Source organism: Chlorocebus sabaeus, chromosome 24 (genome assembly GCF_047675955.1).
Source record: "Chlorocebus sabaeus isolate Y175 chromosome 24, mChlSab1.0.hap1, whole genome shotgun sequence".
In the NCBI taxonomy this organism is placed as follows: Eukaryota; Metazoa; Chordata; class Mammalia; order Primates; family Cercopithecidae; genus Chlorocebus; species Chlorocebus sabaeus.
In genome coordinates, this window is record NC_132927.1 from 39,933,999 (window position 1) to 40,047,603 (window position 113,605).

The window sequence follows — 113,605 nt, forward strand, 5'->3', positions numbered from 1 at the left end:
TGTGGGTCACCACACCGGTACAGAAGTGGCAGTTAAGCGGAGACAGAAAAAAAATGAGTAAAAGTTTGCCAAATGAGTGAAGAGAGAATTTCAAGCAGAGTAAGCATGAATGAGCATGGTATATCCTGAAAGAACTACCTACTGTTCAGTGTTGCTTCACATGAAGTGAGGGGCAAATGATGTAAGTTAAAGTTGCTTAGGTAAGAAAGAGTCAAATAATGAAAGAATGTACTATACAGAGATGTTCAGAATTTGCCCTATAAGCGTAAAATTATCTCCATGAAGAATTTTATGTTGGGGAGAAACATGGTCGAATTTGTCTCACACTGTTGGCAGTGTGTGTGATGGAAACTGATCATTCTCTAAAAGGCTAATGTGGTCAAGGCAATACTAATAACTGAATGCAGAACCTCTGAGCCCAGGATTAGTGAGTTTTCTATTAATCCATGTTGACTCCCCTATAAAGCAATAAATAAAAGATTCCACTATTCACTGTATTGATTTGTTAGTGAAATTTAAACTCTTGACTAAGGGGATAAGAAACTATTTCATTTAATCACTAAGCAACCCAACCTTGTCTTTTATCCCTCTGGGGGGATATGCCTATTAAAAGGTACTTTTCTCTTGAATTTCGTCTTTTCATTTGAATGGAAGTGAACTTACGATTCATGAATGCTTCAGATATGTGACAGCATCATTTCCACTGAACAATTTGCTCCAGGGCCTATATACCCTTTATAAATTCATGCAATTTTTGTTCTAAGTTTAATTTCTATTGATACAGTGTAATCCCATTTTCTCCAGTTCATTTCCTAAGATTGCGTATTAAGTGCAAAGATGTGAAGACAGCAGCCTTTAGTAGGAGAGTTTGCTTCTTTCGTGAGATGATAACTCCTCCTGGAGTTTTGAATCCCCTCTTTACTTCACACTCCAGTCCCCATCAGAGGGCTTCAGTCGGCCTCGTGTGCAGCAAGCCGGCCAGCACGGAATCTTCCACTTGGTGTGATAATGCTTTTGCTTCCAATGCTCCTCACCCCACCCGCCCATACCCCAGAGCCCATGCTGTGTGGCAGAAGAGAAGGGGAAGAGGGTCCTGCACTACCAGCACTCCCTTGGGTTTTAATCCCTAGAGCGCAATCCCATTAATCTGAAAGGACCTTATCATTAGCATTCCATGGGTTTCCCAACTCCTCAAATCTTCATGGCTGGTATGATCCTGTGTGATCATCAGAGCTTTACTCTGAATTCATCCTAGGGATGGTGTCATCATTCTGGCAAAATTCATGTCATTAAATGTCTCTTTGCCATCTGTGTTCCACTTCCTGCTTGCTCCTCTCTCTCCTGGGGCTAAGTTCAATTTTTTACACTATTCCCAGCAACATGGTCTTCTTATTCATGTACTCACTGGTTCATGTATCCATTCTTTTTGAGTGCTTATTCTATGCCAACTACTGTGCTAGTTACTTGGGGCACAGTATTGAACAACACAGGTCCTTCCATCAGGAATCTTCTGCTCTAGTGACCCTGATATTGGGGGAGGGCGTTGTTAAAAGTAAAGAACAGCTTGTTGACTGAGACTGGGAGGAAATGAAAGCGTCTATAGTTGCCAACAGTGTAATTGATGCATCTTAAGTAAGAAGTTTAAACATATTTTAATGGTTATATATGAGCATGATTGCTATTTTCAATTTAATTAGAGGGAAGGCAATATGCCACCTCTTCACATATTGCACTACACTCCGTGAGAATGGGGCTATTTGTTTGAAAGTTAACATGATTCTTCAAAAAACTAAAAATAGAATTACCATATGATCCAGCAATTCCACTTCTGAGTATATATCCAAAAGAACTGAAAGCAGGATCTTGACGAGATATTTGTACACCCATGTTCATTGCAGTATTACTCCCAATTGGCAAGAGGTAGAAGCAGCCCAAATGTCTGTGAACACATGAAAGGATAAAGAGAATGTGGCATATACATACAATGGAATATTATGCAGCATTAGAAACAGAAGGACATCCTGCCACATGCTACAACATGGAGGAACCTTGCGAGTATTATGCTGAATGAATAAGCCAGTTATAAAGGGACAGATTCTGTAGGATTCCACTTATGTGAAATATCTAGAGTGGAAATCCTGGACACAGAAAGTAGAATGATGGTTCCCTGGCACTGGCAGGAAGGAGAAATAAGGAGTTGTTTGATGCGTACAGAGTTTCAGTTTTGCAGGATGAAAAAGTTCCAGAGATCTGTTACACAACAATGTGAATACAGTTAACATTACTTAGTTCTACACTTACAAAATGGTTAAGTGAGTGAATTTTATATTACATGTGTTTGCCACAATTTTTTCTTTTTCTTTTCTTTCTTTCTTTTTTTTTTTTGAGACAGTGTCTCACTCTGTTGCCCAGGCCTGAGTGCAGTGGCGTGATCTCGGCTCACTGCAACCTCCGCCTCCTGGGTTCAAGCCATTCTCCTGCCGCAGCCTCCCAAGTAGCTGGGATTACAAGCACGTGCCACCACATCTGGGGCTAATTTTTGTATTTTTAGTAGATAAATGTTTCACCATGTTGGTCAGGCTGGTCTCAAACGCCTGGCCTCAAGTGATCTGCCCTCCTCAGCCTCCCAAAGTGCTGGGATTACAGGTGTGAGCCATCGTGCCCGGTCCGCAATTTAAAATAAATTTTAAAAAATACTTTAACTCCAGTACAGTGGCTGGAGCCTGTTATCCCAGCTATTCAGGAAGATTACTTGAAGCCAGAAGTTCATGATCACCCTGGGCAATATAGCAAGATCTTGTCACATACACACAAATGAAAGTTAATATGCTCAGGAGACTGAGGAAAGTGGATTGCTTGAGCCCAAGAGGTCAAAGCCCGCTTGGGCAGTATAACAAGACCCTGTCTCTTAAGAAAAGTCAGGCCGTGCACAGTGGCTCACGCCTGTAATCCCAGCACTTTGGGAGGCCGAGGCAGGCGGATCACCTGAGATCAGAGTTCGAGACTAGCCTGACCAACAAGGAGAAACCCGTCTCTACTAAAAATAAAAAATTAGCTGGGCGTGGTGGCACGTGCCTGTAATCCCAGCTCCTCGGGAGGCTGAGGCAGGAGAATCACTTGAACCCGGGAGGCAGAGGTTGAGGTGAGCCGAGGTCGCGCCCCTGCATGATGTTGTTGCCTGGGCAACAACAGCGAAACTCCGTCTCAAAAAAGAAAGAAAGAAAGAAAGAAAGAAAGAAAGAAAGAAAAGTCAACATAGTTAATACGGAAGCAGCTGTGGGTATGGTAGAAAGGGTAGTGAAGTGGAATCAATTAGAAGGTCAGGGTTGCAGACCTGGCACTGCTAATTCCTAGCTGTGTGACGTAGGGCTTACATTTAACCTCTAAGCCTCCGTGTCCTCACTGGTAAAGTGAAGATCATGCCTCCTATTGCAAAGAGCTTTGCAAGGGTTAAATACAATGATGTGTGTGCAGGATGGCCAACACTAAAGCATGATTCAAAAGGAAGGCATTGTGATAACGATGGATTTCTCTATAACTCGGCTTTCCCACTGTCATATCTGGCCGTATCTGGGCATGGTGGGGCATTGAGGGACCAGCTCCAGCTTCTTCACTTTTCCATACATCCTACTTTCTCCACATCAGGACATCAGGTTAGTTTATCAAGTTTAACTGCTGGCTGGCGTGGTGGCTCAAGCCTGTAATCCCAGCACTTTGGGAGGCCGAGGCAGGTGAGGTCAGGAGTTCAAGACCAGCCTGGCCAATATGGTGAAAGTCCATCTCTACTAAAAATACAAAAAATTAGCTGGGTGTGGTGGCGGGTGCCTGTAATCCCAGCTACTCGGGTGGCTGAGGCAGAAGAATCACTTGAACTTGGGAGGCAGAGGTTGCAGTGAGCCGAGATCGAGCCAGTGCATTCTAGCCCAGGTGACAGAGTGAGACTCCATCTCAAAAAAAAAAAAAAAAGTTTAACTGCTAAAACTTGACTTTGTTTCTCCTTTGGCCCCTCTCTCCAATATCATACTATTTAATTTAGAGGGACAGTTTCTTCTAGTGTACAGCAAATACAAATATACAAACTATTCTTGCTGTTCAATCTGCTAATTAACTTCAAATCTGAAAGAATAAGTTTTGTAAGATTCAGTCACCCTACAAGTATTCATTAGTGTCAAGCATTGGCTAACGAATACAGTAATGAACAGTGGACAAGATCATTGCCCTCAAGGACCCAATCATTTTAGCAAGTGAGACAGACAGGTATTAAATAAGTAAGCAAAAGTATAGACTGTGATCATTGCTAGCAACGAAATAATCAGGGTGGTGTAATGGAGAATGACTTCAAAGGCAGGGACTCCTTAGATAATAACGCACAGGGTGTGGTGGCTCACACACCTGTAATCCTAGCATTGTGGAAGCTGAAGCAGGAGGATCACTTGAGCCTAGGAGTTTGAGACCAGCCTGGACAATATAGAGAGACCTTGTCTCTACACAAAAACTAAAAATAAAAAAAAGTAGCCAACATGGTGGTAGGCTCCTGTAGTCCTAGCTGCTCAGGAGGCTGAGGCAGGAGGATCACTTGAGCCTAGGAATTTAAGGCTACAGTGAACTGGGATCATGCCACTGTACTCTAGCCTGAGCGACAGATCAAGACTGTTTTAACAACAAAAAATATATATATATAAAAATGTAGCTTATTTGCTAATATTGTTTGGCCTCTCAAAGAAAAATTAGGGTGGGAATGGTTACAATATGCCATCTTCCATAAATATATCCAAGTCTTTTAAATTCTACCTCAGGTTTGTAGACTTGCTGTTTCCTCTGCCAAGAATGTGCTGCCTTCAACTTTTTAACTCCTTATCTGTCAGGTCTCAGTTCAAATATTGTCTCCTGAAAGCAAAGCTTTCCAAAAAGCTAGTAAGGTTTATACATACCATGCTTCTGCAGTCATGTGCCACATAATGACATTTCAGTGACAGATCACATATATGATGGAAGTCCCATAAGATCATAATGGGTATTTTCACCGCACCTTCTCTATGTAGTGGCACGATCTCGGCTCACTACAACCTCCGCCTCCCAGGTTCAAGCGATTCTCCTGCCTCAGCCTCCCAAGTAGCTGGGATTACAGGTGCCTGCCACCATGTCCGGCTAATTTTTGTACTTTTAGTAGAGATGGGGTTTCACTATGTCTCAAACTCCTGACCTCAGGTGATTCGCCTGCCTCGGTCTCCCAAAGTGCTGGGATTACAGGCATGAGCCACAGAGCCCGTCCCCTTCTGTATGTTTACTTACTATTGTGTTACAATTGCCTACAGTATTCAGTGCAGTAACATGCTGTGCAGGTTGGCAGCCTAGGAACAACTGGATATACCATATAGCCTAGGTGTGCAGTAAGCTATACCATCTAGGTAGTGTAAGCATACTCTATCATGTTCTCACAACAAAGTTGTCTAATGATGCATTTCTCAAAATGTATTCCCATCATTAAGTGATGCATGGCTGTATTTCTTTTCTGTTTTTTGAGACGGAGTCTTGCTCTGTCACCCAGGCTGCAGTACAGTGGCACCATTTTGGCTCACTGTAACCTCCGCCTCTTGGGGAGCAATTCTCCTGCCTCAGCCTCCTGAGTAGCGGGGATCACAGGCGCCTGCTGCGGCACCCGGCTAATTTTTGTAGTTTTAGTAGAGACAGGGTTTCACCATCTTGGCCAGGCTGGTCTTGAACTCCTGACCTCGTGATCCACCCGCCTCAGCCTCTGAAAGTGCTGGGATTACAGACGTGAGCCACTGTGCCTGGCCTTTTCTGAATATTTGTAATTGAGCTGTCTTAGTCTTCTGTTGTATCTGATTAGATGTTAAATTCATCCATTGAGTTAACTTAGTGACAGAATGTCCGTTTGAATTTTTATAGATATGTTACCGTTGAAATTATCCACCTTTTCATCTATTTAAATGTTTCATATGTTAATCAGTAATTACTGTTAAATTTTTTTCATTCAGGAAGTTCCTAAATTATTATTATTATTATTATTTTTTTTTTTTTTTTTTTTTTTTTTTTTTTTGAGGCGGAGTGTAGCTCTGTCGCCCAGGCTGGAGTGCAGTGGCCGGATCTCAGCTCACTGCAAGCTCCGCCTCCCGGGTTCACGCCATTCTCCGGCCTCAGCCTCCCGAGTAGCTGGGACTACAGGCGCCCACCACCTCGCCCGGCTAGTTTTTTGTATTTTTTAGTAGAGACGGGGTTTCACCGTGTTAACCAGGATGGTCTCGATCTCTTGACCTCGTGATCCGCCCGTCTCGGCCTCCCAAAGTGCTGGGATTACAGGCTTGAGCCACCGCGCCCGGCCCCTAAATTATTATTTTAAGCCTTTTTCTGCAAATGCTAATCTTTGGATCTCCTTTTATTGTATGTTTTTTCCCCCTAGATTATCAGTCTATGGTTTTGTCTTTTTTTTTTTTTTTTTTTTTTTTTTTTTTTTGAGACGGAGTTTCACTCTTGTTGCCCAGGCTGGAGTACAATGGCGCCATCTCGGCTCACCGCATCCTCCGCCTCCCGGGTTCAAGCTATTCTTCTGCCTCGGCCTCCCAAATAGCTGGGATTACATGCATGCGCCACCACGCCCGGCTAATTTTCTCTTTTTTTTTTTTTTTTTTTTTTTTTTGAGACGGAGTCTCGCTCTGTCGTCCAGGCTGGAGTGCAGTGGCCGGATCTCAGCTCGCTGCAAGTTCCGCCTCCCGGGTTCACGCCATTCTCCTGCCTCTGCCTCCCGAGTAGCTGGGACTACAGGCGCCCGCCACCTCGCCCGGCTAGTTTTTTGTATTTTTTTTTTTGTATTTTTAGTAGAGACGGGGTTTCAGCGTGTTAGCCAGGATGGTCTCGATCTCCTGACCTCGTGATCCACCCGCCTCGGCCTCCCAAAGTGCTGGGATTACAGGCGTGAGCTACTACACCCGGCCTTTAATAGCCTCATTTCTTTTTGACCTTTCAATACTCACATGAATGCCTCTTATTAGTGAAGGTGCCAGACTAAACTGGATAGGAAAGAGGATTCTGAGAAATGCAGTTCCTAGATTCTCTGCAACGCAGAGAAACCCTTAAAATGGGGGTGTTTGTGATGCCAAGTTGACAACAAACAATTCAGCTTAAAAAGGGCATTTGATCCAATGTCAGATTTGGGGCTACAAACTTTTCGTCAGCATTTTCATCACAGAAAACATCTCAAAATTTAGCAGTAAAACACAAGGCAAACAAAACAGCTACAGCCTGACAATCTGTTAGTGTAATTCAACTGGAATACCAAATTCCAAACCAAAAAGCTGTTATTTGAATTATTATTATGAGATGGAGTCTCACTCTGTCACCCAGGCTGGAGTGCAGTGGTGCGATCTCAGCTCACTGCAACCTCCGCCTCCCGGGTTCAAGCAATTCTTCTGCCTGAGCCGCCCGAGTAGCTGGGACTACAACTGGGACTACAGGCGCGCACCACCACGCCCGGCTAATTTTTTTTTGGTACTTTTAGTAGAGACGGGGTTTCACCATATTGGCCAGGCTGGTCTCGAACTCCTGACCTCGTGCTTTGCCCACCTTGGCCTTCCAAAGTGCTGGGATTACAGGCGTGTGCCACCGCGCCTGGCCTCAATTATTTTTAGTGCAATTTTCTCTTGAAATACTAGACCTGGTGCGGTGGCTCACGCCTGTAATCCTAGTACTTTGGAAGGCCTAGGCGGGTGGATAGCTTGAGATCAGGAGTTTGAGACTAGCCTTGGCAACATGGTGAAACCGTCTCTACAAAAAACACAAAAATGATCTGGGCATGGTGCTGCCTGCCTGTAAATTGTGTCACTGCACTCCAGCCTGAATGACAGCGTGAAACTCTGTCTTAAAAAGAGGAAGGAAGGGAGGGAGGGAGGGAAGGAGGGAAATGCTTGGCTTTGGTTGAGTGTTCTTTGTAATCTAGCTGGTAAGAGGTAGTTGAAAGCAAATAGATGTGTAATTTATTTCTTTTTTTTTTTTTTTTTTTTTTTGAGACGGAGTCTCACTCTGTTGCCCAGGCTGGAGTGCAGTGGTGCGATCTCAGCTCACTGCAAGCTCCACCTCCCAGATTCACACCATTCTCCTGCCTCAGCCTCCTGAGTAGCTGGGACTACAGGCGCCTGCCACCACGCCCGGCTAATTTTTTTGTGTTTTTTAGTAGAGACGGGGTTTCACCATGTTAGCCAGGATGGTCTCGATCTCCTGAGCTTGTGGTCTGCCCGCCTCGGCCTCCCAAAGTGCTGGGATTACAGGCGTGAGCCACTGCACCCGGCCTATTTACTTCATTTCTTATTTCTCTCTGTTTTTACGTGGACCCGTCTGCTGGTACAATAATGGTAAAATAACAGTGGACCAACTAACATTTATACTGTTGCTTTCAGTAACTTATTGGGGAATTCACCTAATAAAGTTGCATGAATATATTACTGCTTTAGAGCAATGGCTGAACTTCCAGATGTTGTTGCTGGTTTTTTTTTTTTTTTTTTTTTGGTTTTGAGACAATGTCTCTCTCTGTCACCCAGGCCAGAGCGCAGTGGTGTGATCACGGTGCTCTGCAGCCTCAACCTCCAGGCCCAAGTGATCCAACCACCTCAGCCTCTTGAGTAGCTGGAACCACAGATGTACACCACCACACCTGGCTACTTTTTTTGTTTTTTTTCCAGAGATGGGGTCTCACTATATTGCCCAGGCTAGTTGTCTCAAACTCCTGAGCTCAAGCAATCTGCCTGCATTGGCCTTCCAAAGTGCTGGAATTACAGGTGCGAGCCACTGTGCCCAGCCTTGAACTTCCAGTTTTTTTTTTGTTTTGTTTTGTTTTTTGAGACGGAGTCTTGCTCTGTCGCCCAGGCTGGACTGGAGTGCAGTGGCCGGATCTCAGCTCACTGCAAGCTCTGCCTCCCAGGTTTACGCCATTCTCCTGCCTCAGCCTCCCGAGTAGCTGGGACTACAGGCGCCCACCACCTCGCCCGGCTAGTTTTTTGTATTTTTTAGTAGAGACGGGGTTTCACCATGTTAGCCAGGATGGTCTCGATCTCCTGACCTTGTGATCCTCCCGTCTCGGCCTCCCAAAGTGCTGGGATTACAGGCTTGAGCCACCGCTCCCGGCCGAACTTCAAGTTTTTTAAAGGAAAGTAGGGTTTTCCAGTGATCAGTGATCAGATCTCTCTCTCTCTTTTTTTTTTTTTTCTGAGACAGAGTCTTGCTCTATTGCCTAGGCTGGAGTCCAGTGGTGTGAGCTCGGCTCACTGCAACCTCTGCCTCCCTGGTTCAAGTGATTCTCCTGCATCAGCCTCCCAAGTAGCTGGGACTACAGGTGCGTGCTGCCACTCCTGGCTAATTTTTGTATTTTTAGTAGAGACGGAGTTTCATCATGTTGGTCAGGCTGGTCTCTAACTTCTGACCTCATGATAACGCCCGCCTCCACCTCCCAAAGTGCTGGGATTACAGGTGTGAGCCACTGCACCTGGCCCTGATCATATCTTTAAAGAGAAAACAAATTAATAGTATAGACTCATAAAAGTAGTATTGGAGAAGAGAAAAGAGGCAGACTGTAAGTAAATAGAAATAGCAACAAATACAAAAACAACAAATAATATCTAGGTGCCACTGTCCAATAGAATATGCAATCTAATAATTTCCACAGCTTAAGATCATGTTATCTTTCGTTTTTCTTTTCGGGACAGGGTCTGACTCGGTCACCCAGGCTGGAGTGCAGTGGCATGATCTCAGCTGCCTGTAACCTCTGCCTCCTGGGCTCAAGCCATCCTCCCACCTTAGTCTCCCAACTAGCTGGGGCTACAGGTGTGCACCACCACGCCAGGCTAATTTTTGTGTGTATGTATATCATATATATGTAATGTATATATTCTCATATATATATAGAGAGAGAGAGAGATGGGGTTTTGCCGTTTTGTCCAGGCTGGTCTCAGACTCCTGGGGTCAAGTGATTTGCCTGCCTTCACCTCCCAAAGTGCTGGGATTACAGGCGTGAGCCACTGTGCCCTGCCAAGATAACGTTATCTACATTAGAGTTACCTTTAACTCTTGCTATTTTGTAGACCTTGTTTTCAGCTTCTTTCTGAATTTTCTCTTAGAGAGCAAGGGAGCAGTGATGCGCAGGTGTGTATACAGAAATGCAGGCTCACTAATTAGGCAAGGACATGAGTTGCTGGGGCCACTTGAGACCAGTTGGGGAAAGAGTTTGAGGCTCAGTCATAATTGTGGTGGTAGCTGGACTAACGCAGTGTTGAAAGTGAGTTCACAAGAGGTACAAGATTTTCTCCTGGTCGGGCACATTGGCTCACACCTGTAAACCAACACTTTGAGAGGCTGAAGCAGGAGGATCATTTGAGCCCAGGAGTTTGAGGCTGCAGTGAGCTGATTGTGCCACTGTACTCCAGCCTGGGCAACAGAATGAAACTCTGTCTTAAAAAAAAGAGAGAGAATCATAGGCAAATAAATAGACCCTCTTCCACTGGATGTTGTTGAATGTGGACGTGATCACTGGTACTGTTACAGTCATCTTATGAACTTGAAGGTAACTAGCTGACAAGCTGAAGATTTGCAGAACAAAAAAAATGGAGAGCCGGGGTGGGGGGCCGGCGGGTGGCAGTCATCTGTAGCTCCAGCTACTTGGAAAGCTGAAGTGGGAAGATTCCCTGGGCCCAGGAGTTGAAGGCCAGCCTGGGCAACACAGTGAGACCCCATCTCCAAAAAAAGAAAAAAGGTAAGAATTTGGATTCTTGCTCACAACCAATCCTGGAAATGTCCCACTTCTGAACTTACGTGAAGTAATTTTTTTTGTTTGTTTTTTTGAGACAGAGTCTCACTCTGTTGCCCAGGCTAGAGTGCAGCGGTATCATCTTGGCTCACTGCAACCTCCACCTCCCAGGTTCAAGTGATTCTCCTGCCTCAGCCTCCTGAGTATCTGGAATTACAGGTGCCTGCCACCACACCAAACTGATTTTTGTATTTTTAGCAGAGATGGGCTTTCGCCATGTTGGGCAGGCTAGTCTCAAACTCCTGACCTCAGGTGATCCATCTGCCTCAGCTTCCCATAGTGCTGGGATTACAGGCATCAGTCACCGTGCCTCGCCAGAATTTTAAAATTTTATGTAGGAATGGGGTCTCACTATATTGCCCAGGCTGGTCACGAACTCCTGAACTCAAGTGGTCCTCCTACTTCAGCCTCCCAAAGTGATGGGATTACAGAAGTGAGCCACTTAGTCTGGCCACATTTGTATGTTTTCTGTGTGCCTGTTACTAGCTCCCAAACACAACAATATCTATTCAAAGTGACTTTCTTTTCAAATTTATTTTCTTTCTCCCTCTGTCTTCCTCCCTTTTTCTTTCTTTCCTTTTTTTTTTTTGGAGACAGAGTCTCACTACTGTGTTGCCAAAGCTGGAGTGCAGTGGCACCATCTCGGCTCACTGCAACCTTCGCCTCCCAGATTCAAGAGATTCTCCTGCCTCAACCTCCCGAGTAGCTGGGATTACAGGTGTGCACCACCACGCCCAGCTAATTTTTGTATTTTGAGTAGAGATGGGGTTTCATCATGTTGGCCAGACTGGTCTTTAACTCCGAACCTCAAATGACTGGCCCACCTCCCTCCTTTTTATTTCTATACCCACTCCCATTCCTTTCTCCCCCATGCCAGGTAACCATTCTATGGTGTTAATACATAAAATCGTTATGAGTTCTTGCATAAAGTGAATTGTTAGTTATAATATTTTAATTAATATAAAGGGTCTTCCCCACACATGCATTCTTCCTGCTTTCACTGGGTACTATGTTTTATGATTGAGCCATATGGCCAAGTATACATCTTGTCTGTGGTTTTTAACTATTGCTACTTCATTGTGTACTTTTACCACATTTTTACCTTTCTCCAGGTGTAGATATCCAGGTTGTCTCCGACCCCATGATGTCAAAAATAATTCCTAATAATGGATATTTATGAAAATCTCTTTGGAATATTACACCGAGCACAGCAATTACTAGGTCAGAGGGTACATGAACACTTAGGTATGTTCTTGCTCTCCAGAATAGGTACATCCATTTACACTTATTTTTTTTTTTTTTTTTTTTGAGACGGAGTCTCACTCTGTCGCCCAGGCTGGAGTGCAGTGGCATGATCTCGGCTCACTGTAAGCCTCCCGGGTTCATGGCATTCTCCTGCCTCAGCCTCCTGAGTAGCTGGGACTACAGGTGCCTGCCACCACGCCCAGCTAATTTTTGTATTTTTTAAGTAGAGACAGTGTTTCACCATATTGGCCGGGCTGGTCTCAAACTCCTGACCTTGTGATTGGCCCACCTTGGCCTCCCGAAGTGCTGGGATTACAGGCGTGAGCCACCGCGCCTGGCTGTTTACACTTTCATCAGTGGTGCAAGTTGGGTTTCTTCAGGCCCACATGCCTCCAACATTTGGTGTCATTCAATTTTACAATTTTTGTAACTCTAAATAGTATAAAGTGGCCATTTAAAATTTTCATTTCCTTATTTTATCTTTTGGGACAGGGTCTCACTTTATTGCCCAGGCTGCCTTGCAGTGGCTCGATCATGGCTCACCACAGCCTCAACACCCTGGAATTAAGCAATTCTCTCACCGCAGCCTCCTGAGTAGCTGGGACTACAGACACGCACCACTATGTCCGGCTAATTTTTGTATTTTTTGTAGAGATGGGGTTTTAACATGTTGCCCAGGCTGGTCTTGAACTGAAGTAATCCACCCACCTTGGCCTCCTAAAGTGAAGGAATTATAGGCATGAGCCACCACACACAGCCTTTCCAACAGTTTCTTCTATTACAGTTCTAACCTTTTGCCATTTAATATATCTGGAGTATAGCTTTGTGTTATGAAGGGATCTAACTTTGGCTGGGCACAGTGGCTCATGCCTGTAATCCTAGCATTTTGGAAGGCTGAGGCAGGTGGATCACCTGAGGTCAGGAGTTCAAGACCAGCCTGACCAACATGGTGAAACCCCATCTCTACTAAAAATACAAAAATTAGCTGAGCACGGTGGTAGGCACCTGTAATCCCAGTTACTCGGGAGGCTGAGGCAGGAGAATCGCTTGAACCCAGCAGGCAGAGGTTGCAGTGAGCTGAGACTACAACATTGCACTCCAGCCTGGGCAGCAATTGCAGACTTCTGTCTCAAAAAACAGAAACAAAAACAAGAAAAACAAAAATTAGCTGGGTGTGGTGGCAGACACCTATAATCCCAGCTATTCGGGAGGCTAAGGCAGGATAATTGCTTGAACCCAGTCGGGGTGGAGGTTGCAGTGAGCCGAGGTCACGCCACTTCACTCCAGTCTGGGTGCAAGAGCGAACCTCTGTCTCAAAAAAAAAAAAAAAAAAAAAAAGAAAGAAAAGAAAAGAAAAGAAAAGAAAAAGACAAAGAAAAAGAAGAAGGGATCTAGTTTCATTTTTTCTCTAGCAAGACAGTATCCTCAACTCCATCTAATAAAAACTCTTCCTTTTTCATGGTGTCATCTTTGTAAATATTAAATTGCCATATATCCATGGGTTGTCTCTGGACTCTATTCATTTGCATTATTCTTAGGTCATGTCACAGTTTTTACTACTATGATTTCGTAGAATGTCTTAGTATCTTAGTAGGGAAAATCATCTCTTTTTTTCGGGGGATGGAGTTTCACTCATCGCTCAGGCTGGAGTGCAATGGAGCAATCTTGGCTCACTGCAATCTCCGCCTCCTAGGTTCAAGCAATTCTTCTGCCTCAGCCTCCTGTGTAGCTGGGATTATGGGCGTGTGCCACCATGCCCAGCTAATTTTTGTATTTTTTAGTAGAAATGGGGTTTCACCATGTTGGTCAGGCTGGTCTCCACCTCCTGACCTCAGGTGATCCACCAGCCTCGGCCTACAAACTGCTGGGATTACAGGCGTGAGCCACTGTGCCTGGCCCTTCCACATAAATTTTAAAGTAAGCTTGAGTTCATCAAAAGATCCAACCGGAATTTTTATTGGGATTAATGTAATCTGCTTTTTCACATTAAATTTAGAATGTTCACTTTTATAATATTGCCATCTCATTGGAAGCAAAGAATGTTCCTTAGATTATTTTCTATGTCTTCATTAGTTTTAAAGCTTTCTTCAAATAGACCTTGTGTAACCTTGGTTAATTCCTTGATATTTTACATTTTTATATCTATTGTGAAATGATATGCTTTGGATTTTCGTTGGCTGATCTGATTTATACTGGTGACCTTGCCAAGTCTCTTAGGAGTTAGAATAGTTTGTTGATGGTTGAATTTTTTAGGCAGATATCATTTGCAAAGGAGAGGTTTTGTTTTCGCTTCTCTTCCAATCCTTACATGCTATAATTGTTTTTCTTTCCTTATAGTATTAATCAGGATTCATACTACGATAGGCCTCTCCAGTGAGTCGTGGTCTCAAAAGGAATGCATTGAATCTAACATTTCTCCACTAAATGTAATGTTTACTGTAGGTTTTGGTTTTTGTTTTGAGACACAGTCTCACTCTGTCACCCAGGCTGGAGTGCAGTGGTGAGATCATGGCTCACTGTAGCCTCCCACCTGAGCCTCCCAAGTAACTGGGACTACAGGAACACACCACCACACCTGGCTAACTTTTTGTATATCTATTTTTAATTTTTGTAGAGATGGGATTTTGTCATGTTGCCTAGGCTGGTCTCAAATTCCTGGGCTGAAGCACTCTGCCTGCCTTGGCCTTCTAAAGTGCTGCGATTACAGGTGTGAGCCAGCAGACCCAGTCCCTACTGTAGGTTTTTATTGTATAAACTTTCACCAGGTTTAAGTACTGTATTGCTAACTTAGCCAGGCGTGGTGGCGTGCACCTGTAGTCCCAGCTACTCAGGAGACTGAGGCAGGAGAACTGCTTGAATCCAGGAGGTAGAGGTTGCAGTGAGCCAAGATTGCACTCCAGTCTAGGCAACAGAACAAGACCCTGTCACACACACACATACACACACACACACTCTATTGCTAAGTTGATGTTTATATTTTTCATAAATAGTTGTGAAACTTTCCCATGTTTTTCTGTATCAATTAAGAAAATCTTGGCCAGGCACAGTGGCTCACACCTATAATCCCAGCACTTTCGGAGGCCGAGGTGGGTGGACCACCTGAGGTCAGGAGTTTAAGACCAGCCTGGCCAACATGGCGAAACCCCCTCTCTACTAAAAATACAAAAAAAATTAGCTGGGTGTGGTGGTGGGTGCCTGTAATCCCAGCTACTTGGGAGGCTGAGGCAGAAGAATTGCATGAACCTGTAAGGCAGAGGTTGCAGTGAGCCCAGATTGAGCCATTGCACTCCAGCCTGAGCAAAAAGAGTGAAACTTGGTCTCAAAAACAAAAAGATAATCTTGATTTTTTTTTCCGTTTGTCCATCACTGTCATAGATTTTCCTATTTTGAGTCATGCTGGTATTCCTCAAAGTCTACTTGGTCATGTTTTTTCTTTTTAAAGATACCATTGAATTTGGTCACCAAATATTTTTAAATGTGAATACATATTGATAAGCAAAATGGAACTATTTTCATTTTTATCTGGTTTGGGATCAACATTACATCAGCCTTATAAGTTATTAAGATAGCTGCCCTGGCTTTTCTTTCCTATTTGGCATTTTTGTTTTGTTTTTGGTAAGTTTTTACTGAGATAGAATTCATTTATTAAAAGTGTACAATTCAATGGTTCCTAGTATTTCATAGTTGTATAACTACCACCACAGTCACTTTTAATACCCCCTCAAAGAAATCTCAAACCCTTTAGCTGTCGCCCACCAATCATCCCATCCTTCCCCCTCCTCCCAGACCAAGGTAACCTCTGACACATGTTCCTTCCCTATAGATTTCACTATTTTGGCCATTTCATATAAAGGAAATGGTTCAATATATGGTCTTTTGTGGCTTTTACTTAGCATGTTTTCAGGATTCATCCAAGTTGTGGCATGTATCAATATCAGTATTTTGGGGCTGGGTGTGGTGACTCATGCCTGTAATCCCAGCACTTTGGGAGGCCGAGGCAGCTGGATAATTTGAGGTCAGGAGTTTGAGAGCAGCTTGGCCAACCCGGTGAGACCCCATCTCTACTAAAAATACAACAATTAGCCAGGCGTAGTGGTATGCACCTATAATCCCAGCTACTTGGAGCCTGAGGTAGGAGAATCGCTTGAACCTGGGAGGCAGATGTTTCAGTGAGCTGAGATCGTGCCACTGCACTCCAGCCTGGGTGACAGAGTGAGACTCCGTCTCAAAAAAAAAAAAAAAAAAAAAAAAAAATTCATCCATTTTTATGACTGAGTAATATTCCACTGAATGGATATACCACATTGTTTGTTTTGTTTTTTTCACAGCCAATTTTCATACTGTTGTTTCACATTCTCACAGCCCTCAGCACATGCCACATCCCAGCCCAGCTCTGGGACTTTGGTTCAGGGCTCAGAGCCTCTGGTCTGGGCTGATCGAAAACCTCCTTTGATCCTGTGGCAGTAGGTGGACCTTGGCTCTGCTCGTCCCTACTCAGAGCTCAGGGCAGTGCCCCATGCAGCTGCCCCACTTCCACGAAGACCTCCACGCGGCAGTCAATGTCTTCCTTATTGTGCACTGCTGAGATCTGTACCCAGATCCGGGCCTTGCCCTTGGAGACCATGGGGTAGCTGAACCCAATGACAAAGATGCCTCTCTTCAGCATGTCATCCGCCATGCGAGAGGTCAGCTGGGCATCACCCAGCATCACAGGGCGGATAGGGTGACTGGCTCCCGAGACTGTGAATCCAGCAGCTTCCATCTTACTACAGAAACACTGGGTCTTGGCAGCTATAGAGTGGATGATGGTGTTGCTCTCCAGGAGCAGATTTAGGGCCTTGGAAAGGCAGCCAACAGCAGCAGGTGGCAGACTGTTAGAGAAGAGGTAGGGCCGGGCGGCAGCAGGAACACCAGGGGCCCATGCCCTGTCGTGTAGCCCCCTGTTGCTCCACCCAGGGCCTTCCCCAGGGAGGAGTTGATGATGGTGACCTGGCCCATCACGTCCAACAGCTCATCTGTGCCACCTCTTGTGGGTCCCAGGAAGCCAGTGGCATGGCATTCATCCACAAAGACCAGGGCGTCATGTCTAGAGGTGAGGCGGCAGATCTCCTGTGGAGGTATGCTGTCGCCATCCATGAAAAAGGCCCCATCGGTGGCCACCAGGCGCAGCCGATGCTTCTGGGCCTCCTGCAGCTTCTAGGTCGGCCACGTCCAGGTGGCAATAGCGGTTACTTGTGGGCCTTGCACAGGCGGATGCCGTGGATGATGGCGGCATAGTTCAGCTCGTCCGACAGCACTGCGTCCTCAGGGGTCAGCAGGGCCTCAGAGGCCGGCATTGGCGTCACAACAACTGGAATAGAGGATGCCATCCTCCCGCTGGTGGAAGCGGATTATTTTTGCTTCTAGATTCTTGTGGATGCTTTGGGTTCCACGGACGAAGCAGACAGAGCTAAGGCCAGCTCCAAAGAGCCTTCAGACCTGCCTGAATCACCTCGGGGTGGCTGCTCAGGCCCAGGTAGTTGTTGGCACAGAAGTTGAGGATTCCTCTGGAGACGCCGTCCACGCGGATGTGCGGCCCCTGACGGGCCCTTGATGACCCGCTCACTCTTCCAGGTGCCAGCTCCGCGGATCCCTTCCAGCTCCCCCTCCAGAATGCCGCGCAGCTGGGCCAGCGCTGACTGCGCGCCGCCCCGCAGGGCACTCCGGAGAGCGCCCTGCACCAGACGTTCCCAGCCCACATTGCTCCTACCTCGCCAGAGCGCGCCTGCCTGCCCGAAAGCCGTGCGCACTGCCCACATTGTTTGTCCATTCATCTACTGATGAACACTTGGATTGTTTCCACCTTTTGGCTAGTATGAATGTTACAATGAACACTCATGTCCAAGTTATTGTGTGGACATACGTTTTCAATTCTTCTGGGCATATACCCAGGAATGGAATTGCCAGGTCAAATGGCAATCGTACAATTGCTTGAGGAACTTCTAGACTGTTTTCAGCTCCACCATTGTACATTCCCACCAGCAGTGTATAAAGGTTCTAACTTCTCCACATCTTTAGAAGACACAATTTTTATTACTATTATAGCCACCTAATGGATGTAAAGTGTTTTGGTTTGCATTTCTCTGCTAATGATATTGAGTATCTTTGCATGCGCATACTGGCCATTTGTATACCTTCTTTGGAGAAATGTCTATTCAGATCCTTTGATCAATTTTAAAATTGGGTTGTCTTTTCAATATTGAGTTTTAAGATTTCTCCATAGTTCCTTATCTATGATTTGCCAACATTTTCTCTCATTCTATGGGTATTCTATGGGTTAATATTCTATGGGTTAGTAGTCTATGGGTTGGTGCAATTACTTTTGTACCAACCTATCTTTCTGAGGGTCTCTTTTAATTGGTGAGTTAAATCCACTTATACTATTTACACTGTTCTCCACATGGTCAAATGCACTGGGTAACCTATAAGTTGATTTTTCTCCCTGGAAAGCTCCCTCCTGACATCCTCTGTCCTGCTCCAATCTGGACTGAATACTCTAGTGCTGCAAAGCTGTTATCTTGCCACAATGCTGGGTTGGTTCCCTGATTTTTGCTATCTCTGCTCTTCCTTGATTTACTTCCTTAATTTCTGTAGAGTATATCCTTCAGCAGCCTTTGAAAAAAATGGCATGGAGAGTAAAGTTTGAGATTTTGTGCCTGCAATGTTTTTAACTTCATGCGTGAAGACAGCCTGATTGGTCATAGAATTACTGTTTCCTGGGTTTGGTCAATGAGAGTTTGGTTACAAATGGATACTTTGTTAGCTATATCAATTTGGTTCCTGAGGTTCAGAGAACTAGGAAATATTTATTTGACAAGGGATATCTCAAAAAATTTATCATCTATTTACTGCATGAGTTTGGAGAGCTGGAAATTCAAATAGGTAGGAATCTGTCCTCAGAACTCTGAAGGCATTGATCCACCATCTTTTGTCATCCAGATTTGCTAATGAGAAGTCTAACACAAATGTAAATCCGTTCCTAAGTGATTTTTTTTCTGGACACTTGCAGGATTTTCTGTTTACTCTGGGGGTTCTGAAACTTCACAGTGCTATGCCTTGATGTGGATCTTTTTCATTCATTACACTTGACACTCTGCTATGCCTTTTAATCTAAAGATTGAAGTTCTGGAATAGCCACTGTATTAGTCCATTTTCACACTGTAAAGAACTGCCCAAGACTGGGTAATTTATAAAGGAAAGAGGTTTAATTGACTCAGAGTTCAGCATGGCCGGGGAGGCCTCAGGAAACTTACAATCATGGAGGAAGGCAAAGGGGAAGCAAAGCACCGTCTTCACAAGGCTTCAGGACAAACAGTGAGGAGTTAAGGGGCCAGAGCCCTTTATAAAACCATCAGATCTTGTGAGAACTCACCCACTATCACAAGAACAGCATAGGGGAAACCAACCCCAGGATCCAATCACCTCCCACCAGGTCTCTCCCTAGACACATGGGGATTATGGGGATTACAATTCCAGATGAGATTTGGGTGAGGATGGCCGGGGGCGGTGGCTCACACCTGTAATCTCAGCACTTTGGGAGACTAAGGCGGGTGGATCACAAGGTCAAGAGATCGAGGCTAGCCTGGCCAACATGGTGAAACCCCATCTCTACTCAAAATACAAAAATTAGCTGGGTGTGGTGGCACACGCCTGTAGTCCCAGCTACTCGGGACGCTGAGGCAGGAGAATCACCTGAATGCGGGAGGCAGAGGTTGCAGTGAGCCGAGATTGTGCCACTGCAGTCCAGCCTGGTGACAGAGAGACTCCATCTCAAAACAAAAACAAAAACAAATTTAGGTGAGGACACAGACAAACCATACCAGTCATTTATGTTATTTCTAATAACCCACTGCCTCCATTTCTATTTTAACTTTTTTCACTTTCTAAAACTGTTAGTCTGGTTTTAGACCCCTATATTTATCTTCTGTGGCTTTCATCTTTTCTCTTTGTCTCTTTCAGCTCCATTTTCAGGAGTATTTTCTCACCCGCATCTTCCAACACTATTAATTACTTTTGAATTTTAAATATTTTTAATTTTAAAAAGCCCTACTGTTTTGATACTGCTTCACTTCCAATTGTTTTATGAATGCAATTTCTCCAGATATCTTTCAAACTAATTCTTTCATTCACTACATAGCACTGTCTTGTATTTTAAAGATTCTGAAAAACACAATTTTTTAATGCTTATGTAGTGCTACATCAAAACATCAATGTACTGAAGATTTTAAGCAGCATGCAGCATCATCAGATGTTTTTGTTTCTTCCCCCTCATTTCCCCACCCCTACCAGATCTGTTTTTGATGTTTAGCCTAGAAGTAGCAAGAAGGATGAACTAAAGCAGATTAGGGATCGAGCTGGTAATCCAGGTGAGAAATAATGAGTCTTCTCTAAGGTAATAGTGGTGAGGTAAAGGCAAAAGGATAGCTGACAAACGTTAGGAGGTGAAATGGCACAGGACTTGGTGAAAAACTGGTTAGGCGAAGAGGGAAGAGAAAAGTCCAGGTTATCCTTAAATTTATGGTTTGGACAACAGGAAGAACAGGAATTTCTCCAAGTCGAGTCCTATTATAAACATTTTCAGTTTTGTATTTCACTTTGAGTCTCAATCTACCAAGATAACTTCCTTTCAATCAGCAAAACACCTGTTTACTACTTACTAACAATATTAAAGATGCAAATATTTACTAAACATATTTTTCTCATTTTACATACATGCCTATCATTTTATTTCTAAAAAAGTTTAATTCTATTTACTCATTAAAATACTTACATTTAAATACTCCAACATAATACATTAGGTGTATTAAATATATAGATGCTCCTCAAATGAAGAATATAGTCTGATCTGGTTTTATACACAATAACGACAATTTAAAATGTAAAAAACTGGGCTTAAAAAATGCAGCCAACCACCTGTTTTACTAAGTTTTACCAGGTATCTCCTTCTAAAAATTCCTTATCAGAGCTATTTCTTTAAACCCAACATTTACTACATTAACAGATGGGTTCTTTAAATGAGAAATTTTACTTTCAACTCACTGATTTTATACTTAGAGGCTTTAAAATTTTTTAGAATATGTGAAGACCGGAATTAAACCATTCTCCTTGTATTTTTCCCGGACTGTTTGCTAACTGCTTGTTTTTACATAAAGCTTTAAACATGTCTACCATGGGTAGTAAACAAAAAGGACTACTTGAAACTATAAAACCTACCAAAGTGTCAAATGCATTATCACTGCTTTTTCCTTCTTTTATAAGAATCATTACTATGAACTCGTACTCGTTGGTGCACAGAGGATGCTATTTTCATGCTCTCTTTCTTAGTAAAGGTCTTCTCTATAGCTCCAGGTTTCCAAAGTAACAACTGTGCATCTTCTCCTCCAGTCAACAAAGAATCATCTTGCACATTCCAACAGAAAGAACGGACTGTAGCAGCATGCCCTCCCTGAAGGCTAGTCACATGAGTCAGTCCTGACGTGCTGCAGTTCATCAAGTGAATCCTTCCTGTGTTTGTTCCTCCAATAACATGCAATGTGTCTGTCTTTTCATGGTACAGGCCACCAATCAAATAGTCCAAAGAATCTTCTTTCATGTTAACTGCCTCTCTGACATCCTGGATGTTCAAACGTGTAACTGGTTCATCAGTATCCAGATGATTAAGATCCCACCAATAAAATCCTTCATCATGTGTCATGCAGTAAATCTGTTTATAACCTTTCCCAGACCAACCAATACAGCTTACTGATGAAACTGAGTTACAGGTTGTAACCAGTGCATCCTCCTCATTATCAACATTAATATCAAATACATTTACCAGGCCATCAGATGAACCTGAGACTACCATGTTGGGATTGCTGGGATGGAAACGTACTTGAGTGACATCATCACTATGTGTCTCTGAATATGCACCAAGTGGGTCTTTAGTTGTAGATAAATCCTGAGAATTCATCCTTGCATCCCAAAACACCAACAATGCATCATCATCAACTTTTTCTGTACCAGCACAAATAATATGATCATTACAATTAATATCAAAACTGATAAAAATATTGGAAGGGTAACCCTTGAAGAGCTGAACAGGTTTTTCTCTGGCTACTCGAGCATCCCAACATTTCACAGTGCCATCAGTACATGCTGAATATACACTATCACAGGAATTTGCAAATCTGACTCCATTAAGAAGTCCAGGATATCCACTAAATTCTCGTAGTACATTTAACCTTTCTTTATCATATATTCTGATTGATCCATTAGAACATAAAACAGCAGCCAAGTTTTCCGTTCCTGCTTGGACAGTCTTTGATGTGTCTATACCAAGAAGGTAAGTGGGCTCTTTGGTTCCTGAGGAAGATTTAACAATGTGCAGATTAGCAAACTGTTCCTCAATCTTTTCCATATCAACAGCAGCATCCAAGGGTAGTAAAACTCTGTAAAAATAAATAAATAAATAAATAAATAAAAATTAATGCTTAACAATGGAGATACATAAAAAATTTTAACCTGAAGTTTCTCTAAAATTGCAAATAAATCAAGAACATTTTCCTCTGAGGGCTGGCATGAATCAATCAATCAATAGAAATGTATTCTATAATCATTTCTTTACTATGATGTAACTAAAACTCAGTTGCCTTCTAATTCAATCACTCTTTAATACTGAATTTACTGCCAGGAGTGGTGGCTCACACCTGCAATTTCAGCACTTTGGGAGGCGAAGGCAGGAGGACTGCTTGAGGCCAGGCATTAGACACCAGCCTGAACAACAAGGTAAGACCCCTGTCTCTTCAAAAACTAAATTAGCAGGGCATGGCGGCCTATGCCTGTAGTCCTAGCTACTCAGGAGGCTGAGGTAGGAGGATTGCTTGAGACCAGGAAGTTGAGACTACAGTGATCCATGATCATGTCACTGTCCTCTAGCCTGGGGAATGAAGTGAGACCCTGTCTCAAAAAAGAAAAAAAAAAAAAAATGCTGAATTTACTATATATATTTTATGCTAGTAAGAGAATAAAAAGCATGTGCATATACACCACCCAGCAGTTCTTTTTAGCTCAAACCCAATTACTGGTTCTACTCAAGTCATCCTCAGCATTGGCAAGCATCTCCACTTCGGAATAATCTTCTCCTGGCCCCAGCTGCCTTACACAACTTTAGAATTTAAACATAGATTTGGGCGGGGGGGGGGAAGTTTCCCAAAAATGTTCATGCCTTAATCCCTGGAATCTGTGAATATGGTTACAAAGGAAAACTGAAGTTGCACATGGAATTAAGGTTGCTAATCAGCCTAATTTAAGGCTAACCTTAAAATAGGGAGATTATCCTATATTATCTATTATCACCCCGGCCCAATATGGTAACAAGTGTCTTTAAAAGTGGAAGAGGGAGGCAGAAGAGTCAGAGGAAGAAGTTCCCATAGAAGGCAAAGACACAGAGAGATACAATGTTGCTGGTTTTGAAGATAGAGGCTGAGGGTGGCCTCTAGAAACTAAAAAGCAAGAAAAGATTTTCCTCTAAGCCTTCAAATGGAAATGCAGTCCTGTTGACATCTTAATTTTAATTAAGCCCAGTGACATCCATTTTGGACTTCAGACCTCCAGAACTGTAAGATAATAAACTTATGTTATTTAAACAACTAAGTTTGCAGTAATTTGTTATAGCAGCAATAGGAAATGAATACAACAGAGGTTCCCAGTATAGAATCCCGGAGAAGTGCTTCTAAGGCAGTAGCAGCTTGCCATGGTAGAACTGGGATTTGATCCTAGGCATTCTGGCTTCAGGCTTCACGCACTGTGCTCTAAACCACCATACTAGACTGCCTCTCCAGGGTGGGCTGTATGTAGGACAAGTTCAAGGTCAGAAAAACATGCATGCCTAGTAACACTATCATAAATCCTTCTATTGTGCTTTCTCATCAATGAATATTCTTTCTAGCCTGTGTAACAAATTCATTTTCATTCTTAAGACGAAATGTTTTTTCTGTTGCTTTGGTGATATCTTCTTAAGCATCTGTCTTTTCATCTTTAAAAGGAGAAATGCGTACTAACTCAAGAACTGTTAGGAAGATTAATGCATGCCATGTGTTCTGCACAACGTCTGGCATATCATAGTACATACACAATAGATGTAATAGGCCAGGCGTGGTGGCTCATGCCTGTAATCCCAACACTTCTGGAGGCCGAGGCAGGGATCACTTGAGGTCAGGAGTTCGAGACCAGTCTGTCCAACATGGTAAAATTCCGTCTCTACTAAAAATACAAAAATTAGCTGGGCGTTGTGGCACACACCTGTAATCCAGCTACTTGGGAGACTGAGGCAGGAGAACTGCTTGAGGCAGAGGTTGCAGTGGGCCAAGGTCACACCACTGCACTCCAGCCGGAGCAACAGAGCGAGAATCTGACTAAAAAAAGAAAAAAAGAAAAAAAAAGATAGCTGGACACGGTAGCTCACACCTATAATCCCAGCACTTTGGGAGGCCGACATGGGCAGATCACCTGAGGTCGGGAGTTCAAGACCAGTCTGACTAGCCAGGTGTCGTGGCACATGCTGTAATTCCAGCTACTTGGGAGGCTGAGGCAGGATAATCACTTGAACCCAGGAGGCAGAGGTTGCAGTGATCCAAGATCACACCATTGCAGTCTAGCCTGGGCAACAAGAGTGAAACTCCATCTCAAAAAAAAAAAAAAAAAAAAAAAAAAAAGATGTACTTTAGTAAGTTGGATTTGGGTTTATTATTATTATTATTATTATTATTATTATTATTGTATTTTTAGTGGAGATGGGGTTTCACCGTGTTAGCCAGGATGGTCTCGATCTCCTGACTTCGTGATCCGCCCGCCTTGGCCTCCCAAAGTGAGCCACCACGCCTGGCCTAGATTTGGGTTTAAAATAGAAATAGAAATAAAATAGAAATAAGCATTCCCCCTAACTTTTAATTTTCAACATTTATTTTTACTTATTTTTTTCCTTTGGAGATGGCATCACAGCTCATTAATTTTCAACATTTATAAGTGCACACACACAAAAAGCTCCAATGCACAGACACAGTTCACCTTCTAGGTTCACTGTTAGCTTCTTGCCACATTTGCTTTCTCTCTCTCTACACACACACACACCCCGCCCCCCCACTGCTTTTTAAAAATGAACCCTTTGATGAGAGTTAGCTGCAGACAAAATATCACTCCATTCCTAAATACTTCACCATAACAGCATCTCTCCAACCTTCTGTTTTTCATGTCATGGAATTTTTTGAATATCCTATTCTCTCCAACAACTTTCATCCAAAGAGTTCAGGATCTATTGATTGTTCTTGCCTGAATCAATGATTATGCTAGAATCTGCAAAACAGTCATTTTCTAATTCTATCATTCTTTCTACCTCAGCAGGCATTCTTCTAAAAACAAGAGCTTTTTTCCTTTCTCTATTTCTTTGACTAGGAAATCATGATTCTTAAAAATTGTGTATCACAACCTATTGCTTTGTTGCTTTTTGATGCTCAAAGTGTCTGGACTTGGCCATTAAGACCCTTCAAGCCAGCTTCTGTAGCCTTTTGACAGGACCCCATCAGTCTGTAAACCCTACATGAGAAACTCCATGGAAGCATTAGGTAGCTCTAAAAATGGTGTGCTTCCCTCAACTTAAGTATTCAGACATGAAATGACCATTTTCCAGTAATGCTGGGGTAGTCACCTCCACAGCTGCTGAGGTAACTAGAACAGTTCTGTGGTTTTCCCGCCAGATGAAATGGCCTTACCTTGAACACGTCAGGTTTGCTCCTGCCTCAGGACTGCGGCAACAGCTGTTTGCCTGGAGTATTCTTTTTTTTTTTTTTTTTTTTTTGAGATGGAGTCTCGCTCTGTCACCCAGGCTGGAGTGCAGTGGTACGATCTCCGCTCACTGCAAGCTCCGCCTCTTGGGTTCACACCATTCTCCTGCCTCAGCCTCCGGAGTAGCTATGACTACTGGTGCCCGCCACCACACCCAACTATTTTTTTTTGTATTTTTAGTAGAGACGGGGTTGCCTTGTGTTAGCCAGGATGGTCTCGATCTCCTGACCTTTTGATCCGCCTGCCTCGGCTTCCAAACTGCTGGGATTACAGGCGTGAGCCACCGCGCCCGGCCTGCCTAGAGTATTCTTTCCCTGCATGTCTGCATGAGTGACTCCTTCCTGTTATCCAGGTCTTAGCATATATCACCTGCCCAGAGAGAGTCTCTCCCCCACCAATCAACGTGAAGAAGCCCCTGTCATTTCCTATCACATCCTTATCCTGTTTCATTAAAAATTAAAAATGCTGGCCAGGTGCAGTGGCTCATTCCTGTAATCCCAGCACGTTGGGACGGCAGGGCAGGCAGATTGCTTGAGCCCAGGAGTTCGAGACCAGCCTGGGCAACAAGGCTAAACCTCATCTCTACAAAAAATCCAAAAATGAGTTGGGTGTGGTAGTGCGCACCTGTAGTCCCAGCTACTCAGGAGGATTGCTCGAGCTCAGGAGGTGGCAGTTGCAATGAGCCAAGATCATGCCATTGCACTCCAGCCAAGACAACAGGGTAAGACTCTGTCCCCCAAAAAAAAAAAAAAAAAAAAAAAAGACAAACAAAATTTAAAATGTTTAATTATGAAGTATTTCAAATGTACAAAGGTGTAGAAAAAAGTATAACAGACACCCAAATACGTACCACCAATACTTAACAAATATTAATACAACAAATATTAATACTTTTTACTCTATCTGCCTCAGTTTAACAAAATGGAACATTACAGACACAAGTAAAACACTTCACTCCAATAAAGAATTTAGAATACTGGCACCACATTTATGTGTATCTTTCTTGCAATTTGCTCTTTTCACTCAATATAATTTTTAAAAAGTCCTGTTTTAGTGGTGAACTTATTACCTGACTCTTGCTTATTGGTTAATAAGTGGTTGCTGAATACATTAATGTATAATTGATTCAACTTTCACACATTAAAATCACCACGTAAGGACGCTGTGGTGAACGACAGACCACATTTATGACAGTTAAGATTATAATGGAGGCCAGGTGTGGTAACCCATGTGTGTAATCCCAGCAATTTGTTTTTTTTTTTTTTTTTTGAGATGGAGTCTGGCGCTCTCGCCCAGGCTGGAGTGCAGTGGCCGGATCTCAGCTCACTGTAAGCTCTGCCTCCCGGGTTTACGCCATTCTCCTGCCTCAGCCTCCTGAGTAGCTGGGACTACAGGCGCCCGCCACCTCGCCCGGCTAGTTTTTTTGTATTTTTTAGTAGAGACGGGGTTTCACCGTGTTCGCCAGGATGGTCTCGATCTCCTGACCTCGTGATCCGCCCGTCTCGGCCTCCCAAAGTGCTGGGATTACAGGCTTGAGCCACCGCGCCCGGCCTAATCCCAGCAATTTGGGAGGCCAAGGTGGGCAGATCACTTTAGCCTAGGAGTTTGAAACCAGCCTGAGCAACACAACGAAACCCCGTCTCTACATAAAAAATACAAAAATTAGCCAGGCATGGTGGTGCATGCCTGTAGTCCCATCTACTCAGGAGGCTGAGGCAGGGGAATGCTTGAGCCCAGGAGGTTGAGGCTGCAGGGAGCTGCTGTGATTGCACCACTGCACTCCAGCCTTGGCGACAGAGCAAGACTCTCTCTCACTCTCTCTCTCTCTCTATATATATATATGAGCTGAGAAAGTTCCATCATCTAATTGTGGTCCCTGCAAATTCATGGCACAAAGCATTACTCATGTGTCTGTGGTGATGCGGGTATAAAGAAACCTACTGCATTGCCAGTCATATAAAAGTATTGCACACACAATTATGTACAGTACATAACACTTCATAAAGACAATAAAGGACTATGTTACGGGTTTATGTTACTGGTTTAAAAGTCCAATACTATATTTTCTTTTTTTGAGACGGAGTTTTGCTCTGTCAACCAGGTTGGAGTGCAGTGGCACCATCTTAGCTCACTGCGACCTCTGCCACAATGCCCAGCTAATTTTTGCGTTTTTAGTAGAGACAGGGTTTCACCATGTTGGCCAGGCTGATATCGAACTCCTGATCTCAGGTGATCCACCCACCTCAGTCTCCCAAAGTGCTGGGATTACAGGCGTGAGCCACCATGCCCAGCAAGCCTATACCTTTAATCATTATTTTAGAGTGTACTTTCTCTACTTATTAAAAGGAAGTTAACTGTAAAACAGCCTCAGGCAAGTCTTTCAAAGGGTATTCCAGAAGGCACTGTTCTCATAGAAGATGACAACTCCATGTGCTATTGCTCCTAAAAACCTTCCAGTGGGACAAGACATGGAGCAGAAGACCACAAAATTGATGATCCTGACCCTGTGTAGGCCTAGGCTAATGTACATGTCTTTTTTTTTTTTTTTTTTTTGAGGCAGGGTCTTATTCCATCATCCAGTGCAGTAGCGCCATCATGGCTCCCTGCAGCCTCAATCTCCCAGGCTCAGGCCACTACATCCAGCTAATTTTTGTATTTTTGGTAGAGACAGGGTCTCACTATTTTGACCAAGCTGGTCTCAAACTTCTGGGCTCAAGCAGTCTTCCTGCCTCAGCCTCCCAAAGTGGTGAGACTAGAGGCATGAGCCACTGCCCCCAGCCTGTGTCTTAATTTTTAACAGAAGAGTTTTAAAAGTAAAATTAAAAAATAAAATAAAAATTAAAGTAGAAACAGGCTTATGGAATAAGGATATATGAAGAAAATATTTTTGTACAGCTGTACAATGTGTTTGTGTTTTAAGCTAAGCATTATTATAAAAGAGGATAAAGTTAGTATCATGGTGAGTGCTCTCTACAGGTATACCATCTGTTATCATTTATACCATAATTTTATTATACCTTTTTATGTTTAGATATACAAGTACTTATCATTGTGTTACAACTGTTTACAGTATTCAGTAGAGTAAAATGCTGCACAGTGTAGTACAGGTCATACTGTATAGCCCAAGTATGTAGTAGGCTACACTATCTAGGTTGGGTAAGTACAGTACACTGCATGATGTTCACAGAATGAAACTGCCTAATGACCCATTTCTCACTGTTAGGCAATGCATGACTGTAATCACAATTGGATTTCAACAAATGCTAGGCTATGTGCTCGAAACTTCTATCCAGTTTTTAAATCCTAATCATTTAACCCTATGAGGCAGATACTATTATCACTATTTTACAACGGAAATTGAAGCTCAGAGAGACTAATCTGCCCATGCTTTCATAGCTACTAAGTGAACATATTGGAGGAGTCTGGTTTGAAATTCAAGTTATAACATCAAAACCTGTGAATCTGTGTTCATTCCAATGTTAAGCTATTGATCTTCTATGTAAGTATTAAAGTACTGCTATCAACTTTAATCCAGGGATATGCCCAACAGGCTTTAGAGGAGGAATTACATGTAAATTCTATGTATCAGAAGAGAAAGGAAGCAGTATATGATTGTAAAAACATGTAACAACCCAGAAAAGGGTTACAATAAACAATCATCCTTTACTTTTAATTTTTCATGTGATATACTTTTCTAAAACTTTTTTTTTTTTTTTGAGACGGAGTCTCACTCAGTCACCTAGGCTGGAGTGCAGTGGCACCATCTCGGCTCACTGCAAGCTCCGCCTCCCAGGTTCATGCCATTCTTCTGCCTCAGCCTCCCAAGTAGCTGGGACTACAGGCATCCGCCACCACGCCTGGTTAATTTTTTATATTTTTAGTAGAGACGGAGTTTCACTGTATTAGCCAGAATGGTCTCCATCTCCTGACCTCATGATTTGCCCACCTTGGCCTCCCAAAGTGCTGGGATTACAGACATGATAAAACTTTTTCTTATGGAATTTGCATGAAGTAGAGAACAGTAAAGGAAATCCCCACATGCCCATTATCCAGCACAATTATATTTCCCAAAAGTTATCAGGGATGGAGAAGTCAATTATACATATTTTACTGAAGGGCAATTAAGAAACCCCAGGCTGGGCATAGTGGCTCACATCTGTAATCCCAGCACTTTGGGAGGCCAAGGCAGGCGGATCACCTGAGGTTGGGAGTTTGAGACCAGCCTGACCAACATGGAGAAACCCATCTCTACTAAAAATACAAAATTAGCTGAGCATGGTGGCACACGCCTGTAATCCCAGCTACTTGGGAGGCTGAGGCAGGAGAATCACTTGAACCCAGGAGGCGGAGGTTAGAGTGAGCCAAGATCATGCCATTTGCACTCCAGCCTGGGCAACAAGAGTGAGACTCTGTCTCAAAAAAACAAAACAAAACAAACCCCAATGGACAAAATGATGAAACTCTTCAAATTCTTCCCTCCCGACCCCCACACTCCCGCATGTGGCATCAATATAATTTCCGGACTGATCCCAGCTCCAGGGACAGATCCTGATTAGCTCAAACCAATCACAGTAGCCCTACCCCCTTTACCAGTTCAGAAACCTTACATTTTGGGCAATCTGGGCATGCAGTCCCTTCCCAACTAAAAGTACCCAGACATGAAACACTAACTTTAAAGTGGACGGACCCAAGCCAAGTAATGAACAGTGCTTTTACACCATATCTACGAGCTTCAACATTTTCTGATTATTTAAGTCAGTATGCAGCAGAAATTTTGTAAGTACAGCCAGAATCACCCTAACTAACTAGAGATAATCAAATAAAGTCTTGGGTATATCACCAAGTACTGACCTAAGGTAAGAGGCCCCTAAAAAGAAAGATTTAAGAAACATTTTTTAAAAAGTCAAATTTCTACGGCCAGGAGTGGTGGCTTACGCCTGTAATCCCAGCACTTTGGGAGGCAAAGGGGGGTAGATCACCTGAGGTCAGGAGTTTGAGACTATCCTGGCCAACATGGTGAAACCCTGTCTCTACTAAAAGTATAAAAAATTTAACTGGGCATAGTGGTGGGTGCCTGTAATCCCAGATACTTGGGAAGCTGAGGCAAGAGAACTGCTTGAACCCTGGAGATGGAGGTTGCAGTGAGCTGACATGGTGCCACTGTACTCAAGCCTGGGCAACAGAGTGAGACTCCATCAAAAAAAAAAAAAAAAAAAAAAAAAAAAGTCAAATTTCTCCACCTGGAGCATGTGCTGGCAAGAAAAAAAAAAAAAAAAAAAAAAAAAAAAATATATATATATATATATAAAATCCCAGCACTTTGGGAGGCTGAGGCAGGCAGATCACAAGGTCAGGAGTTCAAGACCAGCCTGGTCAACATGGCGAAACCCCGCCTCTATGAAAAATACAAAAATTAGCCAGGCATGGTGGCACGTGCCTGTAATCCCAGCTACTTGGGAGGCTGAGGCAGAAGAATCGCTTGAACTCCCAAGGCGAAGGTTGCAATGAGCCGAGATTGTGCCACTGCACTCCAGCCTGGGGGATAAGAGCGAGACTTGATCTCAAAAAAAAAAAAAAAAAAAAAAAAAAGTCAAATTTCATTCACATTATCTAATTAATTAATTTGGAGATAGGATCTCATCCTGTTGGCCTCGCTGGAGTGGAATGGTACAATCACAGCTCACTGCAGCCTCAGCCTTCCGGGCTCAAGTGATCGTCCTGCCTTAGCCTCCCAAGCAGCTGGGACTACAGGCACACACCACCATACCTGGCCAATTTTTAAACTTTTTCTCCAGAGACTAGGTCTCATTATGTTGTCCAGGCTGCTCTCGAACTCCTGGGTTCAAGTGATCCACCTTGGCCTCTGAAAGTGCTGGGATTACAGGTGTGAGCCACTGCATACTGGTCTTCATTCATATTAAAAAGGGTGACTTTGGGCTGGGCATGGTGACTCCTGCCTGTAATTCCAGCACTGTGGGAGGCCAAGGTGGGCGGATCACTTGAGGTCAGGAGTTGAGACCTGTCTGGCAAACATGGTGAAACTCCATCACTATTAAAAACAGAAAAATTACGCAGGCATGGTGACACACTCCTGTACTACTCGGGAGGCTGAGGCACAAGGACTGCTTGAACCCGGGATGTGGAGGTTGCAGAGAGCTGAGATCACGCCACTGCACTCCAGCCTGGGCAACAGAGTGAAACTCTGTCTCAAAAAGAAAAAAGGGAGGGGTACTTTGATCTTTTGTTCTCCCTCGCTCCCTTACTGTTTTTGTTCAAAAATAAAAAGGAAAAATGAGATACACAGAGGAACTCTCAGAAGACTCTCTATAAAAATCTATGCTCAGTAATAATGGTAGGATCCCTGATTCCAAACACATCAACAAAATGCAAAATGATCTAATTTATCTTACTTTATTTTTTGAGGTGGAGTTTCACTCTGTCACCCAGGCTTGAGTGCAGTGGTGTGACCTTGGCTCACTGCAGCCTCTGCCTCCTGGGTTCTAGTGATTCTCTTGCCTCAGCCTCCCAAGTAGCTGGGATTACAAGCACCCACCACCACGCCCAGCTAACATTTGTATTTTGACTACAGACAGGGTTTCACCACATTGGCCAAGCTAGTCTCAAACTCCCAACCTTAGGTGATCTGCCCGCCTTGGCCTCCCAAAGTACTGGGATTACCAGGCTGGGCGCAGTGGCTCATGTCTGTAATCCCAACACTTTGGGAGGCTGAGGCGGGTGGATCACAAGGTCAGGAGTTTGAGACTAGCCTGGCCAACATGGTGAAACCCCATCTCTACTAAGATTTTATACAAAAACAAGCCAGGCGTGGTGGTGCACGCCTGTAATCCCAGCTACTCGGGAGGTTGAGGCAGAAGAATCACTTGAACCTGGGAGGCGGAGGTTGCAGTGAGCAGAGATTACGCCACTGCACTCCAGCCTGAGCAAAAGAGTGAGACTCTGCCTCAAAACAACAACAGCAAAAACAATTTAATGTAGAATTCCATCTGGCTGGGCATGGTGACTTACGCCTGTAATCCCAGCACTTTGGGAGACTGAGGCAGGAGGATCACTTGCAGCCAGGAGTTCAAGACAAGTCTGGGCAACAGAGTAAGTCTTTTTCTCAAAAAAATAAATAAATAAAAATAAAAAATAAAAAATCTGTCTAGCAAGTTTCTATATGTTTTAGTAATGTATTTATATTTTTTAAGATATAACATAGTCACATGGTTCAAAATTAAAAAGGTACCCAAACTATCTTAGAACATCTTTGTCCTCAAGTCCCTTTCCTGTCCCAGGAGGCAATGTTACTAGCTTCATATAAATATTAGTATTTTCAGAGGCTGTCAATTTGGAGTACAATGTAAATACTGCAGTGAGGTATCTCAACAAAAACCAGCCAGTGTGGCACATATACATACGTGCACATGCACGCACACACACGTGCCATGCACGCGCACACACACACACACAAATAGGTTTAAGAAGCAAAACCCCTAGTGCTGGCAATTTGGATGAAGACCATGCCTGCCGCCTTTAAGAAGTTGGGAGACAGAAAAGTAAACAATTACAAAATAGGAAGACAGGTGGCCAGGCGTGGTGGCTTGGTGGCTCACACCTATAATCTCCTCACTTTGGGAGGCTGAGGTGGGTGGATCATGAGGTTGGGAGATCCAGGCCATCCTGGCCAACATAGTGAAACCCCATCTCTACTAAAATACAAAAAATTAGCCGGGCGTGGTAGTGCGCCTGTAGTCCCAGTTACTCAGGAGGCTGAGGCAGGGGAATCGCTTGAAGCCAGGAGGCAGAGGTTGCAGTGAGCTGAGATCGCACCACTGCACTCCAGCCTGGCAACAGAGCAAAACTCCCATCTCAAAAAAAAAATTAAAAAAAAAAAAAAAAAAAAAGAGACTGGTGCTAGGACAGGGGTGATAGAAACACAAAGCAGACGTATGCAGAAGGCACAATTTTTGGCATAAAGAAAATAAACAACGAATATTAATTTCCTTTCTATTTTCATTTCATTTCATTTAGTCATTTAAATTCATTTCTTATTTTATTTTATTTTATTTATTTTATTTCTTGAGATGGAGTCTCACTCTGTTACCCAGGCTGGAGTGCAGTGGCACGATCTCGGCTCACTGCAAGCTCTGCCTTCCAGGTTCACACCATTCTCCTGCCTCAGCCTGTGGAGTAACTGGGACTACAGGCGCCCGCCACCATGCCTGGCTAATTTTTTGTATTTTTAGTAGAGACGGGGTTTCACCGAGTTAGCCAGGATGGTCTCGATCTCCTGACCTCCTGATCTGCCCGCCTCGGCCTCCCAAAGTGCTGGGATTACAGGCGTGAGCCACCGCGCCTGGCCTTCATTTCACATTTTAAAAGCTATGATTCTTACAGCTATTTGGAAACTTAACATAGTTTACTTTTATATTAACTATTTAAAAAAACAACATGCAATGTTCATGAACACAAAATTAAATAAACAACTCTCAAATCTGAATAACTATAGCCGCACCAAATTGAGCTGGTGCTTTCTTAGATTTTATTTTTCATTTTGTAATTAAAAATACATTTCTAAAGAGCATATGGCCGGGCGTGGTAGCTCATGCCTGTAATTCCAGCACTTCGGGATGCCAACTAACCAGAGCCTCAGGAGTTGGAGACCAGCCTGGCCAACATGGTGAAATCCTCTCTCTACTAAAAATACAAAAATTAGCCGAGGGTAGTGGCACCCACCTATAATCCCAGCTACATGGGAGGCTGAGGCAGAAGAATTTCTTATACCTGGGAGGTGGAGGTTACAGTGAGCCAAGATCGCGCCACTGCACTGCAGCCTGGAGACAGAGAGAAACTCTGTCTCAAAAAAAACAAAAACAAAAAATAAAACAAAACCCAAAAAGCATATGAACTTCACTATGTTTGAAAAGATGACTGTGTTTCACTGCCCAAGGTTCTCAGTGAACTCTCCCAAGATTCTTATCTTTTAGTTAGATACCAATCAGAATGGTTTGAGATGTAAACTATTAAAAATGCCCTTCAGTTCCTTGGAGAAAGAAGAGTTTAAAAGGAAAAACAAAAAGACATAGGAGCCAAGAACTCCACTGGCCACTCTAAAACAATCTCAACAACAAAATAACAATACTCATCTGAGCGCAGTGGCTCATGCCTGTAATCCCAGCTGCTTGGGAGGCTGAGGCAGGAGAATCGCTTGAACCTGAGAGGTGAAGGCTGCAGTGAGCCAAAGTCATGCCACCGCCCTCTGGCGGGGGCAACAGAGTAAGACTCTGACTTAAAAAAAAAACAAAAAAAACTCTTGGATTACAATCCAAAGAATAAATATCCATGAGTCCATACTGATAAAAACAAATCAGTAAATGAGGGAGAAGGAACAAATCTGCCTTAGAGAACTCAAGTAACATATGTAGATATACTCCCTCTAGAAAGTAGAGTTGAATTATCCTCCCCTTGAATGTAGGCTGGACTTGGTCACTTGCATTCAAATAATACAGTACTGAAAGGGTAAAAGATAGTAACCTCACTGTGGAGAAGCTCAGATGACATCACTGTGACCAACTGATCAAGGGTAACTTCAGCAGCAATATGTCATGTTCCTACCATGAACCCCCTGGTATGATAAGAAAGGCATTCACCTCTGTGATATTCTTCCCCAAATAGAAAACCCCAGTCTAATCATGAGAAAACCTCAAACTAACCCAATTTGAGGGATATTCTTTTTTTTTTTTTTGAGAAGGAGTCTCACTCTGTCACCTAGGCTGGAGTGCAGTGGCACGATCTCGGCTCACTGCAACCTCCACCTCCTGGGTTCAATCAATTCTCTTGCCTCAGCTTCCTGAGTAGCTGGGACTACAGGCATGCACCACCACGCCTGGCTAATTTTTGTATTTTTAGTAGAGATGTGGTTTCACCACATTGGTCAGGCTGGTCTCGAACTCCTGACTTTGTAATTCACCCACCTTGGCCTCCCAAAGTGCTGGGGTTACAGGCATGAGCCACTGTGCCTGGCCAATTTGAGGGATATTCTACAAATACCTGGCTAATACTCTTCAAAAGCTTCAAGATCAGACCAGGCATGGTGGCTCATGCCTGCAACCCTAGCACTTGGGGAGGCTGAGACAGGCGAATCTTGAGGCTAGGAGTTCGAGACGAGCCTGACCAGCACGGTGAAACCCCATTTCTACTAAAAATACAAAAATTAGCCGGGAATGGTGGCACACACTTGTAGTACCAGCTACTCAAGAGGCTGAGGCATGAGAATCACTTGAACCCAGGAGGCGGAAGTTGCAGCGAGACAAGATCACGCCTGCACTCCAGCCTGGGCAACAGAGCAAAGACCCTGTCTTCAAAAAAAAAAAAAAAAAAAAGCTTTAAGATCATGAAAAACGAAAGACCAAGAGATCATCACAGACTGGGGGAGACCATGATGATGTGATGATGAAATTCAATATGGTGTCCTTGATTAGATCCTGGACTAGTAAAAGGACATTCATGGAAGACCTGGTGAAATCCAAATAAAGTCTGTCATTTAGTTAATAGTATTATCCCAATGTTACTTTCTTAGTTTTGACAAATGTTCCATGGTTATGTTAACATTAGGGAGGCTGGGTGAAGGGCATACAGGAACTCTGTACTATTTTTGCAACTTTTCTGTAAACCTAACATTATCCCAAAACAATAACAAAAAAATTTTTTTTTGAGACAGGGTCTGGCTCTGTCCCCCAGGCTAGGCTAGAGTACAGTGGCACAATCTCGGCTCACTGCAACCTCTGCCTCCTGGGTTCAAGCAACTCTCCTGACTCAGCCTCCCAAGTAGTTGGGATTACAGGCGTGTGCCACCACGTCTGGCTAATTTTTTGTATTTTTAGTAGAGATGTGGTTTCACCAAGTTGCCCACGCTGGTCTCGAACTCCTAAACGCAAGTGATCTGCCCACCTCAGCCTCCCAAAGTGCTGGGATTACAGACTTGAGCCACCAGGTCCGGCCGACAAAAAGTTTTTAACATATCATGGACGTTTAAAGTTCTAGACAGAAAAATATTTCGGGTATTAACACACTAGGAATGTCCCAATGCTGAAAAGCCCTTCAGTCAAACTCAACTCTAGACCTGAGATGGCTCTAGCAGGTCAATCAGGACTACCACCACCAATCTCTGCCCTAGTCACGTCCCTAATCTAGCTTCATAATAAACTGCAAAATATAGCAGAGCCAACAGAAACTCCTTCCATACACCAATATCCCCTTCCCCAAAGCAGTACTAAGGAAAGGTAAAAATAAAATTTCAAGTTTTTGTTTGTTTGTTTTTTGAGATAGAATCTCCCTCTGTTGCCCAAGCTGGAGTGCAGTGGTGCGATCTCTGCTCACTGCAACCTCTGCCTCCCGGGTTCAAGCGATTCTCTTGCCTCAGCCTCCCGAGTAGCTGGGAATGGGTGCGCCACCACACCTGGCTAATTTTTGTGTTTTTTTTGTAGAGACAGGGTTTTGCCATGTTGGCCAGGCTGGTCTCGAACTCCTGACCTCAGGTGATCCATCTGCCTTGGCTGCCCAAAGTGCCCCAAAGTATTGTAATCCCAACAAGCGTGAGTCACTGTGCCTGGCCAAATTTCAAGAATTCTCACAAATACTCCCAAATTTGGAAAGAAGCAAACTGAGGGAGTTGGTAGGCAACCTCAAAAAATCTCTCGAAAGTAGTAAGTACTCCTACTTACTACTGCAGGAGCTCAGCAAAGGCATGAAGAGCTGGTAGGGCTATTTTTTAACATCTCCACGCTCAGCTTGGGAAATGAGAAGCAGCCCCTAAGAGTGGAATATACCTGGGACTTGTTGGAATAGGATTTGGTATAGGACATTCAATGGGATCTCAGATGAAAGGACAGATTCCAGGTCACCCACCAAGGACTGTCTCAGCCCCAGTATGTGACTAGTTTTTGCCAGTGGAAGCGATGCCTGCCGCAGTTAGGTTAGGATTAAGAGATAATGGGTCTTCTCCACCTTCTCTTTGCTCAACTGCTGGCTGGATGGAGAGGACTCCTTGGTCCTACAGGATGGTACAGCCATAAAATGAAAGGAGTCGCAGCCTACCAATCACCAGATGAAAGGCTATCTGCTGACCAGGAAAACCTACATTTGGCTGCATCAGTCAATCAGCGGTGAACATATCTGAAACATGTAGTTTTAAAACTCCAAATCTGCTTGCAGAGGTGGCATCCTACAACTTCTTAGGGGACAAGTGAGAAAAAAACCCAAAAAACTCCAAAACACAATGATTCCAACTTCTTAATGTTATTCATTATTTAAAAAAACTTAAAGTGAATTTCAAGAGTCAGAAGCTCTTGTATTAAAATACCTAAATTTCAGTCATTTCTTTCATACTATTTATTTTTTGGGATTCTAGCTCTTTTTAATACTGTTGAAATATATATTTTTTTTTTTTGAGACAGAGTCTCACTCTGTTGCCCAGACTGGAGTGCAGTGGCGCGATCTCGGCTCACTGCAACTTCCACCTTTCGGGTTCAAGCAATTCTCTGCCTCAGCCTCCTGAGTAGATGGGATTACAGGTGCCCGCCACCACACCCAGCTAATTTTTGTATTTTTAGTAGAGATGGGGTTTCAACATCTTGGCCAGGCTGGTCTTAAACTCATGACCTTGTGATCCACCCGCCTTGGCCTCCCAAAGTGCTGGGATTACAGGTGTGAGCCATTGCACCTGGCCGCTGCTGAAATTTTTAAACTTTTTTTTTTTTTTTTTAAATACAAACAGGGTTTCACTATGTTGCCCCAGCTGGTCTCGAACTCCTGCATGTAAGAAATCCTCCTGCTTTGGCCTTCCAAAGTGCTGGGATTACAGGCATGAACCAATACGCCTAGCCTATTACTGAAATTTTTTTTTTTTTTTTGAGACGGAGTCTCGCTCTGTCGCCCAGGCTGGAGTGCAGTGGCCGGATCTCAGCTCACTGCAAGCTCCACCTCCCGGGTTTACGCCATTCTCCTGCCTCAGCCTCCGGAGTAGCTGGGACTACAGGCGCCCGCCACCTCGTCCGGCTAGTTTTTTGTATTTTTTAGTAGAGACGGGGTTTCACCGGGTTAGCCAGGATGGTCTCGATCTCCTGACCTCGTGATCCGCCCGTCTCGGCCTCCCAAAGTGCTGGGATTACAGGCTTGAGCCACCGCGCCTGGCCTATTACTGAAATTTTTAATGATGATGACAACCTCATAACAATCCCAAAAGTACTATTACATCCATTTTGCTGATGAGAAAAGCACAAGTAATATGCAGTAAAGCCGGTTTCTGAATTCAAGTTTTCTTATTCCACAGCCCATGCTCTACATGATTATGTACAGTAGAGAACCTAATTCCTGTACTCTACTGTCTCTACATAAGCATGTAGTATACTAATATTTTTAAAGGGGGGGGTATTAGCAGAGCACCTGGAAGCAGTAGCTGCTAGTGTCTAAAGTGGCAAGGTCAGTGGCAAACCTGAAAAATCTACTGGCAGCCACAAAAGCTTTATATGAGACATTCAAGTAGCTTAATATTTATCAGGCATATCCTTTCTTTTCTTTTCCTTTTTTTTTTTTTGAGAAAGGGTCTCACTCTGTGGCCCAGGCTGGAGTACAGTGGTGCAATCACAGCTCACCGCAGCCTTGACCTCCCTGGCTCAAGCAATTCTCCCACCTACCTCAGCCTCCCAAGCAGATGGGACCACAGACATGTCACCATACCTGATTATATTATACATATCTGATGTCAGCTTATCTGAAGCAAAACTGCACAGAGGAATCTTAACAATCTGGTTATTAACATTTCAGAGAAACGGGGAAGAGTCAAATAGGAACAATCACACATATGCATTACCAGTATGTCCCAGAAGAAACAATACTTTGGGATAAAAAGCATACATTGGTTTAATTTCAGGAAAATCGTTTCCAGAAAACATTTATAATGTAGAGGAATGTATATGTATGTTTTAAACTAACACAGAATTAGCTCTAAGACAATTTGCCAAAGAGCCATTTGTTTTAAATTCAGAAGAACTGCTGAATATTTAGTGGAAGGTATGCTAAACTGACATCTGCTACAACTCTAATATAATTTTAAATTTCACATTCATTAATGACTAAGACAATGTCTCTGTAAATTAATCCTGCTTAGCTAGTCTGATTATCGTATTCTTATTCACACAAACGTTCAAGATAGTGGTTGCAGCAACATATGGCATCCCATGCATTAAATATACTAAAATTCTCAGGAAAAGCACAATTTTTAAAGTACAGGAATCTGTTACCAAGGAAAAGGGGGAGGACTGGAAGGAAATGACACATACTTTCTCATGCAGTGTGAGATTATGCTGCAGGTTCCAGATATAACATTCAAAGCATCTTTTTAAAAATAAAAATATTTTCCTCAATAACATCCTGAGATGTCCAGTTTTGCATGTACATCTTGCATCCAAACGTCACCCTTTACGGTAATTCCACAAATGCCCAGAATCTTTCAACAAGAACAATTAACTGCCTTTTTCCTTTCCAGAACAACCAGCTGGTTAACCAAACAGAGAAACCAAATTTCCCTAGTCACCAGATGTCTTAATTTGGAACAGTTAGAAGCAATTTGGAATAATCCAATTCTTGAATTGGTACTACTTGTTTACTATTTCTTCATTTTCTAATTTTGAAAAGATGCTTTTAAGAATTAAGCAAATGCTATCTTTAATAACTGCAAAAACAATGAGGAAAAACAAAAAGAACCATATCCTGTTACAGAATGATGTTTACATTATCTAAAAGCCAGCTACTTAAATATTGTACACATTACAGTTAGAAACTGATAAGCTCTAACAACATTAAATCTGCTCAAAAGTTCTAAAGAATTACCCTACTCAAGAATTCAAAAACAGCCAGGCCCAGTGGCTCACACCTGTAATCCCAGCACTTTGGCAGGCCGAGGCAGGCAGATCACGAGGACAGGAGTTCAAGACCAGCCTGGCCGACGTGGCGAAACCCCATCTCTACTAAAATATACAAAAATTAGCCAGGCGTGGTGGCGTGTGTCTGTACTCCCGGCTACTCAGGAGGCTGAGGCAGGAGAATCACTTGAACCTGGGAGGCAGAGGTTGCAGTGAGCTGAGATGGTGCCACTGTACTCCAGCCTTGGCGACAGAGCAAGACCCTGTCTTTAAAAAAAAAAAAAAAAAAAAAAAGAATTCAAAAACAATTCTTGGCCAGGTGCGGTAGCACTTTGGGAGCCTGAGGTGGGTGGATTGTTTGAGCCCAGGAGTTTGAGACCAGTTTGGGCAACACCGCTAAACTCCATCTCTACAAAATTTAGCTAATTTTTGTACTTTAGAGCTACATGTACAGGGCGTGGTAAAGTGGTGGTAGTCTCAGCTACTCGGTATGCTGAGGCGGGAGAAACACCTGAGCCCAGGGAGGTTGAGGCTGTAAGTTGAGCTGTGATTGCACCACTGCACAACAGCCTGGGTGACAGAGTGAGACTCTGTCTCAATACCAAAACAAACCAACAAAAAAACAGTTCTGGAAAGGTTATGACATGATAGGCCTAGAACATAACAAATTCAGCAAAGAACAGTCATGAAGTCCCTTTCTTCATGCAGGAAAGGACAGAAGGAGATAGGTGGATACATAGCCCAATAACTAATTATAATAATAAAAATAGTGATAAGTGTCATAAAAAAATAACAACATAGGGTAAGGCAAGAACAATGAGGCAGGAAAAGCCATTTCTATTCCATCATTAAAGGAAGCTTCCCCCATGAGGTGACATTTGAGCCGAGACCAGGACAAAATGAGGGAGGCAAGGGAGTGGATTACATGGAGCAAGAGCTGCCTAGGCAGAGAGAAACAGCAAGTGGGCCAGTGTAGCTAAAGTCAGAGAAAGAAAGAAGGGTGTAGAAAATGAGATTAAAGAGGTAGCCGGAGTCAGATACCATGACTCTGTCGGTCATGGTAAGAACTCTGGATTTTATTCTCAAGTGAGAAAGAAAGCCACTGTAGGTTGAGAGCAGGTAAGAGACACTGAGAATGGGTTCCTTGGGCTGCTACCTGGAGAACAGACCAGAGGGCAAGAGAGTATAAGTAGTTTAGAGGTTTGTGCAAAATTCTGAGAAAGAGTTATGACAGAAATGGCTGGATGTAGGTCACAAATATGAAAGAATTTTCTGGTAAGACTGCAAGTGGTGTGTGAGAAGAACAGTCAAAAATGATTCTTGTCTCAAAAAAAAAAAAAATGATTCTTAGGTTTCTGGCTTAAGCAGCAAGGTAAATATGAAATATGTTGTTGGTATATTATTAATACTTTAATTACAAGCTTTTTTTTTTTTTTTTTGAGACGGAGTTTTGCTCTTGTTGCCCAGGCTGAAGTACAATGGCACGATCTTGGCTCACTGCAATCTTTACCTCCCAGGTACAAGCGATTCTCCTGTCTCAGCCTCCCAAGTAGCTTTAATTACAGGCATGCTCCACCACACCTGGCTTTTTCTTTTTTTGTATTTAGCAGAGACGGGGTTTCACCACGTTAGTCAGGCTGGTCGCGAACTCCTGACCTCAGCTGATCCACCCGCCTCAGCCTCCCAAAGTGCTGGGATTACGGGAATGCACCACTGTGCCTGGCCTAATTACAAGCTCTTCAGATAAGATGATTAACTGGACAATCTGATAAATATCCAGTTGTTTATACAGGCATTACTGATAAATTGTGGTATGTAAATATAATAGAATTCTCTTTTTTTGTTGTCTTTTTGGGACCAAGTCTTGCACTGTAACCCAGGCTGGAGTGCAGTGGAATGATCTCGGCTCACTGCAACCTCCCGGGTTCAAGTGATACTCCTGCCTCAGCCTCCCAAATAGCTGGAGTTACAGGCACCCACCACCACACCCAGCTAATTTTTGTAGTTTTAGTCGAGACGGGGTTTCACCATGTTGGCCAGGCTGGTCTCAAACCCCTGGCATCAAGTGATTCGCCCACCTCGGCCTCCCAAAGTGCTGGTATTGCAGGCATGAGCCACTGCGCCTGGCCTAGAATTCTACATAGCAATAAAAAACATACAACTGGTACATGCAACAATGTGGATGAATCTCAGAACTGGTTAGATGCCTGACACAAAAAGTTCCTACAGGATTTCATTTATATAAAGTTTAAAAAAAGGCAAAACAAATCTATAATGGCAGAAGTAAGAATACTAGTTATTTTGGGGGGAGATATAAACTGAGAAACAGAACAAGAGAATTCTGGGTGGTGATTACGCTCAGATGCATACATTTAAAAATAAAATCATGGTGCTCGCTTCAGCAGCATATGTACTAAAATTGGTACAATACAGATTAGCATGACCCCTGCACAAGAATTACAGTGTGTGAAACATTCCATATTTTTAGAGGCGTGTGTGTGTGTGTGAGAGAGAGAGACAGGGTCTCACTCTCTGTCACATAGGCTGGAGTGCAATGACACAATCTTGGCTCACTGCAATGTCAGCATCCCAGGATCAAATGATCCTCTGGCCTCAGCCTACCAAGTAGCTGAGACTACAGGCATGTGCCACCATGCCTGGCTAATTTTTGTTTTTCTGTAAGAGATGGGGTTTTGCCATGTTGCCCAGGCTGGCCTCAAACTCCTGGACTCAAGCAATCTGCCCACCTCAGCCTCCCAAAGTGCTGGAATTATAAGCAGGAGGCACTGTGCCTGGCTTTTACGTGTATTTTAACAAAGAAGAACATTCAGATAACAAGAAAGAATATTTGGAAATTAAGAATAAGATAGCAGAAATACAAAATCCACAGAAGAGCGAAAAGATATGGTTAAGGAATTCGCCCAACTAAAGTAGAAGAAGAAGAAAGAAAGAATGAAATCAGAGGATTGATCAATCAATCAAAGTCAAACATCCTAAAAACGAAAAGTCCAGAAAGAAAAATAGAAAGAAAAAAACAAACAAACAAACAAACCTGAGTGTTCAGCAAAAAGGACAGCAAAAGAAAGCCATACCAAGTCACATGTATCTTGAAATTTCATAATGCTGGGGATAAAGGAAAGATTCTACAAGTGTCCATGGAGAAAAGGGGTCTCATAAAAAATTTGAAGAATAGTAACAACATCAGACTTCTCAACAGCAACCCTCAGGGAAAAAACGAATAATGGCTTGAAAATTCTGGGTCAAAATTATCTCTAACCTGGAGTCTTTTTAGCCAGTCAAGTTAACAATGAAATGTGGGTCTAGAACAGAGATATTTTATGTGTGTGTATTTTTAAAAATCATGGAGTGAATGACTCCCTACTTTTGCTAAGCCTCAAACTGTGGAAAGAGCACTGACGGTCGGCAGGTGGTGGGGAAGAGCATGGAGAGAAACCTCCTGTTGGGGCCTGCTGAGACTGAGTAGAGCGGCAACAAGGAGAAAACCCTCCAGCATCCCAGGCCTGACACTAAGCACAAGATCGTAACAGCTCATAGCTGAAGGAATTTGAAGTTTTGGGTATGTTAATGTCAACTATAGTAACACCAAAACCCAAACCAGGCTAGATTGTTCAAACCGCAACACTCACAGTCTGATAGAAGCACAGATATCCATTTCTGAGGCTAAATACTTCTTACCTTAGTCTCTACTATTCTTGTACACATGATGTACAGAATTCAATTTTAAAGAGACAGAGAAATATCAACAAGTTATCAAGAAATGAGGCAATAAACAGAAAAAAACCCGGAGAACACTCAGATATATACTATATACCTACTAATAGTGTAACTATACACTCCCACTGCTTCACTTGACAAGCCTTAAAAGCAAACAAAAAAACTGAAATAATTGTGAATTGGTTATTTTTAAGCACCCCCCAAAACAGAAAACAACAAGTATTGGCAAGAATGTAGAAACTATAGTACAGCCAAAATGGAAAAGAGTATGAAGGTTCCTAAAAAAATTAAAAATAGGCTGGGCACCGTGGCTCACAGCTGTAATCCCAGCACTCTGGGAGGCCAAGGCAGGAGGATCACCTGACGTCAGGAGTTTGAAATCAGCCTGGCCAACATGGTGAAACCCCATCTCTAGCAAAAATACAAAAATTAGTTGGGCATAGTGGCATGTGCCTGTAATCCAAGCTACCCAGGAGGCTGAGCCAGGAGAATCGCTTGAATCTGGAAGGTGGAGATTGCAGTGAGCCATTGCAATCATGAGATTGCAATCATGCCATTGCAATCCAGGCTGGCTGACAGAGTGAGACTCTGTCTCAAAAAAAAAAAAAAAAAAAAAAAGAAATGCAATCAGTATGTCAAAGAGATATCTGTACTCCCAGGTTCACTGCAGCATTTTTTTGCAACAGCCAAGATATAGAATCAACCTAAGTGTTCTTCAGTTGATGAATGGATACAGAAAATGTGGTGTAAAAATACAAAAATTAACCGAGCATGGTGGTGTGCACCTGTCGCCCCAGCTACTCAGGTATACATTTGTGTATATACACAATGGAATACTATTCAGCCTTAAAAAAGAATAAAATCCTGTCATTTGTGAAACAGATAAACCTGCAGGACATTATATTATAAACTAAAGTAAACCAGATATAGAAAGCCAAATATCACATGATCTCATCTAGATGTGTGCATGTATACAAACATACATATCTATATGTGAAATCTAAAACGGTCAAACCCATGGAAGCAGAGAGTAGAAAGGTGGTTAACCAGGGCTGGGAAGGAGGGAGAATTGGGGAGATGTAGATCAAAGGGTATAAAATTTCACTTGGAAAGAGGAGTAAGTTCAAGAGCTCTAATGTACAATATGGTGACTATAGTTAGTAACAACGTACTGTATACTTGAAAATTGCTAAGAGGGGGCAGGCACAGTAGCTCACGTCTGTAATCTCACCACTTTGGGAGGCCGAGGCAGGCTGACTGCTTGAAGTCAGGAGTTTGAGACCAACCTCGCCAATATGGTAAAACCCTGTCTCTACTAAAAATACAAAAAAAAAAAAAAAAAAAAATCAGCTGGGCATGGTAGCAAGTGCCTGTAGTCTCAGCTACTCAGGAGGCTAAGGCACGAAAATTACTTGAACCTGTGAGGTGGAGGTTGCAGTGAGCTGAGACTGTGCCACTGCACTCCAGCCTGGGTGACACAGCGAGACTCCATCTCAAAAAAAAAAAAAAAAAAAAAAAAAAACCTGCCAAGAGTTGCTAAGAGACTAGATTTTAAGTGTTCTCACCACATCCAAAAAAATGTATGTAAGGCAGTGGGTATGTTAATTGGCTAGATCTAGTCATTCCGCAATGTATACACATATCAAAACATCTTGCTGTACACCATAAATATATACAACATTTATTTGTCAATTAAAAAATACATTTTTTAAAAAAGAATGTGAAGAAACTGGAACCCTTATATATTGCTGGTGGAAATGTAAAATGTAGCAGCCTCTATGGAAAACACTTTGGCAGTTTCTCATAAAGCTAAACATATGTTCATGTAAAAACTTATAAATAAATTTCATAGTAGCATTATTATTATTTGAGACAGAGTCTCACTCTGCGGCCCAGGCTGGAGTACAGTGGCACAATCTCGCAATCTCAGGTGACTGCAACCTCTGCCTTTTGCAGCACTCTGGGAAGCTGAGGCAGGTGGATCACCTGAGGTCAGGAGTTTGAGACCAGCCTGACCAACATGGTGAAACCCCATCTCTACTAAAAATACAAACATTAGCTGGGAGTGGTGGCGGGCACCTGTAATCCCAGCTACTCAGGAAGCTGAGGCAGGAGAATCGCCTGAACCCAGGAAGTGTAGGTTGCAGGGAGATGAGATCATGCGATTGCACTCCAGCCTGGCTGGCAGAGCAAGACTGTCTCAAAAAAAAGAATTACTTCAGTCTTCGCATCAAAAACTATGCAAGCCAGAGAAGAAAGGAATGACAATTTTAAACACCGAAAGGATAGAAAAACCTACCAACACAAAACTCTATACCCAGCAATATCTTCTGAAACAGGGTATAAAACAAAGACTATCAGTCTGGTCCAAAAGTAGTGAGTTACCCAACTGATTGCTCACAGTCAGCTACAGGTCAAACTCCCTGTTCCACTTCTCCCCTCTTCTCACTACTGCACTTGATAGTCTTCAAAAAGGCAAACAAGAAATATTACCAGACAAACACAAACTGAGAAGATTCACTGCCAGCAGAACTGTTGCTGTTAAATTGTTATTCAGGCAGAAAGAGCATGATAACAAACCGAAATCCGGATTGACACAAAGAAATAAAGAACACTGGGAATGGTAAACATGAGGGTAAATACATTTTTTCCCTTTTAAATTTTTCCTTAAAAGATAATTGCTGTCGAAAGTAAAAACTAGTAATAATAAACCAAGGGATTTATGACGTGTCAAAAGTAAAATGCATCGGCCGGGTGTGGTGGCTCACCTGAGGTCAGGAGTTCGAGAACAGCCTGGCCAACATGGTGAAACCACGTCTCTACTAAAAGTACAAAAAAAGTCGCCAGGCAGGCTGGGCGTGGGGGCTCATGCCTGTAATCCCAGCACTTTGGGAGGCTGAGGCAGGTGGATCACTTGAGGTCAGGAGTTCGAGACCAGCCAGGTCAACATGGTGAAACCTCATCTATAGAAAAATACAAACAAATTAGCTGGGCGTGGTGGCACATGCCTACAACTCCAGCTACTTGGGAGGCTGAGATAGGAGAATCGTTTGAACCCAGGGGGTGGAGGTTGCAGTGAGCCGAGATTATGCCATTGCCTTCTAGCCTGGGCAACAGAGTGAGACTTCATCTCAAAAAAAAAAAAAAAAAAAAAAATAGCCAGGCATGGTGGCGGGTGCCTGCAATCCCAGCTACTCAGGAGGCTGAGGCACAAGAATTGCTTGAACCTGGGAGGCGGAGGCTGCCTGAGATCAGCTCACTGCACTCCAGCCTGGGCAACAGATCAAGACTCCATCTCTAGATAAATAAGTAAACAAATAAAATGCATGACAATAATAGTGAGAGGATGGGAGGAGGGAAGTGGAAGGATAATGTTCTAAGATTCTTATACCATAAAATGTTATCACATTATTTGAAGCTAGATTTTAACAACTCAAAAAGGATATAATGGGCTGGGCACAGTGGCTCACGCCTATAATCCCAGCACTTTGGGTGGCCAAGGTGGGTGGGTCACTTCAACCTAGGAGTTCAAGACCAGCCTGGGCAAAATGGCAAAACTCAATCTCTACAAAAAATATAAAAATTAGCCAGGCATAGTGGCAGGTGCCTGTAGTCCCAGCTACTCAGGAGGCTTAGGTGGGAGGATCACTTGAGCGGGAGACAGAGGTGGCAGTGAATCCAGATCGCACTACTGCACTCCAGTCCGGGTGACAGAGAAAAACCAGGTCTCAAAAAAAAAAAAAGCATATAGTAAACCCTAGACCAACCACTTCAAACAAACACAAAAAACTAAACAGTAAATTCACAAGCCAAAATCAATCATAGAGAAAATCCACCCAATCAAAAAGATAAAAAAAGAAATAAAGAACTGATGAGAAAAACAGAAAATACAAAAACAACTAGTAAGAAGGTAGATTTAAATCCAACTACACCTGGCCGGGCACAGTGGCTCACGCCTGTAATCCCAGCACTTTGGGAGGGTGAGGTGGGTGGATCACTTGAGATCAGGAGTCCGAGATTAGACTGGTCAACATGGTGAAACCCTGTCTCCACTAAAATTACAAAAATTAGCCAAGTGTGGTGCCATGTGCCTGTAATCTCAGCTACTCGGGAGGTTGGGGCAGAAGAATCTCTTGAACCCGGGAGGCAGAGGTTGCAGTGAGCCAAGCTCACACCACTGCACTCCAGCTTGGGAGACAGAGTGAGACTCCGTCTCGGGGGAAAAGAAAAAAAATCCAACCATACCAACAATTATGTTAAATATAAATAATATGACACCTTATTTAAAAGACAGAGATAGTCAGGATGCGGGTGGTGGAGAGAGAGAAGCAAGACCCAACTACATGCTATCTAAAAGAAACCCATTTTAAACAGAAAGCCATAGATAGGTTAAAAGGAAATGGATAGAAAAAAGATATACCATGCAAACATTAATAAAGAGAAAGCTGCAATGGTTTACTAATATGAGACAAATGAGAAGTCAGAACAGAGCATATTAACTCAAAATAGATCATAGACCTAAATGTAAAAGCAAGAACTACAAAACTTGTAAGAGAAAAAAGGGAATCTATGACCTTTGGTTAGGCAAAGATCTCTTAAAATACAAAAAGTACAAACCACAAAAGAAAAGTCTGACTTAATTAAAATGTAAAACCTGCTTTGAACAGTCAAGAAAATGCAAACTACAGGCCCAGCACAGTGGCTCATGCCTATAATCCCAGCACTTTGGGAGGCCCAGAGGGGGTGGACGGCTTGAGTCCAGGAGTTCAAGACCAGCCTGGGTGACATGGCAAAACCCCATCTCCATCAAAAATACAAAAATTAGCCAGGCGTGGCGGCACATGCCAATAGTCCCAGTTACTCAGGAGGCTGAGATGGAGAGATCACTTTAGCCCAGGAGGTGGAGCTTGTAGTGAGCCGAGATTGCGTCACTGCCACTTCAGCCTGGGTCACTGAGTGAGACCCTGTCTCAAAAAAACAAAACAAAACAAAAAGTCCACAACAAAACAAACAAAAATAAATATTTAAAAAAAAAAAAAAAAAAAAAAAAAAACAGAAAATTAAAAAAAAGAAAATGCCAACTACAGACTGGGAGACCATATTTGCAAATCACAATTTGATAAAGCTGCTATATCCACAATACATAAAGAATTCTTGCAACCAGGGCTGGGCGCGGTGGCTCAAGCCTGTAATCCCAGCACTTTGGGAGGCCGAGACAGGCGGATCACGAGGTCAGGAGATCGAGACCATCCTGGCTAACACGGTGAAACCCCGTCTCCACTAAAAAAAAATACAAAAAAAAATTAGCCGGGCGAAGTGGTGGGCGCCTGTAGTCCCAGCTACTCGGGAGGCTGAGGCAGGAGAATGGCGTGAACCCGGGAGGCGGAGCTTGCAGTGAGCTGAGATCCGGCCACTGCACTCCAGCCTGGGCGACAGAGCGAGACTCTGTCTTGGAAAAAAAAAGAAAAAAAAAAAAAAAAAAGAATTCTTGCAACCAAATTATAAGACAAATAATTAAATTAAAACATGGGAAAATATTTGAAGAGATACTTCACCAAAGAAAATAAATGAATGACAAATAAGAACGAGACGCTCAATAATATTAGTCATCAGAGATATGCAAATTATATTAATAATTACCTATTATTACACATTTGCTAAAATGCCTACAATTAAAAAGAACTAACAATACCAAGTTCTGGCAAAAATGCAAAAGTAACAGGAACTTTCATACACTGATGGTAAAATGTTATAGCCACTTTGGAAAGTGGTTTGGCAGTTTGTTTAAAAGTTAAATACATACTTACCCAGCAATCCCACTTTTAGGTATTTACTCAAGAGAAATGACAACTTATGTCCATACAAACACCTGTACACGTGTTCATCACCACTTTATTTGTAACAAATACCTAGAAAAAAACCCAGAAATATGGGTAAGCTTAAGCACAGAAAAAATAAACAACAAAGACCCTCCCTCCCCCAGAAATAACTGTCATCTACTGAATGGAAAAACAAACTGTGGCATATACATATAATGGAATCTGACTCTGCAATAAAAAAGGAACCAGAGATACATGCAACTTAAAAGAGTATATATTGTATGATTCCATTTAAATAACATTCTGGAAAAAGCAAAATGATAGGAACTGGTTGTTAGGGGCTGAGGTTGTTGGGAGGGCACTGATGATTAAGGGGCACAAGGAAACTTTTTGCGTGATGAAAATATTCTATATCTTAATCAGGGTGCTGGTTACACAACTGTGTAGGTACACACACGTGTCAACTCATCAAACTACATACTTACAAAGTTTAAAAAGGTAAATTTTATTGAATGTAAATTATACTTCAACAAACCTGATCTCCCATGCCCAAAGGCAAACAAAACATAAAAATCATAGTCAAAACTAATGTATGATGATAGAAATTAGAATGGTGGTTATCTGTAGTGGGAATGACTGGGAAGGGGCATCCAAGAGGTTTCTTTTTTTTTTTTTTGAGACAGAATCTCAACTCTGTCGCCCAGGCTGAAAGTGCAGTGGCACGATGGCTCACTGCAACCTCCGTGCCCCGCCTTGGTTCAAGCAATTCTCCTGCCTCAGCCTCCTGAGTAGCTGGGATCACAGGCGCCCACTGCCATGCTCAGCTAATTTTTGTATTTTTAGTAGAGAAAGGGTTTCACCACATTGGCCAGGCTGGTCTCGAACTCCTGACCTCAGGTGATCCACCCACCTTGGCCTCCCAAAGTTCTCGGATGACAGGTGTGAGCCACCGCACCCCGCCTCAAGAGGCTTCTTGGGTGCTGGTACCAATTTGAGTGTCGTTGGCACAGATGTCTTCAGTTTGTAAAAGTTCACCGAGCTCTACCCCAGACTTGTAGACCTTACAGTAGTTATATTTTAATAAATAAGTACAAATAAATAATAATTAGTGCTATTTTAATTGATCATTGTAGAAAATGTGGAAAATCACATTTTAAACACAAAGAAGCAAAACATACAATTTTGGAGTAGAAGAGTACTTTTTCTGGTTTTTTTTTTTTTTGAGACAGAGTCTAGCTCTGTCACCAGGCTGGAGAGCAGCAGCGCAATCTCAGCTCACCACAACCTCTGCCTCCCGGGTTCAAGCAATCCTCCTGCCTCAGCCTCCCGAGTAGCTGAGATTACAGGCATGTGCTGCCACACCCAGCTAATTTTTGTATTTTTAGTAAAGATGGGATTTCACCATGTTGGCCAGGATGGTCTTGATCTCCTGACCTCATGATCCATCCACCTCAGCCTCCTACAGTGCTGGGATTACAGGCATGAGCCACTGCACCTAGCCAAAGAGGACTTTTAAAGCAAAACTGGAACCCAGATGCCATGAAGGCAAAAAGTGAGAGATCTGATTAGACAAAAACATAACTAAAATAAGGTAAAATACATTGAAAATATAGTTAAAAGAAAACTGAAATTGGAAGAAAATTTTCATAACACACAATTAAGGGTTAATACCCTTACTATGCAAGGAATTTATCTGAACATAAAATAATAGCTAAAAGAATCAGTAAGTCATAAAAGGGAAAATTTAAATGAACAAGAAATGAAAAAAGATGTTCAATCTCGGCCAGGCGTGGTGGCTAATGCCCGTGATCCCAGCACTTTGGGAGGCCAAGGTGGGCAGAACACGTTCACATGAGCTCAAGAGTTTGAGACCAGCCTGGCCAACACGGCAAAATCCCATCTCTACTAAAAATACAAAAATGAGCTGGGCGTGGTGGTGCACACCTGTAATCCCAGCTGCTTGGAAGGCTGAGGCATGAGAATGGCTTGAGCCCGGGAGGCGGAGATTGCAGAGACAAGATCACACCACTACATTCCAGTTTGGGCTACAGAGTGAGATTGTCTCAAAAAAAAAAAAAAAAAAAAAAAAGTTCAATATTACTAACAGTTGAGGAAATAAGATGCCATTTTCACCTATCAGGTTGACAAAAATTAAAAACATTGATAACATCAATGCTGATGGGGTATGGGGAAATGGGCATTTGTAAACATTCTAGGCTGGGCACGGTGGCTAACACCTGTAATCCCAGAACTTTGGGAGGCCAAGGCAGGAGGATCGCTTTGAGACCAGGAGTCTGAGACCAGCGTGGGGAATCACAAAGAGATCCCGTCATTACAAAAAATACAAAAATTAGCTGGGTGTGATGGTGTACACCTGTAGGCCCAGCCACTCAGGAAGCTGAGGTTAGAAGATCACTAGAGGCTAGGAGTTCCAGGCTGCAGTGAGCTATGACTGTGTCAATGCACTTCAGCTTAGGTGACAGAATGAGACTTTGTCTCTAAACACACACACACACGCACACACACACTCTTTCTCTCCCTCTGTTAAAGTTTTTGACAAGTATTCTGGTACTATATAATAAAACTAGAAATATGTGTCTCCTTGAATCCAACAATCTCCCATAAGCATCTACCCAAAATTAAATATATGTGTATGTAAGGAAGGATATTTATTATAGAATCGTAATAACAAAAAAAAAAACCTAACACCCTGAATCTCCATTAATTGGGAAGTGGTCGAATTAGAGTACTGCCACATAAAACAACATTAAGTAGCTTTTATAAAAAAATTAAAGTCCATTGTTTACCTTAGGGTTCACTTTTCGTTTTGTACAGTTCTATGGGTTTTGACAAATACATGTAAGGAATCCACCATTATAAAATTTTCGCCACCCTAAAAATCCTGTGTTCTGCCCATTCATCCCTCTGCTCACCCTGAACCTTTATCAACCATTGATCTTTTTACTGTCTCTTTAGTTTTGCCTTTTCCAGAACGTCAAACAGTTAGAATCATAAGGCGAGTGGCCTTTTCTGCTTTCCTTCACGAAGATATAAACACAGAGTTCCTCTACGTCTTTCAGTGTCTTAAAAGCTCATTTCTTCTTATAACTGAGTATCACTGAATTAAATTCCACTGTATGAAAAAAAAAAAAATTCAGCTGGGTATGGTGGCACATGCCTGCAGTCCCAGCTACCAGAAAGGTGAGGTAGGAGGATCACTTGAGCCCAGGAGGTCGAGTAGAGAAAGTTATTTCAATACTTGACTGGAAATTTTAATAACTTTTTTGATTAAATTTCTCTAACAGGCTGAGTACAGTGGCTCATGCCTGTAAGCCTAGCACCTTGGGAGACTCAGATGGGAGGATCCCTAGAGCCCAGGAGTTTGAGACCAGTCCAGGCAACATAGTGAGATCCCATTCTCTACAAAAAGTTTAAAAATCAGCCAGACATGGTGGTGTGCACCTGTCATCTCAGCCACTTGGGAGCTGAGGAGGAAGGATTGCTTAAGTCTGGGAAGTTGAGGCTATGCGATCAATCAGGTGAGCCATGATCACTCCAGTCCAGGCAACAGAGCAAAATCTAGTCTCAAAAAAAAAAAATCTAAAATAGTTTAAAAACTTAGTTTCTTTTTTAGAATTTATAACTTTACTCATAAAATATCTAAAGAGAATTTTTGCTGACCAAAGAAATGCTATAATTTTGTTCCAACAGTTTTACTGAGTTGACTGTTATTCTGAGGCTGCAACATTCATCATTCAACTCAGCTATAAAGAAATAAATATATAACGAGAAGAATGGCAAGCTCTTTGACGAAAAATAAACGAGAGTTTAAGGTATGTAACATGATGAGAAGAGAGAAGATGAGGTCAAGATCTTTTAGATAAGATGGCTAGGACAGACCCTAGAGATGTAACATCTAGGGAGACACCCTAATTTAAAAAGTGAGCAGTGCAAATCTCTGGAGAAGTAGCTGTGATCCTAGCAATTTGATGTCAACCTTAAGAAAAAAATAATAATAAAAGAAAGGCCACTGGCCGGGTGCGGTGGCTCATGTCTGTAATCCCAGCACTTTGGGAGGCCGAGGCAGGAGGACTGCCTCAGCCTAGGAGTTTGAGACCAGCCTGGGCAACATGGTGAAACCCTATCTCTACCAAAAACACAAAAAATTAGCCAGGCATGGTGAGGTGCATGCCTGTGGTCCCAGCAACTTGGGAGGCTAAGGTGGGAGGATCGCTTGAGCCTGGGAGGCTGAGGCTGCAGTGAGCCGAGATGGCGCCCACACTCCAGCCTAGGTGACAGTGTGAGACCCTGTCTCAAAAAAAAAAAAAAAAAAAAAAAAAGGATGTTTGCCTGTAGTAAGGACTTTACACAAACTCTTATTAGTCAAAGTTTCAAATACTGCCTCTCCATCCCTGGTGATGTCCTAAAATGTTCTTCCCTTTATCACTTTCTTGGGTTCCCTTCTCCTTGAATCCCACTGCAACCCAAGCTTAGCAGAATGTTTAATAATTAAACACCAGTGTTAGGCACTCTTCTAGGTGCTAGAGAGACAGTGATAACTAGCATTTGATTCTGCCCTCAAAGCGTTAGTGGATTCAGGAACATTTGTGTCTTTCCATTTTGAAATGTTAATTTTGCATATACCAGATCAAAAGCCTTTAGTAATCACTTCCAGATCTTTATCTACAAATTTCATGTCTTTAATCTCTTTCTGAAGCTCTAGTATTGTTAAATGCCTGCCACATGTGCTGCCAGAACTTAAAATTCAGATTATCCAAAATTTACTTCATTAGCTTCTCTCTTCAACCCATGCTCCCAATTTCCGTGAATGATAGCAAAGTCTGACAATCAGTGGTTCTTCCTTTCTCCCTCAGGAACAGTTTACTTTCTTGGCTTGGCATTCAGGATCTTCCACAATCCACAATGTCTGTTACTCATGAGCTCTGTGGCTTTGTCAAAATGATCTGGTCACTGAACATCTGAATATGCTGAATATGAGGAAGGACAGGCCTAAAAGGTAGTGGAAGCAAGGGAAGAAGAGAAAGTTTGGTATTGCTGATCACAAGGCTGGATGGGAAAGGAGATGATGTTGAAGAAAGCAGCAGGGCAGATCTTAAGAGTTTTCTATCTTGTATACCCAACTAAAACGTCAAGCTTTCTTTTTTTATTTCTTCTCACAGAACCAATTCAGTAAGAAAGGAGTTAGAACATTCAGTGGGTTATAGGGAATGACTAAAGCAGTATCTTATTTTAACCTAGAGCAGCTATGTTAAACTATTTGAATAAATAAATGAACTGGAAAGGGTCAGTAGCAAAAATATTACATACTCAGAGTCATATACACATTTTTTTTCTTGAGATGGAGTCTCACTTTGTCACCGGGGCTGGAGTGCAATGGCGTGATCTTGGCTCACTGTAACTGCCCAGGTTCAAGCGATTTTCCTGCCTCAACCTCCCAAGTAGCTGGGACTATAGGCATATGCCACCAAGCCCAGCTAATTTTTGTATTTTTAGTAGAGACAGGGTTTCGCCATGTTGGCCAGGCTGGTTTCAAACTCCTGACATCAGGTGGTCCATCCGCCTCGGCCTCCCAAAGTGCTGGGATTACAGGCGTGAGCCACTGCGCCCAACCCAGAGTCACATACTCAATTGCTCACATTTACAATGTAGAAGATGGATTTAAATAGGGAGAGGTAAGGCTGAAGGTTGGGAGACCATAAAGGTCATTAAAAAGTCCAGACAAGAGGTGCATGCCACCATGCCCCAGCTAATTTTTTAATATTTTTTTTTTTTGTAGACACAGGTCTCACTATGCTGCCAGAGCTGGTCTTAAAAAATCCTCTGGCCTTAGCCTCCCAAAGTGCTGGGATTATAGGTGGGAACCACTGGGCCCAGCCTGTACGGTCTATTTCAAAACAGATAGGAGAGGACTGTTGCATGTTCTCACCACAAAGTGATCAACATGTGAGATGATGGATACACTAATTAACTTGATTTGATCATTACACAAAGTATATGTATATCAAAACATCACACTATACCCCAGAAATATGTACATTATGGGTCAACTAAAAATCAAACTAAAAGAGATAATGGAGTTCCCAACAGTAGGAATGGGAAAAAAAGGTAAATTTGAGAAACATTTTTCTTTTCTTTTTTTTTGCTTCTATTCACTATCAATACTATATTATAGTTTGACAATTTATGTATTTATTTGCACAGTCTTACTCTGTGGCCCAGGCTGGAGTGTAGTGGTGCAACTGCCACTCACTGCAGCCTCAACTTCCCAGGCTCAAGCGATTGTGCCACCTCAGCCTTCCAAATAGCTGAAAATACAGGTGCACACAACCATGCCTGGCCAATTAAAAAAAAAAGCTTTTAAAAAATATTTTTTTTAGTAGAGATGAAGTCTTGCTATGTTGCTCAGGCTGTTCCTGAACTTCTGAGCTCAAGTGATTCTCCTGCCTCAACCTCCCAGCCTCTCATACCTGGGATTACAAATGTGAGCCATCACACCTGGCCAGAGAAATATTCAGGAAGTTAACATTAGTGAAGCCTGGCACTGACTCGATTTGCAGGCACCGGGGAGGAGCAGGTGGAGAAGGAATCCAGTCTGATTCTTGCATTGGATGACCAAGCGGAGCTGAGTCAGAAAGTGAATCCAGGCCAGGTGCGGTGACTCATGCCTGTAATCCCAGCACTTTGGGAGGCCTAGGCAGGCAGATCACCCAAGGCCAGGAGTTTGAGACCAACCTGGCCAACATGGCGAAAACCCATCTCTACTAAAAATAGAAAAATTAGGCGGGTGTGCTGGGACATGCCTGTAATCCCAGCTACTTGGGAGGCTAAGACAGGAGAATTGCTTGAACCTGGGAGGTGAAGGTTGTAGTGAGCCGAGATGGCGCCACTGCACTCCAGCCTGGGCAATAGAGTGAGACTCTGACTCAAAAAAAAAAAAAAAAAAAAACCCAAAATAAGAAAATGGGGGAAAAAACAAAGAAATGCCTTAGTTTTACTCATATAAGCCTGAGGGACTTCTGGGGATGGCCAAGGGCAAATGTGCAGCAAACATTTGTATACATCAGTCTATAACTCAGAGGGAAAGTATGGGATTCTGTTATCAGACTATAGGAAGTATCAGCAATTAAAAACTAGGAAAGTAGGCCAGGCGTGGGGCTCATGCCCGTTATCCCAGCACCTTGGGAGGCCGAGGTGGGTGGATCACCTGAGGCCAGGAGTTCAAGACCAGGCTGGCCAACATGGTGAAACCTGTTTCTACTTTAAAAATATACAAAAATTAGCCGGGTGTGGTGGCACAAACCTGTACTCTCAGCTACCAGGGAGGCTAAGGCACGAGAATCAGTTGAACCCGGGAGGCAGAGATTGCAGTGAGCCATGATCACACCACTGCACTCCAGCCTGGATGACAGAGCAAGACTCCGTCTCAAAACAAACAAAAAACAAAACAAACAAACAAAAATACCAAACTAGGAAACTGGATGTGCCTGCTACAGATGAATTATACCGAATGATAACAAGCAGCAGGCCAAGCATCCTATAATAGAGAAAAATGAAAGAAGAATGGGAAGAAAACCAGAAAGGTAGCCAAATGACAGCTAATACTAACTGATCATTACCATTCTAGGTTACTGTGTCAGCCTCTTCACATGAATTGCTTCACTGAATCCTCCCCAAAACCCTAAAAGATAGTCCTCTTATTACAATGTTTTAGATGAGGAAGCTGAGACAGGTATTACATGATAGCTGAGAATGGGTGTAGAGTCTGACTGCTAGAGTGCAAATCCTGGCTTTACAAGCTATATGTTTCAGTTTCCTATAGTTTAAATAGGAGATAGCAATATCAAGGCCATAGGGTTTCATAAATTAATTACCACGTTAAGTGCTCAGAGTGGTGCCTGGTGCAAAAGCAGCACTCAAATACCACTAGGTGGGAGTATAGAGAATGTCAAAGAAATGCAATATGTAGTGTCAAGTGATAACCTGCAGAATAAACTAGTATTTGACCGGATTTCTACCACTTTTATATATAAATATGTGTGTAAGTATATATATATTTATGTACGTGTATAGACTAGATGCTTCCAAGGTGAATTCACAATACAAATGTTCCCCTAAAAATGCTACCCTAATTCATCAAGCAGAAAGACACTTCAACATATTAATGATTTTTTAAATTTCCACTGTTAATTGGTAGATGAAATAAGATTAAGCCTGAATGAGGCTTTTTCTGACATGGATAGTTTATAATCATGTAAACATATCTCTCAAGACAATAAAGCAATATTTTAAATATTTATTGACAGCTACAGACTGTTTTGCATTTTGAGGCTGATTCACTATTTAATTTTCCAAATGAGACCACCATTCAAAAGGCCTACATTGAAAGAGAAATCAAAACAAATCCCTAAACGTAAATATTTACAGCCTGTATAATACTCATGTAAAGATATAGCAGAACTAGTTCTTTTAACCACTTTGGTGTTATAATCTGAGAAGATCAGAACCTACTAAGTTCTAAACTCATTTCCTCTCTACTGAACACAGTAAAAGACCCTGACCTCCCAGAAATAACAAACAAAAGGCTTAATTATTGAACTATCCAGAAAAAAAACGGACATTAAGAGGATAAAAAGTTCACATGTGCTTTACAGATCAGATTATGAAGGATAAAAAGAACTGAAAATCAGCTGTAACTTACTAAACTTAAGAATTAGACTTAGGCCGGGCGCGGTGGCTCAAGCCTGTAATCCCAGCACTTTGGGAGGCCGAGACGGGCGGATCACGAGGTCAGGAGATCGAGACCATCCTGGCGAACACTGTGAAACCTCGTCTCTACTAAAAAATACAAAAAAAACTAGCCGGGCGTGGTGGCGGGCGCCTGTAGTCCCAGCTACTTGGGAGGCTGAGGCAGGAGAATGGCGTGAACCCGGGAGGCGGAGCTTGCAGTGAGCTGAGATCCGGCCACTGCACTCCAGCCTGGGCGACAGAGCGAGACTCCGTCTCCAAAAAAAAAAAAAAAAAAAAAAAAAAGAATTAGACTTAAGATATCAAATTGTTTTAAAGGTTGCCTTCCCGGCCCTTGGCATTGATTACTACTGCCATCTAGCAGGAAGTCCAAAAATTAAAATTATGAGAACTGTAAAAAATCATAAGGACATAATTCCAATCTCCAAATAGAAAGATATTTAACATATTAATAATTACTTAAATTTCAGGCCAGGCATAGTGACTCACACCTAAAAACCCACCACTTTGTGAAGCCGAGGCAGGTGCATCACTTCAATCCAGGAGTTTGAGACCAGCTTGGCCAACATGGTGAAACCTGGTCTCTGCTAAAAACACAAAAACTGGCCAGGGGCGGTGGCTCACACCTGTAATCCCAGCACTTTGGGAGTCCAAGGCGGGTGGATCACCTGACATCAGGAGCTTGTTACCAGCCTGACCAACACAGTGAAATCCTGTCTCTACTAAAAATACAAAAATTAGCTGGGCCTTGTGGTGGGTGCCTGTAATCCCAGCTACTCAGGGGGATGAGGCAGGGAGAACTGCTTGAACCAGGAAGCAGAGGTTGCAGAGAGCCAAGATCACACCACTGCAATCCAGCCTAGGTGACAGAGCGAGATTCCCTCTCAAAAAAAAAAAAAAAAAAAAAAAAAAAAGAAGTGAAGGGAGAAATATTCAAGAAAATATATAGCTTAAAGAAAAAACAAGGCCAGGTGTTGTGGCTCACGCCTGTAATCCCAATGCTTTTCAGGAGGCAGATTGCCTAAGATCAGGAGTTCCAGACCAGCCTGGCCAGCATGATGAAACCCCGTCTCTACTAAAAATACAAAATTAGCCAGGCATGGTCGCGCATGCCTATAATCCTAGCTACTTGGGAAGGCTGAGGAAGGAGAATTGCTTGAACCCAGGAGGTGGAGGTTGCAGTTAGCCAAGATCACACCATTGCACTGCAGCCTAGGCAACAAAAGTGAAACTCCATCTCAAATAAATAAATAAATAAATAAATAAATAAAATTTAAAAATAAAAAAATAAATCAGCTGGACATGGTAGTGCACACTTGTAGTCCCAGCTACTCGGGAGGCTGAGGCAGGAGAATGCTTGAACCCAGGAGGCAGCGGTTGCAGTGAGCCAAGATTCCAGCCTGGAGACAGAGCAAGACTCCGTCTCAAAAAAAAAAAAAAAAAAAAAAAAAAAAAAAAAAAAAAAGTTCAGGACCAATGGATTCACAGTAGAATTCTACCAGACATTCAAAGAATTGGTACCAATCCTTTTGACACTATTCTACAAGATAACGAAGGAACTCTCCCTAATTTATTCTATGAAGCCAGTATACCAAAACCAGGAAAGGACATAACCAAAAAACAAAACTACAGACTGATATCCCTGATGAACATAGATGCTAAGATCCTTAACAAAATACTAGCTAACTGAATCCAACAACATATCAAGAAGATAATCCTCCATGATCAAGTGGGTTTCATACCAGGGATGCAGGGATGGTTTAACATACACAAGTCAATAAATGTGATACACCACATAAACAGAATTAACAACAAAAATCACATGATCATCTCAATAGATGCAGAAAAAGCATTTGACAAAATCCAGCATCATTTTATGATTAAAACTGTCAGCAAAATCAGCATATAAGGGACATGCCTTAATGTAATAAAAACCATCTATGACAAACCACAGCCAACATAATACTGAATGGGGAAAAGTTGAAAGCATTCCCTCTGAGAAATGGAACAAGACAAGGATGCCCACTCTCACCACTCCTCCTCAACATAGCACTGGAAGTCCTAGCCAGAGCAATCAGACAACAGAAAGAAATAAAGGGCATCCAAATCAGTAAAGGGGAAGTCAAACGGTCACTGTTTGCTGAAGACATGGTCAATTACCTTGAAAACTCTAAGGACTCCTCCAGAAAGCTCCCAGAACTGATAAAAGAATTCAGCAAAACTTCTGGATACAAGATTAATGTACACAAATCAGTAGCTCTTCTATACAGTCAATAACAACCAAGCAGAGAATCAAATCAAGAACTCAACCCCTTTCACAATAGCTGCAAAAAAACCCAAAAACAAAAAACTTAGAAATACACCTAACAGGCTAGGCTGTGGCTCAAGCCTGTAATCCCAGCACTTTGGGAGGCCAGGGCACGTGGATTACTTGAGGTCAGGAGTTCGAGACCAGCCTGGTCAACATAGTGAAACCCCATCTCTATCAAAAATACAAAAAAACCAGCCAAGCGTGGTGGTGCACACCTGTAGGCCCAGCTACTTGGGAGGCTCATGCAGGAGAACTGCTCAAACCCGGGAGGTGGAGGTTGCAGTGAGTCGAGATCGTGCCACTGCACTTTAGCCTGGGCAACAGAGCAAGGTTCCATCTCAAAAAAGAAAGAAGAAGAAAAAAAAGAATATACCTAACAAAGGAGTTGAAAGACCTCTACAAGGAAAACTACAAAACACTGCTGAAAGAAATCATAGACGACACACACAAATGGAAACACATCCCATGTTCACGGACGGGTAGAATTAGTATTGTGAAAAAGACCATGCTGCCAAAAGCAATGTATAAATTCAACGCAATCCCCATCAAAGTACCACCATCATTCTTCACAGAACTAGAAAAAACAATCCTAAAATTCATATGGAACCAAAAAGGAGCCTGCAAAGCCAAAGCATGACTAAGCAAAAAGAACAAATCTGGAGGCATCACACTAACTGATTTCAAACTATACTATAAGGCCACAGTCACCAAAACAGCATGGCACTGGTATAAAAACAGGCACACAGACCAATGGAAGAGAATAGAGAACCCAGAAACAAACCCAAATACTTACAGCCAACTGATCTTCGACAAAGCAAACAAAAACATAAAGTGGGGAAAGGACACCCTTTTCAACAAATGGTGCTGGGATAATTGGCTAGCCACATGTAGGAAAAATTAAACTGGAACCTCATCTCTCACCTTATACAAAAATAAACTCAAGATAGATTAAGGACTTAAACCTAAGACCTGAAACTAAAAATTCTAGAAGATAACATTGGAAAAACCCTTCTAGACATTGGCTTAGGCAAGGATTTCATGACCAAGAACCCAAAAGCAAATGCAATAAAAACAAAGATAAATACCTGGGACCTAATTAAACTAAAGAGACTTTGCACAGCAAAAGGAACAGTGAGCAGAGTCAACAGACAACCCACAGAGTGGGAGAAAATCTTCACAATCTATACATCTGACAAAGGACTAATCCAGAATCTACAACAAACTCAAATCAGTAAGAAAAAACCAAGCCCATCACAATGTGGGTAGGCTAAGGACATGAAGAGACAATTCTCAAAAGAAGATACACAAATGGCCAACAAACCTCTGAAAAAAATGCTCAGCATCACTAATCATCAGGGAAATGCAAATCGACACCACAAAGTGATACCACCACACTCCTGCAAGAATGGCCGTAATTGAAGAATCAAAAAACAGTAGATGCTGGCATGGATACAGTAAACAGGGAACACTTTTGCATTACTGGTGGGAACGCAAACTAGTACAACCACTATGGAAAACAGTATGGAGATTCCTTAAAGAATTAAGAAATAGAACTAACATTTGATCCAGCAATCCCACTACTGGGTATCTACCCAGAGGAAAAAAAGTCATTATTTGAAAAAGATACTTGCACACGCATGTTTATAGCAGCACAATTCACAACTGCAAAATCATGGAACCAACCCAAATGCCCATCAATCAACAAGTGGATAAAGACACTGTGGGGGGTTGTGTGTGTGTGTATACACATTTGTGTATATATATAATGGAATACTACACAGCCATAAAAAGGAATGAATTAATAGCATTTGCCATGACCTGGATGAGATTGGAGACTATTATTCTAAGTGAAATAACTCAGGAATAGAAAACCAAACATCATATGTTCTCACTGATATGTGGGAGCTAAGCTATGAGGACACAAAGGCGTAAGAATGATACAATGGACTTTGAGGACTTGGCCGGGGGTGGGGGGTCAAGGGATTAAAAGACTACAAATATGGTGCAGTGTATACTGCTCAGGTGATAGGTACACCAAAATCTCACAAATTATCACTAAAGAACTTACTCATATAACCAAATACCACCTGTACCCCAATAACTTACGGAAAAATAATTTTTTTTTTAAACAGTCTCCCTCTGTTGCCCAGGCTGGAGTGCAGTGACACGATCTCGGCTCACTGCAACCTCCACCTCCCAAGTTCAAGTGATCCTCCTGCTTCAGCCCCCCTAGTAGCTAGGACTACAGGCACGCACCATCATCCCCGGCTAACTTTTGTATTTTAAGTAGAGACAGGGTTTCGCCATGTTAGCCAGGCTGGTCTCAAACTCCTGACCTCAGGTGATCCACTTGCCTCGGCCTCCCGAAGTGCTGGGATTACAAGCGTGAGCCACCGTGCTTGGCCAAAAAATAATTTTTTTTAAAAAGTCACTGCCCCCTCCAAAAAGGAAAATTACAAGAAGCTACATTAGCTGGGCACTGTGTTGCATGCCCATAGTCCCAACTACTCAGGGGGCTTAGGTGGGAACATCACTGGAGCCCAGGAGTTTGAGTCCAGCGTAGGTAACATAGTGAGACCCCCAAATCTAAAAATAAATTTAAAAGTAAAATAGTAATGAAACTACAGAATAAACAGTCTCTTCTCTAGAACAGCAATGCTTTGATATAATTCAAAAGGTATCAACTATGAACATATAAAACTGAATGCAGAAGTCACAAACAATTTTAAATTATAAGATTAGAATTCAAAGAAATTTTACTCTTCTAAAGCATTAATTTAGGCTTTGTTTCCAAATATCACAGGAATATTCATTTACCTTTGTTATTAAAGATATTCCAGTGGAAGTTGGAGAAGCTCCAACCTATGGTGACTTAGGTTATTTTCACAGGAATAAAAATGTCTAACTCAGCAACCATTTACTGTGAATTTCTTTTTCTCTTATAGTCCCTATGAAACTTTACGGCATAGGATGTTTTACTCTTCTTTATACCTTCCTGTGGTAGGTTGAACATTGGCCCTCAAAGATACATAGGTCTTAATTCCTGGAACCTATGACTGTTTCATGATATGAAAAAAGGGGCTTTACAAAAGTATCTTAAGATGGAAAGAGTATCCTTGATTATCTGGGGGGTCCTTAATATAAGTGTCCTCATAAGAGAGGCAGAGGCAGATGTGACTACAGATGAGAAAGTGATATGATGATAGAGTGATGTGCTGTGTGGAAAAGAGCCACAAGCCAAGGAAGACAGGCAGCCACTACAAGCTGAAAAAGGTAAGGAAATGGATCTTCCTCTCAGAGCCTCCAGAAGGAATTGGGCCTGCAACACTTTGACTTTAGCCCAGTGAAACTGATTTCATACTTCTGACCTCCAGAACTAAAAGAGAATAAATGAGGCTGGGCATGGTGGCTCATGCCAGTAATGCCAGAACTTTGGGAGGCCAAGGTGGGAGGACTGCTTGAGCCCAGGAGTTTGAGACCAGCCTGAGCAGCATAGTGAGACCTCATCTCTACAAAAAAAAAAAAAAAAAAAAAAAAAAAAAAGGAAGAGGTGACTCTCTTGAGTACATCTGCACTCCCCTTTCTTGAATGTGTACTTTTCACCAAAGGGAAAAAAAAAAAGAAACAAAGGCAGAAAGAATAAGTGTGTGTCATTTGAAGTCACTAAATTTGTTGTAATTTGTGACAGTAGCTATATGAACTAAACACAGCCTTCTGACAGTTTAGCAATATCTGTACATAATCTGCCCTAAAATACTGAACAGAATTAACATAAAGACCATTCCAGTTCAGATTTATCAGAATTCTCCTGTATTTTCTACCGAGTAAATGAAAAGATCTTAAACACACAGAAATCACTGAAAATGTAGTTCTTTAAAGCACATAGGGAAAAAGCAAAAAAGCAGTAGTATCTTCAGTCGTATTTGTAGTTCATAGTGTCAGTCGCAGAAAAAGTAGTCATGACTTCAGTACAAAAACACAACTCAAAAACTTCATGGGTTTGGCACAGTGGCTCGTGTGTAATCCCTGCCACTTGGGAGGCTGAGGCAGGAGGATCACTTGAGCCCAGAAGTTCGAGGCTGCAGTGAGCTAAGACTGTGCCACTGCAGTCCCGTCTGGAGAAACACCCTGCATGGATCATAATGCAAAGTGAGAGAAAAGAACCCACAAAGTACTTACATGGGCTTGATTTTACTTTTGCTTTACAATAGCTACAGCAATCTAAGGTAAGAATACAAACCAGATACGTAACATAGCTGCACTCACAGGGAATACTTTCCTGAATACTCAGCAAAAAGATAAGCGGTCGATAAATGTTTGAGGATTTCTCACTTAAACCGTACTTGACTGCAAGTTACTACTGTTTTACTCGGCCATAGCTTTTAGTGACTTTTTAAACAATTTCAAAAAGTAAAGTCACTACTGTTTTACTCGGCCAGGCTTTTATTGACTTTTTAAGTAATTTCAAATTAGTAAAGAAAACGGCCGGGCACGGTGGCTCACGGCTATAATCCCGGCACTTTGGGAGACAAAGGCGGGTGAATCTCCTGAGGTCAGGAGCCTGACCAGAATGGTGAAACCCCGACTCTACTAAAAACACAAAAATTAGCCGGGCCTGGTGCCACGAGCCTATAAACTCGGCTACTCGGGATGCTGAGGCTGGAGAATCGCTTGAACCCGGGAGGCGGAGGTTGCAGTGAGCCGAGACTACACCACGGCACTCCCGCCTGCGCGACAGAGCGAAACTCCATCACAAAAAAGGAAAGAAAGAAAGAAAAACAGGAGCAACATTTTACAAGTTATACCATCTTTTAATTTTACATCCATGGACGCTGAAGGCTGCATTTTGGCAGAGACAAGCTAAAGAAAACACAAGAATGAGTAACGTCTAACACTGCTTCTTCCCGTGAAAATGAGAACACTCAGTACCTACCTCTTCAGATAGCCATGTGGTTTAAACGATATAATAAACCAGTTGCTGGTATCCTACCAAATCCCATACTACGGGACGTCTCTTCCCAAGAGAAAATCTGCTTTCTGGCCTACGAAAGGATTATACTAAACTCAGAAGGTGGTGGAGAGTACCCGCGGAGAGTGAAGAGCAGGAGGAAACACGTCTTTCCCTGAAAATGAACAAGGGCGTTTGGCTTTTACTGAAAAATGCCCCAGAGGAAGTGCTGGGAACGGCAACGGCTACAGCAGCCTCACCCGCAGAAGGTTCTTTGGCGAGGGCCAGCAGGTTTGACCCGGTGACTCCCACTGCGAGGCGAGACCTCCAACACGTGCACACTCCGACCAGACCTCCCACGTCCCTCGTAGCTCCTGCGATAGATGTCCAGCGACTTTAGCTTTCTAGACTCAACCACGGCGTCGCCGCTCGTCGAGAGGGCTGCCCATCCCGGGGACCCAGCCCAGCCTGGCCCAGCAAAATATACCTCAGGAGCCAGCCCTCAACCTGTACCGGAGAAAACGCAGGCTGCGCCGCGGCGTAGAGCGGTCAACTGGAACCCCGCCTCGACCTCTCTGATTGGGTAATGCGCACAAGAAAATCAAGAGGATTGGTCGGCTGCAGAGAGGCGGGCCGTAACGCGACGCGAAAGCTGTGGGGCATAGAGGCCCGGGGAATTCTTGCTAGCTTCCGATTGGATGAGAGCAGAACAGCTGCCCCTTCGTAGACCCAGCGTACGTACAACTCTCACACCACCACGCCATACATTGCGTTAGCGGAAGTGTAATGGCCCCATTGGTGGGATGCGTGGCCAATAAAGGGCAAGAATAAGGCGGTTTCCGCCTTTCTCCTGGTCGACTACATTTATCCGCTGGTACTGATGTACGTCAGTTTCAGCATTTAGACGTTCGAGTTTCCACCGAGCCAGAGTTGGGTAGAGAGTTATTAAGGTCACTAGGAGACTAATGCGGGGAGAAATAATTTAGTAGTTAGACTTAGGCCCTGAAACTGCCACTCATGTTCAGAAAGTCTGCGTAATACCTTAGTGTTCGCACGCCAAGAAACCAGCCCTTCTGGCCGGGCTGAATGTGGGTTAGGAATTTTCTGGCTCTCATTGGGTGAAAAAGCTATCAGTTTGAAGGTAGCTCCGCCTCGACTCTAGGGAACTCTGGGATTTGTAGTCCGGAACTTTCGCGTCCTGTCGCTTTAAATGTGATTGTTACTAGAGTTCTTCCATATTGTTAATAACACCCGTTGACATTTATTGTGGTTTTGTTGTGTTCCGTTGGACTTTTTATCCTTTGGTTTATCAGCAGCATTAAAGACAACATTTAAGAAGTGTGTAAACACTGCATGTATGTTCGTAAACAATAAATGTTATTTCCAACAATTTACTGCTATGCCTGGCTCTATGCTGTATGTTCCTGATTACTAAGTAGATACTAAAATTATTTATTTCTAAAACTTTTGCTGTTACAACAAAACAGTCAGATTTTCTTTTTTTTTTTTTTTTTTTTTTTTTAGACGGAGTCTCGCTGTGTCGCCCAGGCTGGAGTGCAGTGGCGCGATCTCGGCTCACTGCAAGCTCCGCCTCCCGGGTTCACGCCATTCTCCCGCCTCAGCCTCCGAGTAGCTGGGACTACAGGCGCCCGCCACCACGCCCGGCTAGTTTTTTTTGTATTTTTAGTAGAGACGGGGTTTCACCGTGTTAGCCAGGATGGTCTCGATCTCCTGACCTCGTGATCCACCCGCCTCGGCCTCCCAAAGTGCTGGGATTACAGGCTTGAGCCACCGCGCCCGGCCAGATTTTCATATTAGTGTCCATTTACGATTATTTGAACCCTACATTTAGGGATTATGTGTACTGCGATGGCATGGGTAGCAGCTGCTTACACGAGTCAAGTGTTGATATGACATGAAGCAGAACTGGCTGCTGTCTTCACAGGAAAATAGGGCTATGCTTAAAATGACCACCATCAGGAGGAATACACATTGTATGTTATTAAAGATTGTATTATAGGCCGGGCGCGGTGGCTCAAGCCTGTAATCCCAGCACTTTGGGAGGCCGAGACGGGCGGATCACGAGGTCAGGAGATCGAGACCATCCTGGCTAACACAGTGAAACCCCGTCTCTACTAAAAAATACAAAAAATAGCTGGGCGAAGTGGCGGGCGCCTGTAGTCCCTGCGACTCGGGAGGCTGAGCCAGGAGAATGGCGCAAACCCGGGAGGCGGAGCTTGCAGTGAGCTGAGATCCGGCCACTGCACTCCACTCCAGCCTGGGCGACAGCACGAGACTCTGTCTCAAAAAAAAAAAAAAAAAAAAAAAAAAAAGATTGTATTATAATGTCTATTTTCAGCCTTTATTAAAACAGTTTAGGGCAGGCTTTTCCTGACTCTATAGAATCCTGAACTCTTCTGTGAGCTAATTTAGCAGTATTTCATGTTTGTGTCTAGCAAAAGTAAAACCATTAATAAATGCCAAAAACTTCCTGAGTAGACTTTTCGCTTTCAAAAAGTTTTAGTATTTTTTCCCTACTTTACATGTAATACAAACTTAAAGTAGAGACGGGGTTTCACCGTGTTAGCCAGGATGGTCTCGAACTCCTGAGCTTGTGATTCACCTGCCTCGGCCTCCCAAAGTGTTGGGATTACAGGCGTGAGCCACAGCGCCCTGCCGTATTTTTTGTGTAGACAGAGATTTGCTATGTTGCCCAGGCTGGTCTCGAACTCCTGAGTTCAAACGAGGCTCCTGCCTCGGCTTCCCAAAGTGCTGGGATTACACGCTCATGCTCCTTTTTATTCCCAATAAATGAAGAGCAAAATTGGGTGTAAATCATCGATATATTTAATATGCATATTAAATATATATTAAAATATAACATTAAATATATTAAATGTATTATATATTAAATTTATAATATAAATCATATTTATAATTTATATTATAATATAAATATACAATATAATATAAATTATATTATAATTTATAACAAGTTTATAATATAATATTTAATAATTAATGAAAATAATATAATATGCAATGTATATATTAATATATATAATGTGTTATATAATATAATGTATAATATATGATTGTTATATAACATAATGTATAATATATTATATAATGTATATTATATATTATATATGTTATATAATATATAACATATACAATGTATTATATAATACATAATGTATATAATATATGCAGTATATGTTATACATGTATATATGATATATAATATATAATACATTATATATTGTATAATAAATATAATATAAAAATATAAAATAAAACAAATATGTTATATTAAATTTATAATATAAATTTATAACAAATTTATAATATATTTAATACATATTAAATATATTTAATACATATTTTAATATTCTATATGATGTAGTAGGTGAAATGTATGGATGTGGTGAAGATGACTCTGTGGCAAAAATGCAGAATTATCATTTTTAATACTTTTCATTGGCTAGCATTTTAATGGTGTTTTCCTTTTGCCTCTTATTTTAAATCAGTAGTTCATTTAACATGTTAATTAAATGTCATATAACTAAGAATAAACACCATTAAAAACTGAATCAAGGCTACCGTGGTTAGCACTGTTCAGCTGAATGATAGATCAGCTGAGTGACTAAACTGTGGCCACATTTGGCTGATTTATATTCTAACTGTTCTCTCGGCACTTTTGGAAGCTTCTAAAATGTTTCATTTCTTTATTTATTTTTGAGACGGAGTCTCCTTCTGTCACCCAGGCTGGAGTACAGTGGCACAATCTCGGCTCATTGCAACCTCCACCTCCCCAGTTCAAGCAATTCTCATGCTTCAGCCTCCCAAACAGCAGGGATTACAGGTGCGTGCCACCACGCCCAGCTAATTTTTTCTATTTTCGGTAGAGACTGGATTTTGCTATGTTGGCCAGGCTGGTCTTGAGCTCCTGGCCTCAAGAGATCCACCTGCCTTGGCCTTCCAAAGTGCTGGGATTACAGGTGTGAACCACTGAGCCGGCCAAAATGTTCTATTTTAAAGAAAAAAAATTATGTTGCGAATTTTAAAAACATATTTAAACAGGCACCATTACTACCTTTAACAGTGTGAACCTGTGAATCATCTTTGTACTCTGTTGGGAAATAGTTTAAGAAGTGAATTCAGGCTGGGTATGGTAGTGCACACCTGTAATCCCAGCAGTTTGGGAGGCTGAGATGGGAGGACTGCTTCAGCCCAGGAGGCAGAGGTTACAATGAATCATCATCTTGCCCCTGCACTCCAGCCTGGATGACAGAGTGAGACCCTGTCTAAAACAAAACAAAACAAAACAAAACAAAACAACCAAGTAAACTCAAAGTGAGATGAATGAAATGGCTCTTGAGATGCAGGAAGAGAATATTACAACCCTTATTTGTATGTCCTTTTTATTCTCAACATTTTTCTTTAGATTTCTGTGTTTTTAAAATTTTTGCATATAACAATATGTTTTTTTAAAAATCTTTTTTTTTTTTTTTTTGAGACAGAGTTTTGCTCTTGTTGCCCAGGCTGGGGTGCAGTGGTGCGATCTCAGCTCACTGCAACCTCTGCCTCCCGGATTCAAGCGATTCTCCTGCCTCAGCCTCCCCAGTAGCTGGGACAGGCATGCGCCACCACGCCTGGCTAATTGTATTTTGAGTAGAGACAGAGTTTCTCCATGTTGGTCAGGCTGGTCTCGAAGTCCGGATCTCAGGTGAGCCACCATGCCTAGTCCTTTTTTTTTTTTTTTTAAATAGGGATGGGGTCTCACTATGTTGGCCAGGCTGGTCTCAAACTCCTGGCCTCAAGTGGATCCTTCCACCTCGGCCTCCCAAAGTGCTGGGATTACAGGCATGAGCCACCAAGCCTGGCCATTTTTGCAATGTATATGTAAAAATATATATGTATTGAGTAAATGGTAAAATTTTTTTGAGAAGTATGTGATCAAAACTGTATTTGGAGGTCAGTGATTTAGGACATGACAACTGCAGTTTAAAGATCTTGTGGGGGGAGAAGTCAAAGAAAAAAACACAAATGTTCTAATTAGTATCTGATATGAAAGAACAGTATTGGCCAGTTAGCTCAGGTGGTTAAAACTGTGGAAAGAAAATAATCTCAGGACCCCAAAATCACTAAGCCAAAAGGAAAAGTCAAGCTGGGAACTGTGTGGGGCAAACCTGCCTCCCATTCTATTCCTCAATGAGATAGCTGCAAGAATAAAACAACTGCTTACCTCCTTCATCACAATTTGCCACAAGGAAATTCCTAGTGGACTTCCTCCCTACTTCAAGTTATTCCGCCTTTCCAGACTGAACCAATATACATTACTTGTATTAGCTGGTGTCTCGTCTCCCTAAAATGTATAAAACCAAGCTGTGCCCCGAACACCTTGGGCACATGTCCTCAGGACCTCCTGAGGCTATCATGGGCACATTCTTAACCTTCGCAAAATAAACTTCCTAAATTGATGGGGCTTGTCTCAGTTACTGCTTGGTTTGCAGAATGTATTGCTGATATGAAGGAAAACTTGAGTTCTTACATCTAAAGTAGAAAAAAACAGAGGCTGAATGCTATTTTTTAATTTGTCACTTAAGAGCTATTTAGGAAAAAAAACACAAAACTTTTTATCTGAAAAACGCAAGCCCTGGCCGGGCGCGGTGGCTCACGCCTGTAATCCCAGCACTTTGGGAGGCCGAGGTGGGTGGATCACAAGGTCAGCAGTTCAAGACCAGCCTGACCAACATGGTGAAAGCCCGTCTGTACTAAAAATACAAAAATTAGCCAGGTGTGGTGGTGTGTGCCTGTATTCTCAGCTACTTGGGAGGCTGAGGCAGGAGAATTGCTTGAACCCGGGAGGCAGAGGTTGCAGTGAGCCAAGACTGTGCCATTGCATTCCAGCCTGGGCGACACAGCAAGACTCTGTCTCAAAAGAAAAAAAAAGAATGCAAGACCCTTTAAATTTTCAGGCCCCGGGAGGCATTTGAAATGTAACAGCATTCTTGTCTCACTCTCTGTTGAACTAAATAATTATTCTTGAAGCCATTTGTTATATAGTCTCCAGACTGACGCCAAGTAGCCATAGAATGCCATGTATCCTGTAGTTCAACAGCGTATCACTAGCCAATGTTATTTCTGTAAACCAATGAGAATTCCTAATGAACAAGTTTTGTAATTGTCCCTTCTCCTGATTCATCCTATTTTCTTCAAAAACCTGAGCCTCTGTTTTGTTCTCTGGAGCACTCAAGGCAACTTGGAAGTGTCCTGAAATGCAGTCCTCAAACTTAAGCCCCTCAAAAGTTACTTTTGCCTCAACTTCTTCCTTTTAGGTTGATACTATCATGGAAAAAAAAGTAAGGAAATGGTTTTAAATTGCAGTGTTAGGGGTTTAAGTCATTAAGAAACTATTTACCATTAAAAATTATATATACCCACACATACACTCACATATATTGTTAAAATACGCCATGAAGTCCAAATTATACACAATACTTAAATAAATAACTAAATAGTTTTAAAATGAGCTGGGTGCAGTGGTGCACCCCTGTAATCCTAGCTACTTGGGAAGCTGAAGCAAGAGCATCGCTTGAGCCCAGAAGTTCAAGACCAGCCTGAGCAACAAAGCAAGACCCCGTCTCAAAAAAAAACCAAAAGCAAATTGTATGTCATACTACTTGCAAGTTCTCATGCTCAATCACTGTATCAGGGCTCCATCAGGAAAATAAAATCAATAGGAGACATATATTGAGGGTTTTTTGTCAAGGAGTTGACATACAGTTGTGGCAGCTCCCTAGGTAAGTCTAAAATCGGTAGAGCAGGCCATCAGGAAAGGCAGGCTGGAACTCAGGCATGAGCTGAAGCTGCAGTCTAAAGCAGAATTTTGGCTGGACGCAGTTGCTCATGCCTGTAATCCCAGCACTTTGGGAGGCTGAGGCAGGAGGATTACTTCAGCCCAGGAGTTAAAGACTGCAGTGAGTTATGATCACAGCACTCCATCCTGGGCAACAGCGAGACTCCATCTCAAAAAAAAAAAAGAGAGAAGGAAAAGCAACTCAGAGCAGCCTAAGCTATGTGAAGTATGCAAAACTTGTTAGGCTTACAGAGACATGACTGAGACCTCAATCATCCCCCAACCCCACCAACCCACACTAACTGCCCAGTGGATTCACCTTCCCCGCTACCTAGACAGAGCTGATTATCAACACAGGGGAATTGTGTGGAGAAAGTAATTCACGTAGAACCGGCTGTGCAGGAGACGAGTATTATTACTCAAATCACTATCCTTGAGCATTCGGTGATCAGAGTTTTTAAAGACAATTCGACAGGTGGGGCTTGGGAAGTGGGAAGTACTGATTGGTCAGGTTGGAGATGGGGGTCGAAGGGAGTTTTTCTTGCTGTCTTCTGTTCCTGGGTGGGATGGCAGAACTGGTTGAGCCAGATTACTGGTCTGGGTCTGGGTGGTGTCAGCTAATCCATGGAGTGCAGCGTCTGCAAAATATCTCAAGCAGTGATCTTAGGTTTTACAAAAGTGATGTTATCCCCAGGAGCAATTTGAGGAGGTTCAGAGGAGCCCAAGGTTGCTTGACCTGTAAACTGTGATTTCTAATTTTTTTTTGAGACGGAGTTTCGCTCTTGTTGCCCAGGCTCGAGTGCAGTGGCACGATCTCAGCTCTCCGCAACCTCTGCCTCCTGGGTTCAAGCGATTCTCCTGCCTCAGCCTCCTGAGTAGCTGGGATTACAGGTGCCCACCACCAAGCCCAGCTAATTTTGTATTTTTAGTAGAGACGGGGTTTGTCCATGCTAGTCAGGCTGGTCTGAACTCCTGACCTCAGGTGACCCGCCCATCTCGGCCTCCCAAAGTGCTGGGATTACAGCTGTGAGCCACCCCGCCCGGCCCTGTAATTTCTAATCTCATAGCTAATTTGTTACTCCTGCAAAGGCAGACTGGTCCCCAGGCAAGAAGGGGTCTTTATAGGAAAGGGCTATCAGTTTATTTTATTTGATTTTTTGAGACAGAGTCTTGCTCTGTCACTCAGGCTGGAGTGCAGTGGTGCAATCTCAGCTCACTGCAACATCCACCTCCCAGGTTCAGGCGATTCTCCTGCCTCAGCCTCCCGAGCAGCTGGCATTACAGGTGCCTGCCACCACGCCCAGCTAATTTTTGTATTCTTAGTAGAGACAGGGTTTCACCATGTTGGCCAGGCTAGTCTTGAACTCCTGACCTCAAGTAATCTGCCCGCCTCATCCTCCCAAAGTGCTGGGATTACAGGCGTGAGCCACCGCACCTGGCCATGTCATCAATTTTGTTTCATAGTCAAACTATGAACTGAATTCCTTCCCAAAGTTAGCTTGGCCTACGTGCAGGAATGAACAAGGAGAGCTTAAAGGTTAGAAGCAAGATGGAATCGGTTAGGTCTGATTTCTTTCACTATCATAATTTCCTCAGGTATAATTTCATCAGTTGTAATTTTGCAAAGATTGTTTCAACACCCAGGGGTAACTGTTCAAAGACATTTTATTCTGTCCAGGTGTGGCGGCTCACGCCTATGATCCCAGCACTTTGGGAGGCGAGGTACGTGGATCACTTGAGGCCAGGAGTTCTGAGACCAGCCTGACCAACATGGTAAAACCCCGTCTCTACTAAAAATACAAACATTAGCCGGGCATGGTGGCACACGCCTGTAATCCCAGCTACGTGGGCGGCTGAGGCAGGATAATCCACTTGAACCACGGAGGTGGAGGTTGCAGTGAGTCAAGATCGCACCACTGCACTCCAGCCTGGGCAACAGAGCGAGCCTCTGTCATAGTGATCTATATATACACGTGTGTGTATATATATATATATATCATGTATATAGATATATATATATCATGTATATAGATGTATATATATCGTATATATATGATAAACACATTTTATTCTTTTTTTCCCTGTAGTTGCCAGACTAGCTGATAAATTACCTAAAATGTTAAAGTTGTGGAGTAGGACCCTCACCCATTATCTTCATGTTCCTGGAATTTGTGATACAAAGAACAGTGTATCGCCAATCAATAGCTTATGTTATTTTAATGAACCAATATAGGAACTGCCCCACTTTTTAAAACCCACCTGAATATATGATGCTAATCAGAGCATATATTCAAGGCAACTTTAATCTGTGTCTCCCAGGTTGCAGTCCTCAAATTTGACCTAAATAAACTCTACTTATATTAATTTTTACCTCAATTCCTTTAGTTTGACAGTCTTATATTTGTGGGAGTGGGTCAGTATAAGCATACAAGATGTACAAGCTAATCCTATTTTCCCCTCTTTTTATTTTTGTTTGTTTGTTTGTTGTTGTGGCAGGGTCTTGCTCCATAGCTCAGGCTGGAATGCAGTGGTGCAATCTTGGCTCACTAAACCGCCTCTGATAAAATACATTTAACAGGAATAGCCCTAACCTCACACTCCATTCCAGCCTGGCTCTCTCCCTCTCAAACTCCATTCCAGCCTGGCTCTCTAACTTTCTGCCTCATTCCGCTGGCTAGTCCTTAAAACCCTGACCTAATAATACTCTCTTTTTGAAGTCTCTGGCTCCAATCCTAAGCACCATATTCCTTTGCCCAAATCTGGAATCCCAGGGCCTCTTGAAGGTTTCCCAGTACATGTAAGGCCCACTCCTAGGCATGCATGCATGCCTCTACTATGTAAGGAGTACTTCTGGAAGCCACCAGCTCTAGAGTTTCTGAAAACGTCAACAAGACTGCCTTTGAAACCAGAGGGTGGGTGGTGGTGAGAACATCCTGTGAAGGGTGCCAGCTGGTTTATACCAGTCAGTGTGCCAAACTGCTCCTCTAAAGATAAGAGGTGGTGCTGTTTTCATTCCTCCAGTTTTAAGATGCACTTTACTGTTATTACCCTTTTTAGTTTAGAAAGATAAAAGTTGACGAAGAGGCAGGGCTAGCACTGAAACCGATAATTATGTTAATCAAAAATCCCACCCACCTCCAGAAAACCTTTTCACAGAGCTGCTGAAAGTGGTAAATTGATTGGTTTAAGCTGTATGTTCTCTTCATGCCACTTTCCTTTTTTCTTTTTTTTTTCTCTTCCCGCCACTTTCAAGCTAAAAGAGTGAACAGATAGTAAAATAGCTACACTAAATGGAGTTAAGAGGAGAAAAAAAGGACAGACTATCTGACAAACCAGTGTCTGGGTCTTCTAGTTAAGAATTAGAGGCCAGGTGCAGCGGCTCACTCCTGTAATTCCAGCACTTTAGGAGGCTGAGGCAGGTGGATCACCTGAGGTCAGGAGTCCAAGGCCAGCCTGACCAACATGGTGAAACCCCGTCTGTACTAAAAATACAAAAATTAGCCGGGCATGGTGGTGGGCGCCTGTAATCCTAGCTACTTGGGAGGCTGAGGCAGGAGAATCTCTTGAACCCTGAAGCAGAGGTTGCAGTGAGCCAAGATTGTGTCATTGCACTCCAGCCTGGCAACAAGAGACAGACTCTGTCTCAAAAACAAAACAAAACAAAACAAAACAAATAAACAAAACATAAGAATTAGGACCATACTTTTATTTTATTTTATTACTTTTTAGACAGGAATCACTCAGACTGCATTCTTTCTCTCTTACTCTCCTGCAGGAAGAGAATGATCATGAATGGCAAATGGCAGGTGCAGTGAAGCAAGAAAAGCTGGCTTCGGGCTCAGAAGAGAATACTGTGCCTCTTCCTCATGGTTTCCGGTGCTCTGCATGTTCAGAGAAACTTCTCTAGTAATGAATGAACTGTAGAAATGATCCTTGAAAATATGGTCTTGATACTTTATTTTTGTGGCGATTTTTTTTTTTTTTTTTTTTTTTTTGAGATGGAATTTTGCTCTTGTTGCCCAGGCTGGAGTGCAATGGCGCGATCTCCACTCACCGTAACCTCCACCTCCCGGGTTCAAGCAATTCTTCTGCCTCAGCCTCCCAAGTAGCTGGGATTACAGGCATGTGCCACCCCACCCAGATAATTTTGTATTTTTAGTAGAGATAGGGTTTCTCCATTTTGGTCAGGCTGGTCTTGAACTCCCTACCTCAGGTGATCTGCCCGCCTCGGCCTCCCAAAGTTCTGGGATTACAAGGGTGAGCCACCGTACCTGGCCAGGACCAAAAGGAGCAGCTTGGGATCCTTATACTGCGAAAACACGTTCACATCTTTCTTAATTAAGATTTTATGCTGGGCGAGGTGGCTCATGCCTTTAATCCCAACACTTTGAGAGGCCAAGGTGGGCAGATCACTTGAGGTTAGGAGTTCAAGATCAGCCTGGCCAACATGGTGAAACCCCGTCACTACTAAAAATACAACAATTAGCTGGGCATGGTGGTACACGCCTGTAGTCCCAGTCACTCAGGAGGCTGAGGCACGAGAATCCCTTGAACCCCGGAGGCAGAGGTTGCAGTGAGCCGAAATTGTGCCACTGCACCCCCGCCCAGGCGACAGAGCAAGACTCCGTCTCAGACAAAAAAAAAAGATTTTAAAATACCTATTTGCCAGTTCATATGTAGTTGATTTGGAGCATGTGCTACAAGATTGGTTCTAAATATACATAAACTAAGAGCTGAGAAAGTTATTGCTAAGCTAAATTCAACCAGTTATACTTTCTTTTTTTCTGCTCTCTCCTTGCACCTATATTATTCTAATTCTATTTGTCAGGCTGCTTACTTTTACAATCTTTTTTAGTATAGAAAAGGTAGAAAAAAAGTAGAAAAAAATGATATCATGAACACTTTTCTTTAATTAAAAAAAATTTTTTTAAATAGAGACGAGGTCTCACTATGTTGCTTAGGTTGGTCTCAAACTCCTGAGCTCAAGTGATCCTCCCTCTTTGGCCTCCCAAAGTGGTGGGATTACAGATATGAGCCATCATAGCAGGCCCAAAGCAGATGTTTCAATAAGCACTATTACTCAAAGCCAGATATGTGATTTTGAACAAGTTACTTTATTTTCCTCAAAACTCCAAATTACTCAAGTGATAATGCCTCCTGTTCAGGGATTTTATGAAGATTAAGTACAATAAAAATAAGCACAAAATAAACAAAAAAATAGCACAGTGTAGGCATTCAGGAATTATTAGTTGAAGTTCCAACCCTTCCTCTATGTATACCCCTTACTTTGTGCGATTACAGGAAGGATGACAAAAAAGGATATGGTGGGGGTTTTTTTGTTTTTGTTTTTGTTTTTTGGTTTTTTTTTTTAGATGAAGTCTCGCTCTGCCGCCCAGGCTGGAGTGCAGTGGCCGGATCTCGGCTCACTGCAAGCTCCGCCTCCCGGGTTTACACCATTCTCCTGCCTCAGCCTCCCAAGTAGCTGGGACTACAGGCGCCCGCCACCTCGCCCAGCTAGTTTTTTTTTTGTATTTTTTAGTAGAGACGGGGTTTCACCGTGTGAGCCAGGATGGTCTTGATCTCCTGACCTCATGATCCGCCCGTCTCGGCCTCCCAAAGTGCTGGGATTACAGGCTTGAGCCACCGCGCCCGACTTGTTTTTTTTTTTTTTTGAGACGGAGTTTCACTCTTGTTGCCCAGGCTGGAGTGCAATGGTGAGATCTTGGCTCACTGCAACCTCCGCCTCCCAGGTTCAAGTGATTCTCCTACCTCAGCCTCCCGAGTAGCTGGGATTACAGGTGCATGCCACCACGCCCAGCTAATTTTTGTATTTTTAGTAGAGACGGGGTTTCATCATATTGGTCAGACTGGTCTCGAACTCTTGACCTCAGGTGATCCACCTGCCTCAGCCTCCCAAAGTGCTGGGATTACAGGAATGAGCCACCACATCTGACCTTTGTTGTTTTTTTGAGATGGAGTCTCCCTTTGTTGCCCAGGCTGGAGTGCAGTGGCACAATCTTAGCTCACTGCAACCTCCGCCTCCCAGGTTCAAGTGATTCTCCTACCTCAGCCTCCTGAGTAGCTGGCATTACAGGTGCCTGCCACCTCGAGGTGCCCAGCTAATTTTTGTATTTTTAATAGAGACGGGGTTTCACCGTGTTGGCCAGGCTGGTCTTGTACTCCTGACCTCAAGTGATCCACCCACCTCAGCCTCCCAAAGTGCTGGGATTACAGGCATGAGCCACTGCGCCCAACCCAAAAAAGTATATGTTTGCTGAGGCCTTTAATTGTTGAAAATGATCCTTGGAAAAAAGAAAAATTAATGACAGGACTAGGAATGTACACCAGCCAGGAAGCAGAATTAAGAAAGTTTAAATGCAATGGATGAAAACTATAGGCAGGCCGGGCACAGTGGCTCACGCCTGTAATCATAACACTTAGGGTGGCCAAGGCCAATGGATCACTTGAGCTCAGGAGTTTGAGACCAGCTCGGGCAACATAGTGAAACCCCATCTCTGCAGAAAAATACAAAAATTAACAGGGCATGGTGGCTCATGCCTGTACTCCTAGCTACTTGGGGGATGAGGCAGGAGGATTGCTTGAGCCCAGAAGGCAGAGGTTGTAGTGAGCCCAGATCGCTCCACTGCACTCCAGCCTGGGTGACAGAGTCAGATCCTGTCTCAAAACAAAAAAGAAGAAAATTATAAGCAAAGAAATGTAGATTTCTTTTATTTAATACTTAAAAGAGAGTTATTGTGAAGTTGATATGAATTTATGTGAAATAAGACTGCCAGTGCCAGGTGCGGTGGCTCACACCTGTAATCCCAGCACTTTGGGAGGCTGAGGCGGGAGGATCACCTCCGGTCAGGAGTTTGAGACCAGCCTGGCCAACATGGCGAAACCTCATCTCTACTAAAAATATAAAAATTAGCTGGGTGTGGTGGTGCACCTGTAATGCCAACTACTCAGGAGGCTGAGGCAGAAGAATTGCTTGAAACTGGGTGGTAGAGGTTGCAGAAGATTGTGCCACTACACTCCATCCTGGGTGACAGAGCAAAACTCCATCTCAAAAAAAAAAAAAAAAAAAAGACTACCAGACTAATGTGGTGTTTTTAGGATTTTTTCTTTTTTCTTTTTTTTTTTTTTGAGATGGCCTGGCTTCTTCTTTTTTATCATGTGATCTCTAACTGATGTATGTGACACAGTAATACAAAACTATCTGAGTTATAAAAGAAACATGAAAGGCTTCTGTTTTCTTTTGTAGGCCTTCTGGAACTTTGCCTCAGACTCAGATACCAATGAGTCCTAATCATACCAATATCCCTACTCATTGCCTGCTTGTTTTTGGATTTACATATTTGACACTCTCATCTTATATCCTAGAAAAGTATTTAGTAAGAGTTGGATCTGGCCAGGTGGGGTGGCTAATGCCTGTAATCCTAGCACTTTGGGACGCTGAGGCGAGTGGGTCACCTAAGGACAGGAGTTGGAAAGCAGCCTGGCCAACATGGTGAAACCCCGTCTCTACTAAAAATACAAAGATTAGCTGGGTGTGGTGGCGGGCGCCTATAATCCCAGCTACTCGGGAGGCTGAGGCAGGAGAATCGCTTGAACCCTGGGGGCGGAGGTTGCCGTGAGCCAAGATTGTGCCACTTCCCTCCAGCCTGGGTGAAAGAGCAAAACAACAAAAGAAAAAAAGAGTTGGATTTAATTTTCTAAGCATTAGGTTAAATTTGTTATGCTAGATAACATGATATCCTAAGATAAGCCAAGCATTATAAAGATGGATCTGATGATTGCCAGGAATGTATTATCTATGCAGTAATGATAACGCATTGAAACAAAGCCATGTTTTCTCCCATTTTTAAAAACATGTTTTGATGATGAAGGATATAAAATACAGAGTCACAGTGAAAGCCTGCAGCTTGAGTACATTTGTAATCAGATGATTACAGATGATTGCTATGAGGCTAATGAAGTGAAATTTACTCCTAGGTTTGAGTAGATGATAAAAGGAACATTAAGTAGATGATAGTCTCAATCATGAATATATTCATCTAATTAACATTTTCCTACCTTTGAATTTAAATATCAAAATTGTTACATGAGAGTTGATTTGTAATACAAAATTTACTACTTTTGATAGTCATTTCTCACCTAAGCTTGCAGCATGTAATAATTTTTTTCCCACAAATCTTTTCCTACATTAAAAAAATATATAAAAAACTTGGCCAGGCGTGGTGGCTCTCGCCTGTAATCCCAGCACTTTGGGAGGCCGAGATGGACAAATCACCTGAGGTCAGGAGTTTGAGACTGGCCTGGCCAACATGGCTAAACCCCATCTTTATTAAAAATACAAAAATTAGCCAGGCGTGGTGCCGCGCACCTGTAGTACTAGCTACTCAGAAGGCTGAGGCAGGAGAATTGCTTGAACCTGGGAGGTGGAGGCTGCAGTGAGCCAAGATCGTGCCACTGCACTCCAGCCTGGGCAACAGGGCGAGACCCCGTCTTAAGAAAAAAAAAAACTAACTTATTTGGGTTGGGCGCAGTGGCTCGCGCTTGTAATCCCAGCATATTGGGAGGCCCTGGTGGGCAGATCACTTGAGGTCAGGAGTTCAAGACCATCCTCGACAAAATGGTGAAACCTAGACTCAACAAAAAATACAAAAAACTAGCTGGGTGCGGTGGCGCTTGCCTGTAGTCCCAGCTACTGGGGAAGCTGAGGCACGATCGCTTGAGCCTGGGAGGCAGAGGCTGCAGTGAGCAGATTGCAAGATTACACCACTGCACTCCAGCCTGGGCAACAGAGTGAAACTCTGTCTCTAAAAAAACAAACAAAAAAACCTTATTTGACTACTTCTTAAAGCAAAATGTGCAGTGAAAAGAAAACTGTTTCTTTCAAAAAACAAAATCATAAATATATACCTAAGTATAAGTGGGATAAATTATATCCTTTGTCCTCAGCCCCTGCGAGAATGCTCAGGGCAGAAGATAAATCTCCCTCTTTCCCCATACAGATGCCTTAACTACCTATTTGATCGGCTAAGATAAGGAAAAGCAAGGATTGGGTCCTTGAGCATTAGATGATAGCCCTGCAGGTAGAAGACTCTGTAACATGAAACTATCATTATGGTTCTCATTCCTTATGTACAAATAGGCCTCTGGGCGTGATTAGGTAATTGGAGGATAAAAAATGAGGAACAGAAACCACTCTGCACAAATAACATAAAGTAATACATTACATGGAATGTGTTTTATTTAGAAATATATTTCTCTTTAACGTGATTCATTCAAGAGATGTTATTCATCACCTATTATGCACCAGGTATATTCTGAGTCCTGGAGAGACAACATTTGACAAAGTCCCTGTCCTCGTGTAGTTTATTTTCTCGTGGGCAAACAGACAATATCTATTATTTTTATTAAAAACAATATAAGGTAATTTCAGCCAATGATAAGTACGCTGCCGGGTGGGATATTCAAAATATTTAACACAGGTATGGCCAGCTTGGTATCACATCCTCATGTTCTCTCTTGTGTTTGCTTTCTTCCTTCCTGCCTCACTCCCCTTTCCTGCTCACTCCAACTTCCTTGACATTGAACTTCCCAAAAAAGTGTCAGTATATAAGCTTTAGTTTGGGATTGTGTTTCCATATACTCCCCATCTTACCCCCACATCACCAGCAATTAGAATATAGGCCAACCTTAGCCTTCTTGTGACTAGTGTTATACTTCCGGTTGCTGGATCTTGGGAAGGTCTAGGAGATGCTGGGATAGCAAGAGTAGGGGATGTCTTGGGAAACACCACACTATCCTCTAGTTCTCTTCCATCCCATTTCTCTTTCAGTCCCTTTGATTCTCCTAAATGTAAGTGTCCCAAAGTCCACAAAAAAACTTCTGTGTTCCCTCTTTTAGTGGCTTCACCATCCCAGTCAACCACATTAAAAGATTTAACATCACTTTTGACCCTCAACCTAATCCTCTGCGCTTTGTCACACATTCATAGCACTGTGTGGGGAAGAAAAAGCATTTTCATGCACTCTTGCTCCCCCTCTGGATAACATCCTATTTCAGATTTGTTTGGATTTCGCAATAGCTTGAAACCAACTTTGCATGCCTCCATTTTCCACCTCTTCCAGCCCTTTGTATTAAGGCACCAATGTTTAATGCCTTAAAAGATCCAGCGGATCACTTGATGTCAGGAGTTCAAGACCAGCCTGGCCACCATGGTAAAACCCCGCCTCTACTAAAAATACAGAAAAATTAACTGTGCGTGGTGGTGTGTGCCTGTAGTCCAAGCTACTCAGGAAGCTGAGAGAGGAGAATCGCTTGAACCTGGGAGGCGGAGGTTGCAGTGAACCGAGATTGCGCTAGTGCACTCCAGTGTGGGTGACAAGAGCAAGACTCTGTCTCAAAAAAATAAATAAAAATAAAGATGAAATCCTTAACTCCCCTACAATGAACTCTTGGTTTAAATAGTGGAGTACTGTAAGAGCGTCTTGCTTCTTTCTCCCATTTTATTTTTTCTTTTCTTTTCTTTTTAGACAGAGTCTCACTCAGTCACCCAGGCTGGAGTGCAGGGGCATGATCTTGGCTCACTGCAACTTCCCTCCCAGATTCAAGCGATTCTTTTACCTCAGCCTCCCGAGTAGTAGAGTCAGGGTTTCACTATGTTGGCCAGGCTGGTCTGAAACTTCTGACCTCAAGTGATTCGCCCAACTAAGCCTCCCAAAGTACTGGGATTTCAGGTGTAAGCCGCTGCTCCTGGCTTTTCTCCCATATTCTTATTTATTTATTTTATTTATTTTTTTATTTTTGTGAGATGGAGTCTCGCTCTCTCGCCAGGCTGGAGTTCAGTGGCGTGATCTCAGCTCACTGTAGCTTCCGCCTCCCAGGTTCAAGCAATTCTCCTGCCTCAGCTTCCTGAGTGGCTGGGACTACAGGCTTGTACCACCAGGCCCAGCTAATTTTGGTATTTTTAGTAGAGATGTGGTTTTACTCTGTTGGCCAGGATGGTCTCGATCTCTTGACCTCGTGATCTGCCTGCCTTGGCCTCCCAAAGTGCTGGGATTACAGGTGTGAGCTATCATACCCGGACCTTACTTTTTTTTTTTTGAGATGGAGTCACATTCTGTCACCCAGGCCGGAGTGTAATGGTGCGATCTTGGCTCACTGCAACCTCTGCTTCCCGGGTTCAAGCGATTCTTCTGCTTCAATCTTGCGAGTAGCTGGGATTACAGGTGTCCGCTACCATGCCACGCTAATTTTTGTACTTTTAGTAGAGATGGGGTTTCATCATGTTGGCTAGGCTGGTCTCAAACTCCTGACCTTGTGATCTGCCCACCTGGGCTTCCCAAAGTGCTGGGAACACAGGCATGAGCCACTGCACCCGGCCTTTTCTCTCATTTTCTAAGGTGACCATAAAAAATTTTCTTTTTCTTTTTTTTTTTTTTTTTTTTGAGACAGGGTCTTGCTGTGTTGCCCAGGCTGGAGTGCAATGTCGCAACCTGGGCTCACTGTAAACTCCACCTTTGGGGCTCAAGTGATCCTCCCACCTTACCTCTCAAGTAGCTGGGACTACAGGTGTGCACCACCACACCCAGCTGATTTTTGTATTTTTAGTAGAGATGGGGTTTTGCCATGTTACCTAGCCTTGCTTGCCTGCCTGCCTTCCTTCCTTCCTTCCCTCTTTCTCTCTTTTCCATTCCCTTTCCCTTCCCTTTCCCCTCCCCTCTCTTCCCTTTCCTTCCCCTCCCCTCCCTCTCTCTCTCTCCCTCTCTCTTCTTTTCTTTTTCTTTTTTTGAGATGGGATCTTACTGTTTTGTCCAGGTTGGTCTCAAACTCCTGGGCTTAAGTCATCCACCCACCTGGGCCTCCTCTGTACCTGGGACTGCAGGTGCACACCACCATTCACAGCTTGGCTTTGAATTTTTAAAAGGCTAATAACCCAGAAGGACCAGGCACAGTGTTTCACACCTGTTAATCCTGACACTTTGAGAGGCCAATGTGGGAGGATCACTTGAGCCCAAGGAGTTTGAGACCAGCCTGGCAACGTGATGAGACACTATTTTTACAAAAAATTTAAAAATTAGCTAGGCATGGTGGTGCATGCCTGTAGTCCTAGCTACTCAGGAGGCTGAAGCAGGAGGATTGCTTGACCCCAGGAGGTCAAGGCTGCAGTGAGCCATGATGGCGCCACTGCACTCCAGCCTGGGCAACAGAGTGAGACTCTGTCTCAAAGGAAAAAACAAATACAAAAAAACCCCAGAAGCACAAAGCAAATGAGAGAAGAGATTTTAGTAGATCTATAGAAGACAGGCCGGGTGCAGTGGCTCACACCTGTAATCCTAGCACTTTGGGATACTGAGGCTGTTGGATTGATGGCACCCAGGAGGTTGAGGTTACAGTGAACTCTGATCATGCCACTGTACTCCAGCCTGGGCAACAGAGCCAGAACCTGTCTGAAAAAATAAAAATAAAAATAAAAAAAGTATGGAAAGCAGAGACATAAAATAGAAGAAAAAAATTTATTTATTTATTTATTTTTATTTTTTTGAGATGGAGTCTCACTCTGTCCCCAGGCTGGAGTGCAGTGGTGTGATCTCGGCTCACTGCAATCTCTGACTGCCTGGTTCAAGTGATTCTCCTGCCTCAGCTTCCCAAATAACTGGGATTACAGGCACGTGCCACCATGCCCAGCTAATTTTTGTATTTTTAGTAGAGACTGGGTTTCACCATGTTGGCCAGGATGGTCTTGATCTACTGACCTCGTGATCCATCTGCTTCAGCCTCCCAAAGTGCTGGGATTACCGGTGTGAGCCACTGCGCCCGGCCGAAAAAAATTTTTTAAAGGATTACTTCAGGAGGTTTAATTAATGTGACATCTAGAAAGAAGAGAGAAAACAGACACATTTGTCAAAGAAACAATACCAGAACATGTCCTAGAACAGAAGCACATGAGTCTCCACTGTGTGCCCACTAAGATACATAATGCGAAATATCAGTATCTTAGGCCCACAGAGAAGACAGAAAAAGGCATTCAAAATAACAGAGAGGATGGGCCATAGTAGAACAAAGTCCTCATCTGCTATGATGGGAAGTCAATATCCAAAGTTACTAAGTCAGGCCGGGCACGGTGGCTCATGCCTGTAATCCCAGCACTTTGGGAGGCCAAGGCATGCAGATCACATGAGGCCAGGAGTTTGAGACCAGCCTGCCCAACATGGTGAAACACCATCTCTACTAAAAATATGAAAGCCAGATATGGTGGTGCATGTCTGTAATCCCAGCTATTTGGGAGGCTAAAACACAAGAATCACCTGAACCTGGGAGGCAGAGATTGCAGTGAGCTGAGATCACACCACTGCACTCCATCCTGGGTGACACAGTGAGACTCTGTCTCAAAAAATAAACAAATATAAAATTACTCAAGTCAAAAATTCCTCTACGGAACATTGTTTAGAAATATGGCTGTGTAGGTAGGTAAAGCTAGAAAGCATGAGGACAGCTGCCTGGTCAACAGAACTGGAGACAAGTGGAACAGGGAAATGCGTATAAAGCCTGTTAGTATTATGTCTTTTTTGTGTTTGTTTTTTGAGATGAGTCTCACCTTGTTGCCCAGGCCGGAGTGCAGTGGCTCAATCTCGGCTCACCACAAACTTCGCCTCCCGGGTTCAAATGATCCTCCTGCCTCAGCCTCCCGAGTAGCTGGGATTACAGGCACCCACCACCACACCCAGCTATTTTTTTGTATTTTTAGTAGAGACAGGGTTTCACCATGTTGGCCAGGCTGATCTCAATCTCCCGACCTTGTGATCCATCTGCCTCGGCCTCCCAAAGTGCTGGGATTACAGGCGTGAGCCACTGCGCCTGGCCTGTATTATGTCTTTTTAAAAATGTAAACATGTTTTGCCTTGGGAAAAAATTAATATTATTAAGAAATCTTTAGACTACCTTCAGGGATCATTTCTATAATTCGTTACTAGACAGGTTTCTCTGAATGTGTAGAGCGGTTATTTTTTTTTTAATTTCAAATGAAATTAAAAAAGAAAAAACGGCTGGGTGCGGTGGCTCATGCCTGTAATCCCAGCACTTTGGGAGGCCAAGGTGGGCGGATCATGAGGTCAAGAGATCGAGACCATCCTGGCCTACATGGTGAAACTCTGTCTCTACTAAAAATACAAAAATTAGCCAGGCATGGTGTCACACACCTGTAGTCCCAGCTACTCAGGAGGCTAAGGCAGGAGAATCGCCTGAACCCGGGAGGTAGAGAGAGGTTGCAGTGAGCCGAGATCGCGCCACTACACTCCAGCCTGGTGACAGAGTGAGACTCCGTCTCAAAAAAAAAAAAAAAAGAAACCTTTCTAGCTTCCCTGTTTCCTTTTGCCTACATGACAAGCCTTAAATCGCCACATTGCGCTCTTTTAAATCAGGCCTCAGCCTGCCTTCTGAGCTCATCTGACAGCCTTCTCCCCAGCTTCACACATGCCAGTCTCACATTCCTTTAAGGAAATATATTGAGCACCTATGGTGTGCTAGTGGGTATAGAAACATGAATAAGACATCCTCAGTTCCTCAATGAATTGTCTAATGGCAGAAACAGATGCATAAAAAATAAATACACTTCAGTGGATTTGATGCTTAAATAAAAGCAAAGACAATGGCCTCTTCTATGGAAAGGCAAAAAGCAACACGTTGCCCCAGTTTGTCATTTATGGCTCCATGCCCTTGATAATGCTGGTTTGTTTGGTTGAGGTTTTGTGTGTGGGTGGCTGTATAGAAGGACAACATGACATTTTCTCTTACCAGTCCTGCCCTCTCCCTCCCCCAAGAAACAAAGGCTTGTTTTTCTTCCTTGCTCACCAATCAGTTTGTCCATTATGCTCTGATTCTATTTCAGTCAGGAAGCATTGTAAGACAGTAATTAAGAAGGCCAGGACGGGCACAGTGGCTCACGCCTGTAATCCCAGCACTCTGGGAGACTGAGGTGGGTGGATCACCTGAGGTCAGGAGTTTGAGACCAACCTGGCCAACATGGTGAAATCCCGTCTCTACTAAAAATACAAAAATTAGCCAGGCATGGTGGTGGGTGTCTGTAATCCCAGCTAGTTGGGAGGCTGAGGCAGGAAAATTGCTTGAACCTGGGACGCAGAGGTTGCAGTGCGCTGAGATTGTGCCACTGCATTCCAGCCTGGGCAATACAGTGAGACTCTGTCTCAAAAAAAAAAAAAGGTAATTCAAGAATATTTAATGGAGACTTTGGGACCTGAACTGGGGTTAAAGGATGGATAACAGCCAGATGGCGGGAGCGGCCAGTGCAGAAAGTTTGTCTTTGGGAAAGAGCACATGCATGGGGACTAGTGAAGCAGTCAGCCTGGCTGCAGAGAAGGTGTGTTGCTAGTTAATGGGAGATAAGATTGGTACATGGGATAAAGTTATGAGCATGAACACAGGCACCGGTGTTTATATCTGAAGTAAACAGGGACTCTGTAGGCTCTTGAGCAAAAATAACATGATAAAATCAATACTTGAGGAACCTTAGTGTGTAAGGTAGCAGGATGCAAAATGAATTCCTGGCGTGCCTCCTTCCCAAACTCTCCACACTGGATTAGCCGCCACATTTGGCATGCAGCTAAATGAAAACTATCCCTCTAAGTTTTAGCAATGAAAGGGAAAAAAGAGTCCATGGCTGCCTATAAAGAGCAGCAGGGTTAAACAAAGATAAATTCAAAAAGAAGAGCAGATCTGGAAGAAAACAGCAATATTCAGTTTTTAATTCACCAAATATTTATTGAGCCTCTAGTACATGCAAAACACTGCTAAGTACTGTGCTGAATACACAGTTCCTTTTTTCAAGGACAGAGAATAATACAGGTACACAACTGTCTATCATGGAATGTAAGAATGCTGGGAGAATAGGAATGAAGAAGACAGTATTCTAGACAAGTGGCTCTCAAACTTTTTGGTCTCAGGACCCGTCTATACTCTTAAAAATTATTGAAGGCCTCAAAGAGCTTTTGTTTATGTGGGTTATGTCTATATATCGATATGTTCAATATTAGAAATGTAAACAAAAATCTGGCCGGGCGCGGTGGCTGATGCCTGTAATCCCAGCACTTTGGGAGGCCAAGGTGGGCAGATCATGAGGTCAAGAGATCGAGACCATCTTGGCCAACATGGTGAAACCCTGTCTCTACTAAAACTACAAAAATTAGCCAGGCCTGGTGGCACGCGCCTGTAGTCCCAGCTACTTGGGAGGCTGAGGCAGGAGAATTGCTTGAACCCACGAGGTGGAGGTTGCAGTGAGCCGAGATTCTATTTCAGTCAGGAAGCGTTATAAGACTGAGACTGAGCCACTGCACTCCAGCCTGGGCGACAGACTCTGTCTCAAAAAAAAAAAAAAAAAAAAAAAAATCCAAAAGTCTAAAAAGATGTATTTACCCATTTTTGAGTGTCAATATTAAACCCATTACGTGTTATCAGAAACATTTTAAGAAAACTATATTTTCCAAAACAAAGAAAAATAGGTACAACAAAGAGTTATTCTGTTTAATATATTTGCAGATCCCCTGTCTGACATGTAGAAAAACCTGGATTCTCATATCTGACTCTGCCTTCAAACTATTGCGATTTTTTTTTTAAGTATTTGAAGCAAACCTGTCCTCATACCGACATGGAGTAGGAAAAGGGAGAAGTTTTCAGACCCCTTGAAAGAGTATTGGGGACCCCCTGGAGTCTTCGGTTCACATTTTGAGAACCCCTTTTTAAAACTGTAATTAGTTATATAATCCTCCAGTAGGATTTATTTGTCAAAAAAACTCCCTGCATTCCCAACACCAATTAGAGCTAATAGAATGGGAATGACACTTGTCAGTTTTTTTGTTTGTTTTTTTGCCGAGGCTGGAGTGCAATGGCGTGACCTCGGCTCAAGCGAATCTCCTGCCTCAGCCTTACAAGTAGTTGAGATTACAGGCGCATGCCATCACGCCTGGCTAATTTTTGTATTTTTTGTAGAGATGGGGATTTCACCATGTTGCCCTGGCTAGTCTCGAAGTCCTGAGCTCAAGTGATCCACCTGCCTCGACCTCCCAAAGTGCTGGGATTACAGGTGTGAACCACCACACCTGGCCTAAATTGTTTTTTGTAATCTAAAAAGAGGAAATTAAATTTTATTAATTGTTGTGCCAAACCCCTATTAACCTCTGTAAGGAACCAGGTTCAAGAGGTCAAAGGAGAGACCCAGAGCCAGCAAATAAGACCTGGGGTTTTATTAGGGGATTACATACATGGAAGAGAATCCAGTAGCAGCAGGCTGGACAGGGGAATTGCCTTAATGATAGAAATGGCCCAGTGGCAGTGGGATGGACAAGATATCTGTCTTACCTACAATCCAATGGTGGCAGGTTGGACAACGTGTCCGCCTTCCTATAGTCCAGGGCTGGTGCACTGGACATCACAACCACATGGCCCAGTGGTGGCCGGCTGCACGGAAAAACCGCAACCATTTGCAGATAGCATGCAGTTAATATAGCATTTTCATCTAACACCTTCTCTCTAACAACCTCCACTTGGCAAGCTGCACCCAACCAAAAACTTAGGTCCTTAATCCCCTGTATGGTCCCTGTTCCACAGTGTTACGGGATCCTTGTGGGTGTTGCTTTTCCAGCCGGAAACCTCTGTGGCCAATGCTGCCTTTGCCTGAGTTTTGCTCAGGCCCATTGGGCCTAATTGGCCTGGCAGGCTATGCTCAGCTCATACTACCTGCCAAGATCCCATACCTTCTGAGGTGAGTGGAGTGGTGATAGGTGTGTGAGTGAGCGAGCATGGGGTCCAGCCACTGCAAACAGTCAGGCACATTGGCTGCAGTAGGGCAGGCAGCTCCAGGCACCACCAAGGGCACTGGCTCCCTGCAAGGCTTCAGCTGAACCAGGTGTGCCACAAGTAGCTTCCAAGCTGGCACCGGGGAATGCAGTGCTGCCCAGAAGCTTGGAGATGCCAGGAAATGCAGAGTGTCAAAGAGTGTGTCACAGCCCTGGCTTAGGGAGCTTCTAGGTCTGAGCTCCTCAAAGGGCCACAGCTCTTCTCTCCTTGTCTCCTGCAATGTGGTGAGCAAGGGGTGTGTTTCAGCCCTGTTTGTGTTACAGCTCTTTTAGACCTGCCATGCAGCAGGTCCTGAGTTCTTGTCCTGTGTCCAGGAAGAATGAGGTATGTGGACAAGTGGAGGGTGAACAAGGCGAAGAGGAGCTTTACTGAGCAACAGAACAGCTCAGAGGAGACCCACAGTGGGTAGCTCCTCTTTGCAGGCAGGGTGTCCCATCGAGTGTTCAGCTGTCAGCAGAGAGGAGACCCTGGGGTGGGTAGCTCCTCTCCACAGCTGGTCATCCTGTCATCTCCCTGAGTCTGGCTGAGTCTGGGGTTTTTATCAGCAAGGAAGTGCTTGCTGATTGGTCCATGGGCAACCATGGGCAGGCCCAGAAAAAAGCACAAGTTCCCACTCTGCTCTGCAGGGGGCTGGCAGCCTGGCCCCCAGCCTTCAGGCCTTCCCCAGCTTGAAGGTGGGGCTTCACCAGGGACCTTCCCCTTTCCGCCCGGAGCCTGCCTGCCTCCTGCCACTGTTCATGGTGACCAGGCTGCTCTTGCAGAAGGATGCCTGCAGCCCAGCACTGAGCTGCCCTCAGACCCCACTCAGCCTCCCTACCATGCTTGTTCGTGCCTAAAGTCCGGAGAGGGTCAAGGCGGTAGGGGGCTGGTGTGTCAGCATTGCCCCAAGCATGAGCACACCTGGCTGGATTGCAACAGCACCTTGGCTCGGCCTCAACTTTGCCCCAAGATCTGACTGGGCACCAGGAGTAAGGAGAGGCCAGGCAGCGGGAGCAGGCATTCCCGAGCCTGTAGGGTCAGGGCCGGACTTCCTAGGCCCCTGAGAGTGCAGAGATGCTTGGGTCTGCAGCTGCAGCTTGGGCAGTGGAAGCTGCATCCAGGAGGGTGGGGATCCTGCCTGCTCCATGGAACACACAGCCCCAGCCGCGCCTCCCGGCTGCAGCCAGCATTGTTGGAGAGGCTGCTCCAGATGGGCTGCCACTGCCATGAACAGAACAGGACAGGGGCTCAGATGTTCATCATTGATAAGGAAAAAATCTCCAGATTGGCCACTCCCAGATTCTCTAGCTCAGAACACACATTCAGATGCATCTGCCATACAGGGTCATTCTCAGGGTAGGCTTCAGTTATTGCTCTCAGGTGTGTTTACACTATTTAGTGTGCAGGTTGACATTTGCATTTTCACCAGTCTGAAGGTCTGATGGTCACATCAGGTAGGGAGTATCAGGGACAAGAACAAGAATTCCGTAAGTGTCACTCTCACTTATTTGTTTTCAGCATGACACATTATACAATGGCTAAGTAAAAGATTTACCAATTATAATATTTAGCCTTAAGTAACTTCACAAAATGGGTGTTGCTTCCCTGCCCAGATTCTACTTACTACAGATTTACTACATTGTCCCCATTCCCTACATGCTGTGACTCTTGGCTGCTAACAGCTCATACCCGTATCTTTCCATGTAGAAGAACTGACCATAAATGATGGATTCTACCTAATCAGGAACATCACACTCTACCACCACCCTCCTGCACCAACTCCAGGTGGCCCATAGCCCATGACCGAATGATACAGGAATATTAAAGCTTGCCTCCTTGCCTCAAGAAAAGACAAGTCCATGGTGCCATCCACACTCCAGAGCTGCTTGTGGGATCAGACTGAAGATAGATTTCAGCTGAACCCATGCCTGGCCTCTTCCTGTATCCTATTCTGTTTCTCTCACTCCCTTACAGGTTTCAGCTGACATCACTCTCTCAAAAGAATCACTGGGATGAAAGAATCTTCATCTCAAGTTCTGCTTCTTGAGAACATAGCCTAAAACAAGTGTATGATTTTAAAACAATCATGCAAAGAAGACAAGGATTGAAAAGATCAACAATGAAGACAAAAGCAACAACAACAAAATGGTATATAATCTCTTCTTAGCCAAAAGCAACAACAACAAAATGGTATATAATCTCTTCTTAGCCAAAATAGGTGATAAAAATGACAGTTTATTAAAACCTAATAAGATGTCAGTTAAAAGAGAAAAAGAGGACTATTTGAAATATAAATTTCTTTTTTTTTCTTTTTTTTTTCTGAGATGGAGTCTTGCTCTGTCACCCAGGCTAGTGTGCACTGGCATGATCTCGGTTCATTGCAACCTCCACCTCCCAGGTTCAAGGGATTCTCATGCCTCAGTCTCCTAAGTAGCAGGGATTACAGGCATGCACCACCATGCCCAGCTAATTTTTTGTATTTTTGGTAGAGACCGGGTTTCACTATGTTGGCCAGGCTGGTCTCGAACTTCTGGCCTTGAGTGATGTACCTGCCTTGGCCTCCCAGAGTGTTGGGATTACAGGGGTGAGCCACTGCTCTTGACCCATTTTCTTTTTTACATTTTTTCATTTTTTTAAATAAATAAAGATGGGGTCTCACAGTGTTGCCCCAGCTGCTCTCCTACTCCTGGCTCAAGTAATCCTTTTTCCTCGGCTTTTCAAAGTGTTGGGTTTACAGGCATAAGCCACCACGCCTGGCCTCTGTTTGACTTTTATTATTTTTTTTCTCCCTATCATTACCCACAATCTATCCACTTTACTAGCAAATGAATCTGTCTTAGTGTATATAAGAATTTGAGATATTAGGCCAGGCACAGTAGCTCATCCCTATAATCCTATCATGTTGGGAGGTCAAGGCAGGAGGATATTTTGAGCTTGGAGTTCGAAACTAGCCTGACCAAAATAGTGAGACCTTGTCTCTATTTATTTTTTTTAAATAAAATAGTCCAGGCACGATGACTCACACCTGTAATCCCAGCACTTTGGAAGGCTGAGGCAGGCAAATCACTTGAGGACAGGAGTTCGAGACCAGGTTGGCCAACATGGCAAAACCCCATCTCTACTCAAAATACAAAAATTAGCTGGGTGTGGTGGCGTGTGCCTGTAATCCCAGCTATTTGTGAGGCTGAGACATGAGAATCACTTGAACCTGGGAGGTGGAGGCTGCCGTGAGCCAAGATCACGCCACTGCACTCCAGCCTGGGCAACAGGGCCAAACTCTGTCTCAAAAAATAAATAAGTAAAAATAAAAAATAAAAAGATAGATTAGGGATAATATAAAGCATTACCATTAGCAAAGCATTTAAAATTTATGCATTCAGCATATGAAGCTAAATGTCTACAATCTTTTCAGTAATATTTCAAATTATGTGATAGGCATTGCAACACTTTATACATAGTTGCACTAAGTTAAATGGTAAATGTTTAGAAATCTGAGATATCTTACTTCTGAGGTACCTTAATGAAAAAAAAAAAAAACAGACCAGGCGTGGTGGCTCATGCCTATAATCCCAGCACTTTGGGAGGCCGAGGCGGGTGGATCACTTGCAGTCAGGAGTTCGAAACCAGCCTGGCCAACATAAAAACCCGTCTCTACTAAAAATAAAAAAATTAGCTGCATATGGTGGCATGTGCCTGTAATCCCAGCTACTAGGGAGGCTGAGGCACGAGAATCACTTGAACCTGGGAGGCGGAGGTTGCAGTGAGAGGAGATTGTGCCACTGTACTCCAGCCCAGGTGACAGAGTGAGACTTGGTCTCAAAAAAAAAAAAAAAAAAAAAAAAAAAAAAAAAAAAACACCATAGCCTCTTTACAAATACTTCTTAATGATCTGTAGAATGGATCTAAAATTTTTTCATACAACAGGGAATTTCACTGGTATTTTATAGCTGCCAAAGTGAAGTTACACAATTTCCTTTTACAAATTTCCTGACCTTTCCTATGCTAACAAGTGGCTCTCAGTCGTTTGCAATGTTGGTAGATATTTTGAGGAAAAGAAAAAAAGAACATTTCATCAGTTTCTTCAAGGTAGTTGTGACCTTTTAATTGCTTATTAAAAGCAAGTATAATTTGAAAACACATATTTGGAAATGTTCCTATCACTTTGTAATTTTATTGTTGAAAATGGTATATTTGTCACCTATAAAAATTCAAGTACAGTATGCTGAAATTTGGAAACAGAATTGTCAAACCTGTTTGGAAATTTTCCTAATGAAGAGTTACAGTGGATTTTTAATCCAGTTGTTAAATATGAAAATAGATTATCAAGCCAGGTAGCAGTGGCTCACGCCCATCATAATCCCTGGGCTTTAAGAGGCTGAGATGGGAGGATTGCTTCAGTCCAGGAGATCCAGACCAGCCCTGCCCAATGTGATGAGACCTCATCTCTACTGAAAAGAAAAAAGAAAAAATTGTAATTAGCCAGGAATGGTGGTGTGTGCTTGTAGTCCCAGCTACAATCTGGGTGAGAGGATCGCTGGAGCTCAGGAGCGTGAGGTTGCAATGATGGCGCCACTGCACTCCGGCCTGGGCAACAGAGTGAGACCTTGTCTCAAGAAAATTTTTAAAAAGGCAGTATCTTCTGATATTAAGGAAGATGGGTATTTCCAGTGGAATTTCAATAAAAATTTTTCTATAAATAGGGTATAGGACTGAAAAGGTGAGTATCCTGATTTTTTAGTACTTCTTTGAATCTTGGCATCTTTTTCAGTTATGTTTCTCATCTATGATAGACATTGAAACCAATAATTAAAATAAACTGAATGTAAACCCATACCTCCTCAGTAGATCCGTAGAACTTATGTAAAAAAATAAAAATACAAAATAAATAAAACCAGACCTTCAAGTATCTTTATTTCCATGATATTAAACCAAGATTAAAAAAAAAATCTAATGATGGCCGGCCCAGTGGCTCACACCTAAAATCCCAGTGCTTGGGAGGTTGAGGCAGGAGGGTCACTTGATGCCATTGGAGTTCAAGGTTGCAGTGAGCTATGATAATGCCACTGTATTCCAGCCTGGGTGGCAGAGTGAGACACTGTTTCTTAAGTGAATAACTTTAATAATTACTATGTATAATGGTAGCAAAATATTTGAAAGTTATTAATAAATAAAGTAGTTGGAGTCTCCCTTACTTGCTGACTATAATAGAGAGTCAAAAGAGAAGTGCCACATATGAGCCTTGGCCTTTCACATATTAATTCCACTCGATACAGAAAGATGACTCAGTGGGTGTCATATTCTCACCATTTCACCAAACAGGTAAGTCATTAGGATCTATATCCTAGGGCAAAATAAATAAAATCAAAATCAAAATAAAAAATAAAAACAGGGAAATCACTCTTGTACTCCCAGAGCGGCGGAGAAGACAGCAGCTTCCCCTTTCGAACTTCCAAGAGGGAAGAAGTTTTGACAGATATTCCTAACTTATTAGCTGAAGCAAAAATGTACAAGAATGAGAGAATGGGTTCCCTCAAAACCAAGAAAATCCTAAAGGTAGCTGGTTACATATATAATATATGAAAATCAATAGCTTTCCCATAAATAAAAAATGGTTAAAAATAAAATGAATACAAGAGCTCTTACATCATTACAAGAAAAAAGGTTATATACTCAGGAACAAGCCAAAGAAATGTGCAGAGCCTGTATGGAGCCACCTGGAGGCTGTTTAAGATGACTTGAGTGTGTTTTCCCAGAGTCAGCTCAGTTCTTACTTCAGGGAAGACTGCCCAGACACCCCACCCCGCAGTTAGATAGAATCACTTATTATAAGCTCACCATATCACCACATATCTCTCCTTCTTAGCACTTCACAACTTTCCATTTATTTGTGCAATTATTTGCTTGATCTCTATCTCCTCTTCTGGATTTTTTTAAGATCCATGATTACAGATACATTAATTTAATTACATTTATCTCTCTAATGCTTAGCAGAGTTCCTGGTTTAATAAGTACTCGATAAATATTTGAGTGAACGAATGAGAGGAAAATACATACCTGTAATCCCAGCACTTTGGAAGGCCGAGGCAGGCAGATCACCTGAGTTCGGGAGTTCGAGACCAGCCTGACCAACATGGAGAAACCCTGTCTCTACTAAAAATACAAAATTAGCCGGGCATGGTGGTGCATACCTGTAATTCCAGCTACACGGGAGGCTGAGGCAGGAGAATCGCTTGAACCCAGGAGGTGGAGGTTGTGGTGAGCCGAGATCATTCCATTGTACTCCAGCCTGGGCAACAAGAGCAAAACTCCGTCTCAAAAAAAAAAAAAAAAAAAAAATATATATATATATATATATATACACACACACACACATACTGTGCTTCATAGAAAGACAATATTGTAAAAGTATTGTTAAAGTTATATCTATGTAAATTAATCTGTACACGGATTATAATGACAATCAGAATAGCAACATAGCAACAGCAGTTTGTTTTGTTTTGTTTTGTTTCTGAGACCGAATCTCGACCGAATCTCGCTCTGTGGCCCAGGCTGAAGTACAATGGCACAATCTCAGCTCACTGCAACCTCCGCCTCTTGGGTTCAAGCAATTCTCCTGCCTCAGCCTTCCACGTAGCTGGGATTGCAGGCACCCGCCACCATGACCAGCTAATTTTTTTGTATTTTTAGTAGAGACGGGGTTTCACCATGTTGACCAGGCTGGTTTTGAACTCCTGACCTCAAATGATCCCCCCGCCTCAGTCTCCCAAAGTGCTAGGATTACAGACGTGAGTCACCGTGCCCAGCCAACAGCAGTATTTTTTGAAACTTGACAAAATGTTAGTATTAGGATTTATCTAGATTCCAGAGTTGCAAATAGTTGCACAACAATGTGAATGCACTTAATACCACAGAACAGCATATGTAAAATAGTTAAGATGGTAAATTTTTTTTTTTTTTGGGACAGTTGCCCAAGCTGGAGTGCAATGTTGCAATCTCAGCTCACTGCAACCTCCACCTCCCAGGTTCAAGCGATTCTCCCTGCCTCAACCTCCCGAGTACCTGGGATTACAGGTGCCCATCACCATGCCCAGCTAATTTTGTATTTTTAGTAGAGATGGGGTTTCTCCATGTTGACCAGGCTGGTCTCAAACTCCTGACCTCAGGTGATTCACCCGCCTTGGCCTCCCAAAGTGCTGGGATTACAGGCGTGAGCCACTGCACCTGGCCAAAGATGGTAAATTTTATGCTATATAAATTTTACCACAATAAAAATATCTGGCTGGCAAAAAAAAATTATCCAGAAATACGAGAATAACCCCAAAAGCACTTAAAGAGAAATAAAAGATGCCTTGTTAGAAATTAAAGCATATTATAAAGCTACTTGAAACACTGTAGCCAGATAATAAATCAATGAAGCTGAATAAAAAGTCCAGAAGTAGATTAATATTTATATGGGAATTTAGTATATGATAAGAATGACATTTCAATTCAATGGGTAAAAGATGGCTTATTCAACAAAAAGTTCTGGGGAAATAAAAAAGCCATTTTTAAAAAGGCTGAATTTGAATGATCAATTTCTTTAGAAAAATGGAGAAATAAGTCCTCTCATATGCCATTAGTGATACTATAAATTGATACAATCTATCTAGAGGGCAATTTGACCCTATTTATCAACACAAAAAATTCACTACACTTTGACTAATCAATTTCACTTCCCACAAATGCATGAAGATGTATATGCAAGGATGTCACTCTGTCACTGTAACTTTTATTTTTAGTGTATTTCTAGAGAGAGAAAGAGACAGGGTCTCGCTCTGTCACCCAGGCTAAAGTACACTGGTGCGATCTCAGCCCATGGCAGCCTTAACATCCTGGGATCAAGCAATCCTCCCACCTTAGCCTCCTAAGTAGCTGGGCCCACGGGGCAGCCACCATGCCTAGCTACTTTTTTGAATTTTTTGTGGAGATAGGGTTTCACCATTTTGCCCAGGCTGATCTTGAATTCCTAGGCTCAAGCAATCCGCCTGTCTCAGCCTCCCAAAGTGTTGGGATTACAGGTTTGAGACGCTGAACCTGGCCCAGAATCTATATTCTTTGACACATAAGAATTGCACGTATTTATGAAGTACAATGTGGTATTTTTATAGTATACAATGCATAATAATCAAGTCAGGGTAATTTTTATATGCATCACCTCAAACCTTTACCATATCTTTATGTTGAGAACATTCAAAATCCTCTTTTCTAGCTATTTGAAAATATGAATAAATTATTTTTAACTATATTCACTCTACAGTGCTACAGAACACTAGAATTTATTCCTCCTATCTAACTGTAATTTTGTATCTGTTAATCAACTTCTCCCTATTTCTCTCTTCCCCCTAATCCATCCCAGCCTCTAGTTACCACTGTTCCACTCTCTACTTCTATTTGGTCAACCTTTTAGCTCACTGTAATTTTCAAAAACCTTGCAATATCATTAACCAAAAAAAAAAAAAAAAAAAGAAAGAAAAAGAAAAGAGTAAAAAAAGAAAGAAAAAACCCTTGCAGTGTCCTAAATATACAAATAGAATACTAGTTAAAATGTCTAATAAGAATACTGTAATAGGCCAGGTATGGTGGCTCATGCCTGTAATCCTAGCACTTTGAGGGGGCCAAGGTGGGCGGATCACGAAGTCAAGAGATCAAGACCATCCTAGACAACATGGTGAAACCCCGTCTCTACTAAAAATACAAAAATTAGCCGGGCGTGGTGGCACATGCCTGTAGTCCCAGCTACTCAGGAGGCTGAGGCAGGAGAATCACTTGAACCCAGGAGGCAGAGGCTGCAGTGAGCCGAGACTGCACCACTGCACTCTAGCCTGGCAACAGAGCGAGATGCTGTCTCAAAAAGAATATAATAATATACAGCCATTAAAATTAGGTAGATCTTTCAGATACATTTCTAAGTGAGAAAAACTGTACAGAGCTATATATATAGCTCACTTTTATTTAAACTAACTTTTAAAAGGACATATATGTGTGTGTATATATATACACGCACATATACACATTTACATGTATGTATATATACACTAACATATATACATATGTAATACATATATATGTCACTTTATGTATTTTTAAAAAGTCTATGGAAGAACTGATTAACAGTGGTTACCTGGGAGGAGTGAGATTATTTGACTCGGTGGGGGGACATTTTAGTTTTCTTTTTTACCTCTCAGTTCTGTTTTAATTTTTTATTTAACTATGAGTTTTATTAATTTATGATAAAGTTTTAAAGTATTAATACATCAAAATGGCCACATAAAACAGCTACATGAAAATGTCATGTACCCAGTCAGAAATCTTTGCTGCAGTCCCCCTTTACAAAAAAACTGCCTCTAAACTCTGAGAGCAGGGTCTCTGAACAGAATAGATACCACATAAAAACTCGTTGTTTCAGATATCACCTGTAAGGAGAGATTAGACTCTCCATTGTCTAAAGAAAATTAAAGTCTAATTACTAAGTTGTGAAGTATTTATGTGCAAATTTAAAAAGACTTCCATCAAGAGGGGCTTCCTTTTTAATACTCAACTAATTAAAAAATAAATCAAATACTTCATCTCAAAGCATTTGGTTAATTTTAATTGATATTTAACTATATATCAATACACTTGAATATGTAAATTAGTTTTTTTCCCCTGGGGAAAACTACTATTCCTCTCTTTTGTGCTTACACATATTACTAATTTTTCAAAAAATAAATGTAGTTTTCATTCTACTGAGAACACTCTTTTTTTTTTTTTTTTTTTTTTTTTGAGACAGAGTCTCGCTTTGTCACCCAGGCTAGAGTACAGTGGCCGGATCTCAGCTCACTGCAAGCTCCGCCTCCCAGGTTCACGCCATTCTCCTGCCTCAGCCTCCCACGTAGCTGGGACTACAGGCGCCTGCCACCTCGCCCGGCTAGTTTTTTGTATTTTTAGTAGAGACGGCGTTTCACCTCGTTAGCCAGGATGGTCTCGATCTCCTGACCTTGTGATCCGCCCGTCTCGGCCTCCCAAAGTGCTGGGATTACAGGCTTGAGCCACCGCGCCCGGCCCAAGAACACTCTTTATAAAAATATCAGATTCCTATTCTAGAAATACCATATAGATAAATGGGGCAATCTTTTTAAAAAAGTGCCAACCTCTAGCAACAGAATTTGTATTGAGCATTTATTTGTGAAACATTTATATATTGAGAACTTTGAAAAAGGCAAGTTATGTAGGTTAAGATCCATCAATGTTCCGGCCAGGCGCGGTGGCTCACGCCTATAATCCCAGCACTTTGGGAGGCCGAGGCAGGCGGATCACAAGGTCAGGAGTTCGAGACTAGCCTGGCCAATATGGTGAAACCCCCGTCTCTACTAAAAATACAAAAATTAGCTGAGGCCTATAGTCCCAGCTACTCAGGAGGCTGAGGCAGGAGAATCGCTTGAACCCAGGAGGCGGAGGTTGTAGTGAGCCGAGATCGGGCCACTGCACTCCAGCCTGGGAGACAGAGTGAGATTCTGTCTCAAAAAAAAAAAAAAAAAAAAAAAAAAAAAATCCATCAATATTCCTAGTGATGACTTGGGAGGTAATATTGGAAATACCTGTAAAGCATTAGTCACGCCCTCTTTCGAGCAAGAAGAACTGTGGAAGTCTGGCAACAAAGGTTAATTTTCAAGCTGGTAATATGTAATACATTTCAGACTGTTATAGTTTGAACCGGTAATTAATAATTAGCAACTGGAAAGTCTTCATCCTCTTGCTATTGATTTTAGACCTGGAAAAACATTCTTCACCTCTGCTCAGTCCTTGAGCAGATGAGATTCCTCATGGGAATCTTAAGCTCCAATAGCATGAGAGTTGTGCATTTCTTTCCAGCTGTTCACTTTTATAATTCTTACGGCACAAATTAGTGGGGTTTTATTCTGCAACAGAAATATCTTTTTTTTTTTTTTTTGAGACAGAGTCTCGCTCTATTGCCCAGGCTGGAGTGCAGTGGTGTGATCTTGACTCACTGCAACCTCCGCCTCCTGGGTTCAAGCGATTCTCCTGCCTCAACCTCCCAAGTAGCTGGGGATACACACACTCCACCACACCCGGCTAAGTTTTGCATTTTTAGTAGAGATGGGGTTTCACCAGGTTGGCCAGGCTGGTCTTGAACTCCTGACTTCAAGTGATCCACCCGCCTCGGCCTCCCAAAGTGCCTCTCTCCTTTTAAACCAAATTATTTATAAGCATTATTTTTGAGAAAGGAGAAATTATTGTTTTATATTGGCAGTGCCTCAGTAAAACACTGTCAATTTAAATGTTGATAAACGTTTAGAAGATTTGAAAAGTCGTAGTTTATGCTATTGTACCATTATTAATTATCATTAGTGATGTGTGATTTTTCAGCATTAATTAAAATTTGGATTTGGGAAAGAAAAAGAATAATGCACCTGCCTTTTATTGGTGGCAATAAATTTAAAACATATTAGAAAATTAAAAATGAATTACAAATATGTTAAAGACATGAATTTAAAACTGAATCATAAACACCATCAACCATTTCAAAGTTACACGATAATTCTTAAGCATGGGTCATTTAGAGTCATACAGTTACAAGACAAATTAAAGACAAAGTAAATTTAGGAGGAGGAACTAAGATGTCACTCTTAAGGGTGTAAAAAATGCTTTGAAACTGATGGTGCAGATGTTTATTGCACTAGTACTACGATTTTCATTATAAATAAAATGTTGATTACTAAAGAGCATTTTCAATTTTTATCTTAAAAAAAAAAGAAAAATCATGATCTTGGCCAGTTATACCAACACAAAATCACACAATTATTGATCTACATGGTGGGGTTCTGTCTTAGACCTTCCCTTGCCCATGCAATGTTGAGAAATGCAAAGCTGCCACTTCCAGCTTCATGACCATAGCACAGACTGACTGGTGGAAATTACAAGGACCAAATTATAGTCAGCAGAGAAGGTAAGGGAGGGCCTTGGGTAGTGAGCACAGGTTCAGCCAAGTCAGCCCTATGACATGTAAATGTGACTAAATAGCCTGTTTTCTGACCCTGCGTTGACATTACATGAAGAGGCTAGATTTTACTTACTTGAAGACCTTAAACAGTCACAAGACTGAAAGCCAGAATTCAGCAAAAAGTAGCATGCTTTCTAGGTGAAGGGGTCTTTTTAAGGGATCTGATCACTTTGAAATGCAGTGTAATATGTAATGGAGCAATGTAAGAGATGTAAAAATAAACTTATTTTAAAAAGAGAAGATTTTTATTTATTTATTTATTTTTCAGGGCAGGTGCTGCAAATGGGTAGTGAGCCAAAAATTAACAAAACTATGTTCCTCACAAACATGTCATAAATTATTGTGTGCAGTTTTGACATGTTAGGCATTGGCTCTGCATGCCTGAGACTTCTGAGTTCAAGTCAGAGAGAGAGAGAGAGGAGGTCCTCTCACTTGTGGGGATTGCTGATTTCAAAGGGAATTTTTAGGTCCTCCATGTGAAAAGATGATATTTTTTCCAGCTCAAATGATAGATCACAGCTGGTCAGTCTGGTCCTCAATACCCTTAAAAGACTGTTAGCCCACCCCGACCACTTGAAAGGGTTTAGCATTAGAGAATCTAGGTCAGGCCAAGGAAGTGGATTAGTAACTTAATAACTATGTGGTTGATTTAATGAGAAACTGCTGTTACAAGACATTAACTTGAGTGTGCATCTGAATGAACTAGGGGCTTGTTAAACAAATTGCTTGGTCTTTGGCCCCCACGTTTTTGATTCAGTAAGCCTGAGATGGGTCCCAGGAGTCTGCAGTTCTAATAAATTCCCAGGTGATGCTGATGATGCATATCAAGAATCACTCCTCCAGGTAGTTCAGCTAATTCCCTTGCCATGGCTCCCTAATATCTTTGCTGTTTGACAAACGTGAGATAAAAAGTAGATTAATGACTGGGTGCAGTGGCTCACGCCTGTAATCCCAGCATTTTGGGAGCCTGAGGCAGATAGGTCGCTTTAGCCCAGGAGTTCAAGAGCAGCCTGTGCAACATGGTGAAACACTGTCTCCACTAAAAATACAAAAATTAGCTGGCCGTGGTGGCATGCGCCTGTAATCCCAGCTACTTGGGAGGCTGAGATGGGAGTATGGCTTGAGGAGGAGGCTGCAGTAAGCTGAGATTGCACCACTGCATTCCAGTCTGGGCAACAGAGTGACATCCTATCTCAAATGAATGAATGAATGAACGAATGAATGAATGAATGAATGAATGAAAAGAAGAAAAAGTAGATTAATGGTACTAAAATTTATTACTTAAGATCAGGTGCTACAGTCATTTGGGAGTTATTGTTCACTTTAGGTTTTGCATTCTTCTTGATTCAGATAGTCTGATCTCAGATTCAATGAGAATTAAAAAAAAACTGTGTATAATAAAATTAGTTCTAGCATGTACTATCTACCTATTTCGTAAATCTTAACCTCAGATACCTACTTACCATCTCATTCCCTAATTCCTTTCTCCCTTTATTCATTACAATCTGACTACTGCCACTACCACATATACCATTGAAATTGTTCTCTTAGAGGTGAACTAGAAACTCATACAAGATGTCTGCCTTCAGCCTGAATCTTTCCACTAGTGTTTGATATTATTTATTGATCGCTTTGTTCTGAAAACTCTCTTCTCCCTACCAGTGTGGATTTTAGGGACCTTTTCATTGTCTCCATCGTCTTCTATCTCCTCTCCCCCTTTCCCTAGGCAGACATCATTAACTGATCATGGCATTCCTAGGGCTTCACAGCATAACCCAGCAAGAAAACGCTCTCAGTTGATTGGCGTTTGTCTGTGGGATGAAACGTGTTGTGAAGGCTCCAAACTATCTCCAGCCCTGTAATCCCAGCACTTTGGGAGGCCAACGTGGGGAGATCACCTGAGGTCAGGAGTTTGAGACCGACCTGGCCAACATGGTGAAACCCCATCTCTACTAAAAATACAAAAATTGGCTAAGCCTGGTGGCACATGCCTGTAATCGTAGCTACCATGGGAGGGAGGCTGAGGCACGAGAATTGCCTGAACCGGGGAGGTGGAGGTTGCAGTGAGCTGAGATTGTGCCACCACATTCCAGCCTGGGTGACAAGAGCAAGACTTCATCTCAAAAAAAAAAAAAAAAGAAAAAAGAAGAAGAAGTAGAAGAGAACAGAGAAATGGGAGTAGAGCATGTCTGTGTGCTGTTAGGAGTGATTTAGTAGACTGGGAAAAGTTGATGTTTCACAGTAAAGATAACTTCAGGAGCCGGGCGCAGTGGCTCAAGCCTGTAATCCCAGCACTTTGGGAGGCCGAGACGGGCGGATCACGAGGTCAGGAGATCGAGACCATCCGGCTAACACGGTGAAACCCCGTCTCTACTAAAAAATACAAAAAAAAACTAGCCGGGCGAGGTGGCGGGCGCCTGTAGTCCCAGCTACTCTGGAGGCTGAGGTCGGAGAATGGCGTGAACGGGGGAGGCGGAGCTTGCAGTGAGCTGAGATCCGGCCACTGCACTCCAGTCTGGGCTACGGAGCGAGACTCCGTCTCAAAAAAAAAAAAAAAAAAAAAAAAAAAAGATAACTTCAGGAGAGAAATCCTATATGAACTCCAAGAGGTATCATTAATTTTTTTTAAAAAGGGGAGTATGGGAGTGTGGGGAGGGGAATTGCAGTATATGTACAATATATTTTTATTTTAAAAACCTAAATTTTATATAACACAATTATATATTTCAACATACATAAATATATAAAAACGCACACACACACACACACACACACACACACAGAACATATACCTCAAACTGGCAACAGTAGTTACTTCTGAGAGGAGAATACAATTATTATAGTGGGCAGAGGAGGACTTTTTTCCCCAAGTATATAATATATTGCTATTAACTATAGTCATCGTGAGTTAAAATAGATCTCTTGCACTTATTCCTCTTGTCTGAAATTTTCTTTCCACTCATTCATTGATGGACACTTAGGCTACTATAAGTAATGCTGCAATAAACTTGAGAGTGCAGATATTGCTTTGATACACTGATTTCAAATCCTTAGAATATATATTCAGTAGTGAGATTACTGGATCATATGGTAGTTCTATTCTTAGTTTTTAAGTATCTCCACACTGTTTTCCATAATGGGTATACTAAAAAGAGGATTTTTGCTGTTCTTGCCATTTGAATTAAAGAAAAAAAAAAAGCAATGTATCTATAGATATCTTGTGTAATTTTTCATGGCAAGTAACTTCTCATTTTCATGAAATAATTTCCCTATATAAGAAAACAGCTGACTGACATTCAAAAATAACCTCATGTTTTCTAGCAGAATTTCTTATGAAATTAAAAAAAGACTTTCTGCAATAGGCACTGTTACATTCTAGAAATGTTCTAATAAAGATACTGATTTTTTGTTCTTTTTTTTTTTTTTTTTTTTTTTTTTTGAGACAGTCTCATTCTGTTGCCCAGGCTGGAGTGCAGTGGTGTGATGTCGGCTCACCACAACCTCTGTCTCCCAGGTTCAAGCAATTCTCCTGCCTCAGCCTCCTGAGTAGCTGGGATTACAGGCGTGCGCCACCACAACCAGCTAATTTTTGTATTTTTAGTAGGGACAAGGTTTCACCATGTTGTTCAGGCTGGTCTCGAACTCCTTATCTCAGGTGATCCACCTGCCTCAGCCTCCCAATGTTCTGCTTATTTTTTAAAAACCTTTATGAATAACATGATTTGCAATTTAAAGATTTAATTTATTATGAGGATCTCATTTTCCAAAATAGGATTCTGTAAAGTTCATAAGAGTTTTATGAGGTAGTTTTACATTTCTTTTTCCAGTTTCTCTTTTCTTAGTTCTGAATGAGATTTCTTTTTTTTTTTTTTTTTTTTTTTTTGAGACGGAGTCTGGCTCTGTCGCTCAGGCTGGAGTGCAGTGGCCAGATCTCAGCTCACTGCAAGCTCCGCCTCCCGGGTTTACGCCATTCTCCTGCCTCAGCCTCCCGAGTAGCTGGGACTACGGGCGCCGCCACCACGCCCGGCTAGTTTTCTGTATTTTTTAGTAGAGACGGGGTTTCACCGTGTTAGCCAGGATGGTCTCGATCTCCTGACCTCGTGATCCGCCCGTCTCGGCCTCCCAAAGTGCTGGGATTACAGGCTTGAGCCACCGCGCCCGGCCCTGAATGAGATTTCTAAAGGAGAGATTTTCTTCTTTTTTTCCTTTACATATCCATCTCTGTAGCTGGCAAGATTTGAATGAATTCTAGAATTACTGAGGTCTTTGGTGTCTAATCTGTCCCTCTCCCCCTCCCCCACTTTTTTTTTTTTTAAAGAAAGAACTATCTGTTTAGAGCCACTTCAGCTCAGAACTGTTTAGATAATAGGTTGGATTAGGTTACTTCGGTAAAGTGACCTATTAGCTACTTTAAACCTTGTGATTTAACAAAAGTTATGACTCTTCTAAAGCAATTGCCTTATTGTCTTTCTTTGGTGAAACTTGTTAATTTCCTTAGAGGGGTGTATATACAAACTTTTTATAGACAGGAAAAGAGGGGAAGGTTGCTTCGGGGACAAGACATGCTCTCCCAACTCTATTCCCTCACTGAAGGTGCATTAAAATTCTTTTTGTTAAATTCCAGAATCCTAATAGAAACAAACATACTCCATTTCTTTTTGTACACTTGATCTAATAGAGTTGATTAAATTTTAATAGTGAAAGGGCTAGAGAACATCAAGTCTTACCTCTTCATTTTATCTGTGAGGAAACCATTTATCATTCTGGTGCCAGTACCTAGTTGAAGGAACTTACAATTATAGCCCAAGACAAAACAAAGTCAAGACAAAAATCCTGGTCCTCTGACTTCAGTTAAACACTTTTTTTTTTGAGACAATTTTTCACTTCTGTCACCCAGGCTGGAGTGCAGTGGTGTGATCTGGACTCACTGCAACTCTGCCTCCTGGGCGCAAGGGATTCTACTGCCTTAGTATCCCAAGTAGCTGGAACTACAGGCATGTGCCACCGTGTCCGGCTAATTTTTGTATTTTTAGTACAGATGAATTTTCACTGTGTCACCCAGGCTGGCCTTGAACTCCTAGATTCAAGCGATCCATCCTCCTTGGCCTTCCAAAGTGCTGGGATTGCAGGTATGAGCCACTGCATCCAGTCTCAATGTATTTTTTAGGGGGGAAAAAAAAAGACACAGAATGGGAACATGAAAGTCAGTACAGGTTTGGCACTAGCATCTTCACAAACAATAGAATTCAATGCAAACATTTTCACAAGAAGTCAATAAAGTGGTATGTCAGGATTTGGGAAATGCCACTGTTTGCAAGCATAAATCTGAAGTCTGTTTTATGACAGACTAGCAAGGGCAAGAATATGGTATAACATATCATGACTTGGAAAAGCTTAAAGCCTCCCAAAGACAGAAATCTGTAATCTTTCCCCCCTACTTAGGAAACTGTCTCATGGAAGAGTCACCAAGGTTTCTTTGAAATGGGAGCTTCAGGTTGATACATAAGGAATGGCTATCTTTACAGATTGGCAATGGCTAGTGGCATGTCTGTGGGCCAATTATAAGGTAAATGTAAGGCAGTGTGGTCATCATGTCTTTTTTTATAGGTAATAGACAAACTAATGAGGAAGCCATGAGCCTCTTTGGAATAATACTGAATCAGGAAGAAAGTAGGTGATTATGGGTGTATTGTGGATTACCTCACAGATGCAGAACATATTCGGGGTATCTCTGTGATTCTGTTAGAAAACATTCTTCCTACACCCATGCCACAATCTTCACCAGCAGTTGAGATTAGCCAGATGTGTGGTCAGGTGTGATCTCAATGCATAAAGGGAATGTCATGGTCTCTTAAGTATGGTGGGATAAGAAATAAGTTCAAGAATAGGGTTCTACAGTGAGCAGCAGGTATATTCAAACCTACCTATAAAGCCCAAAGAATAAGGCTGACAAATCCAGTTTCTCGGAAAGAAAATATTTCACAGAGATTTGAAAACATAAGCAATGTCTCGGACAACTGTGAGATGGTGGACCTCACACCAGTCCTCCAGAAATTATCCTTTAGAAAGCAAGCCTTGGGCCAGGCGTGGTGGCTCACGGCTGTAATCCCAGCACTTTGGGAGGCTGAGGTGGGCGGATCACTGGAGGTCAAGAGTTGGAGACCAGCCCGGCCAACATAGTGAAGCCCTGTCTGTACTAAAAATACAAAAATTAGACGGGCATGGTGGCACATGCCTGTAATCCCAGCTATTCAAGTGGGCTGAGGCATGAGAATCGCTTGAACCTGGGAGGCGGAGGTTGCAGTCAACCGAGATCATGCCACTGTATTCCACCCTTGATGACAGAGCAAGACCCTGTCTCAAAAAAGAAAAGAAAAGAAAAGAAAAAAAACCTTTAGGATAAAGACATGTACAGCTGTTACTTTCTTGTGGAAACTTGTGACCACTGGGGAGGTCAGATAAGCATCTTTATGAGGGTTGTTACAGGCATTGTTTAGGGAACTTACTGCAGAACACTTTGGCATGCAGAGTCAAACATTAGTCATTATGGAGGTTTCACTTCAAGATGGTATCACTCTTGCCATGTAACAGGCTATTTTCCTACAAACACCAACTTTATTGCCAGAGCATACCTGCAGATCCTAGATGGAGTATCTTGGAAGCTCGTCTTCCTTGTAGAACACATTGTAAATTCCTGGTCTGTAATAAAAGTAGCTAGGTCTGCAGACTCTTAACCTAATGACGTCAATCCTCATGGCCTGTGCGTAGGTTTCCAGGTTTGTCATTAATCTGTTATACAACCTTCTTGTGAGGGCTTGGAAGGTGAGGGGAGCTTCACATCCAAAGTTCTCCTAACTTCCTGGGGACTCCTCTTCTAAATAATAGCAATTATAGCAGTCATGATACCATGTCACCAAAATTCACCGCTTTGGGATTTTTTCATATAAAATCTAGGATTAATGTGTAAATTGCCTTATTTCTCCTCTTAATAAGTAAACATGTAATTGTCTTCTGTTATCACAGATTTTAAAAAAACAAAAAACCAAACACTTAATAATGAAGTATATATCAAAAAATACTTTTGATTACCTTCAAGTTAGGTGTAATTTCACTCATGAGCTAAGAGTGAGCTAAGTGAGTAATAGTGCAGCCCTTCTACTGGCAAAGAAAGACAACACTTCACCACACCCATTGTTTACTGGGTATTTTAACAAGCTTTTCAACTTTAATCTTACTACTCCCTTGCAGGTACCCTGATGCTCCAGGCAAACTACTATTTGTTTGCCAAACATGTCTAACACATTCCCATCTCCATGCTTTGGTTCATTCAATTTCTTTTCCTTTTTTGAGATGGAGTTTCGGTCTTGTCGCCCAGGCTGGAGTGCAATGGCGCAATCTCGGCTCACTGCAACCTCTGCTTCCTGGGTACAAGCCGTTCTCCTGCCTCAGCCTCCCAACTAGCTGGGACTACAGGCGCCTGCCACCACAACTGGCTAATTTTTGTATATTTAGTAGACACGGGGGTTTCACCATGTTAGCTAGGCTGGTCTCGAACTCCTGACCTTGTGATCTGCCCACCTTAGCCTCCCAAAGTGCTCGGATTATAGGTGTGAGCCACCGTGCCCGGCCAAATCAATTTGTTATTTAAAAAATTTACACCCTTTGTTCATGAATACTTTAAATATGATTTTGCGAATATACTGCTGAGAAGCAAATATTTAAAAATTCTTATTTGTAAAGCTATTTAAAACATTTTATGGTGACAAATGTTGCAGGATTATTATTGTTTTTTTACTTTTAAGATTGTTATCACATATTTCAACCAGTGTATTAGTCTATTCCTGCACTGCTATTAAAAACTACTGGAGACCGGGTGCGGTGGCTCACACCTGTAATTTCAGCACTTTGGGAGGCTGAGGCAGGCAGATCATGCCACTGCACTCCAGCCTGGGTGATAGCAAGACTCCATCTCAAAAGAAAAAGAAAAAAAAAAACAAAAACAAAAACAAAAAAACTACTGGAGACTGGGTAATTTATTTAAGAAAAAAAAAAAAAAGAGGTTTAATTGGCTCATAGTTCTACTGGTGATACAGGAAGCCTGGCTGGGAAGCCCTCAGGAAACTTACAATCATAGCAGAAGGTAAAGGGGAAGCTGGCACGTCTTACATAGCTGGAGCAGGAGGAAGAGAGGGTGAAGGGGGAGGTGCCACACACTTTTAGACAATCAGATCTTTTTTTTTTTTCTTTTGAGATGGAGTTTCACTCTTATTGCCCAGGCTGGAGTGCAGTGGTGCAATCTTGGCTCACTGCAACCTCTACCTCGCGGGTTCGAGTGATTCGCCTGCCTCAGCCCACTGAATAGCTGGGATTACAGGCGTGTGCCACTATGCCAGGCTAATTTTGTATTTTCAGTAGAGACGGGGTTTCACTATGTTGGTCAGGCTGGTCTCGAACTCCTGACCCTAGGTGATCCGCCTACCTTGGCCTCCCAAAGTGCTGGGATTAGAGGCGTGAGCCACCATGCCCGGCCAACAACCAGATCTTATGAAAACTCACTATCAGGAGAACAGCCAGAAAGATATCTGCTCCCATGATCCAATCACCTCCCATCAGGCTCCTCCTCCAGCACTGGGATTACAATTTGACAAGAGATTTGGATAGGGACACAAATCCAAGCCATATCAACCAAAAATGAGCAAAAATACTATGCATTAAAATGAGTTTGGTGAATGTTCCCCCTTAAATTAACCCAGATGAAAAAGAAGAAAAACCCTTAAATAGTAGGAAAATTAAAATCCATCTTATTGTCACCAACCCCACTGATCCTCTGAATTTGGGCCTGGAGACCTTTGGAGACCAGGGTAGCCTTCACTTCACTGAAGTAAAAAAAAACACTTGACATTTAAGCTCTGAATATATTTTATCAAAATTTTAATTATAAACATCACTTAAAATGTTTAAATGAAGTAGTTGATTATATGAAAAATTAAAGATCAATTGTACAAAATAATATTCTCAGGAACACATTTATTTATTACTAGAAACTAAAAGGTATATCCCTGTATATACAGAATATTTTCTTTTCAGATTTGATTTCAAGTTTTAAAAAAAAAAAATCTTAAAACTAATTTGAATACAAATCACATTCATACAATGGGGTACTATAGTAATTACATACAAAACTTTACTAGAATTAAATTATTAGCCCTTAAATATTGCATGAAAAGTGACAAAATCCTTACTAAATTGGAAGCATTCATTTACAACCTAAACTTTTAAAATATAGGTAGACTATTAAGCAATATTAAAATTTTTAGATCATTAATCTCTTTGAGAATCTGATGAATGTTATAAAATTTTCCCCAGAAAAATGCACATATAAAGCCTAAGGACTGAATAATCACGTAATTCATACAACATACCCTAATTGAATGCCTATTGTGTCCCAGGGATCCAGAAGTAAAAAGATGCACAAGGTCTTTTTTCTCATGAAGCTTATATCATAGGGATAATGACAGAAAATTTAAAAAGTAAATAATACATAATTACAGATTGTGACTGATATGCTTTGCCTTTGTGTCCCCACCCAAATCTCACCTTGAATTGTAATAATCCCCACAAGTCAAGGGCAAGACTAGGTGGAGATACTTGAATCATGGGGGCAATTCCCCCATGCTCTCCTCGTGATAGTGAGATCTCATGAGATCTGATGGTTTTATAAGGGGCTTCCCACTTTGCTCACCACTCACTCTTACTTCATCCTGCCACCCTGTGAAGAGGTGCCTTCTGTCATGATTGTAAGTTTCCTGAGGCCTTCCCAGCCATGCAGAACTGTGGGTCAATTAAACCTCTTTCCTTTATAAATCACTCAGTCTTGGGCATTTTTTTTTCTTTTTTCTTTTTTTTTTCTGAGATGGAGTCTCACTCTGTTGCCCAGGCTGGAGTGCAGTGGCTGGATCTCAGCTCACTGCAAGCTCCACCTCCCGGGTTCACGCCATTCTCCTGCCTCAGCCTCCTCAGTAGCTGGGACTACAGGCGCCCGCCACCACGCCTGGCTAGTTTTTTGTATTTTTTTTTTAGTAGAGACGGGGTTTCACCGTGTTAGCCAGGATGATCTCGATCTCCTGACCTTGTGATCCGCCTGTCTCGGCCTCCCAAAGTGCTGGGATTACAGGCTTGAGCCACTGCACCCGGCCAAAATCTGATTTTCATATTTACATGCAAGAGAGGTTTCACAATCACTAAGGCTTTTTAGCATGAACAGTCGGTATAATAGTTACCAAAGTATATTTTATTCTGCTCATAGATTGCTGTTATCAGACATAGAATCCCGTATTTGGGAAAGAAAGGAAGAAAGGGAAGGGCAAATTAGGAAAAGTCAGCTAGTTGAGATTTAAGAATTAACATTTTTAGCCTGGCACAGTGGCTCACA

At 42.5% G+C, this 113,605-nt stretch overlaps 1 protein-coding gene, 1 non-coding gene and 2 pseudogenes across 8 annotated transcripts; 1 reads left to right on the plus strand and 3 right to left on the minus strand.

Moving 5' to 3' along the window:
* Positions 1 to 1,072: 1,072 nt before the first annotated feature.
* WDR89 (WD repeat domain 89) lies at positions 1,073 to 66,969 on the minus strand. Of its 7 annotated transcripts, none has more exons than XM_037984096.2 (4): positions 66,673 to 66,969; positions 50,376 to 50,477; positions 21,308 to 22,521; positions 1,073 to 1,939 (listed from the first exon to the last, which is right to left on the minus strand). In XM_037984096.2, exon 3 carries the CDS (start codon positions 22,488 to 22,490, stop codon positions 21,327 to 21,329), a length of 1,164 nt encoding a protein of 387 aa, XP_037840024.1. In that variant the 5' UTR covers positions 22,491 to 22,521; positions 50,376 to 50,477; positions 66,673 to 66,969; the 3' UTR covers positions 1,073 to 1,939; positions 21,308 to 21,326. The 7 variants fall into 7 exon arrangements, with proteins under 7 accessions (XP_037840024.1, XP_007985119.1, XP_072867167.1 ...); XM_007986928.3 differs by lacking the exon at positions 1,073 to 1,939 and adding an exon at positions 19,278 to 19,863; XM_073011066.1 differs by lacking the exon at positions 1,073 to 1,939 and adding an exon at positions 24,374 to 24,486 and having other exon boundaries at positions 19,278 to 22,521.
* Positions 16,321 to 19,185, minus strand: LOC119619038 (2-amino-3-ketobutyrate coenzyme A ligase, mitochondrial pseudogene; annotated as a pseudogene).
* Positions 43,223 to 43,319, plus strand: LOC119619235 (U6 spliceosomal RNA; annotated as a pseudogene).
* Positions 66,970 to 77,009: 10,040 nt separating the features above from the next.
* On the minus strand, positions 77,010 to 77,223 carry LOC119619207 (small nucleolar RNA U3). The gene has a single exon (XR_005235631.1). It is a non-coding gene; the product is annotated as a small nucleolar RNA U3 (small nucleolar RNA).
* Between the last annotated feature and the right edge of the window lie 36,382 nt (positions 77,224 to 113,605).

What these genes read in the sequence shown, in the direction of transcription:
- WDR89 (XM_037984096.2), bottom strand. Translation starts at nt 22,490, where the DNA reads ATGGAAAAGATTGAGGAACAGTTTGCTAATCTGCACATTGTTAAATCT.